Source organism: Delphinapterus leucas, chromosome X (assembly GCF_059928025.1).
Source record: "Delphinapterus leucas isolate spDelLeu-1000000601 "Yukka" chromosome X, BTC_Dleu_Yukka2, whole genome shotgun sequence".
Taxonomy (NCBI): Eukaryota; Metazoa; Chordata; class Mammalia; order Artiodactyla; family Monodontidae; genus Delphinapterus; species Delphinapterus leucas.
In genome coordinates, this window is record NC_143150.1 from 90,104,249 (window position 1) to 90,245,140 (window position 140,892).

General features: G+C 46.9%; 6 protein-coding genes and 1 non-coding gene across 20 annotated transcripts; all 7 read right to left on the reverse strand.

The window, feature by feature from the left end:
• Positions 1 to 5,925: 5,925 nt before the first annotated feature.
• LOC149744327 (U6 spliceosomal RNA) lies at positions 5,926 to 6,032 on the reverse strand. The gene has a single exon (XR_016391449.1). It is a non-coding gene; the product is annotated as a U6 spliceosomal RNA (small nuclear RNA).
• A 33,129-nt stretch (positions 6,033 to 39,161) lies between these two features.
• WDR13 (WD repeat domain 13) lies at positions 39,162 to 54,862 on the reverse strand. 3 transcript variants are annotated; one of them, XM_089904589.1, is made up of 10 exons: positions 52,952 to 54,862; positions 45,012 to 45,091; positions 44,099 to 44,305; positions 43,108 to 43,217; positions 42,865 to 42,995; positions 41,953 to 42,260; positions 41,049 to 41,229; positions 40,807 to 40,948; positions 39,849 to 39,967; positions 39,162 to 39,435 (listed from the first exon to the last, which is right to left on the reverse strand). In XM_089904589.1, the coding sequence occupies exons 1-10, from the start codon at positions 53,055 to 53,057 to the stop codon at positions 39,251 to 39,253; spliced, it is 1,569 nt and encodes a 522-aa protein (XP_089760715.1). In that variant the 5' UTR covers positions 53,058 to 54,862; the 3' UTR covers positions 39,162 to 39,250. The 3 variants fall into 3 exon arrangements, with proteins under 3 accessions (XP_089760715.1, XP_022419487.1, XP_022419485.1); XM_022563779.3 differs by lacking the exon at positions 52,952 to 54,862 and adding an exon at positions 45,431 to 45,548; XM_022563777.3 differs by lacking the exon at positions 52,952 to 54,862 and adding an exon at positions 45,431 to 45,526 and having other exon boundaries at positions 44,099 to 44,339.
• A 1,600-nt stretch (positions 54,863 to 56,462) lies between these two features.
• Positions 56,463 to 60,101, reverse strand: RBM3 (RNA binding motif protein 3). 4 transcript variants are annotated; one of them, XM_022563729.2, is made up of 7 exons: positions 59,981 to 60,101; positions 59,257 to 59,376; positions 58,917 to 59,023; positions 58,164 to 58,269; positions 57,971 to 58,064; positions 57,403 to 57,481; positions 56,463 to 57,060 (listed from the first exon to the last, which is right to left on the reverse strand). In XM_022563729.2, the coding sequence occupies exons 2-6, from the start codon at positions 59,357 to 59,359 to the stop codon at positions 57,424 to 57,426; spliced, it is 468 nt and encodes a 155-aa protein (XP_022419437.1). In that variant the 5' UTR covers positions 59,360 to 59,376; positions 59,981 to 60,101; the 3' UTR covers positions 56,463 to 57,060; positions 57,403 to 57,423. The 4 variants fall into 4 exon arrangements, with proteins under 4 accessions (XP_022419437.1, XP_022419435.1, XP_022419436.1 ...); XM_022563727.2 differs by having other exon boundaries at positions 57,403 to 57,484; XM_022563728.2 differs by having other exon boundaries at positions 57,399 to 57,481; positions 59,981 to 60,100.
• Positions 60,102 to 60,232: 131 nt separating this feature from the next.
• Positions 60,233 to 82,222, reverse strand: TBC1D25 (TBC1 domain family member 25). Of its 4 annotated transcripts, XM_022563725.2 has the most exons (7): positions 81,975 to 82,222; positions 80,268 to 80,377; positions 79,167 to 79,321; positions 70,421 to 70,548; positions 70,092 to 70,280; positions 68,792 to 69,844; positions 60,233 to 68,196 (listed from the first exon to the last, which is right to left on the reverse strand). In XM_022563725.2, the coding sequence occupies exons 1-7, from the start codon at positions 82,089 to 82,091 to the stop codon at positions 68,053 to 68,055; spliced, it is 1,896 nt and encodes a 631-aa protein (XP_022419433.1). In that variant the 5' UTR covers positions 82,092 to 82,222; the 3' UTR covers positions 60,233 to 68,052. The 4 variants fall into 4 exon arrangements, with proteins under 4 accessions (XP_022419433.1, XP_022419432.1, XP_089760712.1 ...); XM_022563724.2 differs by lacking the exon at positions 60,233 to 68,196 and having other exon boundaries at positions 68,248 to 69,844; XM_089904586.1 differs by lacking the exons at positions 60,233 to 68,196; positions 81,975 to 82,222 and adding an exon at positions 81,507 to 81,824 and having other exon boundaries at positions 68,248 to 69,844.
• Positions 82,223 to 84,811: 2,589 nt separating this feature from the next.
• EBP (EBP cholestenol delta-isomerase) lies at positions 84,812 to 88,922 on the reverse strand. Its single transcript, XM_022563768.2, has 5 exons — positions 88,834 to 88,922; positions 87,574 to 87,937; positions 86,170 to 86,206; positions 85,914 to 86,044; positions 84,812 to 85,289 (listed from the first exon to the last, which is right to left on the reverse strand). Exons 2-5 carry the CDS (start codon positions 87,872 to 87,874, stop codon positions 85,066 to 85,068), a joined length of 693 nt encoding a protein of 230 aa, XP_022419476.1. The 5' UTR covers positions 87,875 to 87,937; positions 88,834 to 88,922; the 3' UTR covers positions 84,812 to 85,065.
• Positions 87,974 to 100,564, reverse strand: PORCN (porcupine O-acyltransferase). Of its 3 annotated transcripts, none has more exons than XM_089904591.1 (15): positions 100,385 to 100,564; positions 99,544 to 99,716; positions 98,107 to 98,299; positions 97,739 to 97,782; positions 97,173 to 97,354; positions 96,961 to 97,091; positions 95,603 to 95,617; positions 95,380 to 95,505; positions 95,119 to 95,219; positions 93,987 to 94,063; positions 93,830 to 93,893; positions 93,624 to 93,709; positions 92,488 to 92,598; positions 88,834 to 90,355; positions 87,974 to 88,562 (listed from the first exon to the last, which is right to left on the reverse strand). In XM_089904591.1, the coding sequence occupies exons 2-14, from the start codon at positions 99,677 to 99,679 to the stop codon at positions 90,254 to 90,256; spliced, it is 1,368 nt and encodes a 455-aa protein (XP_089760717.1). In that variant the 5' UTR covers positions 99,680 to 99,716; positions 100,385 to 100,564; the 3' UTR covers positions 87,974 to 88,562; positions 88,834 to 90,253. The 3 variants fall into 3 exon arrangements, with proteins under 3 accessions (XP_089760717.1, XP_089760716.1, XP_089760718.1); XM_089904590.1 differs by lacking the exon at positions 95,603 to 95,617 and adding an exon at positions 96,829 to 96,846; XM_089904592.1 differs by lacking the exon at positions 95,603 to 95,617 and having other exon boundaries at positions 100,385 to 100,561.
• A 26,888-nt stretch (positions 100,565 to 127,452) lies between these two features.
• Positions 127,453 to 135,767, reverse strand: FTSJ1 (FtsJ RNA 2'-O-methyltransferase 1). Of its 4 annotated transcripts, none has more exons than XM_022563772.3 (14): positions 135,707 to 135,767; positions 135,485 to 135,625; positions 133,767 to 133,936; positions 133,422 to 133,491; positions 133,233 to 133,323; positions 132,816 to 132,894; positions 131,343 to 131,395; positions 131,204 to 131,257; positions 131,015 to 131,117; positions 130,829 to 130,912; positions 130,025 to 130,122; positions 129,738 to 129,935; positions 129,480 to 129,521; positions 127,453 to 128,020 (listed from the first exon to the last, which is right to left on the reverse strand). In XM_022563772.3, the coding sequence occupies exons 1-13, from the start codon at positions 135,721 to 135,723 to the stop codon at positions 129,489 to 129,491; spliced, it is 1,191 nt and encodes a 396-aa protein (XP_022419480.1). In that variant the 5' UTR covers positions 135,724 to 135,767; the 3' UTR covers positions 127,453 to 128,020; positions 129,480 to 129,488. The 4 variants fall into 4 exon arrangements, with proteins under 4 accessions (XP_022419480.1, XP_022419478.1, XP_022419481.1 ...); XM_022563770.3 differs by having other exon boundaries at positions 130,025 to 130,128; positions 135,707 to 135,766; XM_022563773.2 differs by lacking the exon at positions 135,707 to 135,767 and having other exon boundaries at positions 130,025 to 130,128; positions 133,767 to 133,925; positions 135,485 to 135,700.
• Between the last annotated feature and the right edge of the window lie 5,125 nt (positions 135,768 to 140,892).

Sequence of the window (140,892 nt, forward strand, 5' to 3'; positions counted from 1 at the left end):
TGGTCACGGTCATGCGTTGCCTTCCCTCTGGACTTCACCCAGTCCTTGCTCAGCCACGCCGGCTCTGCTGGTTCCATTTTGGGGCAGCACGGGCCTGGGCTGAGCTGTGCTCTGAGGCTGATGGCAGTCTGAGGACAAGAATAGTGCGTGCCTCATATTCCTGTGTTCCCTCCACAGTGCCTGGGTTAGAGCAGGCCGAAAGATAGAGAAAGGTACACTATATGTGTGTGATAGAGAATTTATTACTTCCTTAAAAATGTTTAGAGCAATCTGTCTATCAGACTGTGATTCAGAGTTTCCTGGTCTAATAGTTTGTGATTTCACTCCTGCAAGCATCAGAGGTTTGCCTCTGCTTGAAGCACACGCTAATTTCAGCCCAAAGCCAAATAGCTCTCCTCTCATCATTCACTGGCCAGCCTGAGGGCACCTGGATGAGCCGGAGGGAGTGGACTTTATTCTTTTTTTAAAAAATATTTATTTATTTGGCTGGGTCAGGTCTTAGTTGCAGTGCACGGGCTCAGTAGTTGCGGCATGGGCTTAGTTGCCCCTCGGCATGTGGGATCTTAGTTCCCCGACCAGGGATTGAGCCTGCACCCCCTGCATTGGAAGCGCGAAGTCTTAACTACTGGACCTCCAGGGAAGTCCCTGGAATTTATTCTGTATGTTCTTTTTGTCATCCTGAAAGGAAAAGGACTATCGCTTTTTTGTTTTACTTTTCCTTCTGTAATGTATCTTTTTTTTCTTTGCAGATAAGAATAGATAATATTGTGCCTTTAATTAAGGAAAATAAAAGCAATTTGAGCACATTGCTTCAACACTGCAACTCGAGCACCAAATTACAAGAGAAAGGGAGAAAATTCCCTTTTCATCTGTTGTTATAAAATTCTTAGGATTTATAGATATTATGTACCTACTGTCAATAGTTCTAAAATGCTCAGGTTAGTGTATATAGGCTGGTGACAATTATGGGCAAGGAATGTGAAAGGCATACATATTGAATGTAAAAAAATATAAATAATAAATGTAAGAAGGTGTTGTACAGCAGAAACTAACACAATATTGTAAGTTAACTATACTCCAATAAAAAATTTTTTTAATGTAAAAAGGGAATTCCCTGGCAGTCCAGTGGTTAGGACTCCATGCTTTCACTGCCAAGGGTCTGGGTTCAATCCCTGGTCAGGGAACTAAGATCCTGCAAGCCATGCGGCATGGCCAAAAAACAAATAACTAAATAAAATTAAATCAATTAACCTTAAAAATATATATAGTGCTTCAGGTTTCATGGGAGCCATTTTATTTGCAGAAGGTAAAAGTCTAGTAGGAACACAAGAGAGGATAGCTGAGAGAAAGATTGCTGAGGAGGTAGGAGGCAATGGGGGTCAGAGCCCAGGGAAAGGGTTGCCTAGAATAGGAGAAGCCATCTCTACCCCTCGGATCTGAGGCAAAGAGGTGACAGTGCAGCAGACAAAAAAAAAACATGATAATGTGGTAATCATTTCACAATATACACATATATCAAATCATTATGTTGCACACCTAAAACTAATACAGAGGTATATGTTAATTATATCTCAATTTAAAAATAATAAACAGTTTTTAAAAAAAGGAAACGAACAACCTGATCAAAAAATGGGCCAGGGACTCCCCTGGTGGCTCAGTGGCTAAGAATCCGCCTGCCAATGCAGGGGACATGGGTTCGATCCCTGGTCTGAGAAGATCCCAGATGCTGTGGAGCAACCAAGCCCGTGTGCCACAACTACTGAGCCTGCGCTCTAGAGCCCGCGAGCCACAACTACTGAAGCCTGAAAGCCTAGAGCCCATGCTCTGCAACAAACAAGAGAAGCCACCACAATGAAAAGCCCGCACACTGCAACGAAGAGTAGCCCCTGCTCGCTGCAACTAGGGAAAGCCTGCACACAGCAACGAAGACCCAAGGCAGCCAAAAATAAATAAATAAATTTATTTTTTAAAAAAATGGGCCAAAGACCTGAACAGACACCTCACCCAAGAAAATATACAGATGGCAAATAAGCATATGAAAAGATGCTCCACACCATATATCATCAGGGAAATGCAAATTAAAACGACAATAAGATACCACTACAGGCCTATTAGAATGGCCAAAATCCAGAACACTGACGACACCAAACGCTGGTGAGGATGTGGAGCAACAGGAACTCTCATTCATTGCTAGTGGAAATGCAAAATGGTACAGCCACTTTGAAAGACACTTGGGCAGTTTCTTAAAAAAGTAAACATACTTTTACCATACAGTCCAGCAATTGCGCTCCTTGGTATTTACCCAAAGGAGCTGAAAACTTATGTCCACACAAAAACCTGCACGTGGATGTTTACAGCAGCTTTATTCATAATTGCCAAAACTTGGAAGCAACCAAAATGTCCTTCAGTGGGTGAATAAGTAAACTGTGATACATCCAGACAATGGAACATTATTCAGTGGTCAAGGGAAAAGAGTTATCAAGCCATGAAAAGACACGGAGGAACCTTAAACACACATTACTAAGTGAAAGAATCCAATCTGAGAAGGCTCCATACTGTTTGATTCCAACTATATGACATTCTGGAAAAGGCAAACTATGGAGACAGTAAGGTCAGTGGTTGCCAGGGGTTAGGACAGAGGGAGGGATGAATAGGTAAGAACACAGAGGATTTTTAGGGCAGTGAAGATACTCTGTATGATACTGTATGGTGGATACAAGTCATTAAAAATTTGTCCAAACCCATAGAATGTGTAACACCAAGAATGAACCCTAATTAGGAGATTGGGATTACCAGATACACACTACTATATATAAAATAGATAGCTAATAAGGACCTACAGTATAGCTGAGGGAACTCTACTCAATATTCTGGAATAACCTATATGGGAAAAGAATGTAAAAAAGAGGGGGTATAGGTATATGTATAACTGATTCACTTTGCTGTACACCTGAAACTAATACAACACTGTAAATCAACTATACGCCAATAAATTTTTTTAAAAAAAAGAGTGAACCCGAATGTAAACTATGGACTTTGGGTGGTAACGGCATGTCAATGTAGCTTCATCAGTTGTAACAAACGCACCACTCTGGTGGGGGATGTTGATAGTTGGGGAGGCTGGGGGGGGCAGGAGGTACACGGGAACTTTCTGCTCAATTTTGCTGTGAACCTACAACTGCTCTAAGAAACAAAGTATGTATATTTTTTAAAAAGATTAATTCCTGGGGCTTCCCTGGTGGCACAGTGGTTAAGAATCCGCCTGCCAATGCAGGGGACATGGGTTCGAGCCCTGGTCCGGGAAGATCCCGCATACCGCAGAGCAACTAAGCCCGTGCACCACAAGTACTGAGCCTGCGCCTAGAGCCCGTGCTCCGCAACAAGAGAAGCTACCTCAATAAGAAGCCTGCGCACCGCAGCGAAGAGTAGCCCCCGCTCACCACAACTGGAGAGAGCCCGCGTGCAGCAACGAAGACCCAACGCAGCCAAAAATAAATAAATTTTAAAATGTTTTTAAAATAAAATAAAAGTTTAAAATAATTTATTTAAAAAATTTTAAAAAAGGAGAAAGGACATAATCTCAGAATATAGCCACATCATCCTCTGGGGCTCCAGAGACCCAGAGAAGGAAGCAAGAATGGGGGTTAAGATGGCAATGACTGAGCAGGAAGGAGAGAAGAAAGGTAAGGAGAATTCCGTTTTTCCAGATCATGTAGAATGGGACATCTGCTGGAAGAAAAAAGGAAATAAGCTTGGGGTTAGTGGTAAAACTTTGGAAGATCTTTTGAGGGAAATGGGAATTTCTTCCCAGAGGCAAACAAAAGGTCTGTTTGATGGTGTTAAGGCCCAATAGCACCTGTGATCCCTTCTTGGTTAAGAAATTGCTGCAGCTGCACCTCACTAGTTATTAGTATGATTTGGGGAGAAACAGGGAGATAGCACAGAAATTATGGTCTATTTGTGGAAGACTGGAAAAGTCTGATTGCAAGCCAAGAAAATGAAATCTTTTGTGGCAAAGAACGCTAGAAAAGCTTCTCACAATTCTAATAGCAGGTCCTTGAGGAAGTCAGTAGTCTTTGGTCAAGAGAACAGTGGTGGCAGCAGCATCTCCTTAGCCCTGGTTCCTCATCTGGCTCATCTTCCAGGCACACACTGTGGTTGGTTGTTGCTGTGACTGCTGGGGCAAGATAAAGCCTGTTCATCTCTCCTGAGTCTGGGCACATGTTTTATAGCTTCATCAGGGTATAATGTACATATCATAAAATTCACGCATTGTAAGTGTACAATTCAATGATTTTTTAAAAAAATTATTTTTGGCTGCATTGGGTCTTTGTTGCTGTGCACGGGCTTTCTCTAGTTGTGGTGAGTGGGGGCTACTCTTCCTTGCGGTGCGCAGGCTTCTCATTGTGGTGCCTTCTCTTGTTGCGGAGCACTGGCTCTAGGTGCGTGGGCTTCAGTAGTTGTGGCACGCAGGCTCAGTGGTTGTGGCTCACGGGCTTAGTTGCTCCGCGGCATGTGGGATCTTCCTGGACCAGGGATCGATCCTGTGTCCCCTGCGATGGCAGGAGGATTCTTAACCACTGTGTCACCAGGGAAGCCCAATTCAATGATTTTTAATAAATTGATAGAATCATACAACCAACATCACAATCCAGTTTCAGAATTTTTTCATCACTTCCAAAATTTCCCTCAAGCCCACTTTTAGTCACTCCCCACTCCCGACCTCCCCAGCCCCAGGCAACCACTGACCTTTCTGTCCCTGTGGATTTACCTTTTCTGGACTTTTCACATAAATGGAATCATACAACATGTAGGCCTTTCTATCTGGCTCCTTTCGCTCAGTGTAATGTTTTTGAGGTTCATCCATGTGGTAGAATGTATCAGTATTTTGTTCCTTTTTATTGCTGGTAGTAATTCATTGTTTGGATATACTACATTTTATTTATCCATTCACCAGTAATGGACATATGGATAGTTTCTAGATTTTGGTTATTATGAATAATGCTGCTATAAATATTCACATACAAGTCTTTGTGTGGACGTGCTTTTATTCTCTTGAGTAGATTCCTAGGAGCAAAATTGCTGGGTTGTATAGTTAGTTTATGAATAAATTTTCAAGAAACCTGTCAAACACCTTTCCAAATGACTGTACCATTTTAAATTCCCATCAACAATGCATGAGGGTTCTAGTTTCTCCACATCCTTGTCAACACTTGGTATTATTTTTCTTTTTGGCAATAGCCATTCTAAATGGTGTGTAGTGGCATCTTATTGTGTTTTTTTTTTTTTTTTTTTTTTTGCGGTACGCGGGCCTCTCACTGCTGTGGCCTCTCCCGTTGCGGAGCACAGGCTCCGGACGCGCAGGCTCAGCGGCCACGGCTCACGGGCCCAGCCGCTCCGCGGCATGTGGGATCTTCCCGGACCGGGGCACGAGCCCGTGTCCCCTGCATCGGCAGGCGGACTCCCAACCACTGCGTCACCAGGGAAGCCCTTATCGTGGTTTTAATTTGCATTTCCTTAAAGACTAATGAAACCGAGCATCTATTTCTCATGTGGTTATTAGCCATTCCTATATCTTCTTTGGTGAAATGTCTACTCAAATTTTTGCCAGTTTTTAAATTGGGTTGTTTGTCTTCTTACTGAGTTTGAAGAGTTCTTTGTATTTTCCAGATATAAGTCCTTTATCAGATATGTGACTTGAAAATATTTTCTTTCAGTCTATGGTTTGTCTTTTTTTTAGAGAAAAATACGATTTTATTTTACAATATTCATTGAAAAAAATACTGGAAGAATATATATAAAGCCTTCAACAGTGTTTATTCTGGGGTGATAGAAATTTTAGATAGTAAACTTTACTTTTCATGCTACATATTTCTGTAATTTAAAACATTTTTTCATTTTAATGGGTATTACTTTTTATGTTTTAAAAATATGGAATGCTTCATAAATTTGTGTGCCATCTTTGTGCAGGGGACATGCTAATCTTCTCTATATTGTTCCAATTTTAGTATATGGGCTGCTGAAGCAAACACTGTCTTTGCATTTTCTTAGGTATATCTTTTGAAGTGTAAACATTTTAAATTTTAATGATGTCTGGTTTACCAACTTTTTTCTTTTATGGGTTTTTTGGTGTCTTTTTGAAAAACTCTTTGCCTAATCTCAAAGTTGCAAAGATTTTCTCCTATGCTTTCTTCTAAACATTTTATAGTTTTACATATAGGTTTATGATCCATTTTGAATTAATTTTTATGTGTGGTGTGAGATAACAGTCTTTTCCCCATTGAATTATCTTAGTACCTTTGTCAAAATCAATTGACCATAAATTTAGGGGTTATTTCTAGACTTTCAATTCTATTACATTGATCTATATGCCTATCTTTATGCAAATACCACACTGTCTTGATTATTGTAGGTTTATAGTAAGTTTTGAAATTGAGTAGTAGAAGTCCTTCAGCTTTGCTCTTTTTCAAAATTGTTTTGGCTATTCCAGGTCCTTTGCACTTCCCTATAAATTTTAGGTTTAGCTTGTCAATTTCTACAACAAAGCCTCCTAGGATTTTCTTAGAGAGTTCATTGAATCTATAGATCAATTTTGGGAAAATTGCCACCTTAACAATATTGAGTGTTTCCCATGAACATGAATTGTTTCTCCATTTATTTAGACCTTCTTTAATTTCTCTCAGCAATGTTTTAAGTTTTCAGAGCACAAATCTTGAGTTTCTTTTGTTAAATTTATCCCTAAGTATTTTATTCTTTTGGATACAATTGTCAATGCAGTTGTCGTCTTCTTTTTTTTTTTTTTTTTTTTTTTTTTTTTGCGGTACGCGGGCCTCTCACTGCTGTGGCCTCTCCCGTTGCGGAGCACAGGCTCCGGACGCGCAGGCTCAGCGGCCATGGCTCACGGGCCCAGCCGCTCCGCGGCATGTGGGATCTTCCCGGACCAGGGCACGAACCCGCGTCCCCTGCATCGGCAGGCGGACTCTCAACCACTGCACCACCAGGGAAGTCCAGTTGTCTTCTTTTTTAAAAACATTCTTATAGAGGGACTTCCCTGGTGGTCCAGCGGTAAGACTCCGTGCTCCCAGTGCAGCGGCCCGGGTTCGATCTCTGGTCAGGGAACTGGATCCCACATGCTGCAACTAAAGAGCCCGCATGCCACAACTAAAAATCCCACATGCCACAATTAAGATGCTGCGTGCTGCAACTAAGACCCGACGCAGCCAAATAAATAAATAAATATTTTTAAAAATCTTATAGAAATACAGTTGATTTACAATGTTGTGTTAGTTTCAGGTGTACAGCAAAGTGATTCAGTTATATATATGTATATATTAATATACTCCTTTTTACATTCTCTTGCATTATAGGTTATTACAAGATATTGAGTATAGTTCCCTGTGCTATACAGTAGGTCCTTGTTGGTAATGCAGTCGTTTTAATTTTACTTTTGGATTGTTCATTGCTAGTATGTAAAACTGCAATTGATTTTGTATGTTGATCTTGTATCCTGAAACCTTGCTAAACTCATTTATTAGTTTTAGTAGTTATTTTTATTTTAAAAAATATTTATTTATTTATTTGGTTGTGCCAATTCTTAGTTGTGGCATGCGGGATCTTCGTTGTGGCATGTGGGATCTAGTTCCCTGACCAGGGATCGAACCTGGGCCCCTGCATTGGGAGCGCAGTGTCTTAGCCACTGGACCACCAGGAAAGTCCCTCTAGTAGTTATTTTTAAAAGGATTTCTTAGAATAGGATTTTCTACATATAGGATCATATCGTTTATGAATGAAGATAGTTTTACTTCTTCCTTTCCAATGTGCATGTCTTTATTTTCCCTTCCTTTTTTTTTTTTTTTTGTTGTTGTTTGTACTGGCTTGAATCTCCACTACAGTGTTAAATGGAAATGGCAAGAGCAGACATTTTCACCTTGCTCCTGACACTAATGAAACAAACATTTCCTTCATTTCAAATAAGGCGCTCTATGCAAAGATATTTTTGATGATGCTTGAACAATAACAAGGGCTTAGTTAAAAATATCTTTTTCCATCTTTATGTTGGTATTATATAAATCATTTTAAGAATTGAGTATTGGGACTTCCATGGTGGTGCAGTGGTTAAGAATCCGCCTGCTAATGCAGGGGACATGGGTTTGATCCCGGGTCCGGAAAGATCCCACATGCTGCAGAGCAACTAAGCTCGTGCACCACAACTACTGAGCCTGCATCCTAGAGCCCGCGAGCCACAACTACTGAGCCTGCACCCTAGAGCCCAAGCTCCACAACAAGAGAAGCCACCGCAAGTGAGAAGCCCACGCACCACAATGAAGAATAGCCCCCGCTCGCCACAACTGCCCGCGTGCAGCAACAAAGACCCAACACAGCCGAACTTAAATAAATATTTTTTTAAAAAAAGAATTGCGCATTAGTTGGCTTTTGCTGCATACGACACAGCCCCAAAACTTAGTGTCTTAAAACAATAAACATTAAATTACTTCTCATGATTCTGTGGGTCAGCTGGGTGACTCTTCCGGTGTAGGTAGGCCAGCTCAGTTGGTGCTGGAGGGTACAGGATGGCCTCGCTCACGTATCTGGCAGTTGGCAGGTTGGTAGGTATATGAGAGGCCTCTGCTGGCCTGGCTCACGTCCCTAACCCTAACCCTAACCCTAACCCCTAACCCTAACCTTAACCCTAACCCCTCACCCTAACCCCTCACCCTCACCCTAACCCTAACCCTAACCCCTAACCCTAACCCTAACCCTAACCCTAGGCTTAGGGTTCCCAAGAGCAGCATATGTAAGCATACCTCAAGCCTCTGCTTTCATCACATTTGCTACTGTCCTATGGGCCAGAGCAAGTCCTAAGGCAGCTTAGATTCGAGGGGTGAAGAAATAAACTCCACCTCTTGATGGGAGGAGCTGTGAAGTTACATTGCACAAGGACATGGAAACAGGGAAGAGTGGAGAATTAGGGCCATTTCCACAATCTACCACAAATAGGTTTGATTTCTACCTTTAAATACTTAGAGGCCTCTGGGTATCATTTACATTAATTATGAATTTTATGTTTGTCAACAAAGTGTGCAGAAATAAAGCCTATAATTTAACTAAATCACCCTTGATTATGCTTTGCACAAATTAATTTTTCTTCAAATTATCTGATCTTTTTTTTTTTTTTTTTTGCGTGCGAGATCTTAGTTCCCCGACCAGGGATTGAACTCACACCCCCTGCATTGGAAGCACGGATTCTTAACCATTGGACCGTCAGGGAAGTCCCTATCTGATCTTGAGTATGATGCTGAACTGGAGCATAAAGAAGAGACTGCTAGGTGCTCTCTCACTTCCTTCTAAGTTCTCATTCAGATCAGAGGAAACCATGGACCATTCAGGAACTTCTTGGGAAAACAAAGACCTTCATTTCAGAGGCAAACCATTAGGCTGACTGGAGCTTCCAGATGGGGCTGAAGCTTCCAGTAACTTCACACAAAGGCTCACATGGGTGGTGGCCTGGACTCTCATAGGACATTTGGCATTCAGTTCCACTGCTAACAGGAAATACTCCTACTTTGCAAGACCCGATGAAGTTAAAGAAATTACCCTTGTGGCACAACTTGGTATTATATAAATCATTTTAAGAATTGTGTATTGGGACTTCCCTGGTGGTCCAGTGGCTAAGACTCCATACTCCCAATGCAGGGGGCCCAGGTTCGATCCCTGGTCAGGGAACTAGATCCCACATGCTGCAACTAAGAGTTCACATGCTGCAACTGAGTCCGCATGCCACAACAACAGATCCTGCATGCTGCAACTAAAAAGATCCTATGTGCTGCAATGAAGATCTCGCACGTGGTAATGAAGATCCCGTGAGCTGCAACTAAGACCCAGTGCAGCCAAAAAAAAAAAAAAAAAAAAGAAGAAGAACATAAAGGACAAAGAAAACCACATGATCATCTCAATCGATGCAGAAAAGGCATTTGACAAAATCCAACACCCTTTCATGATAAAAAGTCAACAAACTAGGAATGGTAGTGAACTTCCTAAACCTGATAAGGGCATTCACAAAAAAAAGTCTACAACTAACATCATACTGGTGAAAGACTGATTGCTTTCACCCTAAGATTGGGAAGAAGGCATGGATGTTCGCTCTTACCACTTCTACTGGACATAGTACTGGCAGTCTTCACTAGTGCAATTAGGCAAGAAAAAGGGAAAAGGCATACAGATTGAAAAGGAAGAAATTAATCTGTCCTTATTCACAGACAACAAGATTTTCTATGCAGATATAGAGAACAAACTAGTGGTTACCAGTGAGGAGAGGGAATGGGGGAAGGGCAATAATGGGCTAGGGCATTAAGAGGTACAAATTATTATATATAAAATAAGCTACAAGGATTGTAGCTTATTTTTACAACACAGAGAATATAGCCAATATTTTATAATAACTATAATTGGAGTGTAACCTTTAAAAATTGTAATCACTATATTGTACACCTATAACTTGTAAAATATTGTACATCAACTATACTTCAATAAAATTTTTTTAAAAATTAAAAAAAAAGATTGCCTATGTAGAAAATCTCAAGGAATCTACAAAAGCAAAACAAAACAAAAAATGCCTGGAACTCATAATTAAGCAAAGCATGGTCAGAGTATACGAGGTCAACAAACAAAAATCAATCACGCTTCTATAAACTAGAAATGTACAATTGGAAACTCCCCCAAAATGTACAACAGTTCCAACAAAAATGAAATAGTTATAAACCTAACAAAACACATACAGGAACTGTATGCTGTAAACTACATGTTGATGAAAGAAATCAGCAAGAGCGCAATAAATGTGTTCAGTGACTGGAAGACTCAATGCAGGAAAGATGTCCATTCCCCCAAGCCGATCAAGGTATTTAATGCAATACCAATCAAAATCCCAGCAGGAGTTTCTGTAGATTTAGACAAAGTGATTCTAAAATTTATATGGAAGGACAAAGGAATTAGAGTAGTTAAAAGGATTTTGAAAAGGAAGAATAATGTTGGAGGAATCACCCTAACTCGTTTTTAAGAATTTCGGTAAAACTACAGTATTCAAGACAGTATGGTATTGGCAAAGGAATAGACACATAGATCAATGGAGCAAAAGTTCAGAAATAGACTCACGCAAATACTGACCTTTGATTTTTGATGAAGTTGCAAAAGAAATTCAATGGAAGCAGGATAGTCTTTTTAAAAAGTGGCACTGGAAAAATTAGTAATCCATGTGCAAAAAATGAATCTCAATGGAAACCTCAAACTTTAGACAAAAATTAACAAAAGCAGATCATAGAGCTATATGTCAAACATAAAACTATCAAATTTTAAAAGAAAACATTGGGGGACTTTCCTGGTGGTCCAGTGGTTAGGACTCTGTGCTTCCACTGCAGGGGGCGCAGGTTCTACCTATCCCTGCTTGGGGAACTAAGATCCTGCATGCCGCTCAGCCCAGCAAAAAAAAAAAAAGAAAAAACTTTTTAACCAGGAATTAGGGGAAGAGTTCTTAAACATGACATTAAACACACGATCCATAACAGAAAAATGATTAAATTCGACCTCACCAAAATTAAAAACTTTTGCTCTTTGAAAGACAGTGTTAAAAGAATGAAGCTACAGATTAGGAGAAAGTATTTGCACATCACATCAGACAAAGAACTTGTATCCAGAGTATGTAAAGGATTCTTGAAGCTCAACAATAAGAAAACAAGCCCATTTTTTTAAATGGGGAGAAGATCTGAATAGATATGTCATCAAAGAAGATATAAGGTGGAATATAAACACATGAAAAGATGTTCAACCTCATTACAATTAAGGAAATGCAGATACCCACCATGATGAGATACACACGTTCTAATGAATGACTAAAATAAATAATATTGACCACACCAAATGCTGGCAAGAATATGGAGAAACTGGATCACTCATGCATTGCTGGTGGGAAAGCAAAATGTCACAACCACTCTGGAAATTGATCGCAGTTTCACATAAAGTTAAATATACACTTACCTCGTGACCCAGCAATTTCACTTCTGAGTATAAACTAGTATACCCTTGTACATGAATGCTTATAGAAACTCTGAGCATAATTTCCCAAAGCTGGAAACAATCCAAATATCCATGAATATATAAATGGATAAACAAACTATGGTGCATCCATATAATAGAATATTACTGCAATGTTACTCATACACAGCACAACTTGAAGAAATCTCAACATCATTATGCTGAATGAAAGAAACCTGTCTGAAAAGATTACATACTTTATGATTACATTTATACGATATTCTTGAAAAATCAAAACTCTAGTGATGGGAAGAGATCAGTGGTTTACAGAGGGTTGGGGTGGGGTGGGGTGTATCTAGAAAGGGATAGTTGGGGTGATGGAAGTGTTTTGTATCCTGATTGCTGTGGTGCTCACGTGAATATGTGGTAAAATTCATAGAACTGTACAATAAAAGGATAAAAGTCCATTCTGTGTTATGATAAATAAAACAAAATAAAAGACACAACCCTTGTTCTGAAGAGTACGCAGATCAGTCAGAGAGCTGGAGGTTTAGACATATCCTACACTGTATAAGACATAGGTCACTGACAGCACTGTGAGAGCACAGAGCAAGGAAATTATCACTTGAGGGGGTGGGAATCAAAGACGGCATCACAGAGAAATAACACTTCTTTGATTATCAGGCAGCTGTTGAATATATTTTCATGTGTATTTTTTTTAATATGTGAATTTATTTATTTTTGGTTGCGTTGGGTCCTCATTGCTGCGCGCGGGCTTTCTCTAGTTGCGGCGGGCGGGGGCTACTCTTCGTTGTGGTGCACAGTCTTCTCATTGCCGTGGCTTCTCTTGTTGCAGAGCACGGGCTCTAGGCGCGCTGGCTTCAGCAGTTGTGGCGCACGGGCTCAGTAGTTGTGAATCACAGGCCCAGTTGCTCCGCGGCATGTGGGATCTTCCCGGACCAGGGCTCGAACCCGTGTCCCCTGCATTGGCAGGTGGATTCTTAACCACTGCGCCACCAGGGAAGCCCTTTCATGTGTATTCTGACCACTTGTGGTGTTTAAAAAAAAATAATTTGTCATCCTTTACCCATTTAAAAAATTTGAATTTTTTTTTTTTGGTTTGTAAGAATTCTTTATGTATTAAAGAGAACACTTTGGATTTTATTTCTGTATATTTTTCCATTTATTTTCCTTTTATTTGTGTGTTGTAAGTTTGTAATAAATACAATTTTATTTTTGAGCAAGAAGAAGAGTAGATGTTTTTGTTGATCTTGAACCCCTTATGGACCTTCATGTTGGACAACTTGAAGGATAGGTGGATCACCCCAGGCTGATCCCAAGGCCCTTCTTGTTCACCCCACTTCTTCCCCACCCCTTGCCCCATCCACCTCCTTCCCTGACTGGCTCCCACTGGCAATGGCTGACAGAGGAGAGTCCCCACCCATCTTTTCAGTGAAGCTGAGGCCCCCTCACCGCATTCCTTATCACTTTGGTAAATGAGTGAAACTTAAAAAATGTAAAGATCAAAAGAAAATCCTAAAAAGGTAAAATAAAAAAGGACAGATTAAATTTGTGAGAATAGGATCAAAGTGATATCTCATTTCTCATTCGATTGAACGGTGAAGATAAGAGCTGTTTGTTCATTGTTTTTCCTCTCATGTATGCAGTCTCTAGAACAGTACCTGACACCAAGTGGGCACTCAATAAATATTTGTTATATGACTGATTGGAGTAGTAGCTTGAAAACTAGCTTTAAACTTAGATCTATAACACTACTCAATTAACGAATAGGACAAAATACAGTTATGACTGGACAAATAAGGATGTGATGATCAATGCCCACAGACCTGAGGTGAAAAATGTACCAAAGAATGTACTCCAGCTAACAGGAATATAACACAACGAAGTAGTGGGATGCAAGGGTCAAAAGTGAGCAAAGAATTTGGTATAGAATGCTGGTATAGACAAACAAACATTGACTATCAAAAAAGATAACAGTAATTATATACGTTACACTTCTGATAAGTTTTGATAACAAGCTAGGCATTAAATTACCAAAAATACTAACAGGAGAGATGGGAGGAAGAAAAGTGTCCTGTGATGCTGATGAATCTGTTTTGGTTAAAGTGATTCCTCGGACTTTTAAAAAGCAGACAATAGAGATACTAATTAACTCTAGTCATTGGTAGGAATAGAAAATATAACTTGCAAGCCACTGAGGAAAATAAAAAGAATAAAAACTCCTAAATCAATCCAAGAAGTAAAACAAATGTACATATACATTGATATTTTGTTGTAAAAATATTTATAGCCATATACGGGTAGATTAAAATTAGAAGTTATGGGGCTTCCCTGGTGGCGCAGTGGTTGAGAGTCCGCCTGCCAATGCAGGGGACACGGGTTCGTGCCCCGGTCCGGGAGGATCCCACATGCCGCGGAGCAGCTGGGCCCGTGAGCCATGGCCGCTGAGCCTGCGCGTCCGGAGCCTGTGCTCTGCAACGGGAGAGGCCACAACAGTGAGAGGCCCGCGTACCGCAAAAATAAATAAATAAATAATAAATAAATAAAAATAAATAAAATTAGAAGTTATACTACTAATTAAATTAAATCGTACTGCTAATTAAATATAAAAGTAATTAGGTCTGAGGAATAGGATTAGCCTGTTTAGGCCTTTACTTTTTGGATAATTTTTGGAATACAAACTTGTGAGTAATGGTCATAATATGAGGAATAGAGAAATATTATATAAAACTGTAGAAATTCATTTCATTTTTACGTGAAATATAAATATTATTCATGCAGAAAATGAATGCACCTAGAACTTTTAAACATGTGATTTTATATGAGGGTTAAAAGTAAATGATTTTCTCATTTATAATTTCTAATTTTTCTAAACTTTGTAAATGAATGTGTTGACTTTCCAATTAGAATAAACACTAGGTATTTTTTTAAATCTATAAAAAAATAAAGAAATAGCAGGCACTTTGAGAATAACTATATGGGACATTTTTATAACATGAGGGTGAATGATGAATTGAGGGCATGAAACACTATATGTGATATGATCTTAATTGTATAAAAATGTGTAATGTGTTGTTTATAACTATGTTTACATATACAATTAGATGTATCTTACAAGATGAATATTATAAGGATTGGTCTGATGAACCCTGGGCATTTGTATTCATGCTCATATATATTAGATATAATTGAATGATTGTATACAAATAGATATAGTCTGAAATTATGCAAATCAAGCTGGGAATGTTGGATATATTTCTAGAAAGTTAGGTTGAGATTTGAAATATTTATTTTATGTTTCTATATTTTAAAATTTTCACTATAATCAAGTATTACATTTTAATTTTAAAATTGTAAAATACGCATTCAGAAGTTATCATTACTGGAAAACTGCATATTATATAACAATACATACAGAAGTGAAAAGGTATGATCCAAAATATAATAGTACGTACAAGCGAACCCAATTTTAGAAAAATATATTTATGTAAATAAAAACACGGAAATTTAGAAATATATAAACTTGTAAAGTACAGAAATGAGAAACTATTCCTAGGATGTTGGGTTTATGTTTGTAATTTATTTCTACTACAACGTCGTAGTTCCTTCTTTTCTGAAAAACTTGCAAGCAGCGTGGATGACCTTTCTAATGATAAAAGAAAACACCATTTCTGGAATGAAAGTAAAAGAAATAGGAAGCAACGGAAGGCTATTTAATGGGGTGGGAAAGGGCTCCCGTTCCAATATAAATGATAAAACCGCAAGACAAAACTGTATCCCTCCCCTAGAGCGCACGCGCGCGTCCTCTGTGTGAGCATTGTATGGTGCACACCGATCAATTGATGGGGACCCTCTGACCGGGCTTTTGAGGACTTGCCCCAAATAGTTATTTCCCACTTAGCACACCTGGCCTAGTGCACTGGTTCACAGAATCTACTGGAGGGCTTGTTAAAACCTAGGCTGCAGGGCCTCATCCCCAGTTTTCCCCTTCAGTGGGTCTGGGGTGGGGTCCGAGGATTTACATTTCTAACACGTCCGCAGTATGCGGCTGCATCCCCGCTTTGAGAACTACCGGCCTCCCGTCTGGGTCCACAAACAGAGGAGGACACCCAGAGCCTGGCGGGTGTGTGAGGCCTGGGACCTCAGGGCTTGGTGGCTAGGGACGCCCTCCTCCAGGCCTTTAGCCTACAGCATTTCTTGACAACTTGGGAAAATTGCGGGGATCAAATGTGGGGTTAACTAGTGCGGATTTACAAAGCCTAGATCGAGTAGAAACGGAACTCTAGAAGTGACGTCTGATGAGACTTTGCAGTTTAGACCTCAGATTTATTTCATATTCAAAGGAGAAAGGAAGGCAAGTTCTCCGGCAGTGAGCAGGTTTCCCGCAAACCCTGCAGCAAACAACTTCCTTTCCAGCAGCCATCTGGCTCGGAGGCGGTTTTTTTCAGACGCGAAAGGCGGGCGAAGAAACAGTGTAGATGCAGAAGAGGTGAGGGATTGAGGGCATCTTGGCATTTCTGGAGCAACATTGCCATCAAGAGGAAAATTTAACAAAACCTCAAGCCATGTGGGCAAACAAAATGAGGCTACAATACCAGAAAGGAAAGCTTTGTTGGAACAGAAAAACCAGAAGTCATGAGTGATTGATTCAGAAAACAAATTGAAGATGATCCCACTGATTTGTAGATGGGACGATTTGAGCGTCACCAAGGTTTTAATTGTAATGGATTGAAATACATGAAATGTAAACCTGTTTGTTTATTTTTTTTGGAGGGCGCACCTGGCGGCTGGCGGGATCTTAGTTCCCAGACCAGGATAGGACTAGGGATCTAACCGCTCCCCCTGCAGTGGGAGCCTGGAGTCTTAACCACTGAACCTCCAGAGAAGTCCCTAAACCTGTTTAAAATCCACAAATTCATGATGATACAAATAAAAATAGCTTATTGGTCACCTTGGGAAACAACTCTTTTTTATTTTATTTTATTGGCCACACCACTCACACATGCGGGGATGGATCAAACCCATACCCCTTGAAGTGGAAGGGCAGAGTCTCAACCACTGGACCGCCAGGAAAGTCCTGGGAAACAACTCTTTATATTGGAAACTGGTAAATACAGGGAAAGAATCAAGCATTTATCCTGGTTTTCTTTTTTTTTTTTTTTTGCAGTACGCGGCCCTCTCACTGTTGTGGCTTCTCCCGTTGCGGAGCCAGACTCCGGATGCGCAGGCCCAGCGGCCATGGCTCACGGGCCCAGCTGCTCCGCGGCATGTGGGATCTTCCCGGACCGGGGCACGAACCCGTGTCCCCTGCATTGGCAGGTGGACTCTCAACCACTGCGCCACCAGGGAAGCCCTATCCTGGTTTTCTTATACAAGGCAAAGAATTGGCAAGGGGAAGTTCCCTTTATAGATGTATTTGGGCTAATAAATGAAGAAGGAATGAGAGAATCAGAACATTCCATTTTGTCACCACCTTGTGAATAAATGGATCCAGGCATCGCCCATCAATGACTGATGACATCACAAAAAGAGACACAACCAACAGTATGTGCCTATCCATATGAAGTCATCCTGAATATATACAAAAAATCAGGGTAATATGAAGGCTGAATGGATATTTGACACTATTTAGGATTTTTAAATATTTTTAGATGAGGAAATGGTACTGAGGTTAGATTTTCTAAAGAGTCCTTATCTTTCAGACACACATACCGACATATTCTAGATAAAATAATATGATATCTGAGATTTGCTTCAAAATAATCTGAAGGGTACATAGTGCGTGGAATATAGATGAAATAAGGTTGGCCATAGTTTATAAAGGTTGCAGCTGGGTGATGGTACAGAATGCTCATTTTGATGTTCTCTAGACTTCTGTGTAAGTTTCTAATGTACCCTAATATAAAGTAAAAATAAAATTTGATTAGTGGAATTATGCCTTTTATAAGCACAGTGCCCTTAATTCAGAGCTAGCTTTGAATACACTCTTAGCATATATTCCATTTATATAACTTGTATACAAAAAGCTTGAGTGAAATGGGACTTAATAAAGTTTTACATGGCCTAGTTTCATACAGTCCTGAGTCATGTCAACACTTATGGGTCATTTCCCAAATCCATGACACCTACTTACTGTTAAGGAAGTAGCAGTTCAATCCATGTTCAGCTTTTCTTTTTCTAGTAAAGACTGACACAAATTTGTGTGGTGCTGCATTTTATATGTACATGGAATTATGTTTTACTCATAGGGGTCTAGTAAACACAGTCAGAGGTTCTCAACTTGCCCTGAACCATTTCATAGTTAATCGCACATGTAGGAAATTCATGTTTCAACTACTTGTGAGAAATGAAGCTTCTCTCAATCAGCAATGTTAGCTGTTGTGTTGCTTAAAACCCTTCAATGACTCCCGGCCAAATAAAAGACACACTCTGGGGACTTCCATGGTGGTGCAGTGGTTAAGAATCCGCCTGCCAATGCAGGGGACACAGGTTCGAGCCCTGGTCCAGGAAGATCCCACATGCTGTGGAGCAACTAAGCCTGTGCGCCACAACTACTGAAGCCCATGCACCTAGAGCCCATGCTCCGCAACAAGAGAAGCCATCGCAGTAAGAAGTCCGCGCATCACAACGAAGAGTAGCCCCTGCTCGCCGCAACTAGAGAAAGCCTGTGCACAGCAACGAAGACCCAACACAGCCAAAAATAAATAAAAAACTTTTTAAAATAGATAAGCAACAAGCATATCTATTTAAAAAAAAAAAAAGACACACTCTGTCCTTTAACCTGTAGGGATGCCTTCTGCTCACACTTCCACTTCTGGTTTTGTCAGCTGTGGCCAAGGTAGCAAGAAGGTTCTCAACACACAGGGAAGGGATCATTTTAACCTGGACCACAAGCACCAAATGGAGCCCCCTTCCTCCCAGGGAACAATGTGACTGTCAGCCATTTCAAGGCTTCTGGAATTGGGTTTGGAGCCTGTGCTGGAAAGAGTTAACACAGGAGGCCTGCTTGCAAAGTTGGCCCTTGGTTAGTGTAACAGACTTAATTGTGTCTCCACCCCAGATTCATATGTTGAAGCCCTACCCCCAAAGTGATCGTATTTGGAGATGGGGCCTTTAAGGAGGTAAACAAGGTTAAATGAGGTCATAAGTGCGGGGTCCTGATCCAGTAGGACTGGTGTATTTAGATGAAGAGGAAGAGACCCCAGAGATCTCGCTCTCTCGGTGCACACAGAGGAAAGGCCATGTGAGGACATAGCGAGAAGGCAGTTGTCTACAAGCCAGGAAGAGAGTCCTCACTAGAAACCAACCCTGGTGGCACCTTGATCTTGGACTTCTAGCCTCCAGAACTGTGAGAAAATAAATTTCTGCTGTTTAAGCCACCCAGTCTGCAGTAACTTGCATGGCAGCTGACTAATGCAGCTGACATCTGGGAACTCAGATGTGGGGAGAATTCCCAGCACTTTCTAAATGGCAAGTGGCTGACTGCCTAAATGGTTGTACAAACCCTGTGGTTTATGCTGAACACCTGCTTTCCTTCTGGGGGTCTGGCATTTTGGTACATGTTAACCAGAGGGTGCCTACGTGACTGGCCCCTGAGAAAAATCTTGGACTCTAACCCCGGGTGAGTTTCCCTGTAGACAGCATTTCAGATGCGTTGTCACTGTTCACTTCTGGAGGAATTAAGCGTATCCTGTGGGACTCCACCAGGACGGGAGTCTTAGAAGCTTGTTCCTGGTTCCCTCCCCACTTCACCCTGTGTGCCTTTTCCCTATGCTGACTGTGCTTTGTGTCCTTTCATTGTAATAAATCATAGCCGTGAATACGACTACACAGAGTCCTGTGAGGCTTCAGAGTAAATCATCAAGCTTAGGTACCCCCGACACAGAGCCTCTTGTCCATAGTAGCATGCCATCATTCTCAGAGCCCCTCCATTCATTGCTTTACTGCTTGTATTGCTGCCAGCCCCTCGGAGGCAGAGTCCTTACCTTAGTCATCACTGTATTCTCAGTGCCAGGAAAAGAGTAGGGTGCCTGTGTCTGCTGAGTCTTTTGGCGGGGGAAGCTTAAAACAACAGACATTTTGGGAATTCCCTGGCGTTCCAGTGGTTAGGACTCCGCGCCTTCACTGCCGGACGGTCCAGGTTCAATCCCTGGTCAGGGAACTAAGATCCCACAAATGGCGCTGTGCGGCATGGCAAAAAACAACAAAAAATAAACCCCAAATTTTTGATGGCTCTGCAAGTTACAAGTCTGAAATCAAGGTGCTGGTGGCAGGGCCATGTTCCCTCTGAAGGCTCCAGAGGAGGGTCCTTTCTTGCCTCTTCCAGCTTCTGGTGGGTTGCCAGCAATCCTTGGCCGTCTGTAGCTTGCAGACGCATCACTCTAATTCCTGCCTCCTTCGTCACACGGCATTCTCACTGTGTATGTATCTCTGTGCCTCTTCTCATCAGGAGCCAGTGATTGGAATCAGGATCTACCTTAATCTAGTATGACCTCATCTTAACTTACATCTTTTTTAAAAAATTTATTTATTTATTTTCAGCTGCGTTGGGTCTTCGTTGCTGTGCACGGGCTTTCTCTAGTTGGGGCGAGCGGGGGCTACTCGTCGTTGCGGTGCGCGGGCTTCTCATTGCGGTGGTTCCTCTTGTTGCGGAGCACGGGCTCTAGGCACGCAGGCCTCAGTAATTGTGGCTGGCAGGCGCAGGCTCAGTAGTTGCGGCACACAGGCAATATGTGGGATCTTCCCAGACCTGGGCTCTAACCCGTGTCCCCTGCATTGGCAGGCGGATTCTTAACCACTGCGCCACTGGGGAAGTCCCTTAACTTACATCTTAATTACACCTGCGAAGACCTAATTTCCAAATAAGGTCACATTCACAGGTACCAGGGGTTAAGACTTGAATATATTATTGGGGGCGGATACAATTCAACCCACAACACCTTGTTTTGGCTGTACCAAGATGCCTCATTGATCAATGCTAATGATTATTGACAATAATTTTTTTTTGCCACACTATGCAGCATGCAGGATCTTAGTTCCTTGACCAGGGATTGAACCCATGCCCCCTGCAGTGGAAGCATGGAGTCCTAACCACTTGACCGCCAGGGAATTCTGACAATAATTTCTAATCTTCCCTGAGCACTTGCCATAGTGCAGGCACTGGGCTAAGTACTTTATATGCATTATCTCATGTGATTCTCTCCCTCCACCATAGACACTATTATTATCCCCATTTAATTGATGAGGAAACTGAGGCCTAGTGAGGTGAAGCAACTTGCCCAGTGTCTTATTCAGTTAGTGGTAGATTATAATTTCCAAAAATGGTCACAGCAATATTTCTGGCCTCGTGTGCCTTTCTAGAACCTTGTTGCTACCCATCAAGAAGCAGAACCTTGGGGCTTCCCTGGTGGCGCAGTGGTTGAGAGTCCGCCTGCCGATGCAGGGGACACGGGTTCGAGCCCTGGTCTGGGAGGATCCCACATGCCGCGGAGCAACGAGGCCCGTGCGCCACAACTACTGAGCCTGCGCGTCTGGAGCCTGTGCTCCGCAACAAGAGAGGCCAAGATAGTGAGAGGCCCGCGCACCGCGTTGAAGAGTGGCCCCCCCTTGCCGCAACTAGAGAAAGCCCACGCACAGAAACGAAGACCCAACGCAGCCAAAATAAATACATACATAAATAAATAAGTAAATAAAAAAACTCCTACCCAACACCTAGGTATTGAAAGGTTGGTTTTAAAAAAAAAAAAAAAAAAAAAAGAAGCAGAACCTGTTTTCTTCTCCATCTGAACTTGGGCAGGACCTTGTGACTGCCTCAATGAATAGGAGATGGGGGAAGTAACACTATGTAACTTTCAAAACTGGTCATGAAAGGTGATACAACTTCCACCTGTCTCTCTCTCACAGGGCTTGGCCTTGGAAGCCAGCCACCATGCTGTGAGGAAGCCCAAACCAATCACATGGAGAGGCCCAGGCTGCAGCCAGCATCAACTACCATGCGTGTGAGTGAGGGAGCCTTCAGACGATCCAGCCCCTGGCCTTCAAGCCTCCCAGCTGAGGCCCCAGACAAGGAGGAGCAGAGATAAGCCATCATTGCTGATGTGCTCTGTCTGAATTCCTGACTCACAGCATACAACTGGGAGCTTCAGGTGTAGTTTGGACAAGGCTGGATCCAGGGGCTCAGATAATACCATCAAGACTCAGAATCCCTGCATTCCTCAACTTTGCCTTCTCCATGTTGTCTTCATTTTCCAGCTCCTCTTGGGGTCCCCTGGTAACCTCTGGTTCCCCATATCAAGTGATGTTTTTGAAGTTCATCCACGCTGTAGCAGGGATCAGTACTTCTTTCCTTTTCATGGTTAAATACTATTCCATCATAGGGATAGACCACATTTTGTTTATCCATTCATCAGTTGACATGTCCCCTTAAATTTTACACTCTAGGCACTTCGTTTGCCTCATCCTAGCCCTGGGAGGTGATTCCAGGAAGCAATAAAATCTAAAATGGGTATTTCTAATGGGCAGGTGGCTTCTCCTCCAATCACTGACTCAGAAACCCTGGTTCCTGACATCCCATGGCGCCACCATCTCTGTCACGCTGTGTAAGAGCTCTGCTGAGTCTTTAATTGTGTCAGTGGAAAGCAAACTCTGTACAAAAACATAAACAAACACTTATCCAGACTACCTGGAAGGAAAACAAGTATAAATTCTTTGCAAGTTTTAATTATAGTTTTAGAATGCAGTTTCATATTTTAAAATATATCCAGTAACTCAAGGTTAATAAGAATTATTCAGTAGCTCTTTTGGGGGCTTTTAAAATGACACACATCTGTAATTAGCACAACTTCTAATATACAAATGGTAGCTGCTGACAAACTTAAACATGAAGATCTTTCCATTTTGGAAAGCTAAGTATATCCCTTCTCGGTTTTCTCCACTTCACCCCACCCTTGAACTGAATTTATAAAGTTCTACTGAATAAATTTAACCAATAGTATTTGTACTAGCTACCTTTTGCTGTGTAACAAATTATCCCCAAAACTTAGTGGCTTAAAACCACAAACATTTATTATCTTGAACATTTTCAGAGGGACAGGAGTCCAGGAGTGCCTTAGCTGGATTGTTCTGGCCCCAGTTCTCTCACAAGTTTGCGGCCAGGATGGTAGTTGGGGCTGTGGTCTCATCTGACGTCTCATTTGGACAGAAGGGTCTGCTTCCAAGCTTACTTACAAGGCTGTTGGCAGGAAGCCTCAGTTCCTAATCACATGGACCCCTCCATATGGCCGCTTGATACAGCCTCACAACATGACATCTGGCTTCCCACAGACAGGTGATCCAAGAGAAAGAACAGGCAGGAAGCTGCAGTGCCTTTTATTAGCTAGTCTAGGAAATTAGATACTGTACATTTCACCAAATTCCGTCCATTAGAAGTGAGCATACTCACTATACTATACTTAGACTATACTAAGTTTAGCATACTCTCAAGGGGAGGGGAATTAAGTACCATCTCTGGAATGGAAGAGTGTCGAAGAATTCATGGACATATTCTAAACCCACCACATTAACATATTACAAGTTAACTTTCTTTAATAATTTTCTGATGAAAGATTATATGGAACCTAGTACATCTTGTACATAAGCCACAGGCAGTGCAAGTAGGATCCCTGCTCCAGGCCCTGAGATGCAGGGGCCCCCATGCTTTGGAGTGGCTTCCTCAAAGTGGCCTAAAACCCTGTCTGGTGGCTGGGACTGGCCGGGCCAGAAGTACCATTTGAGTGAGGTCCTGGTCTGGACCAGGACCCACATGAGCCCTGATCCCTATTTTTCCTTTTTGAAGGTGCTCTCTCTTACCCTTTACCCTATGTATAGGGTCAGACAGATGCCCTGATGAGCTCTGGTACTTACACCTATAGGACTGTCCCAGAGCTCTGTGGCCAGTTCTGGGCTGGGGCGTGGGGCTGGCAAGTAGATCACTCCTGATGGCTGGTGTGGCATTTCTTTCATAAGATCTTATGAGACTGGGGCATCAGAATGGTGGCGACAGCCTGATTTTGAGTGACTATCACTCATGTTGTTTATAGGCCAAGTTCAAGGCTCTAGGCCTGAACATTCAGTGCCAGTCCTTGGGCTTGAGTTGCACGTGTATCAGCTCTCACCGTGACTATTCCAACTGTGGGACTACCTCCAGTCTAGGGCACCTAAAGGTGCAGAGGTGGTGGCAGGTGCCTTTACCTTGTATGGCACCCAGGGCTGTCGTTCCCTCCACAAGCTCTGCACCAGGTGTCAAGCAGTACTCTGGGCCATGTCCACTTCCTGCAGAGACTTTCAAGACAACTGCTCCACAACTCCAATGGGGTCTCTTGGCTCATCAATGTGGTGACATCATGCTCCCCAGGTCAGTCTCAAGCCATGCCAGATGAAGAATGGACATTCTTTGTACAATTGGGGCTTCTGCCATGGGCACCTTTCTTTCCTCCCCCTTCGTGGTGGTGAGTGGAAGGCAGGGGTGCAGTCAAGCTTGCAATAGATCTCATTCTAGGATGCACTGATTATTGTTCAAAGAGTTCAGGAGAAGACGTGGTTAGAAGTTATCTTGTTCTACCTTTATGCTATAAAATTCCAAACAGAAAATTTAACATGACCAGAAAATGAAGTATTATTCACATTTCCCCACATCCTCTGTGTAAGGCTTGCTTTTGTGGTTCTTATCAACAAAACACAGTAACTTCTGTATGAGGAGTTACTGGAAGCCAGTATTTATGGGCAGGCCAATGGATGATGCAATGTCCCAAGTAAGATGTAACCAGCATTAAATAAATGGTATTAGGGAACTGTGGAGGCAAGAGATCTATATTTTTCCAGTACAAACAGGTTCTAAAGAGCCATGGCATTGTGAGTAATAATGGCGTTGCTACCTTCTTGTGGTGGAAGATGAAATTAGCCAGGAATGGCACTGTGAGATAATAGAAAATATATATTGTTTCTGCCCCGGTTTCTGACACAGAGCTCCTGAAACCCTTGTAAATTCCTACGTGATAAGAGCATTAGCAGCAACTTTATTTTACTGAGGCGACTCTGGGTGGGCTCCTGGATGGTCACCAGAAAGACCAAACCATGATTAGGAGCTTGGCATTCCTCCAGAGAGGGGAGAGGGCTGGAAATGGAGTTAATGATCAATCATGCCTACGTGAGGAAGCCTCCATAAAATCCCAATAGCATGGAGTTCCAGGAGCTTCCAGGTGGGTGAACACATCCACATACCAGGAGGGTGATGCACCCCAACTCCACAGGGACAGAAGCTCCTGCACTAGGGACCCTCCCAAACTTCACCCTATGTATCTCTTCATCTGGCTGTTCATCGGCATCCTTTATCGTGTCCTTTAATAAACTGGTAAATGTAAGTAAGTATTTCCTTGAGTTCTGTGAGTTGCTCTACCAAATTAATCCAACCTGAAGAGGAGGTCGTGGGAACCTCCAAGTTGCAACCAAATCAGACAGAATTTGTGGGTAACCTGGGGACCTACTACTTGCAAATGACATCTGAAGCGGGGTGGGGGCCAGTCTTGTGGGGCTGAGCCCTTAACCTGTGGGATCTCCAGGTAGACATTTTCAGAACTGAGTTCAATTGTAAGACACCCAGCTGATGTCACAGAGAATTGCTTGGTGTGGGGAAAAAAACCCACACATCTGGTGTCAGAGGTGTTGTGAGTGTTCTGTGTGAGTAGTAAAGGAGACACATTGGAAAGAGAAACACAGAAGGAGGTGGAAAACTTGTTTTTTCCCTACATGGGAGGTGAAAAATGGTTGTTTTTCCTTTTTAGGCATATTTGACAATAAAGAACATAAGGAGATGGTTCCTGGACCTAAGAGGAAGAGATGGAGCCTGGACACACAAGGATTATTCAGGTGTATTGATTGGACAATAAATGAATACATAAATACCTCTTCTCTATACTTTTTTCTAAATCTTCATCAATAAATCATAATATTTCATATGGACCCATGATTTTAGTACATTTTTATTCAAATTATTCATATAGACAGAGGCCTTGCAAAAAATATGTCTGTGGTCCCACATACCTTATTTTTTAAATTTATTTTATTTTTTAAATTTATATTTATTTATTTGTTTATTTATTTATTTATGGCTGTGTTGGGTCTTCATTGCTGTGCGCAGGCTTTCTCTAGTTTCGGCGAGCGGGGCTACTCTTCGTTGTGGTGCGCGGGCTTCTTACTGCGGTGGCTTCTCTTGTTGCAGAGCACGGGCTCTAGGCACGCGGGCTTCAGTAGTTGTGGCTCGAGTGCTCAGTAGCTGTGGCTCGAGGGCTCTAGAGCGCTGGCTCAGTAGTTGTGGCGCACGGGCTTAGTTGCCCCTCGGTAGGTGGGATCTTCCCGGATCAGGGATCAAACCCGTGTCCCCTGCACTGGCAGTCAGATTCCTAACCACTTCGCCACCAGGGAAGTCACACACACACCTTAGAGGCAACATCTAAGATGGTTCCCAATGACCCCCTCCTCCTGGTGCTCATGCCTTTGTGTCATCTCTTCCCCTTGAGTGTGGCCTGGATTTACAGAGTCACTTCTAACAAATAGAATAAGGCAGAAATGATGGAACATCATCTCAGGTTAGTTTATAAAAGGACTGCAGCTTCTGTCTTAGGTGCACTCTCTCTCACTTGCTGGTGCTCTCTCTCTCTCTCTCTTTTTCCCTCCCTCAACTGGAGCCCAGCCAATATATAAAGAGGTCCAAGCTATCCTGTGAAGGCCACATGGAGGAGAGAGGCCCTGGAGGGTCTAGCTGCAAAAGGTACAGCCTAACAAACCAGATACCCTGTGGTCAGATCATAAAGGCAAATCCCCAATCACTGCTGCCATCGATGGGCAATAACTTGGTTACAACAAGCCGAAAACATTTAACACACAGCTCGGCAGGCAGTGTGGCCTGGCCTCGGCTATCTATTTTTCTTTATTTGACCCCTGCAAGGAGCAGGGTGACACGAAGTAAAATTTTCTTCTTCCTGCACTTTTGTTATTGACTGCTGCTGGAATAGCCCTTCTAAAACTCACACTTATCTCTTTGCTCTCCTGCTCAAGAAGCCACAGTGGCTCCCTTCTTCCTGTTATCACATGGATCCCACTGATCATTTCCTCAGCTTCCGTGCCAGCCAGTCATCTGTCCTAATATGCATTGAGGCCACGGCACTCACTGTGTGTCACAATCATCAAAAGCAAGGCCAGAGGTGACCTCTGCTCTGAGGCTGCATCACTGGATGGATTTTAGGGGTCGCTGGGAATGCTGGTTTCCTGAGGGCAGAGGTTTTACCTGTTTTGTTCCCTGTTAAATCCTGGCACTGTGCCTGGCACACTGTAGAGGGGCAGGCAATATATGTCAGAAGAATGAATGAACTGACTCCCCAACTCTCAACTGGGTCTGGATAAAACTGAGGCACAGAGTGGAGTGGTGACTGGCTCAGGACCATGGATTAAAAAACTGGGTCCCCAGTTGCTCACCCAGTGGCCAGACGTTTCTTTCCCAGCCCCTCTCCTCAGGTCTCTCCTGGCAGTGGTAGATGCGGACGTGCACCACCCAGACCCCCTTTCAAGGAAGCACTGGCTGCAGCTGTCAGCTTGGCAGGGTGGGCCTCCGCTGCTGAGAGCCACCTCCCTGAGATCAAGCCCTGCTGGGGCCGGCCCACATCTGGTGACCCAGAGAGGCTGAGACGTGAAGCCCAGCATTTCCTCCCAACAAGGGGCGCTCTGACGAGCAGACCACTGCGCCACCAGGGAAGTCCCTGTTTTCTGTTCTTTGTTTTTATAACTTGAGGGTTTCTTGTGGTTCAGTAATAGAGCAGTGCATATCTTTTTTAGTCAGACGAGGCTGTGAGGTAGAATTTGACCATCAGTGACTTCTTCTTTTGAATAAGCACCTGAAAATGGACCTTGTGGGAGGTGGATGCTCATAGATGCAGAGAGCAGATTGGTGGTTGCCAGAGGTATGGTGGGGGGAGTGTGAAATGGGTGAAGGGAGTCAAAAGGTACAAACTTCCAGTTAAAATAAATAAGTCATGGGGATTTAATGTACAGTGTGGCAACTATAATAATACTGTAATATTATAGTAATACTGTTAATAATTCTGTATTGCATATTTGAAAGTAAATCTTTCTTTAAAAATATTTATTTATTTGGCTGTGCCAGGTCTTAGCTGCAGCATGTGGGATCTAGTTCCCTGACCAGGGATCGAACCCAGGCCCCCTGCATTGGGAGTGCGGAGTCTTAGCCACTGGACCACCAGGGAAGCCCCCTGAAAGTAAATCTTAAAAGTTCTCATCACAAGAAAAAAAACTGTAACTATATATGGTGATGAATGTTAACAAGACCTATTGTGGTGATCATTTCACAATTTATACAAATATCAAATCATTATATTTTATTATATTTACACCTGAAACTAATTTATAGTATGTCATGTATACCTCAATTTAAATTTTTAAAAAAATTTTTCGGCTGTGCTGCATGGCATGCGGGTTCTTAGTTCCCTGACCCGGGATGAACCCGTGCCCCCTGCAGTGGAAGCGCGGAGTCCTAACCACTGGACCGCCAGGGAATTCCCTAAAAATCAATTTTTAAAAAAAACACGGACCTAGCGTCATCAAGATCTAATAGGAACGTTAAACATTGTACCTGTGGCCACTCACATTCACTGCAAGAGAGAACACCCAAGGCCATGAGAGTATCCCTCTTTGATTCCGGGATAGGAAAACAAGTAGACCACTTCCTCTATTTTGCTGCATTTTCCACTAAACCTAATTTATAAGCCTATATCATATTTTTAATGTCTGGTGTGGAGACTGCTCAACTTGATCCAACAATATGGATAAGTTGGCAAGGATTCAATTGGCTGTCTTCTATTTCTTTAGCTAAAGGTCTGGTCTCTGTTATATGGACTATAGAAATTTATGACTGTTATATTTTCAATGTTGGTCATGCCCTGGATCAGTAAAAAGGGTCCTTTTTAACTGCTTAATGCTTTTTTCCTTAATTTTATCTTGAATTTATATTGCAACTACTGTTTTCTCTGTCTTTACTTTTCTCACACATTTTTACTCATTGTTTAAAACAATCTTTCTGAATCATGTTGATTTAGACATTATTTGGTTGATTTTTGAATTTTTACTCAATCTGCGTGCCCTTGTCACTTAATGTATGGACTTTAATCCATTAATGTTTATTGTCAGAAAGTGAAATTCTGTGTTGTTTTATGTTTTTGGTATTTTTTATGCCTTCTTGGTATTTCCTTAGTGGTCTACCTTTTGTTATGGAATCATTTCTCATTCTTTTTCAAGTGATTTGAAAGTCCTCTTTCCTGTCTTTAATTCAACTTGTGATTATCGTTGTTTTTTTTAAAAAAACTTAGTTGAATCTACATTTATCTAATTATCTGCAGCAGAAATGAAAGAACATCTATTCATTTCTTCTCTCCTTTGTTAATGGAGTGTGAACACTCCTATGGTCATAAGATAGGTGTCTGAACACTTAGGGTAACAGACCGGGATGTGGAGTCCCATGAGTCATGCGCAGAGCACTTTGGAAACAGGTCAAACAGACTGGGTACAGACACTCCTGGTGTAACACAGATTGTGGTATGAACATTTCTGGAGTCATACAGACTAGGGTGTCGACATGCCTCATGTCACAAAGACTAGAATGTGGACACTCTTGGGTACATATGTACTAGGGTAGGGACCTCCTGCAGTCACACAGATTGGGGTGTAGACACTTTGGGGGTCATACAGACTGGACTTTGGACATATGTGGTCATGCAGACTAGGTCGTGGAGACTCCTCGGCTCACACAGAGTCAGGTATGGATCATGGGAGTGTCTGTGTTCCAGTCTGTGACTCCACTAGAATCTACATTTATCACTGTGAACAGTTTGGTCCACATTGCAATCTCCCACCCTATTATATCTGACTGTAGTCTGTATTTCACCAGTAGTGACCACTTTGAAGTCCTTATAAGTTCAGTAGTTTTCATCCCCTATATTTGAATTCAGACAAGAAGGCCATTAATGCTGGAGTATTTTCCATAAGCCCAGGTTTGAAGTCTTAACCAAAGGGGCACAGATGGTGAAAGACTTAACAATGGTCCAGGTTCAAGGTCAGAAGGTAGGGCATGGATAATGGACTAGTTAACATGCTAGGGTCCGTGCTCTAAAAGAGTACTGACGGTGAAATTACTAACCTTGTTTAAGGTCAGGCCAGAGGGGCAATAACAGTGCTAGCCTTATCAGAGGCCCCAGTGGAAGGCAACACTGCCAGAAGGGAACTGACAGTGGAAGAATTAACACGGACTGTGGTTCAAAGTCAGAGAAGAGGAGCATTGATGGTAGAAGAGTTTACACACAGGGTTCAATAACAGACGAGAAAATCACTGATGGTGGAATAAAGAGACCCAGATTTGGGGTTATGTAAGAGAGGCTGGGATTTTTTTAATTAGTTAACAATAGTTCTGTTTGATTATCTAGACAGAGAGATGTTGATGTTAGAATAGTTAGCAAATGATTGAACTCAGACTAGAGGGGCATTAAGAGTTAACAGAGGCCCTGGTTTAGGGTCAGACCAAAGAAACAGAAATGGAGACAATTGAATAAATATCTGGGTTTGAGCTCAGTCAAGAGAGGAACAGATTCTAGAATAGTTAACAGAGTCCGGGGTTTGAGTTCAGATTCCAGGAGCACTGATGTTGGAAGAAATAACTGTACAAGTTCAATGACAGACTCACAGGCTACTGGTAACAGAACAGTTATCAGAGGATCAGGTTCGAGGTCAAATCACGGGGGAGTTAATGGTGCTATATTTAACAGAGGTTTGAGGATAGGCCTGGAGTGGAGGGATTTAAATGGCTGTGTTGGATAATTAGACAAGTAGATCATTGAATTTGGAAGAGTAAACATCAGACAGATGGCAGAGCAAGGATAGTGGAAGAGCTTTGATAAGGAAGCAGGATGACACTGAAGGTGAAATGACAATAAAAGAGACCCTGGTTTGAGAATAGACCAGCAGGACATTGATGTTGCAGCAGTTAATAGTGGAACAGGTCTGAGGTCAGACCAATGGAGCACTGTGGCTTAAGAGTTAAAATGGCCTGGGTTCAAAGTCAGATCAGAAAGGACTGAAGGTTGAATAGTTAAAAAGAAGCCCTGCACGTCTGGAACCTGTGCTCTGCAATGGGAGAGGCCGCAGCGGTGAGAGGCCCCTGTACCACAAAAAAAATTAAAAAAAAGAAGCCTAGGTACAACAGTGTCGGAGTCTTGGATGAAGAATTAATAAGAGGTCTGGGTTTGATTTGAGACCAGAGGGGCCTTTCAGTTAGAATATGAAATGAAGGCCTGGGTTCAAGGTCATGCCTAAGGAGCAGTGACGGGAGAATACTTAACAGAGACCTTGTTTTTTATGGCAGACCAGAAGGGCACTGATGGTGGAATTATTAATAGAGGAGGTCAAACCAGAGAGGCTGGCATCTTGGAATAGTTCAAAATCAGATCGGAGGCTCCCTGACTTCAGACTATACTACAAAGCTACAGTAATCAAGACACTATGGTACTAGCACAAAAACAGGAATACAGATCAATGGAACAGGATAGAAAGCCCAGAGATAAACCCACATACATATGGTCACCTTATCTTTGATAAAGGAGGCAAGAATATACAATGGAGAAAAGACAGCCTCTTCAATAACTGGTGCTGGGAAAACAGGACAGCTACATGTAAAAGAATGAAATTAGAACACTCCCTAATACCATACACAAAAATAAACTCAAAATGGATTAAAGACCTAAATGTAAGTCCAGACTCTATAAAACTCTTAGAGGAAAACATAGGCAGAACCCTCTATGACATAAATCACAACAAGATTCTTTTTGATCCACCTCCTAGAGAAATGGAAATAAAAACAAAAATAAACAAATGGGACCTAATGAAACTTAAAAGTTTTTGCACAGCAAAGGAAACATAAACAAGATGAAAAGACAACCCTCAGAATGGGAGAAAAGATTTGCAAGTGAAGCAACTGACAAAGAATTAATCTCCAAAATTTACAAGCAGCTCATGCAGCTCAATATCAAAAAAACAAACAACCCAATCCAAAAATGGGCAGAAGACCTAAATAGACATTTCTCCAAAGATACACAAATTGCCAACAAACACATGAAAGAATGCTCAACATCATTAATCATTAGAGAAATGCAAATCAAAACTACAATGAGGTATCACCTCACACCAGTCAGAATGGCCAGCATCAAAAAGTCTACAAACAACAAATGCTGGAGAGGGTATGGAGAAAAGGGAACCCTCTTGCACTGTTGGTGGGAATGTAAATTGATACAGCCACTATGCAGAACAGTATGGAGGTTCCTTAAAAAAGTAAAAATAGAACTACCATATGACCCAGCAATCCCACTACTGGGCAAATACCCTGAGAAAACCATAATTCAACAAGAGTCATGTACCAAAATGTTCATTGCAGCTCTATTTACAATAGCCAGGACATGGAAGCAACCTAAGTGTCCATTGACAGATGAATGGATAAAGATGTGGCACATATATACAATGCAATATTACTCAGCCATAAAAAGAAACAAAATTGAGTTATTTGCAGTGAGGTGGATGGACTTAGAGTCTGTCATACAGAGTGAAGTAAGTCAGAAAGAGAAAAACAAATACCGTATGCTAACACATATATATGGAATCTAAAAAAAAAAATGGTTCTGAAGAACCTAGGGGCAGGACAGGAATAAAGACGCAGACGTAGAGAATGGACTTGAGGACACAGGGAGGGGGAAGGGTAAGCTGGGACGAAGTGAGAGAGTAACATTGACATATATACACTACCAAATGTAAAACAGATAGCTAGTGGGAAGCAGCCGCATAGCACAGGGAGATCAGCTTGATGCTTTGTGACCACCTAGAGGTGTGGGATAGGGAGGGTGGGAGGGAGATGCAAGAGGGAGGAGATATGGGGATATATGTATATGTATAGCCGATTCACTTTGTTATAAAGCAGAAACTAACATACCATTGTAAAGCAATTATACTCCAATAAAGTTGTTTAAAAAAAAATCAGATCAGAGGACCTTGATGTTAGAATAGTTAACAGAAGTCTCCACTCCCAGTCAGACCAGAGGGCTGATGATGGTGGAACAGTTTATAGAGGTCAGGGCAGAAGGGCACCAGCAGTGGAATAACTGAAAAAGCTCTGGGCTTTGGTTGAATGAGAAGCCTATCATGTTGGATTAGTTAAGAGATACGCACGTGAAACTTCAGATCAAAGCGGGTCTTGAAGGAGTAAAGGCTAACAGAGCCCGAATTTGAGGTCAGACCAGAAATGCCTTGATGATTCTAGAGTTCAAAAAGGCCCAGTTGGGACTTCCCTGGTGGCACAGTGGTTAAGAATCCACCTGCCAATGCAGGGGACGTGGGTTCGAGCCCTGGTCTGGGAAGATCCCACATGCCATGGAGCAACTGAGCCCGTGTGCCACAACTACTGAGCCTGTGCTCTAGAGCCCACAAGCTACAATTACTGGAGCAGGCGTGCTTAGAGCCCGTGCTCTGCAACAAGAGTAGCCCCTGCTCACCGCAACTGGAGAGAGCCCGCATGCAGCAACGAAGACCCAACACAGCCCAAAATGAATAAAATAAAATAAATAAATTTTTTAAAAAGGCCCAGTCAGAGCAGAAAGCCAGTGATAGTGGGATATTAACTAGAGGCCTGCATTCAAGGTTGGACCAAAGAATAGTCAGCAGAATTTCAGTTCCAGATAAGACCAAAGGGGTATTGATGCTGGAGTGGTTAAGAGTTCCAGATCTGAGGGCTTCCCTGGTGGCGCAGTGGTTGAGAGTCCGCCTGCCGATGCAGGGGACGCGTGTTCGTGCCCCAGTCCAGGAAGATCCCACATGCTGCGGAGCGGCTGGGCCCGTAAGCCATGGCCGCTGAGCCTGTGCGTCCGGAGCCTGTGCTCTGCAGCGGGAGAGGCCACAACAGTGAGAGGCCCGTGTACCGCACAAAAAAAAAAAAAAAAAAAAAGGGTTTCAGATCTGATGTTAAATCAGAGGCACAGTGATGACGGACAAGTTAACAGAGGTCCAAGTCTGACCAGTAAGTTTTTTTTTTATTATTTGCTCTTTATTTATTTCCCCTTAGGTTGTAAGTCAAGAAAATCATGATGAAGAATTTAAAGCAGAAGGTCAACTCTGTTACCTCAAAATTTCGCAAGGAGGAAGTCCCCCAAATCATGTATAACAACATCTGTGATCAGCCATCTTGAATCCAGATGCAATGAAGACATGAAAAATGTGAAGAAAAGAAGAAAGTATTAGAGAAAAATGAGGCTCCCCGAAATGATTTTGTGATCTGCTAACCTTAGTGGAAACCAAGCGTCTTTTTGGTGCTCCATACTGTGCAGAAAAGAGTTAACAGCAGGCCTCAATTGCTGTCTTTGGAAAGGCCTGCTTTAAGGGGGGCCCTTGGCTGGCATCTGGAAATTTAGATTCCAGGAAGATTCCCACCACTCTCTAATTGATAAGAGTGACCCACTGTGCCTGAACTGTTCGTCCAAGCACCGTGGTTTATGCTAAACACCTGCTTTCCTTCAGGGTGTCAGGGAGTTGGGTATGTGCCAGGCAGAGGGTGCTTACATGACCAACCCCTAATAGAAACCATGGGCGGAGTCTCTAACAAGCTTCCGTGGTTCACAGTGTTTAACATGTGTTGTCACAACTGAGGGAATTAAGGGTGTCCTGTGAGGCTTCACTGGAAGATGACCCTTGGAGGCTTGTGCCTGTTTCCCCTGGACTTCACCCCATGCGCCATTTCCCTTTGCTGACTGTGCTCTGTATCTTTTTGCTGTAAAAATCACAGCCATGTATACAACCATATGAGGAGACTGAGAATCCTCCTAGCAAATCACTGAGTCTGTGAACAGTCCAGCTCTCTGGACTATCACCACATCTCATCACCATTTACCTTAAGGTCTGTCAGATGGAAGTACCAGATAGAAATGCTTCTGGCTACAAGTAATTGCACTGTCCAATAACAGTGGCTTGAATGAACAAGAGGTTATTTTCCTCCCTCAACAAGACTGCTGGTGTTAGTTCAGCAGCTCAACAATGTTGGGCCAGGTCGGGGTCTCTGTGACTCTGTGGACTGACCCTGAGGTCTCAAGACGGTAGCTATAATTCCCATTGATACATCTGGATGTGGCAGCCTATGGAGCTGGAGGGAAGGGAGCAGCTGGAGCAAGAGGCTCTTTGATACCCTGGAACTTTGACATTTCCTGGTGACTCAGGTCATTGACAAGGGATTTGGGTTATCAATCTCCCTGTCTACACCCCAAGCTTTCTGACCTCACTCAGGGCTCCTCTCAAATACTGAACATTACTCTGTGTTCTCTGAGCTGTTCCAGGCCTCGAATTTGAGCCCTGGGTGGGCATGGGAGGAGCTAGGGGTAGTCTGGAGTTTCTCTGGGGTGGAGAGAGATCCCCCATCCCTTTCCTCCCACAACAGGAGCCGCTACCTCGGCCTCAGGGTCCATAGTTGCTCTGCACCACCTTGGCGCTCTCAACACCTCTGCTCCCTGCTTGCGGAAAACAACCAATGCACTGACAGGTGTGGGGCCCAGGGTGCGGCTGGCCCAGGGGTGGGGGGAGCCTGGAAGCCTCAGCCTCCCTGAGGAGCCAGCGGAGTCCTGCAGACTTAACAGGATGAAACCCCTGTGGTAGAAGCCAACATTCCCTACCTCAGCCCCTCTGCTGCCACCACCTTGGTGCAAGTCCCCATCACTGCTCACCTCAACTACTGCAGGGTCTCCTGACTGATCCCCCTGCTCCCGCTCCCCCATTCCAGTCTGTTCTCTTCACAGTGCCCACAAGGATCCTCTTACAACCAAGTGAGATCATGTCCCTACTCCGCCCAAAATGTTCTGGTGACTCACGCCTCACTCAGCAAAAACGCTCAAGTCCTCACTGTGCCCCCAAAGCCCTCCAGGATTGGGCCTGTCCAACCTCATCTCTTAGCAAACCTTAATCTAGCCACGCTGGCCTCTACAATGGTCCTCCTGGCACACTCCAGCCTTGGTGCCTCTGAACTGCCTTTTCTCTACCTATGATATTCTTCTTCCTCACACACTATGGCTCTCTCACTTCATTCAGGTCTTTGTTTAAATTTCACACTGTCAGAGACCCCAAATAGCCAAAGCAATCTTGAGAAAGAAAAACAGAGCTGGAGGAATTAGGCTCCCTGACTTCAGTCTACACTACAAATCTACAGTAATCAGAACAGTATGGTACTGGCACAAAAACAGAAATACAGATCAATGGAACAAGACAGAAAGCCCAGAAATAAACCCACGCACCTATGATCAATTAATCTACAACAAAGGAGGCAAGAATATACAATGGAGAAAACAGAGTCTCTTCAATAAGTGGTGCTGGGAAAACTGGACAGCTACCTGTAAAAGAATGAAATTAGAACATTCTTTAACACCATACACAAAAATAAACTCAAAACAGATTAAGGACCTAAATGTGAGACCGGAAACTATAAAACTCTTAGAGGAAAACATATGCAGAACACTCTTTGACATAAATCGCAGCAATATCTTTCTGGTTTCACCTCCCAGAGTAATGAAAATAAAAACAAAAATAAACAAATGGGACCTAATTAAACTTAAAAGCTTTTGCACAGCAAAGGAAATGATAAACAAGACGAAAAGACAACCCTCAGAATGGGAGAAGAGATTTGCAACTGAATCAATGGACAAAGGATTAATCTCCAAAATATATAAACAGCTCATGCAGCTCAATATTAAAAAAAAATGAACAACCCAATCAAAAAATGGGCAGAAGACCTAAATAGGCATTTCTCCAAAGAAGACATACAGATGGCCAAGAAGCACATGAAAAGCTGCTCAACATCACTAATTTGGGTTATCTATCTCCCATCTTCTCTATTAGAGAAGTACAAATCAAAACTACAATAAGGTATCACCTCACACCAGTTAGAATGGGTATCATTAGAAAATCTACAAACAACAAACGCTGGAGAGCGTGTGGAGAAAAGGGAACCCTCTTGCACTGTTGGTGGGAATGTAAATTGATACAGCCACTATGGAGAATAGTATGGAGTTTCCTTAAAAAAGTAAAAATAGAACTACCACACGACCCACCAATCCCACTACTGGGCATATACCCAGAGAAAACCATAATTCAAAAAGAGTCATGTACCACAATGTTCATTGCAGCACTATTTACAATAACCAAGACGTGGAAGCAACCTAAGTGTCCATTGACAGATGAATGGATAAAGATGTGGCACATATATACAATGCAATATTATTCAGCCATAAAAAGAAATGAAATTGAATTATCTGTAGTGAGGTGGATGGACCTAGAGTCTGTCGTACAGAGTGAAGTAAGTCAGAAAAAGAAGAACAAATACCATATGCTAACACATATATATGGAATCTAAAAAAAAAGTTGTTCTGATGAACCTAGGGGTAGGACAGGAATAAAGACACAGACGTAGAGAATGGACTTGAGGACACGGGGAGGGGGAAGGGTAAGCTGGGACGAAGTGACAGAGTGGCACGGACATATATACACTACCAAATGTAAAATAGATAGCTACTGGGAAGCAGCCGCATAGCACAGGGAGGTCAGCTTGATGCTTTGTGATGACCTAGAGGGGTGGGATAGGGAGGGTGGGAGGGAGATGCAAGAGGGAGGAGATATGGGGATATATGTATATGTATAGCTGATTCACTTTGTTATAAATCAGAAACTAACACACCATTGTAAAGCAATTATACTCTGATGAAGATATTTAAAAAAACCCCAAAACCAAAAAAAAAAAAAAAAAAACCGTATGATCCAGCAATCCCATTCCTGGGCATAGATCCAGAGAAAAAACCATAATTTGAAAAGATACATGCACCCACAATGTTCACTGCAGCACTATTTACAATAGGCAAGACACGGAAGCAACCTAAATGTCCACTGACAGATGAATGGATAAAGAGGATGTGGTACATATATACAATGGAATATTACTCAGTCATAAAAAAAGGAATGAAATAGTGCCATTTGCAGCAACATGGATGGGCCTAGAGATTACCATACTAAGTGAAGTAAGTCAGACAGACAAATATCATATGGTATCACTTATATGAGGAATCTAAAACAATGATACAAATGAACTTATTTACAAAACAGAAACAGACTCACAGACTTAGAGAACAAGTGTATGGTTACCAAAGGGGAAAGGTGGGAGGGAGGGATAAATTAGGAGTTTGGGATTAACATATACACACTTCTATACATAAAATAATCAACTAGGACCTAGTGTAATACTCCAATATAAAATAAAAATTAAAGAAAAATAAATTTCACACTGTCAGGATCATCTTCCCTGATCAGGACACCAAAAAGAGCCGAACCCTCCCCTCACTCCTGCACTCTATCCCCTGCCCTTTTTCCTCACAACGCTCAGCTTTAGCTGACCTATTATATCTTTTTTTTTTTTTTTTTGCAGTACGTGGGCCTCTCACTATTGTGGCCTCTCCCGTTGCGGAGCACAGGCTCCAGACGCACAGGCTCAGCGGCCATGACTCACGGGCCCAGCCGCTCCGCGGCATGTGGGATCTTCCCAGACCGGGGCACGAACTCGTGTCCCCTGCATCAGCAGGCGGACTCTCAACCACCGTGCCACCAGGGAAGCCCCTAGCTGACCTATTATATATTTTTGTCTATTATCTACCTGCCTTCACTAGAATGTAAGCTCCACAAGGGCAGCCATTCCTGCCAGTTTAAGTCACAGCTTGTACCCTCAGTGCCTAGAACAGGTCCCAGCGCACAGAGGTGCTCCACAATGTCTGTCCAAAGCGTGACTGTGTAAAACACTTGAAGTGGTGCCTCTGGCATGGCAGACGTTCATAAACGGTTGCTGAATGAATCCATCAATGAATCAATGCATGAAGGCATGAATGAGGAGGTGAACCCCATCCCATCTTGGGTCCTAGAGCTGCCCTTTCCCCCATCCCAACCCCAGAAGACCTGGGAGCCAGTCATCGGCACAACCACAGGAACTTTATTTACAAACACAAGGCTGGGGCCGGAGGCAGGTGGGAAGGTGGACAGTGGCAAGGCTGGAAGTCTCCTACTTCTGCTCCCGCCTCCAGACGATGACCATGCCGTTAGCGTCGCTGGAAGCCAGCAGGCTCTCATCGCAGTTGAAGCTGACATCCAGCACGGGCGCGCTGTGGCCCTGCAGCTTGTTGACGGCGGCCTTGGCTGCCCGCTCCACGTCAAAGAAATGCACGCACATGTCCTCGCTGCCCGTCACTGCCCAGATGAGAGACCATCAGGAGGTGTTGCAGGAGGCAGCGGGGTGCCCTGCATGTGAAGTCTCTGAGGTGTTGAGGGATTTATGTCCAAGGTGTAAGGTCCCGGGGCTGGGGGCTCTGGGGTGGACCATCCCCAGATGCAAGGTCACCTAGCTGTTTTGGCTCTGCGTCCAGAGTGTGAGGTCTCTGAGCTCTTTGTTGGTGGCGGGGAGGGGTCTGTGTCTTAGGCTGTGAGGTTTCTGGGCTGTCTGGGGGGTCTGTGTTCAAAGTGTGAGGTTGCTGGGGCGTGAGAGTTCTTGAGGCCCAGGAAGTCAGGGCATTAGGATGTCGTGACAGCTGAGCCAGATCAGCACCAGCCCTGGTCCCTGCCCCTCCCTGGCCACCCAGACACCCCGACCCCATGGGACTCACCCACACAGGCCCCCTGGCGGAAGGACATGAGGGGGCAGAAAATGCTGCGTACGGGGTGCGAGCTCTGCTCAATGGGGAAGCTTCTCTTCAGCTGCAGGGTCCCCTCGTTGTCCACCACCCTGAGAGGAGGAAGAGAGTGGGTTAGGGGGCAGCCTCAGCCCCAGAGGGGGACGAATGGTGGGCCAGTTTGTGTCCCCACCCCTGCACCTGAGGTCTTTTCAAGGTTCATGAAATCCAGTTTTGAGACGACTGCATAAACCTATAAAGCACGGGATGGTGTGTGAGTTAGTGACAGTTTGGAAACTGTATCTGTTGATACAAATGGGGAGCCTCTGCTGTTTAATTTGCTAGTTTCTTTTCCTAAGGGTCCCTAAGAGATCCTGATTTTAGGACAGGCACAAAGAGAGGGAATGACTGACCAAACTACAGCACCCCTGCACCGTGGAATACCACATGGCTATTCAAAGGAATGAACCTGAGCTACTGCAGGGAGCAGCGTGCAGCCCAGGCTGAGAACTGCACTTAGATGACAGACATAAGTGAGTGGGGATAGTAAAACTCCCAGCTTCAAAAAAAAAAAATTAAAAAAAAATGAAGGAAGGGAAAGCAGGCCACCGCTCTAAGGGGACTCTAGTCTATTTTATGGCTCAGTTTGCTCATCTGTAAAATGGACATGATTACAGCACCCACCTCACAGGGTTGCTGTGAGGATTAAATGAGGGGATATGAACAGGGCCTGGCCCAGCAACTGCTACGCACATGATAGCTATTGCTATTACTATTACTGCTCCTATTGATGTCACCATTATCATATTATTACTATTATTAGGAGACCGAACCTCTCCCCTCAATGAAGTTAACCTCCATGGCTTAGTCTGCTGGGGAGACAGGGCTCTCGTCTCAGTCTGACAGAGGCGGCAGGCCCCCCACCTCCAGGCGGCCCAGAGAGGAGACCCACCTGTAGAGCAGCAGCTTGTTGAGGCAAGCATTTATGAGCAGCGAGGGGTCCCGGGCCTCGCGGCTGACCCAGGAGCGGGCGGAGATGCTGGTCACAGGGCTGCCCTCATGTACCACCAGACGCTTGGCTTTGGTCAGCTTCCCTGTGGCAGCAGAAGGAGGGGAGGCAACGGTGAGGGTTGGGACTGTGCACCAGAAGGGTGAGGGTGTGAGCAGCTGGATGCAGGCCTAGGGTCTGCCTACCTGTGGCCATGTCGAAAAGGAAGGAGAAAACACTGCCGCGGTCATCACCCGCCCAGAGCAGCCGGCCAGGGGCATCAAAGGACAGAGCGAGGACACGGCCTGTCAGCTTGCTGGAGCCACCCTTCACTTTCTTGCCCGTGGAGATGTTCATGACGTGCACGTTGTGCTTGGCATTCCCCACCTGTGTGTGAGACCCGCACACCATCACCCTGCTCCCAGCCACTCCCTCCTTGAGTCTGACCACAGCAGGGCTGCTGTTGATGGGACTGGCTGATCCCTACTGGACTCTCATCACAGTGAGGGTGGGCCGGTAGACTGGAAGGTGACTCAGGCCGGTCATCCTCCCCAGCCAGTCCCTCTTGCAATCTGACCAGAAGAGACAGCTTCTCCCAGAACTCAAGGGGCCTGACTGGTCCTTCCTGGAGCCTTGACTATACTAGGGCGGCGGCTGCTGCTACAGCTGAAAGGATCCCAGAGCACAGGCTCACTGGGCCAGCTCCCCCTACTCCCCACTCAGGACCAGGCCAGACTTTTCATTTCCTTCCCCTGTCCTCTGACTCTCTATCCGGGTCGGACCACCATGATGCTGCCACTGAGATGAAACAAGGTTTCCGACTAGTAATCCTGCTCCCCAACCAGCAGCCCCTGCAGTTGGAAAACGGTAGGACTACTGCTGCTGGGACCGTGACCCTACCCCCAGACCGCCCCCCACCCCCGGAGTCTACCACAGTGAGGCCATCCCAGACCAAGAACCACGTCCCCGGTTCTGCCCTGTTTCCCTCTGAGTCTGGCCAGAGGAGGACGGAGGCGATGGACTAGAGGGGACCCCCTTATCCCGACTCCCTGCGACAGCCCTCCTGGCCTGGCATCCCGCCCTCGGCAAGGGGGTGCTCTGGAGCCTGACCACAGTGAGGTTGTTGTTGACCGGCTGAAAGGTGCAGCAGAGCAGTTCGGCGCTGTCTGGGTCAGGGATCTCCCGGATGCAGCGGCCGTCCTCAGAGGCCCAGATGCGCATGGTGGCATCAAGCGAGGTGGACACAAGGATGTCGTTGGAGAGGGACCAGGCGAAGTCGGAGACCCCGCGGGTGTGGCCCCGCAGCACTCGGAGCACGGTGGGCGGGGCGGGCACCAGCTGGCACAGCGAAATGCTGCCATCGAGTGAGCAGCAGGCCAGGCGGTGCCGGTCGTCATTGGCGAAGCGCACCCTGGGGACTGCAAGGCCAAGGAGCCATTTGTGAGAGCTGCCACGCTCACCGGGTGCTTTCATTTACAGAAGGTTCTGACGTGTGAGCCAGGGGCCGGGACCGACTGCACCAGGCACAGTGGCCTCAGCAAAGGGTTTTCCTTGGCTGAGAAAGAGAGTTGGAACCCCAGAAGGCCCTCTACCCAAAGCTCCCTAAATCTTGGCAGGTACTTTATGGATTGCAAATGACTTCTGCAATGCAAAAAGCCTTCTACATCTCAGTAAGCACTTTACAGTTACCAGGGTCTTGGCAGTTTGCAAAACCCACTCTGCCCTTTGCAAGGAAATTTCTCTGCAGCAAAGGTTTTAAGCTTGTTCAAGTGACTCATGACCCCAGAAGCCTTCTGCAAAGTGCTCTTTTAAACTGCTGAGCCCCTTTATGGTAGACAAAGTAACCAAGACTTTGCAGATCACTTTGCAGAGGGCTTTTAGGTTTTGCGAAAGGTGTGATGAATAGCAATTCCTCCGAGGTGAGCCTGAGACTCTGCATTCCAGAAAAGGATGCACTGGGTGGTTGTCACCCAGTTGTTTGGGCAAATGCGTGGTGACGGGACCCACCATCCACGGGCTCACCTGCCTCATCCACGTGCTGGTCAAAAACATGGTACATGCCCGCAAAGGCGTAGTTCTCACTCAGCGATGTGTCCCCAGCCATGGCTCGACTTGCTTCTGCCGCTGACGTGGGAACCACGCTGCCGGGGGGCCTAGGCCCCAACAGGAGTGAGGGGTGAGAGGAGGGAGGTACTAGCGTTTGGCCTGCCATTGCCCTGTGGCTCCCCTCCTCCTCACAAACCTTCAGCTGCCCCTGGTGCATACCTGTCCTCATAGACGGCACGGTTCATCTGTGCCTGCAGCTGGTAGGAGCCTCGGCTGACAGAGCGGCGGTGCCCACGGGCCCCCAGGGCCCGAGGGTCATCCTCGAAGTCCTGCAAACAGAGGGTCAGGGTAGGTACACCTTGCAAACAGCCCTCAAGAACCTATGAGATCTAGAGTCTTCAAAATATACCCAGAACCATGGGACTTCCCTGGTGGTCCAGTGGTTAAGACTCTGTGTTTCCATTGCAGAGGGTCAGGGTAGGCACACCTTGCAAACAGCCCTCAAGAACCTATGAGATCTAGAGTCTTCAAAATATACCCAGAACCATGGGACTTCCCTGGTGGTCCAGTGGTTAAGACTCTGCGCTTCCACTGCAGAGGGCGCAGGTTCGATCCCTGGTCAGGCAACTGAGATACCGCATGCTGGAACCAGATCCCTTCTCACCCCTTCCACTGTTACCACCGTCACCTGGACTACTGTGGTGTCCTCTGCACTAGTTCCCCTACTCTCACCCTTGCCCCACTCAGCAAATACTTAACAAATGCTCTTTGAACAAAGAATGAACACTTTTCCCCCAGAAAACCACTCAGCTTTGTCTCTTGCCTCATTCAAGTCTCAGCTCAATTGTCACCTCCTCAGAGACGCCTTCCCTGAGCATCCGCATTAAAAATAGCTTCTCTCTCTTCCCAACACCTGTCCTGTTTCATTCCCCAAGTCAGCCTTATTTTTCCATGTTAGCACTCCTCACTACAAGCCATGGTAGTTATTCACTTGTTTACCTGGTTTGCTACGTTTATTGACCTATTTATCTTGTTTATTGCCTGCTTATCAACCTCTTTATCTTATTGTCTGTTGATTTATGACATACATTATCTCTTTTTGCCCTCTGCTCATCCTAAGAGCCAGGAACAGTGCCTGGAACATAGCAGGTGCTCGACAAGTCTGTTGAGTGAATATATATGGAGGCAGGTGGCGTGGGGAGGAGCTCACCTCCATGCGGTCAAGGGTAGTGCGGCTGCTGCGGACGATGCTGTTGCTATAGGCACGAGCACTGCCTGGCTCAGAGAGGGGCCCGTAGCGCTGGCCCAGCAGCTGCCCACGCAGCCTCAGGTACTGCCGACGCAATGCTGGAGGGTGCCCAGCCTTGGCATTCTCCCGCAGTAGCTGGCTGCGCCGTCGGATATATTGTGTCCGAAACTGTGGAAACGTTGGTGTGCGGTACGCATTGTACCTGCGATGGCAGGAGGCAAGGCGGGCAGCAGGCACAGGACAGAGGGAATCAATCAGCGCAGGGGATAGGGAAGGAGAATGAGGTGTGTGGCAGTGATAGGTCAGGATGGCAAGTGATCAGCAGTGGTGATGGGGGTCACTCTGGTGTTGTGATAAGGGTGTGTCCGCAGTAATAATGGGCATGGCAATGAGGGCAGTGTGGGCACAATGGAGGCAGTCTGCAGTTCTGCTGGAATTGGTATGGGGTGACTGAGTCAGTGTAGACAATAGGGGCCAATCTGACATGGTGACGGGGGTTAGCATGGGGCAATGGTGGGGGTCAGTATGGCGATTGGGTCAGACTGGGGAAGTGATGGTAAGAGACGTCTGGGGGCAAAAGTGGGGAACAGGATGTCACCAGCATGGGCTCTATCACCCCCCCACCGACAAAGGCTCCAATACCACAGACTCTGCGCATGCCCACATGTGACTGCATTAACCTAGCATGCTGTTTAACAACCCTCGCTTGCCAGTCATTCCCTGCGGGCAAGCCCCACACCCTGCTACTGCGCATGCTCACCTCCAGCAAGCCCACTCAGCCGCATAAGGCAAGTTCTCCGCCCAGCCTCACTTATCGCCATTGCGCATGCACCACGTAACTTCCGCTCCCGCGAGCTTCGACCCCACGCCTCACCTCGCGTCTACTGCTAAGACCTGCTGCCACACCGCAGCCATTCCCCGGCCTCCTCTTCCGGCGCGTCCGCCCGCGGGAGCCTGCGGGACAAGGGCCTGGAATGTCAGCGTCTCAAGTGAAGAGATCTAGATCCGCCCCTTCCGCCAGGCGATCGTTGCCATAGACACGGAGTCCCTCCAGTCCAGGATGTCACGATATCCCACCCGGCTCTTAGCATGGTCACCACCCCAGTCCTGCCCTTCCCAGGCAGCGCCCAGATGATTCACAGCAGACCTGGCCCCGCCCCTCCCGGTCACCATAGCAACGCCCCTCCTCCCGCCGCCTAGCAATCCTTGTTGGCATTCTCCACCCATCTTGCCCCCACCGCCCCCCGCCTTCCCTTCTCGGGTCCAAGAGCAGGACCCGGGATTAGGGACCACCTCCGGGGCTGCCTCCCGCTCTTGAGGCTCCCGGGGCGGCCCTGAAACCAGTGTCACCCTTCTCTCCTCTCTCAAGCTCCAGCAAGATGGCCGCCTGCTGCCAGGAAGAACTTCCGAGCACAGAACAGATCGATAGGAATCCTCCCCAGGGCGTGGGAGAACCACGCAAGCGCATTAAGGGACAGTAGCTTCTGACACAAGGATGGAGGCTCCGCCCTTTTAAGTTCTATCCAGCCTCAGTCCCTAATGGCATTTTTTTGTGTACACAAGAACAATGTCCAGGGACCACAGGGACAGGGGCTAGTATGCGAATCACTCACTGAAAATCAGAAATATGACTTTCAAAAAAAAAAAACGAAAGGACTTTTTTTGAAAGAGTGGTATAAGCTGCTTTTTAGCAGCACAATCTTGGCCAAGCAAGATTTGAAGTGCAGAATAAAAAATAATCACACATGCAGAGGCCCCCAGAAAATTCTCCAGTCCCTAGGTGACTGATGGGCCTTCAGGCACGCCCAGAGTAAGAAGAGTCCTTTCTGTGTGTCTGTGTTGGGGTGGGCGGCTTGGATACTCCCAGGGAGCTTGGTCTGGGTGTGAGTCTCTGAAGCCAGAAGATATAAATAGGTACAACAAGCTTTGGGGTTTGGATCCCAGGAGGCTATCTGAAATCATCCTTATTTCAACTCCAACAAGAAGCTGCATCTCTATTCATCTTAAGGTGACCAGGATATACAATGTACGAAGTTGGAACACAATGTTTAGTAGCTTCCTTTCGGATCTTGACTTTGACACAATTCTCATTATTGTTCAGATTATTGTATGTGTTATAAAAATAGTGTTATTTTCACACTATTTTTATTTATTTTTAAAATAAATTTATTTATTTTTTGGCTGCGTTGGGTCTTTGTTGCCGTGCATGGGCTTTTCTCTAGTTGCGGCGAGCGGGGCTACTCTTTGCTGCGGTGTGCGGGCTTCTCATTGCGGTGGCTTCTCTTTGTTGCAGAGCACAGGCTCTAGGCATGTGGGCTGCAGTAGCTGTGGCACGTGGGCTCAGTAGTTGTGGCTCGCGGGCTCTAGAGTGCAGGCTCAGTAGTTGTGGCACACGGGCTTTGTCGCTCCACGGCATGTGGTATCTTCCCGGACCAGGGCTCAAACCCGTGTCCCCTGCATTGGCAGGTGGATTCTTAACCAATGCACCACCAGGGAAGTCCCCACACTATTTTTATAATACAATAATCTGAACAGTATTTTTTAAAGCAACCTTAAATGAGACACGGCCAAAAACGTATTGCCCTTTGTATTCTAACAAAAATAGACCACACTGTACTGTACTAATGCAGCAACCTCCCTTGTCCATGTAACTAAGCTATGGGTGGTCTTTTCAGGATATTGAACACTCTTTTGTTTCACGATTGCTAAAGAATAAACTTTGCACAAACGTGTAACCACTAACATTTATTGGACAATGTGCTGGATACTGTTTAAGGTGATTTACATGTATTATCCACTTAATCCTAATAACTGAATGTTGTGGGTCCATTACTACCTCCATTTTACAGATAAGGAAACCTGAAGCCCAGGAAGTTCAAGGGTGACATTTTGTTGAACTGGACCCCTATCTGTGACCAGCATTGGGCTTACAGTTGGCCCTTGAACAACACAGGTTTGAACTCCATGGGTCCACTTACACACAGATTTTTTTCAATAAATATTACAGTATTACACCATCTGTGGTTGGTTGAATCCGCATATGCATAACCGTGGATACGGAGGACCAATTATGGGATTTGAGCATCTGTGGATTCTGGTATCCATGGCAGGTCCTAAAACCCATCGGCCACAGACACTGATGAACAACTGTATTTCTTTTTTTTTTTTTTGCCGTAAAGGATGATACAATCAATGCCTTTCCCATTCACCTTGACCCTCCCAGGACAGAACCCCACCCCTTCACCCCACCATTCAGCTTCCAAAGAAACGTGGTGAGGGGACTTTCCTGGTGGTCCAATGGTTAAGACTCCACGCTCCCAATGCAGAGGGCCCGGGTTCGATCCCTGGTCAGGGAACTAGATCCCGCATGCTGCAACTAAGAGCCCACATGCCACAACTAAAAGATCCCGCGTGCCACAACTAAGACCCGGTGCAGCCAAAAAACAAACAAAGAAACATGGTGGGAAGAAATCACAGGAGAGTCAGCAATACCAAGGAGATCTACTGTCTCACTGCCAGAATTGATTTTTTGTTCTTGTTTTTACAATATTCATGTTAAAATTTCAAAAATTATTTTAAAAACCTCATTCCTAGAAGGCTATATATAAGATACTATATATAAGATACTAATGACAGGGTTGTTATAAATATGAATTAGCTATTAATGCAGAGAAAGTGTTCAGAACGACACCTGTTGCGAGAACATTTGCTGTCATTCCAGGAAGTAGTACAGTACTTTTCAGAAGGCAGTATAACCTGGCCACTGCCACAGGCTCTGACAAATATGTGGTCTTGGGCAGGTCACTTAACCCCTTTGTGACTCAGCCTCCTCATCTGAAAAAAACTGCCTCATAGACTTAGTGTGAGGACTAAATGAGTTAATATTTTTAAAGTTTAGACAAGCATCTGGAACAGAGAAGATATCCACTAAATGCTGACTACTGTTAGTTGTTTTAATAACTTTTCCCGATAACAGATCCATCTGCCAGAGGTAAATCTGGTGCAGAATAATGTGAATGAGAATGACCACAGCCACCTCTTACATTTATGTGCTCTGCATTTTTTCAATTTTTGTTTTTAAACATTTACACACTCTTACTGGATTAAAAATGGGTTTTGAACAACAAGCTGATGACAGAAGGCACTTTGTTTGTTGGGAGCCTGGAGAGAAAGGGGCAGAATTTATGTACATGAATGGCAGGTCAGTGGGTGGGGAAAGAAGGGTCTCAGGCCTGGGGGTATCAAGTCACCAGAAGCAGCTCCTGGAGGTTGTGAGTGACCTTGGTTACAATCATGATATCTGAAAAAGCTCAAGTCCATGGGGGACCACAAGTCCCACCCACTCGAACAGAGTCTGGGGTTATTTTACTGTCAAGAGTGATGGTTGAGGGTCCTAGCTGAATGAACAAACAAAAACACATTTGGACAGAAAAGACAGGTAAGCCAGAGCGGTTTAAAGATAATGCCACATCACAATAGTAACTTAAGTGACGGCAGAAACAGGCAGGGGCCATGTCTTTTTTGGACTCCTTTCTTCATGTGCCTCCTGCCTATTTGGCCTCCAGAGTTTATAACCGCAAAGGCGAGCATTGGACCCCACTGGCTGTGTCTGCTTTTCATTACTGTCACAGGCTGAAATGAAGCCTGAAGTTGGGCCTCATCCTCAGGAACTAAAAGGAGCACCATTTGAGGGAAAGCTCAGGTGGCTTGGGGTGACAAGGGTGTGCTAAGAATCAAGGCCAGAGAGCAAAGTGGGAGGACACACGGAGCTGAGGTATAACTGGCGTGTAGACCCTGAGTCCTTATTCACTTATCTCATCCCTGAGGTTTCTTCCCAAACTGGAGAAGTGGGGGTTGGGACACAAGATCATAATTTAAATCTGACCATTTCCTGATAGGAAAATGTTTGCCTCTGAAGCCAAAGTTCTCACAATCCCCAAAGTCTTAATGGTGACAACTTTCCATGGTCTGAGTCAGAAACCAGATTCCTACACTTGGGAAAAGCCTCACAGACCATTTGAGCAGCCTCCAGCAAGCTGCAATAGCAAGCCAGCTTTCCGACAAATATTTATCAAGCCCCTATTAGGTGCCAGGCACTGGAAAAACAGCAGTAACTCAGACAAAAGGTCCCCACTCTCATGGAACTGCCATTTTAGCTAGAAAGATAATTGATAAATAAGATCACTTTTTTAAATTGGTGCTCACTATCATTAAAATAGTAGTTTGGTTAGCATTGCTGAGTGGTGGGCGAAGGGGGCAGGGATGAGAAATAAATTTAAGCTGGTCACAACACTGTAAATCAACTACACTTCAATAAAATAAAATTTTTTAAAATAAAACAATTTAAGCTGGAACCTGAATGAAAAGGAGCCAAATACGCAAAGCTCTGGACAGTGAATGTGTGGATAAGGCCAGTGAGGCCAGGAAGTGATTGATTCAGAAAAGAAATCACTTCACAGGGCTAGAACTGGAGTCACACTTCTCTTTTCCTTTTTTTTTTAAAATTTATTTATTTATGGCTGCATTGGGTCTTCGTTGCTGTGCGGTGCTTTCTCTAGTTGCAGGGAGCAGGGGCTACTTTTCGCTGCGGTGCGTGGACTTCTCATTGCAGTGGCTTCCCTTGTTGCGGAGCACAGGCTCTAGGTGCGTGGGCTTCAGTAGTTGTGGTACACAGGCTCAGCAGTTGTGGCTCGCGGGCTCTAGAGCACAGGCTCAGCAGTTGTGGCACACGAGCTTAGTTGCTCCGCGGCATGTGGGATCTTCCCGGACCAGGTCTTGAACCCGTGTCCCCTGCATTGGCAGGCGGATTCTTAACCACCGCACCACCAGGGAAGCCCCACTCTACTCTTAAGATCTCAATTGCATTTACCCAGTGAGTGATTCAGGGCCAAACTGAGGGCCTGAGCAAGACTGGACCCTGGGGCCTTCCCTGGTGGCGCAGTGGTTGAGAGTCCGCCTGCTGATGCAGGGGACGCGGGTTTGTGCCCCGGTCCGGGAGGATCCCACATGCCGTGGAGCGGCTGGGCCCGTGAGCCATGGCCGCTGAGCCTGCGAGTCCAGGGCCTGTGCTCCGCAACGGGAGAGGCCACAACAGTGAGAGGCCCGCGTATTGCAAAAACAAAAACAAAAACAAAAAAACTGGACCCTGGGTTCGGTACCTCAGTCTCAGGTGATATAGCTACATGGGCACAGCCCTTGATTCGTCTCATTTTTTTCTGTTAATACACTGACCTACATCTGGTTGCTTTTTTTTTTTTTTTTTTTTGCGGTACGCGGGCCTCTCACTGCTTTGGCCTCTCCCGCTGCGGAGCACAGGCCCCGGACGCGCAGGCCCAGCGGCCATGGCTCACGGGCCCAGCCACTCCGCGGCATGTGGGATCCTCCCGGACCGGGGCACGAACCCGCGTCCCCCGCATCGGCAGGCGGACTCTCAACCACCGCGCCACCAGGGAAGCCCTGGTTGCTTTTTAAATATTAAGCCATCCTTGCTTTCTTGGGGTACGTTTCACCTGGTTTTGGTGACCGCCTGCATTTACCAAGCTCTTACAATATCCATCTTATAGAACTGTCACAACAGCCCTAATGAGGTAGGTGCAACATTTAGCCCCACTTTGAAGATGAGGAAAGTGAACCCTGGAGGGGTTTACTGTCCATGGCCACAGACATAGAAAATATTAAAACTAGCATTTGGACCCAGGCAGGAAGTAGAACTGGACTGTTTCTTATCCTGGATACCAGAAACCACCACCCCCGGTAACTAGCCAGGAGTGTTGACAACAGTACCCTATCCCTCTCTCACCTCTCTGTATGTCCCCCCACCCACCCCCCAACCCCGCATCAAGTCCCAAATCAATTTCCACTCCTGTCTCTCTTCTGACCTTCTGCACTGGTAGATCGGCCCTGAAATCTACAACAGCTTCCAGTTGCTGTGAGAAGCCGACCTCTTTAGGCCTCCTCTCCAACTTCATCCCCTGTTGCTCTTACTCTATCCGGTTATGTTCCAGTTACACTGGCTTTCTTGCACATCCTTTTCAAACTGCACAAATTGTTCCTGAGATCTGGAACACTCTCTTCTGTGCCTGCAAACAAATACTTCTACTCATCCTACGCTAATATTACTGATAACAAAGCACTTTGTGCCAGACACTGTTCGAAATATTTTACATAGAAAACCTTCTTTAGTACTTACAACAATCCTATGAAGTTGGTACTATTATTATCCCATGTCACAAATCAGGAAATGAAGACAAAAAGATGAAGTAACCTGCCCAATGCTGCACAGCCAGTAAACAATGGAGTTGGATTTACACCCAGGCCACCTGGTTCCAGAATCCTTGCTCTTAACCACTACACTATTTAACACCAATTCCCAAGTTACTTTGTGTGAGGTTCTCCAGTGTGGATTCATAACAATTTCTCTCATCCCACCCCCTTTGCTTTTGATCTGTCAGCAAATCCTGTCGGTTCTACCTTCAGAACGTATCCAGAATCCAACCTCTCCTCTCCACATCCACTGCCGCCACCACCACTGCTGGCCTGGACTACTGTGGTGGCCTCCTCACTGCTTCCGCCCTTGCCCCCCTCCCCAAGTCTGTCCTCACAGTTGCCAGAGGGTCCTGTTACAACCCAAGTCAGCCCATGGCCCTCCTCTGCTCAGACCCCTGCTCCATCTCTCTCAGAGAAAAAGCCAAAGTCCTCCCCGTGGCCAGAGAGGCCCTACAGAACCAGGCCCCGTCACCTCTCCGACCTCACCTCCTGCCACTAGTCCCCTCACTCACTCTGCTCTGGCTGCACTGACCTTTTTGCTGTTCCTCACACACACCAAGCAAGCTCCCAACTCAGGGCCTTTGCACTTACTTGCTTTTTCTTCTGCCTCTAATTCTCCTCTTCCAGATGTCAAGGAAAGGAAAGGCAAGGCTGAGATATTTGGCTGGTAAAGAAACATACCCTGGTTCGATTCAGATGTTTGCTACTTACATAGACAGCAGAAACAAGAAGAGCCACAGATGCCAGCTCATGTCCCTCATGCAGGGTAACGCAGAAACAAAAAGGGGCCAGATGACTGCAGCACGGGTGGTAGGATACTGTGTTGCCAAGAAGCTAGTACATGCTAAGCAGTTCTATAACCTTAAATTGGGGGAGGGAAGGAACAGAAAGCCTCATACCTCACCAGAACCTCGGGAGATGAGAAACCGTCTCATGGCAGTCTCCTTGGTAGAGAGGGTGTTAATGAGAAATGGCCACGTAGCCTCTCGTGCTCTGTGTTCCGAGGATCACAGGGCGTTCTCCCAATACTTAGATCAGCTTGCCTACGTGGCCTATGAGGAGACATTCTAGGCAGCCAGAGCACCGTGGCGGACCCATTCCCCTACCATTCTCCCTCTAATTTCAAGTCTCTGTTGTAAGGTCACCTCCTCCGAGTCGCCTTCCCTAAACCATCTTGTGTAAGACCCCAACACTCTTCATTCCCTCTGCTTTATTCTCCTTAATGCTTGTCACTTTTTAACATTACATCACATACCAATTTATTACTTTATCATCCGTAGACCCCAATATGTGATTCCTAAGCAAAGAAATTTGTCATTATGTTGCTGTGTTCCTACTATTATCATCTGGCACACATAACAAATGCTTGGTAACATTTATTGACTACACGTAACTACCAGACACTGTTCTAGGTGTTTCCCATGTCTTGACTCATTCAATGGGTATGATCCCCATTTTACCCTTAAGGAGAAAGGTTTCTAAGAGGTCCTGGGTTTTGAAGGAAGGCAGGCAGGACCTCTGGTGCTGGGCAAAGAATGGTCCATCTGCCTGGAGAAGCCAGAGGGGTCCTGAGGGCTGTGATTGGGGGGGAGAGGCAGGAAGGGGTTCTAGGACCTGTATCTGGTTTTGTTTTTTTGGCCACGCAGCATGGCATACAGGATCTTAGTTCCCTGACCAGGGATCGAACCCGTGACCTCTGAAGTGGAAGTGCAGAGTCCCAACCACTGGACCACCAGGGAATTCCCTAGGACCAGCATCTGGAAAGTATTGTCAGATGTCAAGAAATACAAGCTAGCATTGCAGGGTTTCTTGAGGCCCTTGGAATAGAGATGCCTGTTAACAATGGAGAAGGCTTTGGGGAACAGGGGCAAGCCAGCCAAAAATAGCTGACAGCCATCCACTTCCCATGCCAACGCAAAGGTCTAACAAACCACACCCCTAACAGTTTTCTTTTGAACTTTTTATTATGGAAAGTCTCAAACTTACAAGAGTAGTGATTTAATATACTTCCATGTACCTATCACCCAGGTTCAACAATTATAAACACACTGCATTTTCTAAACTGCAGGCTCCATAAGCATTTCAGTGGTTTGGAGCCAACTGTTTTTGTTAACAAAAAGATAACTAGAAAACATCAGGGCATTTTGCACATTTAATTCATTAAACCTTTCTTCCACTTAAATAGACAAATGGGTAGATTGTATCCCAATTTAAAAAAATGTACTTCTTACTAAGGATTGCAGTCAAAGTTTAAAATGGAGACCGCAAGTACTGTGCTTGAATGACTATTAAGTAGACAGAGTAAAGAAAACTTTCTGAATTTTACTTGAAGGAAGCTTAAAACTGAATTTAGAACAGCATATTAGAAATGTTTACGCAGAACAATGCCACAGATTGTTTTCAACAATTTAGAAGCCTTAGGTTTCTTTGTGCCTTCACTGGTTATGTTAGAACCCATGTCCCACAGACTCCAGGGCAGTTCTCCATAACCTAACACTAATACTTCTGCAGTATATTGCATACATATTCACACTAAGTGGGAAAAATAAAGATTATGAAAAGCTTCAGGTCTTGTCACTGGAATTTGAAATAAAATGACTTTTAGTTTTGCAGATCTCTGTGCACTTCGAATTATAAGGGATCATGCTAGCCTGGAGAGGGGTGAGAGGTGGAAAAGGAATGCAGCTAGGCAGGAACTGTGGCATGCTTTGTCTCCAAAAGCAGGAGTGGAAGGAACACTGCCCACTGTTATCCGATATGCTTTCTTACATACCTAAGTATTTACAGCAACTTATTTTAAAAAGCTTTTTGAAAGTTTACATCCCCCAAACCAGAATGTAGGGCAAGGTTTGGGGGTAGCATCACAGACCTACCTTGTTCTAAACGTCACCTCCAGTACCGCTCTGTGAGGTGGCACTATTATTCCCATTTTGCACGTTGAACCTGAGGCAGATAAAAAAACTAAGCTAGGAAGCAGGGTCTGTGAGATGTTTGTATCAAGTTTGGTGGGGTGTAGGCAAGATCCAGGGAGTGAAAATACAAATACCTGTAGGCCAGGAGTCTGGTCTTCACAGGCTTTGGGACACAGGTTCTCAAAGCACCTTTGAATGTGCTTGTGGTCTCAGTGGGTTCTCGGGAAACATGCACACTAGTGAGATTCTGGTCAAAGTGAAGAGGACTAAGAAGCTTTTAATAAGGGTTTTCAATCTCAAGTCCAGAAATTGTATTGCTGAGTATGTGCCAAAGAAAACTGTGTCTTCTCGGCCCCTTCCTTAGAGCAAGTAAACAAGAGACTGGGCATCCGAAGGCTGGATTACTAAACAGCACCTTCTGAAAGGACGTTTATGGTTTTTGTTGATGTCACTTGGGGGGTCATTTTGTTGCAGGAACTTTGTGATTATGGGATCCTGTCTCAGGCCACATTGTGAGATGGACATTTTACTTCCCGAGAGGTAGGATGCAGAGGTGCCCCCCGCCCTAGACAGTAACAGTGGTCCTCCTGCCAGATCCCACAGCCTTAACTCCCTGGAGGCCCAGCACAGAATGCCTTAGACTGAGTACTCAACCAGTAAGGAGTAGCCACAAGGTCCCTTTACCTGGGCCTGGATCAGCAGTCCAGGCAGGTCTCTGAAGTTCCCAAGTCTCCATCCACCTGGCAAAACAAATTCATGACTGGATGGGAGGAATGGTCCTGGGGCCTGTCTCAACTAGCTGGGAGGCACAGGAGACAGCCCATCAATACTGGAACTCTCACAGTACAGGGACCCACGTAACCTGTCAGCTCTGGTTGCCATTTAACAGCACCATACACTGGGTGGTTTATAAACAGAAATTTCCCGTACTTCTCGAGGCTGGAGTCCTAGATCAGGGTGCCAGCATGTCCAAGCTCTCCTGGGGGAGAGCTTTCTAGATTGCAGACTGCCAACTTCTTGTTGCATCCTCACATGGCGGAGAGCAGATTGAAGCAAGCTTTCTTAGTGACTATTATAAGGGCACTAATCCCATCGTGACAGTGGAGCCTTCATGACCTCATCTAACCCTAATCACCCCCCACAAAGGCCTCATCTCCTAATACCATCACATTGGGGAGTACACTATCAGTCCATTAACACCTGCCCCATGAATGAGTGAATAAGGCAGTTTAAGATGTCCTGAAACTTACAATCTGGTGGTACTTGGCTCAGTATCTGCCAATTAGAAGCAATGGACATAACTGATCAGAAACTCTAAAGAGGGACAGAGCCCATGGGACTCCAATGCAGGCACCAGAACCATGACTAAAGGGAGTTAAAACTGAGGAACTACCACTTTACCACTGAAGACCCTCACACCACCATGGAAGACTGAACGCCTGTGGTTGATGCCTTTGCCAACTGTTTTTAACAGCTATAAACATGCTTATTAAATGCACTTGACCCCCCCCAACAGAAAATGTAAATTGTCCATGAGGCTGAAAGACATGTTAAATGACCCACTGAAGGTCAAATAAGTGGAAAGCAGCAGAGCCTGGATTTGAATCCTGGAATCAGAACCCAGAGGCGGTGCTCCTAGAACCCTGTTTTCAAACCAGGATTCTCCTGTGTCCCTTCCTGTGTCCCTCACACCAAGGTGAGTTTACTATACCTGCCCCCACCCCCAGTATTTCAGGAGGAGGAGCTGGCACCACTGTTTACAGCAGGATTTAGCCTACATTCTCAGAACAATCTTGTGAGAAGGGCACCTACCTGATGCTCAAAGACAGGGAGATTCAAACCCAAGCAGTCATTCCAAAGGTGACACCGAGATGATCACAACGGGACCAAGAGACCATCTCAGGAAACCCAATTCCAGCCATGAGGGGATTTCACCTGGACTCCCCACCCTTCCCACAAGCCTTATGTATACCAAAACCAATCCCAAACTCAACCAAACTTTGAACTCAAGGTCTCTACCCCTTCGGCAGTCCCTGCCCACCCCCTAACTAAATCCTTTTCTCAGTCTCCCTCTTGAACTTCTTCTATTTTTAATTTGTAATAAGCCTCTATACCTTAATTTGAGTAAGGAAAAAGCACTATCAATATCGATTTGTTTTCATCTTTTTAATCAACTCGTTGAAAGACATCCTAAACACTACATGAAACACAACAGAATATTTTTTTCTTCCAGTATTAAAAAAAAAAATGACACAAATATTTTTAAGAAACTTCTATATAATCAAGGCAGAGATCTGGAGTAAAAAACACCTCTAAGTAATCATGTTCTTCATTTCTTATAGTTACAGTCAGAGATTGCTTCCTAATCGTAATTAAACATTGTGTTCAAAATGTTCCTAAATGCACATTATTTAAAAAAAAAAATCAGTCTGGCCAAACATTTTTTGCCAGAACCAACATTCCTGAGAGCCTGAACTAAAAAACTGGTTAAAAAAAAAAAAAAAAGGAAAAAATATCCAGACTCCACAAATGTCTCAGAATTTGTCTTTAAATGGGAGAAAAATTTAACAAGAAAACACACGGAACTTTCTGAAAGGTCTTTAACAAGCTACCTTGGGAGCTCTACTCAAAAAAAGAAGTTGACGTAACTAAAACAGATGTTTCAGTGCAGCTCCAAAAATCTTTATAAATACAGCCATTTGGAGGGATGGTCCTGGATCAGAAGAAGTTTTATTCCTTGTGTATCTGAGAACAGTAAGAAGGGGGAGAATTGTGATGTTGGGAATAGGCCAACATGCTCACTTCCCAGGGCTGATGAGGATGCTGAAAGGCTAGACAACAGGGACACCCCTCCACCTCTTCCATGCTCAATAGGAGTAGATGATTATAGACAAGACAGGTTTGACACCCCAACCCCCCCAACCCCCCGCCAAAGCAGACTAGCCTTTAACAGGCACCTGAGAGCAAGGGAGGCCTAGGAATGGTGTCAGGTGGGCTTGTTGAGGTATGCATAGGCAGGAGAAAAGTGAGAGGGACAGGACTGGTACATAGAAGTCTGCTCGGTGGCAACACAGAAGCCTCACCTACATTAGGTGTGCATGCCTCGTCTCAGTTGTCATAATTATCCCTGTAATTTCCTCCTGAGTAGCGGTCATAACCACCCTGGCTTCTGGGAAAAAACACATAGTATCACAGGAACATCATATATATACACCTTCTGATAATACTAAAAACCATGTTTACTTACAAATCCTGTCACATTTTTATGTACTATAATATAAACTTTAACGTGTAAAATGAGATGTTAAACATGAACACTAAGTAAACATCAAATAATCACATTATGTATAACTTACGTACAGCATTTTAAACCATATTAAACGTTAATAGAATACACACAATTAACCAAGACAGTACAATAAACGTGTATGTGTCACTATCTACTGCACACTGCAATTATATGACCTAATATCTTATTGTTATATTTAACCCAAATTATTGTTTCACACTTATTTTGTAGTTTCATTATAATGTGTAAAAACAAACAATAGTATAGCGCCACAGTAAGAAATGTATAAATACTCAGGCAGCCGAGCTGAGATCTTGGGGAGAGGGAAGAGCACCACCAGAGTACCCCAACCCCTTGGCTACCCACCTGCCGCCATAGTCTCTGGACCTTCCATATCCATATCCATATCCTCCAGGTCGGCTATCATACCTGCCACTTCCATAGCCCTGGTCCCCACCACCTACAGCAGATAAAAAATATTCAAATGGTAATTGTCCAGACACAGGCTAACAGGCAACTCTCCTCCATATCCCATTATCAAACTTACCACTGCACTTACCTCTAGAGTAGCTGCGACCACGCCCATAGGCCCCGAAGGCACCCCCTCTTGTTCCCCGGGCCGACTTGCCCGCGTGGTCCACACGGATCTGACGACCGTCCAGAGACTAGGTGTGGGGAGACACAAGGAGGATGGATGGGTTGGTGGTCAAACAGAGCAGGGATGAGGTAAGAGCGGGCTGGGCAGGTGGGCAAAAGAGCCCAGAAATTCCTGCTGGGCACCAGGTTCTGGGTACCACATTCCAGAACAAGCTCCTTTGACCAGAATGGCTTTATCAGGAGCTACAGAATCCCACAAAATGACCTGAATCCACCGTGTTCCCCCTGCTACTACTTACATCTTGACTGAACTCAGGTTGAGTTCTCCTCCCCACTCCTCTAAGCTGCCCGACTATTAGGGCTAGATAGACACCTCTCTTGGTTTGAGGCTTCAGAGTCCATCCCAGAAGACTCACGAGGTCCTCTCCGGGCCAGGCCCGCAGGTCTGCAGACTCTACTACCTAAGCCCAGAGCAGGTCAACCATCCACAGGTGGCTTCTCGGCCTCATGCAGGACCAGTCGTCGCCTCCCAGGCAGCCCGGCTCTGTCTGCCGCTGCCCTCCACCCCCTAGAACAGAAGGCAGTCACGCTCCTGTGAGTGGGCACTGCGGAGCTTGGTGGCCGCGCTGCCCCTAGCAGACACAGAGGGAAAAACAGAAAGAATGGTCGAAGTGACAGATAGGAGCAGGGCCCCTATGCAGGTAGGCGGCCTCACCTCTCCATTCATGGCTCTCATGGCATCTGAGGCATGCTCTGGATTGGTGAAGGTGATGAAGCCAAAACCCCGGGATCGCTGAGTGTCCCGGTCCTTGACAACAACCACTGGAAAAGGGAGAGGGGAGAGAGGTAAGAGGACAAGTGGCAAAGGGTGTTGGACCCTCCTCCCACCAATCCTCAATGGAAAGTTATCGAGTTCTGTCTTAGACCTAGGAACAAAAGCAGGAGAGGAGTAATGTAAAGGCCTGGGGTCCTGACCCTTTTCTCCTGTTTCCTGAAATGCATGGGCCCCAAACTTCCTTCCACACCCCCCATCACGTGTCTGGCCCATGTCTCACCCTCAGAAATAGGTCCGAAGCTGCTGAAGTGGTCTTCCAGAGCCTGCTCATCAGTGTTGAAGTTGAGCCCTCCCACGAAGAGCTTCCCTTCTTCAGAGGACATGGCGGTAAATTCAAGTCCTGTGGCGAGAATATGGAAAAGAATAGAAAAAGCAGTGTAGTTGGGAGAAAGAGATTGGAGAAATGAGAAAAGATAAAGAGAAGAGAGCAGAGAACACAGAAGAGACAAAAGGAACAAAATAAGGGGTAACTATGGAGAAACACAGAAAGGCCAAACCGGCGGGAATCTACGGGGCGAACTCAGCGAGGCAGCCATTTGGGGGCCGCCTTCGCGCATGCCCACAACATCCCCCGCCACCGCGCCCGTCATTTTGTGCGGCCGCGCATGCCCAGAACACCCTTGCGCTCCCTCCGCACCCGCAAAACAAGATGGCGGCGGTAACGTAAGAAAACCCCCCCACCCCCACCCAGGCCTCCGCTGTCGCGCGGTCACTGCCACCAGCCACGCCGCCAGCCCTCCCGGCATTCCTCGCAATTAAATATAGCGCGCCAACCTCGCACCAAACAAACTGTCACCTCCGAGCACGGGACCCACTCGCCCCGGAGAAGCCCAAGCCTACGTGTCAAAAACCGGTACTCTCCCCACTCGCGCACCTCGCTCTTGCCCGGCGTGGCACACGTCAGTGGGGCGAGAAGCGGTCGCTCCGCAAAACATGCTGCTTACCTGGAAATTAAGTAAAAGGCCGACGAGACAGCTACCGCCAAGAAGCCGAGAGACTGGGAAGGGCGCCGCGCGGGAAGACTCCTGATAAAGCGTACGTAGCGGTACGTCACGGGTCTTCCGTCACGCGTGCCGGCGTGCGCGCTCATTGGCTGACGCCAGTGAGGGGGCGGGGTGGGAGGAAGGGACGGCAATGCAAAGGGATCGATGCGCTCAGTACGCTTCCGGAAATGGAGGCGAGGCTCGTGTAGTTGGTTCCGCCTGGCATCAGCATCTCTCCACTGGCCCCAGCCGTCTTCATCCCTTACACGCACGAGCCTTTTTCCTGTCACACCCATTTCCGTCCCGGACATCACCCTCACCATCTTTGACGTCGTCTCCCCCATTGGTTTTGACGTCTTCCTCTAGGTTCCTGAGGACATAATTACCGTCCTCTGATAACTTCTTTCACCTTCTAGTCCTCTAACCTCATACCTCTCGAGGCCTCGATGTTTTATCTCCCCACCGTCCCTGACGTCATCGCCCTTCACAGTCCTTAACATCAGACCCTTTGTTTCTTAGTCCCTGACCCTGACCCCTACGTTTCCTTCTCTGTGCCCAACATCTAGCCACTTGTTATGGGACCCTTTTCCCTGGCATCGTTCCTTCTCATTTATAGCTTCAGCCCTCATCCTTATCTGACAGCCTCCTGAAGCCAGTTTCTCGAATTCCCTACCATTGGACCACCTGAGGTGCCTTCTACAGAAGAGGATGCTTCAATCTTCAGAAGGAGTAAATCCCAATCCAACAGAACGATTATTTGCTGTCACTCAGAGTTGCTGAACCCTTGATCCACAGAAAGGACTTTCACAAAACATAATGGACTTATCCAAAGCAAAGAGTGTCTGAGCCCACTCCCCACAGTTTGTTCTTGTTCAGCCTTCTGAGTGTCTGAGCTACTTTTACAATGAATGGATTTGACAGACTTTTCGTTTCTGAACTCCCCATCAAGGAAGAATGGGTTAGTTTTCCCTCAGAGACTCTAAATATGTCATCCATAGAATGGACTTGTCCAGCCTGCTAAGGGTGAGCACCCCAAACACAGACTAGATTTAACTTTTGGAGTACGGTATGGTATGCATCCACAAAATGGACTTGTCTGGCTTTTGCCATATCCAGACTGCTATGCCCAGGATGGACGTGAAGAGATTTCACATTGTCCACACATGTGCTAGTCTTAGCCCTCTGATAATCTGAGCCCCCATGCAAAAATTAGAGGTACTTATTTACCTCTCAAAGTGTCTGAGCTCTGATCATATTTCACAGTTCGTGACACATCGTCATGGTTGTTCTATGCAAAGCCTCTCATTTTATTTATTCTTTTATTCCTGCACCCAACTATCATTCTCTTCCTCCCACCGTTAACTATTTTATTGGGTTTAATGTTATCTCTTGGTGTGATTTCATATAAAATGTGCATTTTTGTGTATGCTTTTTTAAAAATGTATTTATTTAGGCTGCGCTGGGTCTTAGTTGTGGCATACAGGATCTTAGTTGCAGCATGCAGACTTCTTGGTTGGGGCATGCGAACTCTTTAGTTGCAGCATGCATGCAGGATCTAGTTCCCTGACCAGGGATCGAACCCAGGCCCCCTGCATTGGGAGCACAGAGTCTTACCCATTGGACCACCACGGAAGTCCCTTGGTATGCTTTTAATTTAAATGGTAGTGTCGTTTGTTTTTGGTTTTTTTTACTCTTTTTTTCAACCAGCACTATATTTTTATTCCATCTGTGGGAATTCCCTGGTGGTCCAGTGGTTAATACTCTGTGCTTTCATTCCTGGGGCCCAGGTTCGATCCCTGGTCGGGGAACTAAGATCCCACAAGCTGTGCAGTGTGGCCAAAACAAAAAACAAACAAAAGAACAAACAAAAAAAAACATTAATGGGAGTTTTGTTGGGATTGCATTGAATTAATAGATTTGGGGCAAAATAATATCTTAATAATATTACCTGTGGAGGTTTTAAAATATGTTCACAAACTCTTTGATAATGCCCCCTTCAAGAGTTGGAGCCTAGTTCCCTTTCCCTTGAGGGTAGGCTGGACTTTTGACTCACTTGTAATGCACAGAATGAGCACATCACTTCCAAAACTAGGTCATAAAAGGCACTTCGGGGCTTCCCTGGTGGCGCAGTGGTTGAGAGTCCGCCTGCCAATGCAGGGGACACGGGTTCGTGCCCCAGTCCAGGAGGATCCCACATGCCCGGAGTGGCTGGGCCTGTGAGCCATGGCCGCTGAGCCTGCGCATCCGGAGCCTGTGCTCCACAATGGGAGAGGCTGCAATAGTGAGAGGCCTGCGTACCGTAAAAAAAAAAAGAAAAGGCACTTCAGTTTCCTGCTTTCACACAGACTGCTTTCTCTATGGGACGGTACCTGGTACTTCATGCAGCAGCCCTAGGGAGGAACTGAAGCCTCCTGCTAACAGCTATGTGAGTGGGCCTTCTTGGAAGTGGAGTCAAGCCTTCAGATGACTGCAGCCCCCTTCCGCATCCTGACTGCAACCTCATGAGAGACTCAGGTTCAGAACCACCCAGCTAAGCCACTCCCAGAATTCTGACCCTCTGAAACTGAGATAATGATTATTGTTTTAAGTCTGGGAGTAATTTGTTGCCAATACATAGCTAATACATCACGAAATCTTCCCAGCAAAGAGCATGAGATGTCTCTCCTTTTATTCAGATCACCTACAGTATTTGTTATTAGAGTTAAAAAAAATTTTTTAATAGATTTTATTTTTTGGCTGCGTTGGGTCTTCGTTGCTGCGTGCGGGCTTTCTCTAGTTGCGGCGAGTGGGGGCTACTCTTCGTTGCGGTGCGAGGGCTTCTCACAGCGGTGGCTTCTCTTGTTGCGGAGCACAGGCCCTAGGCGCGCAGGCTTCCGTAGTTGTGGCACGCGGGCTTCAGTAGTTGTGGCTCACGGGCTCTAGAGCGCAGGCTCAGTAGTTGTGGTGCACGGGCTTAGTTGCTCCGCGGCCTGTGGGATCTTCCCGGAGCAGGGCTCGAACCTGTGTCCCGTGTTGGCAGGTGGATTCTTAACCACTGCGCCACCAGGGAAGCCCCCAATTTTTTTCTTATAGAAGTCTTTTGTATTGGTTAAATTCTTTCCTAGATACTTTATTTTCTTATTGTAGAGAAATGGTTTTTATACGTTGATCTGGAAACCTTGCTGAACTGTCTTATTGGTCCTAACAGTTTTTCTGGTCATTGTTAGTTCCTTAAGGTAGTCAGTCATATCATTTACAAATGGGTTTTATCAATTCCTTCCAAAACTTACATCTCATTTCTTTTTCTTTCCTTACAGCACTGGCCAGCTGTATGTTAAGTAGCAATATTGAGAGGGAACATCCTTGCCTTATTCCTGATCTTAGAGGGAGAATGTGTTTAAATTTTCTCTGTTAGGCATTTTGTTTGTTGTTTTCTTTCTTTTAAAAAAGTTTGTTTTTGTTTTTTACTATTGGGCATTTTTGCTCTTTTTGCCACATAACCTTTATCAAGTCAAAGATGTTCTCTTCTACTCTTATTTTGTTTGCTCAGTTATTTTTTTAATATCATAAACAAGTGCTGAATTTTATCAAATTTTTTTTCTGCTTTGTGACTATCATATGACTTCTCCTCCTTATTAATGTGGTAGTTCACTCATTAATTTTCTAATTTGGATTATGTTTGAATTCCTGGGATAAGCCCTACTTATGATTTTTTTTAAACTAACACTGTTGAACTCGGGTAGCTAATATTTTATTAGAATTTTTGCATCTATATTCATAAGTGAAATGGCTCTATAACTTTATTGTCTTGTATGTTCCTTATCTGGTTTTAGAATCAAGACTATACTAGCCTCAAAAAATGAGTTGGGCAGCTTTTGCTTTTTTCCTAGTTTCTGGAACGATTTGTGTATTTGGAAATTAACAGTTCCTTGGAAGTTTGATGAACTACATCTGCAAAACCATCTGGGTCTGGGCCTGAAGCTTTTTGTTACAATGAGATGGAGTGTCTTTTTTTTTTTTTTTTTTTAGCGGTACACGGGCCTCTCACTGTTGTGGAGCACAGGCTCCGGATGCGCAGGCCCAGCGGCCGTGGCTCACGGGCCCAGCCGCTCCACGGCATGTGGCATCTTCCCGGACTGGGGCACGAACCCGTGTCCCCTGCATCGGCAGGCGGACTCTCAACCACTGCGCCACCAGGGAAGCCCGAGATGGAGTGTCTTTAACTATCATTTCAAATTTTCTTAAAACTTGTTATATTTCTCAATTTCTTTTTGCATCAGTCTGAGCACATTTTAATTTTTCCAGAAACTTAAGCCTTTCATCAAGGTTTTCGAATGTATTAGCTTCCAATATTGAGCCTTTTTGTGTCTATAATTTCCCTTTTTCTGTGTTGTATTTTGCATTCTTTTAAAGCAGTCTTGGCAGAGGCCTATCATTAATATTTTAAAAGAACCAGCTTTTCATTTTGCTATTCTTTATCATTACTTTAAAAATTCTCTTTGGCACTTATTTCCTTCCTTAACGATATTTCCTTCATGACTCATGGAGTCATGGGTTTGTTCCTCTGCTGTTTTCCCAACTTCTTGATTTGAATGCTTAGGTCATTTATTTTTCAACCTTTCTTCTCTCCTGATAAATATACTTAAAGCTATGTATTTTCTTTTAAGAACTGATTTTTCTGTGTCCTAGAAATTTTGCATGTAGTGTTTTTACTGTTTAGTTCTAAGTATTTCTAAAGTTCCTTTATTTCTTCCTTTACCCAGGGGTTATTTAGTAATGCTAGTTTCCAAAACTGGGGACCTTTTTTTTTTTTTTTGGCCATGCTGTGTGGGATATCAGTTCCCCAACCAAGGATTGATCCCAGACCATGGTAGTGAAAGCCCAGAATCCTAACTAATAGGCCACCAGGGAACTCCTAGGCCCTTTTTTTTAATTGCTTTTCATTATTGCTAATTTTATTGCATTGTGGCCAGAGAACATGGTTGATATTGATACTTTTGAATTCACTGAGGCTTTCTTTGTGCCCTAACAGGGTCTGTTTTTTGTAATTAAGTGTAAGCATAAAAGGAGTCTTCTCCATTTGTTAAGTGGAGAGTTATATAGGAACGTGTGTCATGAAATTATATATCAAGCTTAAAAATGTATTGTTCAGGTCTCCTTAGGAGTGTATGTGTTTATGGTAGGCATATATTCTTTGTTAATGAGTATATGTCCTTCTTTGTTTTTCGCGACCTGAAATTTCATTTTGTTAGTTATTAGGATGTCTCTCCCAGCTTTCTTTGGGCTTTTATTAGTCTGCTATATATTTTCTTCATCCTTTCATTTTCAACATCCCTGTGTGTGTGTGTGTGTGTGTGTGTGTGTGTACAGTTGGACCTTTTTTTAAAAAAACAAAATCCATTGAGGGTGGTGTTCTAAATGTTTTTTGTACTTACTATTATATTAAAACTTGACATCTCATTTCATCTTCTCCATTTACAGTATCTTTGTTTCTTTTTTTTCTACCATCATACTCATACCTTATTTTGTTTTGAGTCCTTTTTCTATTTCTTGTTCCTGTTTTATATTTTCTCCCTTATTGTACTTATTTAAAAGTCTTCATCTGTATGTCCCAGTATTTCTGCTTCAGATATTGTATGTCACCCAGTGTGGTAGCCAGTCTGATATAGCCCCCAATGAGCCCTGCCTCCTGATGTTCACATCCTGCGTGGTTCCCCTCCATGTTTTACTAGGGCCTAGTAAAACACATAGGCCTATGTGACCAAGAAAATACAACAAAAGTGACGGTATGCCATTTCTGAGGTTAAGTTATAATAGACATTGCAGTTCTGTCTTGGTTATGATCTCTTGCCTGCCTGCTGGGACCACGTGTTGTTTGGAGCCCCATGGAGAGGCTCACGTGGTGAAAAACTGAAGCCTCCTACCAACAGCTCTGTGAGTGGGCCACGTTAGTGTTGGGTCGTTCAGCCAAGTCATGCCTTCAGTTGACTGCAGTCCTGGCTGACAACTTGACTGAAACCTCAGAAGAGACCCTGAGCCAAAACCTCATGGCTAAGCTGCTCCCAGACTCCTGACCCTCAGAAACTGAGAAAATAAATATTTGTTGTTTTAAGCTAAGTTTGGGGGTGATTTGTTATACAGCAATAGATAACTAATACATCCAGTTTATTTTTCACTGGAGGTCATTATACTGCCCGGGTGTCTTGTTCTTTTGACAGTGAGCTCATATTCCCCTGATGTGAGCAGCTGTTCTGGCTGGTAACTGTACTGAGGGAAGGCTGAAGGCCAGACTTGACTCTGGTTAATCACCTGGAGTCCAAGGGGTAAAGGGGTGTGAGGGGAGATGAGCCAAAGGGTGGAGAGTCCCAGGCACCACACAAGTAGAGCTCTCACTCCCATCTACGATCACACCACCCAACAATTCTGCTGGTAGGTTTCATCCTTAAACCCTAAGAGGGGGGGTCATCTCCCAGGTGTTACCACTAGCCCTGGTGTCTGGAGGGGGACAGTGGGGGAGTAATCACTCCTCTGGCTGCTCATTTCCTCCCCTCAGCAGGCTTCTTGATACCCTGATAGTAGCCCCCCCACCAGACACCTGTACCAGTGGTTTGGATGATTTCTGCAATGAGGGGGCAGGCAAGGCAACATGGGGGAGAGGCACCAGCCAGAACTTAAATCTCTAACCTGTCCTGTATTTGTTGCCTCCAGCCATCTACCACTCAAAACACAGGTCAGTTAAAGATAACCTTCCATCTCCTCATAGGTCTTCATAGCTGTGCTAGTTTCTGGAACTCATGTTTCCCTCTGTAGTTTCTCCAGAGTAGTTTTTGGGCAAGGGAATCAGTGGCTTGTGCTGTCTGCCATCTTAGCGGGAACCAGAAGTCCCAAGTAACTTCGGAAACTAATAGAGATTTCTGTCCTTCAGGTTATCTGAGCCTCCTGTTCACAGAAAGGACTCCTCTGGCCTTCAGAGGTCCCAAGCTGCCATACACAGAATTGAGTTGTCTGACTTCTCAAATATCTAAGCTCATAAATCACAGAATACACCCAGAGGGTGTCAGCTGGTTACTGACAAAGGGGACATTTCAAGTCCTCAGAGGGCCAGATTCTCCCATATCTTGGATGGCCCCTGGGGCCAGCGTGCCTGAGCCCCTTATCCGCACTTGTTAGACCCACAGTCTTGGAGACCCTAGGCACAGAATGGTCTTGTCCTGCCTCCGGTGACTGAGCCCTCATCTGAGGAGTGGTCAGCCTCCTGTCCAATACTGGGGGGTGATGGGAGCCTTTTAAGAGTTAACTCCAGCTTTATATGACATTGTTTTGGGAGAGACAGATGAGAGGATAGCTGCCCTCATGCCCCTCACCTGTCAGTATTGCCTAGAGCAGCAACTTCTGGCCAGAACCTGGCACAGTGAGGCCACGACCTGAAGGACCCCAAGTTACTTCATCCATCATCTGCCACGTCTTCTGTGGAGGGACAACTCGGCCTGTGAGAGAATCTGCCTTCTGAGAAGGTAAGTGGCGAAAATGAACTTCTTTTGGATCATTATCCTCCACACAGGCAGGTGACTCCTTTTAGGGCCTGAGCTTTATCAGTGCTTGATTTGTTTGTCCACAGTAGTGGGATGGAGAAGGCAAATAAATGGTTTCTATTGTTGAAATGGTTAAGACAGGTATCCATGAGCTGGAAACCCAGTTTAGTGCTGACAGCCTGAGGCATGGCAAGGCCATAGTCCCTTAAGCTGTCCCCAGAGCAAGTGACGAGAATAGGAACCTTAGACCCCTGTCCAGGACCACTAGCATTAGTGCATAAGACTCACAGAGAAGGGGCTGGATCCTAGAAATGGTGACGTGTGGAATGCTAGAGGTAGCTGGCCCAATGTTTCTAAGTAGCCCATACTTCCCAGTCTTTGTAATGAATCTTGCCCTTTCTGAATCAGGAACTCTCTCTCCCATCCCTCATTCAAAGGGCCTGTCCTAAAAACATACATTCACAGACATCATCCAGACCCTTACAGGCAGACAGATGTACGACAAAACAGCCTCAGGCCTCCTCAAGCAGTCCTCGACCTGGGCTCACCTTCTAGAACTGATTTCTCAGCATCCATTCTCCTGCCACTGGGGAAGCAGGAGCCGCCCTTCACCTGAAATGGGAAGTATTTCAGCTCCAGCAGGTAAAGAGGTCCTGGGGACTCCATCTACAACAAAAACCAGGGAGAAGGCAGAGAAATACACAGACCACAGTGACCTTCATGTGTGCAAAGTACAATTGTTAAAAACAAAACAACAAAAACAGAAAAAAGAGGCCGTGGTTGCCATGGGGCAGTACTGAAGCAGAGCCCCATACTCTCAGACCTGGGGAGAGAGGGCACTATGCTCCCACATGTCTAGGGCTGGCAGGCAGGGAGGTGGGGTCTCATGTGTAGGCCCTCTTGGCAAAAACGGATATCTGGTGGGGCTGATAGTGGGCTGGAGGGAGTCTGATCAAGATGGGGCTGTGGCCTCGGCCCCCTCCTCTGAGTCCCACACCTCTGACTGCAGGTAATCAGCAAAGAGAGCCTTGGCCCGGCGTAGGACGCGCCCCAGGTGGTGTTTTCGCACGAGGCGGTCAAAGTGCATGGCCAGCTCGTTGTAATCCAGCCCGTTGCGCATGATATGGTCGCGGTGCTCCAGCAGGATGGCGAGGCACAGGAAAAGCATGAATGGGTTCCCTCGGCCAAACTCCTGGGGCGGGGGCAGGCCCAGTGGGGGTGGGGGTGGCAGGGACTTCCCAGGGTCTTGTGGGGAGCCCACCTCTGGCATCAAGGGGGATCCTGCAGCCATGTCACCAGTGGGAGAGGCGTCCTGGGTGGATGGCGGCGATGAAGACGATGGGGAATCAGGGTGGGAAGAGGAGGAAAGCAGTGGGTCTGAGGAGTTCAGCAAGGGCTCAGAGAGAGACTTGGAGCTGATGAGGGCAGCTGGGTGGGGCAGCTGGACCAGAAGGTCCCTCCTGGGGCCTGTGTTATCCCTGAGTTGCTGGAGGTCATCCAGACTGGCCTGTCTCAGGAGACGCCCTCCACCACCAGGCCCCTGGCTGGTGGTGGCCAAGTGGTCAACAGCATCTTCAAAAGCACCATCTCCTCCACCGGCGGGCCTCAGCATGTGCCTCTGCCGCACGGGCCGTCCCCTGTGGCCCCCAAAGCCAGTGTCTGCCACCAGGCTGGGGGGGCCCACGAGCTCTACCTCATGCTCGGGAGGGTCGGGGGGCAGCGAGCTCCAGGTGACCTCCAGCATGCGGAGAGCGTCATCAAAGGCGAACTCGCGCTTGAGCTCGAGCAGCAGCCAGCGGTAACAGAAGAAGAGGTCGTCAGCACCGGCTTCCTGCAAGTACTGGTAGAAGTCAGGGTCGGCGTGTCGCAGCAGCAGCTTGAGGTGAGCGAACTTGGTGGCCATGGCGCGGCCATCAGGGTGGAAGTTCGCAGCCAGGCGCTTCATGATGCCACAAAAGCAGACAAAGGCATGGCCCTCGTGGTCCATGACGGCAAGGATGGGCGAGGCCAGGTCGCTCATGCCCTGGCAGTAGGACACCTGTGGGTGGGTAACGGCGTAAGTGGTGAGCAGGTCGTGCAGAGCCCGCAGGTGTGGGCCGTCCTCGGGCCCTGCGAAGTAGGGGTGGGCCCGGTCGGTACGCAGCACGTCCTTGAGGACCGTGCTGCGGATGAACTCCAGGTCCTCAGGGCTCGCTCGCTGGGCCCACTCGCTCTTGAGCTGCTCATACTCGCGGCTCTTGCGTTTCATGTAGTCCATCCGCTCACGGCCTGTCAGCCCGTCTGGGTACACGTTCAGAAGGTACCTCCACACCACCTGGCCAGGGATGAAAGGGATGAGGCTGAGGGTCTACAGATGAGCTGCCACACCCTCGTGTGGATCCATCACCACCCAGCCACCCTGGGCCTCTGCCCTCCTTTGGAAAAGCCTGCCCCTCCTGAAGGTAAGCCTGCTGTGCTGGAATACTTCCATGCCATCCGCCGAGAGTGTGGCCCACCGCATGTGTCTCTTGAGCTATTCATGACTGCTGTGATGGATCCAATGAGTGACCAAGAAGGCTCACCTTTCGCAGGGAGGGCTCAACACCACCATGGTAGATCCGCAGGCGCAACTCCTCGGGGCGTGAGAGCTGGCCCTCGTGGTTCAGGTATGTGTGAAACTCTGCATCGCTTAGGGGAGGCTTGAAGGGCTTGACGTCTTCCCCATATGACCAGCTCAGCACCTGCTGGACCTTGGACAAGGTGCGGCCCACCTGTGAAGGAAGGAGGGAGGGAGGCCACCACTCAGCTGGGCAGGCCAGGGGCAGGTACCAACCGGCATGCTCGGAATCGGGGGTGCCAGGGATGCCCTGCCCTCCAATCACAGCTGGGCCCCGCGGCTCCCTGAAAGCACCTGAGAGAGGATGGACTGTGTGAAGGGAAGGGCAGCTGTCGTCAGCGATGACCGCTTCTCAGCCAGCAGCATGTCGGAGCCAATGACATCCTTGGGGCTGATTATGTCCCAGTCTTCCAGCAGTGGGCCTGGGCACACAGAATGACGCCGTATGAGAATGCGGATGAGAACCCCAGACCTCAGGGCCGGGTTCCTCTCCCTCCAAAGCCAGGCCACCCACAGGGCAATGAGCCACTCCACTCTCCCTTCCCATGTCATCCCAATCACGTAAAAAATAAAACCATGAATAATCCTCTTGTGGAAACTGTCTCACAGAATGGCTGAGCAGACTCTAATAGTAGTATTTTAATGATATAAGGTAATATTTATCAAGCACTTACTATGTGCCAGGCACTGTGACAGGGCTTAACGTCAATATAAACAATAAGAACAGTAGACAACACTTCCATACGGCTAAGTGCCAGGAAGCGTTCTGAGCCCTTTGCAAATATTAACTCATTTAATATTCACAACCATCCTCTAAGTTAGGCACTATTATTATCGCCACTCTATGTGGAAACATGCATAGTCAGGACTAGAAGTTGCCCAAGGCCCCACAGCAAGTGGGTGAAAGAACCGAAATTTGAAGGCCAGGCCCAAAGCTCAAGAGCCCAAACTCTTTTAATCTTATATTCCTGCTAGTTTTCCTCTCACAATTGGTATAGACTACATTATCATTCTTATTTTGCAGACCATGACAAACAGCCTGGAACAGTTAGTAAGTGGCCAAGGAAATGGTAGGGCTGGGATGTGAATCTCATTTACCTTACTCCAGGGCCCAGATAAAGTTTAGCAAAAGTATTTGTAGAACAGGTATGCCATGCATGTTAGAAGAAACAATGCTATGCTTGATATTACCCAATTCTGGCCCTTGGAACATCAGCAGAAGTCTGTCCCTTCTCTCTCTTCTTTACTCCCCCTTGCATCCTTTCTGCCCACCTCAAATGTCATGTGGCTGAACCAGCAGTGGCCACCTGAATAAGTTCGAGAGACTTAAGAGATGTCGGCCCTGGCGCCACAGAGCTGCTAAGCTGACAACAGCAAAGACCAGTAGCTTTCAAACTCTATTATACAAAACAAATCAACTGGGATTTGTTCAAGCCATTGTCATTTGCAGGCAAATGCCATCACTAAGCAACATTTCCATGAAGTCCACTGTACTTTCTCCCACAGAGCTGAGGGGGAAGCAAACCCTGGGCCACAAGTGGATGTCACTGCCTCTCCTTAGGTGTCCCATGGGGCACTGTAAACCTAAGGGGTCCAAAAGGGGAGCCCAAGATCCACTCTAGACATAACCTCCTCCTCTGCTCCTCATGTGAGTGAACAGTGTCTCTACCTGTTCAGTTGCTTAAGTCCCACACCTCACAGATGTCCTTGCCGCCTCCCACTCTCTCAATTCCCAGGGCCAAACCATCGCCAAGCTCCATAGCTTCTGCATGCAGAACACACTTCAATTCCACCTCTTCTCTCAGCTCACACCACGCCTCTCACCTGAAACTGCCTCCCAACCAGTCCCTGCCTCCCCTTTGCCCCTCTGCACCCTCTCCCAACAGCTGCCAGAGTGGGCTTTCTAAAACATGAAAACACATAAAATAAAGAAGGTTGCACTACTCAACAGGTAAAATAAAGAAGGTCACACCAATGGTCTGAAATACCAAAGAGAGGAGCCCCTGTCAAGGCACAGAGCTAAAGCTTGATGATTTGAGAGGAAAGCAGAGAGACCTGGAGGACAAGTCCAGGAGACCTGACAATGCAAACCCTAAGAAATGCAGGAGGAGCAAAGGGGTCAGGTGGAGACAGAATTACCCAGATATGAAGGAAACTGTCCCTGAGATGAAGAAGTGGCTCGGCAGGTCTCAGGTAGGATGAATCAACGAACAGCACAGACCACGGGCTCCCCCAACTCTATTCGCCTGCTGGCGAAGTGCCCACATTCTAAGAATGAAGACAAACTCTTGCCAGCTTCCAAAGATGAAGAACAGGCTGCTTACAACTGAAAGAAGGTCCGATTGCCGATGGGCTTCTGTTCCACAACTCTGGAAGCAAGACAGTGGCTTGCAGCACCCACGGAGTACTGACAAGAGAGGCCTGAGATCCAAGGGTCCCACATCCAGCCAACCCAGTACGTATCCACCACGACTGAAGTTTCTGATCATTAGCATACATCTAACGCATGCACCTTACTGGAGGAGAACAAAGAAGTTCTCTAAGAAATGACTACTGAATGGCTACAAGGGCTCAAGGTGGGTGGGGGAAGGCAAAAGGGAGGGTAAATGGGGACAGGCCACAAGTTTTTAATATATACAGTTAAACATAAAATGACAAAGAGACTGTGACTGGGAGTTTGTAACATTGTTACGTTAGGATTCCTGAAACGTAAGCGAGTGACTCTAAAGAAAAGATAATGATAGACTGGAATTCAAAAAGAGAAAAAATTACTGTTGGAGCAAAGCCCAGAAGTTAAGGGTTAGGGAGCAGGAGAAGGACGAGAATGAGAAGTGTTCCAAAGCTTCCATTTCACGGGCTACGGAGGGTGGGGGAGACTGGAGGGGAAAAGTGCTCAAAAGATTTCACTGTCAATTGTGTAAAAAAGCATAAATCCAGCTACGGAGATTTTGTGAGAGACATACTAAAACTAGGTAACAAAGAAAGGTTAAAAATTGAAGAAACATGAAGGTATGCCTGGCAAACACAAGCAGAAAGCAAGAGCAGCCATGTGAATATCAGAAAAAGCACCGCTCAACACCAAAAACATGGGACTTCCCTGGTGGCGCAGGGGCTAAGACTCGGCGCTCCCAATGCAGGGGGCCCCAGTTTGATCCCTGGTCAGGGAACTAGATCCCACATGCAGGCCACAACTAAGAGTTCACATGCTGCAACTGAGGAGCCTGTGAGCCGCAACTAAGACTCGGTGCAACCAAATTAAAAAATAAATAAAGTGTATAATTCAGTGAGTTTAAAAAAAATAAAAGACAAAACACATGACAGGAAAATAGAGATATTCTATATTGACTTTTAAAAGAAAGAAAGAACCTGTTAATAAAATGGACAAAGGATTTCTACAAGCCCAAACTCATCTAGTGGCAAAACCGGATCTGAACTGACGTGTGACTATATGTAGTCTTTTTTTTTAATAAATTACTTTATTTATTTATTTTTGGCTGCGTTGGGTGTTCGTTGCTGTGCGTGGGCTATCTCTAGCTGTGGTGAGCACTCTTTGGTGCGGTGCGTGGGCTTCTCACTGCAGTGGCTTCTCTTGTTGCAGAGCACGGGCTCTAGGTGCGTGGGCTTCAGCAGTTGTGGTGCACGGGCTCAGTAGTTGTGGCATGTGGGCTTCAGTAGTTGTGGCTCATGGGCTTTAGGGTGCAGGCTCAGTAGTTGTGGTGCAAGGGCTTAGTTGCTCCGCGGCATGTGGGATCTTCCCAGACCAGGGCTCAAACCCGTGTCCCCTGCATTGGCAGGCAGATTCTTAACCACTGCGCCATCAGGGAAACCCTATGTCTAGTCTTTATGTAACTCACTAAGTGTGAATATGCACACACTTCTCTGAAGAAACATGCACGTTTCATTATGGTGTGCTGCCCCAGGCCCTTCTTGCAGTATTACACAATATGTACTATACATACTGCACCTCCTTACCATAAAATTGTCAAACCTCCCAAATCCTAAATTATATATGTTGTGCAATGCCAATCAGTGATGTAGTGGGTTTTTTCCTGGAACTGGATAAAATTATTTTAAGGTTCATATGAAAGAATTCACATTTAAGAATAGTTAAGAAAAAGGAGAGCCAAAAAAAAAGAATAGTGGGAGGAAGGCAATGCTTGCCTTATTAAAATGTATCAGAAAACCACTGTGATAAAAATATGGTGTTAGCATAGCATGAGACAAACAGAGCCAACTGGTGGAATTCAATATAGAAAGCCCAGAAATAAATCCAAGGGCATATGGGAACTCAGTACATGACAAAAGTGGCATTTCAAATCAGTGTAGAAAAAGTGGTTATTTAATAAATGATGCTGACATACCTTTTTGTCTGGAATTTTTTTTTTAAAGCTAGGTCTACTAATCACAATGCTGACAGAGATTTATATGTAGAAAAGAAAATAATAAGCATATTAGAAGAAAATGTAAGAGAATATTTGTATAAGCTTGTGGATGGGGAGGATGTTCCAAAGTAAGGAGAAATTCAGAAATCATAAAGAAAAAGACAGATATATGTATAAGACTGCATACATATTTTAGTTTTTGATAGGATCAGAAAAGCACCATAAACAAAGCCATAAAACAAAAAGATAAGCTTGGAAAAAAATATCTGCAATACATATGACAGAAAGAGGATTCATATCACAAATGCACAGATTGGTTGATGGTCTAGGCTTGGTAATCTTCCAACTGTAGAGGTGACAGAAACTGACTTCTTCCCTGAAAGAGGGACTGGGCCATCTAAGTGGTCACAACATGCCTGTTGCTTTCACAGTCATGAACACGATCCCAAGAATTCCATTAATAATATTTGTAACAGCTCCATCGATTGGCACTTACTTACCTTTTTTCTTTTTTTTTTTTTTTGCAGTTCGCGGGCCTCTCACTGTTGTGGCCTCTCCCGTTGTGGAGCACAGGCTCCAGACGCGCAGGCTCAGCAGCCATGGCTCACGGGCCCAGCCGCTCCGCGGCATGTGGGATCTTCCCAGACCGGGGCATGAACCCGTGTCCCCTGCATCGGCAGGCGGACTCTCAACCACTGCGCCACCAGGGAAGCCCTTACTTACCTATTAATGTATAGCATGATACCATTAATGTTAAACACATACCGTCTGTGTATATATACAAATATGAATATACTTACGTATCTCTATATGTAGATTAATTTGTCTGTGTGTATGTGTGTGTGAATAAATAAAGGACCTGTAAGGTTATACATCAAACTGATCAAAGTAGCTCCTGCAGGGCAAAAGGGTAGGCGAACAAGATTAGGCACAGTGGGGGCTTCCCTGGTGGTGCAGTGGTTAAGAATCCGCCTGACAATGCAGGAGACACAGGTTTGAGCCCTGGTCCGGGAAGATCCCACATGCCGCGGAGCAACTAAGCCCATGAACCACAACTACTGAGTCTGCACTCTAGAGCTTGCGAGCCACAACTACTGAGCCCGTGTGCCACAACTACTGAAGCCCGTGAGCCCAGAGCCCGTGCTCCCAACAAGAGAAGCCACCACAATGAGAAGCCCGTGCACTGCAACAAAGAGTAGCCCCTGCTCGCAGCAACCATAGAAAAGCCTGCGTGCAGCAACGAAGACCCGATGCAGCCAAAAATAAAATAAATAAAATAAATAAATTAAAAAAAAAAGATTAGGCACACTGGTTCCAGGAGACTTCAGCGTTATTTATAATAAGGAGAATATATTTACTGGATAATTAAAGATTAGTTTCATTAGGGAATTCCCTGGCGGTCCGGTGGTTAGGACTCTGTGCTTTCACTGTGGAGGGCCTGGGTTCAGTCCCTGGTCGGGGAACTAAGATACCACAAGCCACATGGTGCGGCTAAAAAAAAAAAAAAAGTTTCATTAAAAAATGCAACTCCATGGAATTCTCTGGCGGTCCACTGGTTAGGACTTGGCACTTTCACTGCCGTGGGCCCAGGTTCACTGGGTTCCATTCCTGGTCAGGGAACTAAGTAAGATCCTGCAAGCTGTGTGGCACAGCCCCCCCAAAAAAAGCAGCTCCAATCAAATTCCCATCAGGATTTTAATGAAATGATAAGCTAATTCTATTAAATGAAAAGAACAGTGGGACTTCCCTGGTGGTGCAGTGGTTAAGAATCCACCTGCCAGTGCAGGGGACATGGGTTCAAGCCCTGGTCTGGGAAGATTCCACATGCCACGGAGCAACTAAGCCTGTGCGCTACAACTACTGAGCCTGCGTGCCACAACTACTGAAGCTCACGCACCCTAGAGCCCATGCTCTGCAACAAGAGAAGCCACCACAATGAGAAGCCCATGCACCACAATGAAGAGTAGCCCCCACTTGCCACAACTAGAGAAAGCCCGTGCGTAGCAACCAAGACCCAACGCATACAAAAAAAAAATAAATAATTTTTTAAAAAAAGAACAGTAAGTGCGTGAGAATATTCAAGAAAAAATTTTAAAAGGAGAACATTAAAACATATCATAAAGCTACATGATTAAAACAACATAGAATTGGCTTAGGGTTGAACAAAGAGATCAGTGTAAGGGGATCAGGAATTCAGAAACAAACTCGTGTATTTGCAGGAGTTTGGGAAACAAGACAACGGTAGGAACAGAACTAACTCATCAGTAACTGGAAAGTTGATTCTCTTTAAAAAGATAACTTTTAAATGTCCTTTTGCCAAACTGATGGGTGTGTGTCTCTCTGTGTAATTTGCATTCCTCTCAGTTCTTGTGCAGTTGGGGTTTTCTTCACATGTTTATTCGTGGGGCAGATTTTATTTCTTTACTGAAATAGTGCTATTGTGTCTATTTTATAGGTGAGGAAATGGAGGCTTGGGGACTCAGCTAAGTGACTGACACATAGTAGCACAGAGGGCTGCTCAGTGCAGAGGTTCCTGTGTTTCTGGCTACCTGTCTTTTCCCATTTGTCTCTCTGCCTGTCTCTGTCACTATCTTTCCCTCTGACTCTTGTTTCTCTCTCTCTCCCTCTGCCTATCTTTTTCTCTAGTTTCTTTTTCTTAACAAGCCCCACATTTTGTAGAGTTAAATGGTTAAAAGCAAGGACTCTGAAGACAGTTCAGCCACCACCTGGGTTCAAATCCTGCTCCTCCACTTACTGTCTGTGTCACATGGACAAGTCCTGTCCCCTCTATGAGCCTCAGTTTCCCCATTTATAACATGGGGATAACGATTGTCCCTACCCTGTAGAATTGTTTTGACAATCCAATGAATAAACATTATGTGTGCAGAATGGCCCCAAGTGTTTGACACATGTTAGCTATTTATATGTTATTATGACATCAATAAAATGCCTCAGGACTTCCCTGGTGGCTCGGTAGTTAAGACTCTGTGCCCCCAATGCAGGGGACCCGGGTTCAATTCCTGGTCAGGGAACTAGATCCCACATGCATGCCGCAACTAAGGAGCTGGCAAGCCGCAACTAAGGAGCCCGCGAGCCGCAACTAAGACCTGGCACAACCAAATAAATAAATAAATATTAAAAATAAATAAATAAAGTAAAATAAAATGCCTCAGTCACCCCAAATAGGCACTATGAATTCCCCGAGGCTGGGAACCGTGTCTTCCACTCCACAACTTTTTATTTTAAAAAAATTTCAAATCTATGACAAAGTTAAAAGATGAATACATTGACCATCCATATGTCCTTCATCTAGCTCCCCCAACTGTTCACATTTTGCCACATTTGCTTCATCTTGCTCTCTCCATATATATATACATTTAAAAATTTTTTTTATTTTTTTAACATCTTTATTGGAGTATAATTGCTTTACAATGGTGTGTTAGTTTCTGCTTTATAACAAAGTGAATCAGTTATACATATACATATGTTCCTGTATCTTTCCCCTCTTGCGTCTCCCTCCCTCCCACCCTCCCTATCCCACCCCTCTAGGTGGTCACAAAGCACCGAGCTGATCTCCCTGTGCCACGTGGCTGCTTCCCACTAGCTATCTATTTTACGTTTGGTAGTGTATATATGTCCATGCCACTCTCTCACTTTGTCACAGCTTATCCTTCCCCCTCCCCATATCCTCAAGTCCATGCTCTAGTAGGTCTGTGTCTTTATTCCCGTCTTACCCCTAGGTTCTTCATGACCTTTTTTTTCCCCCTTAGATTCCATATATATGTGTTAGCATACGGTATTTGTTTTTCTCTTTCTGACTTACTTCACTCTGTATGACAGACTCTAGGTCCATCCACCTCACTACAAATAACTCAATTTCATTTCTTTTTATGGCTGAGTAATATTCCATTGTATATTTTTTTGCTGAATTATTTGCAGATATCATGATGCTTTACCCCTTAATACTTAACTGTGTTTTTCCCGAGAACAAGGATATTTTCCTTCTATAACCATGATACCGTTACCATACCCAGGAACTTTAACACTGACACACTATTATTTTCTAATGTATGCTCCATAATCAAATTTTGGGGACTGTGTCTTAATTTATCTGTGGGCTCTCAGGGACCAGTACAGGTAAGACTAGGGGAACAAATATGAGAAGACTGGAAGTGGCTGAGAGATAAAAGGAACAAACAAATGAATATGAGTGCAGGGTGAGTGAATGAATAAATACAATTACCATGACTATAATCAGCATTGTTATATTTACAATATTATTATAACTGAAACATATAATACTGTAGCTCTATTATTATATTGCATTATACAGTTATATATTACTACATTATATGCTATAATAAATGTGATCATTATTGTTATTAGAGATAATACTTTTTGAGCATTCACTATGCAGCCATGCACCTTTCCAGGTTTTTTACATGAATTTCCCTGTTTAATCATCATGATGGCCCTAAGATACCATTATCTCTACTTTACAGATAAAGAAATTGAGGGCCAGTGGCCAAGCCAGGATTTGGACCCAGGATTCCTTGCTCCCTAGCCCACTGTGAGGGAGTGCATTGTGAGGAGTGGAGTCATCCCACGGGGAAAGGGGGGCATCCCAGAGCAGTGCCCGCGAGGCACCAGGTACTCACTATCCTCAGTGGGCCGAATATCTACACGCAACTGCAGGTAAGGTTTGGAGGCGGTGGCGAAGGCCGTGCTGAGGTCCCAGTCAGACAGGAGTGAGAGATAAGCTTCCTGCCCCAGCCGATCCCGGCCCAGGTAGCTGATACCAAAATTCTTCTTCCTGGACAGAGGAGACATGGCATCTTTCAGTGCCCCAGTGCCCTGGAGGCCTCAGGGACAGTTTCCAAAAGAAGCCGAGGAGGACAGATGGTTTTGAAAACAACTTCCTACTGTGTGCTGGGCACTGTGCCAAGGATTTCAGGCAGCCTGAGGTCAGATCGTTTTTTTCTATTTTGTTTCACAAACAGAAGCAGATACACACCTGCTTGTATCTGGAGAGCACATTGGGAACTGGTAACGTGGTCCCCTCTAGGGAGGGTAACAGAGTAGCTGAGGGACAGAAGTGGGAAGAAAGGAGCCTCGTGCATAAAAAAAGAAGCAATCTGTATGTTTGTTATATTTCACAACAAAAAATGTTTATGCACAAAAAGTCAAATAACAACTAAGAATTTGTTCTTCAGATACACCTGTGCAACTATGCAAAGAAGTATGTTGTGTGATAACTATTGTAACCATGGAAACATCCTAAATACCCATCACTTTTGTATTATTTGAGTTTGTTACCATGTGCATTCGTCCAAAATAACAACGACAACAAAATAACCATCACACCTGCCTCATCTATCAGGTTGGCAAATTTTCCAATGTTTTCTAGTAGCCAGTGTTTGTGAGGGTGTGAGGGAAACAGGAATTTTATGGGCTGCTGGTGAGACTGTAAATTGGTAATACCTACCTGGAGAACATTTTGGAAACATCTGTTGAAGTTTTAAAAAAGCATACACCGTTTAACTCAGCAATATTACTCCTATGACTAGATTTCCCCAAATATTCCAAGATATGTATGTGGCTGTTTGTTCACTGTGGGATTATTTCAATAATAATAATAATAGTAATAATAACAAGAAAACAACCTCCCTCTTTACCAAACAACAACAATAAAAATGCCAAACAACCGCTGCTGTCGAGGTGGGTGGCCCACTGGCTTTCCCCAGCATCCCGTTACTCACCCGTTCAAGTCAAAGGCTCGGATGAGGATGTGCTGTAACACATCGAGTGAGGTGATCTGGGGGTCCACAGCAAAAGAGCGAAACTCAGGTGGCAAGAAGCTCTCACATTTCTGGGGAGAGAAGACAGGGGTAGGCCATCAGGGGTCACATCAACATGCTCACATGGAGTGAGTAGCAGGGACCACATCAAGGCGGGAGTTCTGAGCCATGGGGAGAACTGTTGTTTTTGCTCTGAATGGAGGGTGGGGGAGGCTTGGGAGGGTTCTGAGCAGAGGAGGGATGTGGTCTGACTCAGGATTTAACAGGATCCTTCTGGCTGCTCTATGAACAGTCTGTGGGGGACAAAGGAGAAAGGAGTGTTCCAGTGAGGGGGCTACTGCAATAGTCTAGGCACCCAATCCTTCTTCTACATCCCCTCAATGATGGTTGCCTGGATCACCATGTCCAGTCTGGCCCTCACTAAACCAGTCCTCCGTGCTGCAACCAATCTAGCACATCTATCTACAACACTCCCCTGCTTAAATCTCTTCAAAGGGAACCCCAGGATCCCCAACAGGTGGGCCTATAGGACCCCAGCCAGCCTCTCTCCAGTCAGCTTTTTTGAACTTTACACTCTGGTACTACCAAACTCCTGGAAGTTATACTCTGAATACATTCTGGCTCCAGGCCTTTGCTTATGCAGATCCCCCAGTCTGGTACGTCCTTCCCACTTTCTTCAGCTGGCTCACTCACAGCTCAGGCATCTTCTCTTTTCTGAACTCCCAAACCTCTACCTTTGAGCTTCCTCTATTACACTGAAGTGATCTGTTTACTTCTCACCAGAATCTACCCTCTTCTCATCACCACCAGTGCCACCACCCTAGTCTGAGCCACCATCACTGACTGCCTGCTGGAACTACTGCAACAGCTTTCTTACTCAAGAGTACATGCCAAAGGCCCTTCACAATCTGCCCCTCTCTTACCTCTCCGATTCACCTCCTACCACTCTTCCCCTCACTCTCTGGGCTCCAGCAACATGGGAACCTAAGGGAACATGCCAAGCTCATCCCCACCTCCCAGCCTTTGCCCTTGCTGTTCCCTCTATCTAGAACTCTCTTCCCCCCTGATATGCACATGCCTGACTCCTTTTTATTTGCGTCTCTGCTCCTTCAGTACCTCTCTGGGGATTTCCCTGTACGACCTTGGCTAAAGTAACTCCCCAGTTCCGAACCTTTTTCGTTATTTCCCCATGACATCTACCAGTGTCTGAAGCATCTCATTTACTGAGCTGTTTGTCTCCCCGACGAGTATGTCCGCTCATCCAGGGTGGGGACTTGCACAAAAGTGCACTCTCAACACATACGTTGACTGATGTCAGAGGTTCCTTTTCAGACAGCAACACCCTCCCTCATTTCTCAAGGCCCCACTCAACTATTAAGGCCCCTCCTCCAGCCCTATAGCCCCTCCTCTCTACCCACAATCTCCACCCATCCATTCCAGAGGCCTCTACCTTTTCATTTGCAGTCCTCACGCCCCATGCCCTGCCCTCGCATTCCCAGGTCCAGCCTCTCCCCCACCCTCCACTCACGCCACCATCACTCTGCCCTCAAGCCTCGCCCCTCACGTAACACCCCAATTCTCAGGTCCCGCCCTCCAGCCTAGGACAGCCACCGCCTTCCCTTCCCCCGGGAGCTCGGGGCGGGCTGGACGACGGGCCGCCAGCCTCACCTTGACTCGGACCCGCACCACCTCTCGCTCTTCCTCCTCAGCTGCCGCTTGGGCTCCCCCACCAGGCGGGGGCGCTCCGGAGCCGGCCAAGTCCGAGGATCCAGAGGCCGTCGCCATCCCTCCACCACCCGCCTCCGGGTGACAGCTGACCGTTGCCCCCTACCCTTGCGCACACCCCAGAATGCGGGCGCCTGCGGCCCCACCTTGCGCCCGGGCGCAGGCGCAGAGGGCGCCACGGGACCCTACCCCCCCCACCACCCGGCACAGGGTGGAGGTCGCCTCTGCGCACGCGCACAGTGTGCTGTTGCCAGGAGCCCCGCCCCCCAAAGCCGGGCATTTTGCCTCACTTTAGCCAGTGTGCAGGCGCCTATTGAGGGCCCGCCCCGCCCTTGTCCTTGGTTTGGTTGTTTGGGCAGTTTGCTTCCGGGTTCACCTAGGTGCGTGTTAAAGTGACGACCTATTCAGGCGAGAAAAGTGGGCGGGGAAAGGAAGCTGCTGCGCGACGACGTCAAGCCTCCACATCCCGCCCCAAGTCGCCTCGCGTCTCTGCTTAGAGATGATGTCATCTATTTCAAACGCCTGTGATCCTCACTTCAAATGAATCCGCTGAACGGAAGAATAATCCTTTTTCCAGAATCTTTTAAAAAATGGTTTACACGTTGTGAAAATTTATGGAGCTGTACATTTATGATTTTTGCAGTTTCTGTCCGCATGTTATACTTCAATAAGTAATTTACCCAAAAAAGCCATTTGTATGCTCTCTGGAGGTCCTAGCTTTTTAAAGTTTGCCTTTGTTTTTATTGAATCCTTACAACACGTTGAGATCGGTCCTGTTATTAAATGGTGTGTGTCCACCAAATATCAGCTGAATACTGGACATAGCTTAGACTCCTTTGAGAAACTTTATGTACCACAAAATGCAAAAAGGCATTCTCCCCACTTTACTGTATAACATCTATATGGTTTGGACAAAATACAGGCTGCCCTTACAAATGTAATTTCTCACAAAGGAGTCCTGTAAGTTACCTGGACTCCAGCTGTTGCTGCAGTATTGTATGGATGCTACCCTTAACGTTACCTTTTTAGAGAAGTCTGCAATTCTAAAACACTTCTGTGGCACTGCTGGATTTTCTGATGGAAACAGGGAGTTTGAAAATCTGTTTCTCATTAAAATTACCATAGGGTGGAATGAACAAAACATTAGCCTAGAGCTTGGAGTTTTATCCTGCAGGCCCTGGAGCACAGGTTTTAGATGGGGGTGATCAGATGTCCCTGTCTTGGTTGTGGAGAGAGCCCTGGAAGGAAAGATACTGGAAGCAAGGAATTCAAAAAGGAGGTCCTTGCCATAGTGCTGGGGAGAACTTTCTCTTTCATTTGTTCATTGTTCCATTCAACAAAGTGTATGCCAGATAGTCTAAATATATTAATTCCTTTAATCTGCATAAAAACCCTATGAGATAGGTACTATTATTATAAGCATTTTACAGATGAAAGCACTGAATGAAAGGGGAAAACATGCTCTAGACCAAAGCGATAGTAAATGGCACAGAGAGCAGACAGTGCAATGGACCGAAGGTGGGCCTGTGCCTGGTGTGTCTGAGGAAGAGCACAGAGGCCAGCATGCCTTAAGTAAACCATGAGGTAAGTGATGGATCTGAGGTGAGAAAGTGAAGCACGGCCTTAACAGTGAGGCATTTGTCAAAAGCTACACTGTAGGCTTGAGCGGAACCAGGATTTAAAATGAAGTCCTGCTCTGCACAGGTTACCTGGAGCCAGTCTCCAGGTATCTGCAGTTTTATTATTCATTCTTTGTCATCTCCTCAAAATTCCTCAAGTACCCATTTGTTTTATGACTGAAGGTCTATGAGGTTAATGACAGAGAGTGCAGGATGAGTGATGGGGGTCTGTAGGGTGAAGAGTATCTGTGGGTACATGATAGGTGGTCTGTGGGGTTGAGTGATAGGATATGGGGTAAGTGATGGAAGATCTGTGGGGTAATTGGGGATCTATAGGGTGAGTGATGGGGTATGTAAGGTAAGTGATGGATTCTGCAGGGTGAGTTATGGGGAGTTTATAGGGTGGTGATAGGGGATCTGTATGGTGAGTGATAAGAGGCCTATGGGGTAAATGATAGGGGGTTTGTGGGGAGAGTGAGAGGGTTTGTGTGACACATGATAGGGAGTCTATGAGGTGAGTCTTGGAGTTGTACGTGATGGGAGGTCTGTTGGGGCGAGTGATGGGGTCTGTGGTGTGAGTGACAGAGGTCTGTGAGGTGAATGATGGTCTGTCTATGGAGCAAATGAAAGGCTGTGGGGAGAGTGATGGGTATCTTAGTTGTTAATGATGGAGTATGTGGTGTGAGTGATGGGAGGGTGGTGGAGTGAGTTTTGTGGGGTCTCTGGTGTGAGTGATGGGATGGTTAGGGTAGTGATGGGGGTCTTTGGAGTAATGAGGGGTCTGTGGAGTTAGTGATGGGGTAGTTGTGGGGTACCTGATCAGGAGACAAGAGGTTGAGTAAACTGAAGAACTTGGATTTGGAAAATTCTCAGCCTGTCCATATTGCAAAGAGAGAGGTGTGTTCTGGAGAGAACGCCAAGGGCGTGGGTGGATGATCACGCCTTAAAAGAGCTGACAGGTGTGATTCATGGATCTAATCAGCCATCAGAGGAACTGTGGGGTCAGTGATGGGGATTTGTGAGGTCATAGATTCGAGGTCTACATGATGATGATGGCAGTCTATGGCTGAGAGAATGGTGGTCTGTGGAATGAGTGCTGGAGGGGTCTATGGGGTCAGTCATGGGGCATCTCTGGGGTTAGTCATTAAAGATCTCTCAGCATAGGGTCAAGATCTTTATTTCCTGATTTAAAAAAACTGTCCCCATCACAGACTTCCAAGGTTCTCTTGTACCTTTGTCCCAACAGCTCCTGACAGTAGCTCCACACAGCTCCTTTCTTCCCCCTGTTCACCCATCAGCCTGAGTTTGACAGATCAATTTGATTTGTCCTTCCAACCTGTGAGAGCAAGGATTGGAATCTTCTGGCAGGTGGAGAGTTCCTCAATAGCCAGTGTTCAAGCCCAGTTCATCACTCATTAGTTCTGCTTGCTCTTGGCTTTTGTGGCTTTGGTGTCCAGCATGCTCTGGGCACGAGCAAGTTGCTTTATAGAATCAAGCACGAGGATTCCGGGCAGCACCAGCCACAGGGCGTTCAAGAAGACAAAGTAAAACCAGAAGTAGAGAGGGTGGCCCAGCTCCCCATGCTGGAATCCCTCACGGTGCTCTGTCAGGAAATATAGCACATCCCCGTATATCTGACCTGTGAGAGATAGAAGGGGAAGAAGGAAAGCCTGTAAGGAGGGGGAACAATTCCAAGCCATTTTCCAAGTCATCAGAGCTCAGGATTCCCAAATTCAGAGACCTAAGTGTTCTGCAATCATATGGCTGAGGATTTCAGAAAACAGAAGTGAGATTTCCAGAAATCAGAAGCTAAGACTTTCTGAACTCAGGAGAGTTCATATCTCTAGAGTTTAAGGAAGCTCAAAATCCTTTCATTCAAGACATCTCAGGATTCCAGGACTAGAGAGAACTCACATTTCCAGAAAGTTAACAAAGTAAGAACATAAGAGGACTGAATCTCAGATGAAGGAAACTCAGAATCTTGCTCCTGGAGGATCCGGGGGCCTCCCACCATCATGGGTCACCTCATGTAACCGTAACCTTCATGGGAGACTTTGTGATGGAGTGGGAGGAGAAATGAACCCTCCTCGCTTGAGAATGCAGGCCAAGAGGGGCATGGCTGTTCCAGAACCTCAGGGACTTTGTCATTCAGTCTGACTCAGCCCTGGATGGGCACATTGAGAGGTCCCACCTGCAGGGATGCCCCCATGTCTGTGGATCCCCCATCAAGCCCTCAAGCACCCAGTGTGGGCCCTCTCCTCACCCACAGAGACCACAAGCTGTAGGACAAAGCGGAGGGGCTGCTGGCGGAGAAAGGCGATCACCACCCATAGGCTGAGTGGTCCCCACAAGCAAGCTGTGATGGTCTCCATGCATATCATGAAGCTGTCATTCCTGCAAGAGAAAGGATTGGGGGGCACTGGCATCACTGTGCTCTCCCCACAAGGCACCCCATTAGTGGTCCCTGACTTACCACCCCTCCAAAACACAGGTCTCCCTTGACAGAGGCAAACACTTACAGGATGTATCGGCTGTCTCCCTTGGCATACTCTTTCCCTGAAGAAGACGAGAGACATACATGAAGAATATCATCAGGAAAAGGAACTCAGACTAACTTCCCCATGCCTCAGTTTCCTCATCTGTGAAATGGGGTAGTTGTTTGGACTCTAGGGTTAATATATGTATACAAGATAATGTGTGCAAACCTGGCACAGAACAATAAGTGTTGCTGTGATTGTCTGGTATTCAATAAATGTTTGTGGAGTAAAATGAGGCAAGTGTAAATGATGGAGTGAGGGACGTAGCCAATGAGTGAGTGTGGAGTTAGCGAGCGAGTGAGTGTGGAGACAGCGAGCGAGCGAGCGAGCGAGAGAGAGAGAGAGAGAGAGAGAGAGAGAGAAGGTGAACAGATGAGTAAATGAAAGAGTGAGCAGAGAATCAAGAAAAAGACAGATCACCCAATGTAAAAATAGGAGACTGGAATAGGCTTTTCACAAAAGAGGATTTCCAAATGGTCAGTAAACACATGAAAGCTACTCAAACTTTTGTTAGTCATTAAGGGAAAGCAAATTAAAACCATAATGAGATATCACTCACATCCACTGGAAGGACTAAAATTTAAGAAACACCTGACCATACCAAGTGTCAGTGAGGATGTGGGAAACTAGAACTCTCATATACTGCCGGTGGGAATATAAAATGGCGCAGCCATTTTAAAATTTTTTGGTGCAGCCATTCTTGAAAAGTTTGGCAGTTTTTCATAAAGGTAAACACACATCTACCATGTGACCCAGCCATTCCACTCCTCCATATTTACCCTAGAGAAATGAAAGCAGATCTCCAAACGGAGATCTTGCAGAAGAATGTTCTACCAGATTTATTCTTGAGGCCAAAAAGGAGTATTGTTTGTAACAGCAAAATATTGGTGGAAAATGCTATCAATACTGGAAAAGTCAAATAGTTCTGTAAGCGTCCTCATTTAAAAAAAGCAAAGTTCAGAAGTGTATATAGCATGTTACCATTTACACAAAAGAAAAAATAAAAATGATGATAAGTAATATGGCATCTACTATCTGCCAAACACTGTTCTAAGTGTCTTACATATATTTGGATATGACTTATTATCCCTCTTTTATAATTGAGCAAACTGAGGCTTATGTGTGTTAATTTATGTGTAAAACCCTGAAAAGAAACATATGCAATTATTTGGGGAAACTTGGTGGATAGAACGCAGATTTTCACTGCATACCTCTTTAAATTGTTTAGTTTTGGATCCATGTGAATATATATGCAACAAAAAGTTAAATAAATTTAAAAATTTTATTTAAAATGAATGGAAAAGAGTTGGTGGGTGGGTAAACATCTAAGCCAATCCCTGCCCAGGAAATTCCCTTCCACAGCACACTGAAGAATTCAGGACTCACAGAGTTGAGACAAGATGGCTTGGTCTCCGAGAAGGTCCTCGTGGTAGAGGCTGAACCAGCCCTCGATCACCAAGTGAATGAACCCACACACTGCAAACCAGCACAGGGACAGTCTCCGCCAAGTCCCCAGTGGGATGACCGCAGCATGACCTGACAACAGCCATGTGGTCACAACTAAGACCCCAGAGATGGAGAAGAGGCCAGCCAGGAGATGCCAGGTGGGGCAGTCATTAGGCACAAAGTTGTCCAGCCTCAGGTGCCGAGGCCAGTATGGGTGCACGGGGCTGGCATTGGTGGTCATGTCTTTGTAGGCTGATGGAGGTGTGTGGATATGTAGAAAGGAGAATAAAAGGAAAGGAAAAACCTGAACAAATAGAGAGCACAGAATGAGATCATAAAATCAAATCCAAATAGTTTATTATGACAAGAAATGTAAATGGACTCAATTAACCAATCAATACAGACATGATTAAAATAATCTAATTATTTACTGTTTTAAAAAACATGACTATAAGGCCACAGAAATACTGAAAGCTTGTTCCAGCCCTCCGGGAGCCATAGGATGCGGTAGACACAGGAACTAGAACAGGTCCCAGCCCTCATTGGTCAGTTTGCTGGGGAAGATAGGAACCAGGCCCAGTCTCTGCCCTCATTGGTCACAGTCTGGTGGGCAGACACAAGAATCATACTAGGTCCCAGCCCTCATTGGTCACGCTTTGGTGGGGGAGCCACCTGATCCCCGCCCTCAGGGGTCACAGTCGGCTGGGGGAGACACAACGACCAGGTAAGGTCCCATTTGCAGGGGTCACTGTCTTGCATCATGCAACGGAAAGCTATTACCCTCCCCGTAGTCCTGGAAACTGCAGGACAGAAGAGAGAAGACTAATTAGAACGACGACCCTCAGGTTCAGGTGTGGGATCGCCCGACTCCTCCCGAAATTGCGCAGCCTGTGGCTAACCTGCAACAAAGAGGAGCCTTGCGCGGGGCTCTAAAGAGAAAAAGGAGGGTCAAATACAGAGACCACCAATCAGAACTAGAACCCGCTAGTTCAGCTGCCCAATGAGAAGGCGGATCTTCTGTCGTCCGGACGACCGCGCGGTAGTCGGGGGTCCTGCGCAGGCGCGTGGGGGTGGCGGGGGGGGGTGGGACGGCGCGGGGTGGGGGGGAAGGGTAGGGTCTCGCGCAGGCGCGCCGAGGGCTGGCCGTTTTGCAATTGAGAACTAAGGGATGGAGTGGCAGGCCAGGCGGAGGGAACTCACCCAGCAGCGCGGCTGCAGCGGCCTCTCCCACCGGCTCCGGGGTCTCTCTAGGATCGCTCGCTGGCTCCGAAATATCCCTAGTTCAAACCCAACCCCTCACAGGTTCCGCCTTACGGAACTGGCCAATGGAGGGGCTGGGAAGGAGGCCAGTGCCGCTCCCAACCAATAGTAATTCTCTGTGCCGCCGACCCCGCCCTCACGCGTTGGTACCATTTTCGCTGTTGGTTGAGACCCAGTCAGGCGTGGAAGAGGCTGGGAGGGCCGAGGTTGGTGGGCGTTTTCGGCGGAAGCCAACCTGCAGCGAGTCGCGGCTTCAGTTTCCTATCCCCTTATAAATCACATCGGAAATCGGGTGTTTCTGTGCTGTTGCATCAGCATTGCATTGTGTCTTCTCACCTTTGCCCTCATTTGCAAAGGCAGAGCAACGAAATCTTTTCCCAGACCAACCTTCAATCCTAATCCCCGAATGGGCAAGGAAACTGTTAATACAACAGGCAGATCAATCCTACACGCTGCCTCTGCCTCCCCCTCAGGCCATCTTCACCTCTCCTGACTTCAAGTCAGAAGAACCAATCAAAACCCAGGCCCTTCAGCCTTGTTGGCCAATTGGCATGGAGACCCTCAATCTCCCCCTGCCAACTCTAAAGAACAAATCAGGACTCCATAACTCTAACCCAGTGGGCACCCAGACTAAGTCAGTATCCAGATCCAACCCAGGCCTCCTATCCAATTAGAACCCACAGCCCTCAGTCCTAAGGACCAATAAGCATCAGCTCTTCATCAGTCTTTCCCTCCTCTGTCCCAGTCAGGGCAACCAAACCGAATGGGGATCCCTCAGTTTTTCTAGCCAATTAGTATCAGGCCTCCCCTACATCCAAGTATCCAATCTGTCCTGGCCCCACTCAAATCAAGCAGTGCTATCCTCAGGCTCATCATCCAATCATGAATGATAATAAACCATGAACCAATCACAACCTCCCTCTTCACGGTTTCTAGCTTCCAAACCTTTATCCATGCTGTGCCCCCTTCCTCACTCACTTCTATTCCCCACTGAGCAGTGAAGAGCGAGCCTTTTGTATACTTCCTACTTTTATTTGATAATAACAAACTGTATATAAAAAGGGTCAAGGAAGGCGGGGAGGCCCTGTATCTCCCCCTCTCTGCTTCCCCAAGTATCCCCCGCCCCTAGGCCCCAGCAGGGACCACTCCCTTCCCGCCTTGTGGTGGGGTGGGGATTGACAGGCATGGAAATGGGGTGTGTGTGTGTGTGTGTGTGTGTGTGTGTGTGTGTATGGGTGTTGGGGGGGTAAAGGATGGAGAGAGGGTCAAGAATTAGAGAGAGGGCCTTCCCTCATCCCCCATCAGAGCTGGCACCCTGAGGAGGGGTCTTGAGAGAGTTGTGAGGGTCCACAGATGTGCCTCAGCCTATGAGACGGTAGAAGATCCAGCATCCAAAAGTGACCCAGTGACTGGCCCAGCTGAGCTCTGACCATTTGTGGACAGTGTATGCCATGCCGTAGCCCTGTGGGAGAGAAAGCGGTGATGGTCGGTCCCACTCAGCAAGAACAAAGAAGGTCTCAGGAAAACCTATCCTTTGCTCAAGGACGTTTCTGTGACTCCACTGCAACCCTGAGTGAGGCCCCAGAGAAGAGATTGGGTACATATGAAAGGTAGGCATATTTAGTTTTCTTCTTTTGTATTTTCTTCTCTTTCAAAAATTTAAAAAAACAAGACAAGGCAATCCCATTCTCTGACCTGTACTCTCCCGTATATATAAAGAGCTCCTAGAAATTGATTTTTTAAAAAGACAAAAATTAGCAAAGGAGGTGAGTAGGCCATTTTCAGTAAAGGGAAAAAAAAACCCAAATGGCTCTTAAATATACGACAAAATACTCAGCCTCACTCATCATCTTCCTCCACTCAAACTGGCAAACATATCCACGAGGTCTGAGAGGCACCCTGTTGTCGGGGCGTCAAGCACGATCACATACTGCTGGTGGGAGGGCAAAAAGGTAACTTCTCCATTGCTGTCAAGACTAGATCCTACAGCTCTGTCTGCACCTATGTGAATCCACGTGGATGTGAGGGTATTACTTGCTGCAGCACCACTTACCATAGGAAAAGAGTGGGAATCACCTGGGTGTCCACCAATAAGGGACAAACTACATTGTGTCACAATGGAAAAAATGAACGAGGACACTCTATGTCTTCATGTGGAAGGTTTTCAGGAATTATGTGAAAAAAGCAACATGCAGCACAGTGTCATTCATGTGTTACCTTTAGGGTAAAAAGCAGGGGGGAGGGAATTAAAATATATTTTTATATCTGCTTATTATGATTCAATTTTAGAAGGATAGTTTAATAAAATGAATAAAAGTGGTTACCTGTAAGAGGGTGGGGGTAAGACGGCAGGAATAAGACTCTCCCCTGAATATCTTGAATACTGTTTGGTTTTTCAACCACGTGATATGCATTAACTTTTTTTTTTTTTTTTTTTGGTCATGCCGCGTGGCTTGAGGGATCTTAGTTCCCCGACTAGGGATTGAACCCTGGCCCCCGCAGTGAAAGCGCCGAGTCCTAACCACTGGACAGCCAGGGAATTTCCTTAAATTTTTAATTGAAAATAAAACTTTATATTATTTTATATTTTGTCATTAAAAACAATTTTTAATTTTTTATTCAGGTTGAATGTGCAAAATCTGGGTTTTGCTTCTTCTTAAATAAAATTTTTGTTTTATTTTTATTAAAACTTTAAAAATAGTTAATGCAGGGTATTCCCTGGCCGTCCAGTGGTTAGGACTCGGCGCTTTCACTGTGGGGGCCAGGGTTCAATCCCTGGTCGGGGAACTAAGATCCCGAAAGCCGCCTGGAATGGCCAAAAAAAAGAAAAAGAAAAAAAATGAACTGAAAGAGAAGCTAAACCGGGATCCGCTAGTGCCATATGAATAAACATTATTTTGAAATTGTTCTTCATTTAAAAAGGAGTAAAACCTGGAACGTGCACACTCCACCTGCATAAAACTAGTATATACATTTTAACATACACTTTTTTTTTTTGCAATACGCGGGCCTGTCACTGTTGTGGCCTCTCCTATTGCGGAGCACAGGCTCCGGACGCGCAGGCTCAGCAGCCATGGCTCATGGGCCCAGCCGCTCCGCGGCATGTGGGATCTTCCCGGACCGGGGCACGAACCCGTGTCCCCTGCATCGGCAGGCGGACTCTCAATCACTGCACCACCAGGGAAGCCCAACATACACTTTTTAAGTAGAATCCAGGATTTGCACAATCAATGTAAGTAAAACTATTTTTTTAACAAATTAAATAAAGAAATCTTGTGAATTCTACCTAAATAAAAATATGATGAAATAATTAACTTTTAAAAAAGTAAAACCTGGATTTTGCACTCCATCTCTAGAAAATAAATTTTATAAGTAAAATAAATGTATTTTGCACACTTCACCCAAGTAAAAGACCCAACAGTATGAATCAACCAGAGGGACAAGGGGACAGAAGGACGGTAGAGCAGTGGCTACACAAGCTGGAGACAGATGACACAAGGTTCCCATGCCTTGGCCTCCCCACCTTTGTCCTCATGGTTCCCATGAATAGGTAGCATATCCCTGGGTAACCCTGAGCCCAGGGCCCCACCTCACCTGCTCCTCTGTGGTGTCGTCCACATCAACATCGAACAGGGAGCCCAGGTAGGCCAGGTGGAAGATGGCCAGGGCCCCAAAGAACAGGTTTAGGGCTCGCACCCCCAGGCCCTGTGGGGGACAGATGGATATGCTTGGCAGCTGGACCTAATCACCACCCCCCAGCCCCACTTGGGCAGGGGCACACAGGGAAATGCACAAGGCACAGGAATAAGGATGTCCAGGGCACCCACCCCCAGGGTAGGAAAGAGATGGTTCTGATCCTCCTATGGGAGCTCAAGGGGTATCCAAGGATGAGGGTACTGTTAGCATGAGAGCGTCCAGGTTGGGGGAGATGTGAGTATTCAGGCAGAGGAGGAAAAATGGTGGGTAGGGCTTTGAGTTGGGGGTTTATGGTAATAAACATTGGTTGTCGGGTGGGAGGAAAATCTGAAATTCTCCATACTTCTTGTTGCAAAAAGAATGAGAAAAAAAAAAAGACTCAAACGAAAGCAAATCCCCACTGTGACCTACAGGGCCCACCTCTCCCTGTCTCACTCACTCTGCTCAAGCCATACCGGCCTCCTCGCTGTTCCTCAAATATTCCAGGCCCTCTCCCATCTCAGGGCCTTTACACTGGTTGTTGCCTTTGCCTGGAATGCTTCCCTCCCTCACCTCCTTCAGTTAAAGAACTCAAAAGTCACCTCTCCATTTAAACTTGAAACCACTCAGCCCCTGATACTTCCCTTTCTCTTTCTCTTATGTATTTTCTCCTTGGCACTAATCACAGTCTAACAAACTATTATACTTTACTTATTTTTTATTTACTGTCTTCCCTGTTAAAATGTTTGTCCCAGAGGGCTGGGACTTTGGTCTGTTTTGTTCACCACTGTGTCTCCAGCACCTTGAACAATGCCTGATACCAGCAGGTGCTCAACAGATGTTCACTGGGGAAAATAAACGCTAGGTGGGTATATAGCGGTTGCTTGATAAATGTTCGTTAGATAAATGGATGCCAGTGAATAGAGATGAGGTTATGGGGGTGGATCGGGCACTGGAAGAGGAAGCTGGGCACCCTGAGACAGATATAAGATGGAGACAGAAGTAATTTTTGAGGGAGAGAGTTGGACAAAAGGCTGCCTAGGCTGAACCCTCACCAAGCGATGCTGGTGTGAACAGTCTGCTGGGCACCGTTTCGACAAGATGCAGGCACTGAGGATCCGAGCCAGGCGCTTTCGGAGGACTAGGGCAGATGCGGGGTTGGGGGGGCAGAGGTAAGGGCGTCAGGTTAGCCTCAGGGGACGGTGGTTCCAGCCCGCCACCAACCTTCCATCCCATCTACTGGGCTGGGTTCCGCCCTCACCGTGCTCCACATAAGTGATAAACGCCAGGGACAGCAGCACCGCAGCCAGGTGGAAGCTGAAGCCCTGGGGTGGGGGTGGGGGGCAATGAGGTGAGTGAGGAGGAGGCCCTACCACCCCCATCCAGCTACCACCCTGGTCCCGCTCTGCCCTGCTCACGTGCAGGAGGGCGCTGGCTGCATAGGTGACCAGCACAGCTGAGAAGGTCCCCAGGCGGAGAGCATTCTTGAAAACATCTGCAGGGGGGAGATGTGGGGCAAGTGTCTCCTGAGATTCCCCCCTGCCCTTCCTGGAGGGCCATAGGGCAGGGTGAGGATACCCACAACCTCTTGGGGCCCCCAGGATGAAGCCTCTTTATAATGGCCTCCAACTTCACATTGTCTAAAAGTTAGCTCCTGATCTTCCCTCCCAACCTGCTCCTCCTATATAGTCTTTCCCAAGTGCAGCCAGTGTCAACTACACCCTTCCAGTTCCTCAGGACAAAAGCCTCACTATCACCCTTGATCTGCCCCCCACCCCCAACGCCCATAACCAAACTCAGCAAATCCTGTCAGTTCTATCTTCAGAGTTTATCCAGAATCTGACCTCTCCTCCCCATTTCCACTCTGCCCTCCCCGACTCCCTGTCTGTCCTCACAGTAGCCAGAGGGTCCTGGTACAACCTAAGTCAGCCCATGGCCCTCCTCTGCTCAGAACCCTGCTCTGAGATCTCTCTCAGAGAAAAAGCCAAAGTCCTCCCCGTGGCCAGAGAGGCCCTACAGAACCAGGCCCTGTCACCTCTCCGAACTCACCTCCTGCCACTGGTCCCCTCGCTCACTCTGATCCCACCACACTGGTCTCCTCACTGTTTTTCAAATGTGCCAGGTATGCTCCTGCCTCAGGGCCTTTGCACTTGCTGTTCCTTCCATGTGTTAAATTCCTCCCCTACATGTTTGCATTGATTGCTCTCTCACCTTCTTCAGGTCTTTGCTCAAACGTTAGCTCTTCAGTGAGACTTGCTCTGGATGATGTATTTAAAATTGCATCCACCCCTACTCACACACTCCTAACACTCCCAGGTCATCTTTACCTGCTTTATTTATTTATTTTTTACCATAGCACTTATCACTACCTGAACTATTGTGTATTTTCTTTTTATTATACTGCTACCCCCACAAAAATGTCAACTCCACAAGGGCAGGAATTTGGGAGATTTTTTGGTCCCTACTATCTTCAGCTTGTTGTATGAATGTGTGAAAGGGGTGTGGGTTGAGGACTGCCAACTCTCTTGGAGTGGTGACTTGGTGACTCACAGTTATTTAGCCAATAAGACATGGGCAGGTTCCAGCTTGTGACAACTTCCACCATGGACCGGGGCAGCTCCACGTTCAGTGGCTTAGAGACCGTCAGGTCCCTATGGGCAAAAGAGACACGCAAACTCATTTGGGATTTCAACCCACCTGATGGCCACACTTTTGTTCTTGGCTGTTCCCTCCCCCAGGAACACCCCCCTCCTCCCTGCAGCTCCTCTAGGCAGCACCCTGTGGGAGATGGGGCTCCCCAGCCCTCCCCACCATTCCAGGTGATCCTTCTCCTCGGTGAAGCCAGCCCCTGCCAACGTGGCCGTGGCCTCGGACAGAAAGCCCACAAAATAGTTGCTGAAGTGGAAGGAGACAGCGCTCTCATAGGCTCGCAGCCACCTGCGGGAAAGGAGCCAGGGAGAGAGAGGCATCACGCCCAGGCCCCAGCATGACACCCCACCATGTGCCAGCATCCCTGGCCCCTCTGTAGACTCACCTTACCATGGTGCCCCTAGGGGTCAGGAAGGCAGCAGAGAAGAAAGGAAAGAGAGTCAGAGAGGCCCTGGAGGCTGGCCTGAGTTGTTCATCAACAAGACAGACAAATATGGTGGCAAAAGAGGTGCGCTGTGATAGTCCCACACATCTATCCATCCGTACACCATCAGTTAGTTTCAGGTAGCTCAAATGGATGTGTGAGCTGCCCTATAATATGACACGGTCCCGCAGCTTCACGTGGCCAGACATCCAGACCCAGGGACTGTTAGAGGCTGACCTCACAGCCACATGGCCAGACACACATACTATCAGACTCCAAGCTCTCTGACCTGATTCGGTGACCATAAGATACCCGGAAGTCCTTTAGTTAGGCACAGAGACCATCAAGCACCCTGTTATTCATGCACACACAATTCTGCACTCAGATAGCCATCCTGTCAGTTGTACAGTCAGACACGGTCAAAGACAGGCAGCGTCTTACACTGGAAAAAGCATAGGATTCAGGCCTGGGATTAGTGCCTGGCTGCTTAGTTGGGTGACACTGGGCAAGTCATTCCACCCTTCAGAGCCTCATTCAGCATCAGACACAATCAGTGGCCAATGAGTAGGGGAGAAGGTCATACAGTCAAATAGCTGGATGAAATCCTAGTCACACCCGGGGTGGATGGTCGGTTCTGCCCCTCAGCTAGACAATACCAAGGAGCCAGAGAAGGCAGACCCACAGGCAGAATCCATCACAGATATGCGCACAACACGCGACAGTCAGACCCATTCCCAGCCAGGGTTACAGACAAGCCAGATTTATCCTATCCAGTGACAGCCACAAACTCCCATCATGGACAACCGCCCAGCCAGACAGCCAGAACTCCAGTCCCACACAGGAGTCCCTGGCTGATAGGTAAACAACCTATACAAACCCCTAGCTAGAGTCACAGACAGGTCAGTGTCACCAACCAACACATACTTGTGGCACTGCAGTCACATAACTTGCTTCTGATGGTGAAATAGCAGAACAGACGGACAGCCAGGCACAGTATGTGACGGAGTATCCATTGTACACGGAGTCATAGGGCCAATCTTGGTCAGACCACAGCCACAGACACTCAGTCTCTGTCTAGTCACTGGGTGGATGGTCAGACAGTCTCAGACTCACAGAACCAATCAGTCACAGACTGTGCACCCACCCCCATTCAGCCCCACTCGCCCTCAGCACCTGCCCTCATTTACCTGGCTTTGCGTTTCTTGCTGTAGTAACAGAAGACAGACAGAAGCATTAAGAGACAACTCAGAGCTGGGGAGACCCCAGGTCCCTCCCCAACCCCCTCACTGCTGGGCAGAGGCCTCGAAGGCTGTGCTCACTTGCGAAGGAGGCGGTCACCATCAAGGGGGATGAAGTACGGGAAGAGGTAGGGGCCCACACAGGTGGACAGCACAAGGCACAGCAGGGCCAGCGCCAGACTCCGGGCCACCTTCTGCAGCCATCGGCGGCTCTGTGGGGATCAAGGCTCCATGAACATTGCCCCATGGTGGCTTCCCATGGTCCCTGCCCACCTGTCCACCCAGGACCTCACCAGCGGGCGGCCTTGGACGGCCTGTAGGTAGCTGTGGAAGGATATCCAGGGCCCAAAGACGATGGTGCCCACGAAGTAGAGGTAGCCCATGAACTCCACGGGCGAGGGCACTGCACCCACCTCACCCCGGTCCAGGTCGAAGCCCAGAGACACCGCCTTCATGGCCACAATCATCTGGGCCCCTAGGTGTGGTGCCCATGGTCAAGTGGATGAGCAGAGAGCAGGTCATCATGGGGTATGGGGAACACCAGGTGAGAGGTGGTAAGAAAGAAGAGCAAGTGTGGAGAGGTGGGCATGGGGCCAGACAGGCAGCTGAGCAGGTAGGCCCAGGACTGGCAGATGTCTTGACTCAAGAGAGTCAGGCATGGACATGAGATGGGACAGACAGATGGGGAAGAGACATGGTAGAGAGAAACACAGATGTAAGGGGAATCTAAGGGCTGCGTGTCCAGTGGGCTAGGCAGATGAGGGAGAAAAGCGGGGAAGGAAAGACAGGGTGGGGGGAGTTAGGAGATGTGGAGTGGGGCTGGAGGGCTGGGGCAGGGGAGAGGGCCAGGGCTGCCTACCTCTCATCTTGTGCCATGTCACGGTGTCCACCATGTGCATCTCACTGAGGAAAAAGGTGGTGGTCTTGGCCCTATGACTCCTCTGGCCTCAGATACCACAAAGGGGGGAAACCAAGGTGCAGAGAGGGTATACCCTTCCCTGCCCTGCACAACCTCATGGAGGAATAGTTCTCCAGGGCTCCCTCCTCCAGGGGGAGCTCAAGTCCAGCCTGTTCTGTGTAGCCTTCGGAAAGAACAAGTCTCCCAGATTTCCATCCCCTCCAGAAACACCCCACGTCCTCCCTGTCCTGGACAGCCTCAGGAGGGGCGGCCTGGGGATCCCCCCGCCCTTCTGCTGACAGCGTGGGGATGAGGACATACACCCATACCCCATGAGTAGGTAGATGAGGATGGTGACGGAGAGGAAGACGCCGCGATGGGAGGAATGTCGGCAGAGGAACAGCACGAGGTAGCACAGGAGGCTGAGCAGTACGACCCAAACCATGTGCAGCTGGAAGAAGTGGTAGAGGCTGAAGAACCCGCCTGCCACGGTGCTTGCATGCTTCAGGTAGGATGGCAACCCTTTGGGTGAGAGAAAGAGAGAACAAGAAAGGGAATTAGAGCAGGGCTGGTAGAAGGGCAGCCTGGGCAGAGGACGTAGCTCAGGCAAAGGCTTAGAGGTTGGAACGTGGTGGGATTGCAGGGGGCCCAAAGCAGGTGTTGGGGAGCTGGGGAGGTGGCAGGGCTTGGGTTTAAAGAAAAGAGACATCTATAAAGGTCACTTTGGGAACCCTGGAGGAAATTTGAATAACTTATATTGAATAATATTATGGCATCAAGATTAAATTTCCTGAGGGGTGATGGTCAAGGCTATGGCTGTGGGGGGAAGATGTCTTTGTTCTTGGGGGACACACACAAGAGGATTTGGGATGAAGTGTCAGCAGGTTATTCAAGTGATTCAGGAAGATGATAGATAGATAGATAGATAGATAGATAGGCAGATGGACGGATGGATAGGTAGGTAGATAGATAGGTAGAGAGAGCAAGCTAATGTGGCAAGATGTTGACAGTTGGAGAATCGGGTGATGCATATATGGGTGTTCATGGTACTATTCTTTCAACTTAGCTTTTCAGTAACTTTGAAACTTTTCAAAATGATAAACCCGGGGAAAAAATAAAACATCCATTTAAAATAAAAGAACAAGAAAAAAGAAAGTGTAGAACTTCTGAATCTCAGATTTCCAAAATTCTCAGCATCCCATGGGGATCTCGGGTACTTGGGATCTTGTTGTTTGGATATAGGCTTGCCACGATTTGTGGAAACATTCCAGAATCCTAGAATCCAGAGATTTTATCATGCCGTGATTCCAGAAATCCAGAATGCCAGCATTTTGGAAGCCTGGAATGTGAGAATTTCAACTTGTCAGAATCCCCAAACCCCATAACACGGCACTTTGGGATACATGGTACTTTCCATAACCCTGTGACATCAGCATTTCAGAATCTTATAACCTTGGGATGTAGGCATTTCAGGATCCCAAGATTCAAGAACCTCAGCTTTCAACAGTCCCAGAACCCAGGGATACGGAAAGGTATGGCTTGGCATGGCAGGATGTGGCTTGGTGTGGTGTAGCATGGGGTGGCTGGGTTAGTGGGACGTGGTGTGGTAGAATGGCGCTTAGCCTGGTGGGCTGTGGTAGGCTGGACGTGTACGAGCCTGGCTTGGCTTGGCAAGATGTGGCAGGATAAAGTGGGGCTTGGTACGGATGAACGTGGCAGGTGTGATTTGGCCTGGCGTGGTGGCCCATGGTGTGGCAGGCACTTACCAAGCCTCCACAGGAGGCGGCAGGCGAGGCAGATGGCAAGGAGCAGCCAGATCTGGTCAAGGCCCTGCTGGGCAGTAGGCAGGAGACAGCCCTGCAGCAGCTGCTGGAAAAATTCCTGGCGGCTGAAGGTGGCCATTGTGGACCCCCACGGATGGATGGACTGATGGATAGACCTGCCAAAGGGGGGACATAGAAGGAGCTTAGTTGGGATGTCCACGGGGCAGACGATGCTCAAGAGATGGACTTGAGCGCTCAGATTTCAGTCTGGGGCTGTCCAACCCTTGTAGAGACAGGGTACTGGGGGGCTGAGGGAGGGTGTGAGTGTCAGGTACATCAGATTGAGCTGCCAGCTGTGTGTGTGGGGGGGTGTTCTGGGTGCACACACACAGCCCATGACCTGTGGTGAATGAAGGACCTGTGTTTCTTGTATGCTGGGAAGAGTCCGGGTCCGATAGTGATTGAATGGTGTACTTTGTAGGCCTGTATATCAAATTGGGGGGCTCCCTTGTTTCCGAGGTAGAGTCACTCAGTGTGGACGGCAGAGAGGGAGACCCTGTGACACTTGGGGGCCGCGTGCATCTCTCCTTGAACGGATGTGGGGGGTGTCCTGTATCCCCCGCGCGCCCCATCCCACCCCCACCCGGCCTCTCCCGGCCGCCAACAAAGCCCTGCCCAGGCCCGGGGGCTGCAGGGAGGTGGAGGTGGTGGAAAGGGACACAGCAGAAGGGAGAGTTGGAAAGGTGATGGAGAGGGGGCCCTAGCACACGCGCTGCAGACCCGCAAGGGGAGGCCGGCTCAGGATGCGAGCGGGAGAGCCGCACGTGCACTACCGGCGACCTACCTGGCAGTAAGAAAGCTGCGGTCCAGGGGGCCGGGGACGTACAGCCGCCGCCACCGTCGCCGCCTCCTCCGGGCAGCCTCCCCCGCAGGCCGCAAGGCCGGGACCAGCTGCGGCTCCCAGGGCGGCGCGGAGAGCGGGCCCTTTAAATCCCGGGGAGGCCCGGCCGGCCCGCTCGGCCAATAAGAGGACAGGAGCGGGGCGGGGACGGAGGAGGAGGGGAGCGGGAGGATTGAGGGAAGGAGGAGCGGGAGGTTGAGAGGAGCCGGGCGCGGGAGGACGTCGGCTTGTGGAACGTTGGATCCCGCACCTTTCCGACCTCTTGGTGTGCCAGTCCCTGAAGGGTCGCGTCGGGAGGTCTTCTGGCCGTCCAAGAACAAACTGTCCAAACGCCAAATTCCTAATCCTTGGAAGCCGAGATGGGAAAGATGGGGGAGGGAGGAGAGAAAGTCCGTTTCACCAGCCATCAGCCTCGCCCCCGAAACTGCCCACCCGCGCACGTCTTCGTGTCACTGTTGTGTCCCCTTTTCACAGATGGGAAAATAAACCGAGGTCTCTCCTTTCCCATCCTTTGAAGGAGCTATGGGAATTTCCAACCCTCTCCAGCACCAGGGACGGGCCAGAAACACCAGTACTGTCACCTAGGAGCAAGAATTAGGCGCCTGTGCTTTCCCCTAGGGACTCCTTCCGGAGGCTAGTACGGAGCACCGACTGGGAGCATTTATAAAGCACTTACTGCGTCCCCAACAATGGTTTGTATTGGGCCCTACCTGCACCAACTCTGAGGATTTATGCAGCACTTGCTGTCTGCCTACCCTACCCTGCAGTGTCTGGACACTCCGCTCTGTCCCTAGGCTGATGAAGGGCCTTTTTCCAAAGGAGCATTTATTGGGCATGGACTGCATACTTACTTAGCTATCAGGTGGAAGGGAGAAGGAAGCCAAGGTCAAGCTGGACCCCACCCTGACCTGAGGAGCTAAGGAAAACAGGTTCTAATCAGATTAATGCCTGCCTGTATGGAGCCGGGCAAGCCATGCCCACTCCCTGGGCTTCAGTGTCCCCTTCTGTTAAACAAAAGAGTGGGATTAGCAGTTCTTTGCTTGGAAATACCAATGGCAATTGAAGAGAAATGCATGTCTCCTCTCTTTAAAAAAATGTTAACATGAAGTTAAATGGAGTTTTACCTCATAAATGAATATGCATATATTACAAATGAAAAATATTTAACAGTTGACCCTTGAGCAACGCAGGTTTGAACTGCACAATCCACTGATAGGTGGATATTTTTCAATAGTAAATACTACGGTACTACACAGTCCTTGTTTGGTTGATTCCCGGGATGCAGAGGAACTGTGGGTATGGAGGGCCGGCTATGAATTATACACGGATTGAGACCCTCCCCAGTTGTTCAGTGGTCAACTGTAATGGATAATTACATAGGCCAGATGCACAAATATTAATTCCTTTCCTTAACAGCAGAATACAGGCCATACATTTTATGACTTAGACTTCATTCTAATTTTTTCCTCAGTTTTCAAACATACTCAAATCGAGTCAACAATGACCCACAGCACAAGCAAGAAATATTTCCTTTGGTTGCAAGACCTGGCATTTAAAACTGGAAGATCCTCACTATGTGTACCCTGAGCTTCACAGACTTGATTGTTTCCATCTAGTCTTTTGATGTGTGTGACAAAGAACTAGTCTCTAGATTCTAGGACATATAAAGGGCATCTACAAATCAATAAGAAAAGGACAAACAATACACTAGAAAATGGACAGTAGACATGAATAGGTAATCCACGGCAGAAGTCACCTGAAATGGCCAATACGTATAATATATGAAAAGATAACTCAATCTCTTTATCAGGGAAATGCAAAATTAAAACAACAGATATGATTTCATATCTACTAGGTGTGATGTTTCATATTTTTACCGCTGGAGCTTAGTAGAGAGTGGGCACTCAATAAATATCTGTCAGACTTTATAGCCTTTGTAGTCATTCTGGGTTATAGATTCTAGGACATTTTAAATGGTCTCCCTATAATTAAATATGAAAATTAAGACAAAGAGATCCCATTCTTTGCTTATTAGATTGACAAAAAAAATTGCCAAGCCTCAGAATAATGTTTTCTCTCTCTCATTTTGTCTCTCTTTTTCTCTCAGTATATCTCTATCTATCTATAATTTTTTCTAAAGTATTTGATCGTAGTTGCAGGTGTGATGCCCTTTCAACGAAATACTTCAGTATAAAATTTCTAAGAACAAGGATATTTTCTTACGTTCCTGCCAGCAGAGTATGAGGGTTCCAATTTCTCCACATCTTCACAAACACTTTGTTATCTGATTCTAGCCATCCTAGTGGGTGTGCCAATACTGTCCTTTTATAGGAAAAGGAAGTCCTAGGTCACGAGCTGCATTCCTTTATCAGGTCTTTTTGGTCTCTTTCAATCTGGAACAATGTCTCCATCTTCCATTAACTTTCGCGATCTTGATGTTTTCGAAGAGCACAGGTCAGTGCTTTGGAAGAATGTCCTTAAATTTGGGTTTATCTGATGTTTCCTCAAGATTAGATTTGGATTATGCATTTCGGGCAGGAATTCCACAGAAGTGACGCTGTGTTCTCCTCAGTGTATCCGGAAGCACAAAGCATTGGTTAATTCCAAATTGTTGGTATTAGCTTTGATCATTCGATTAAGGTGGTGTTTTCCAGGTTTCTCCACCGAAATGTACTCTTTCCCCTTTGTAATTCGTAAGTATCTTGTAGGGACATACTTTGAGATTATGTATCTTTCCTATTTTTCGTCAAACTTCCACTCACCAGTTTAGCATCCATTGGTGATTCTTGCCTGAAGCAATTACTACTATGATGGTGGCCATATGATGATTTTCTTTTACATGGATAGCTGGGATTCTACTGTGAGAAAGAGCTTTCTCTTCTTCCCCATGTATTTATTTATTCATTTGTTTATTTGTGTCAGTGTGGGACTCATAATTTACAGGTTAAAATCAGTTACTATCATTTTAAAATTAATTTATTAATTAATTTATTTTTGGCTGCGTTGGGTCTTCGTTGCTGCACGTGGGCTTTCTCTAGTTGCGGCGAGCGGGGGCTAGTCTTCATTGTGTGGCTTCTCTTGTTGTGGAGCACGGGCTCTAGGTGCGGGGGCTTCAGTAGTTGTGGCGTGCGGGCTTAGTTGCTCCACGGCATGGGGGATCTTCCTGGACCAGGGCTCGAACCCATGTCCCCTGTATTGGCAGGTGGATTCTTAACCACTGCGCCACCAGGGAAGTCCCAGTTACTATCTTTATGTAGTTATAAAAGTAGCTTAATTGAGATATAATTTACATACCATAAAATTCACCCAAGTTAGTTGTACAAGGCAATGGTAGTTAGTGTATTTATAGGCTTGTGCAAAAATCACCACAATCTAATTTTAGGATATTTCAATCACCCCAAAAAGAAACCCTGTGACTGTTAGCATTCACTCCCTATCTGTCTCTGGCAGCCCTAGGCAACCACTAATCTCATTCTGGATTTGCTTATTCTGGACATTTCATATAAATGAAATCATACAATCACAAATCTTTTGTGTCTTGTTTCTTTCACTGAACATAATTTTTAAAACTGTGATAAAATACACATAACATAAAGTTTAACATCTTAACCATTTAAAAAATAATACATTTATTTATTTATTTTTGGCTGCATTGGGTCTTCGATGCTGCGCGCGGGCTTTCTCTAGTTGTGGCGAGCAGGGGCTACTGTTTGTTACGGTGCACGGGCTTCTCATTGCGGTGGCTTCTCTTGTTGTGGAGCATGGGCTCTAGGCGCACAGGCTTCAGTAGTTGTGGCATGTGGGCTCAGTAGTTGTGGCTCGTGGGCTCTAGAGCACAGGCTCAGCAGTTGTGGCGCACGGGCTTAGTTGCTCTTCAGCATGTGGAATCTTCCCGGACCAGGGCTCGAACCCATGTCCCCTGCGTTGACAGGCAGATTCTTAACCACTGCACCACCAGGGAAGTCCATCTTAACCATTTTTAAGTGTACAGTTCAGTGGCATTAAATACATTCACATTGTTGTGCAATCAACACCACCATCCATCTCCAGAACTTTTTTCATCTTTCCAAACTTAAACTCCATACCTGTTAAACATCAAATCCCCTCACCTCGTCCCCCAACCCCTGGCAACCACCATTTTACTTTCTGTTTCTATGAATTTGGCTACTCTAAGTACCTCATGTAAATGGAAGCATACAGTATTCGCCCTTTTGTGACTGGCTTATTTCACTTAGCATAATGTCCTCAAGATTCATCCATATTGTAGCATGTGTCAGAATCTCCTTCTTTTTAAAGACTGGATAGTGTTCCATTATATGTATATGCCACATTTTGTTTATCCATTCATCCATTGGTGAACACTTGGGTTGCTTCCACCTTTTGGCTATTATGAATAATGCTACTATGAACACAGGTGTACAGATGCCTCTCTGAGAGCCTGCTTTCAATTCTTTTGGTTATATGTCCAGAAATGGAATTGCTGTATCATATGGTAATTCTATTCTTAGTTTTCTGAGGAACCACCATATTGTTTTCCGCAGTGACTGCAGCATTTTACATTCCAACCAACAGTGCACAAGAGTTCCAACAAGGTTATCCTAACCAGCCCTTGTTATTTTTTATTTTATTTATTTATTTATTTTTATAGTAGTCACCCTAATGGGTATGAGGTGTATCTCACTGTGTGTGTTTTTTTTAAAAATAAATTTATTTGTTTATTAGTTTTGGCTGCATTGGGTCTTTGCTGCACACAGGCTTTCTTTAATTGCGGCGAGCGTGGGCTACTCTTTGTTGCAGTGCATGGGCTTCTCGTTGCGGTGGCTTCTCTTGTTGCAGAGCACCGGCTCTAGGTGCAAGGGCTTCAGTAGTTGTGGCACGCGGGCTCAGTAGCTGTGGCTCACGGGCTTAGTTGCTCCGCGGCATGTGGGATCTTCCCGAACCAGGGCTCGAACCCGTGTCCCCTGCGTTGGCAGGCGGATTCTTAACCACTGCGCCACCGGGGAAGCCCCTCACTGTGGTTTTGACTTGTATTCCCCTAATGATTAGTGATGTTTATAATCTTTTCATGTGGTTATTGGCCTCATTTGTATATATTCTTTGGAGAAATGTCTATTCAAGTCCTTTGCTCATTTGAAAATGGTGGTTGTTGTCGAGTTGTAGGGGTTCTTTGTATGTTCTGGATATTAGCCCCTTATCAGATATATGATTTGTAAATATTCTTTCCCATTCCATGGATTGCCTTTTCACTCTGTTGATTGTGTCCTTTGATGCACAGAAGTTCTTAATTTTGACATAGCCGACTTACCTATTTTTTTCTTTTGTTGCCTATGCTTTTGGTGTCATATCCAAGAAATCATTACCAAATCCAATGTCATGAAGCTTTCCCTCTGTTTTCTTCCAAGAGTTTTATAGTTTTAGTTCTAACATTTATATGTTTGATCCATTGTGAGTTAATTTTTGTATATGATATGACCCAACTTCATTCTTTTGCATGTGGATATACGGTTTTCCCAACACCATTTGTTTAAAAGAACTGTGATTATTTATTTTAATGCTCAAATTGTTCTAGTTTTGGCCAGTGGGAGTCTCTTCGAGCTGGCTCCTGTGTCCTTTTGACATGTCTCCATCATTATTTTAAGCACATCTTTCCTTTAGATCACATCAAGATGTTTCAGGCTCATCTTGTACTTTCCCAGTCCTGGCCCTGGACTCAGACATTTCTCCAGAGAAGCTTCGTTTTCTTTGAGTGGATAATGGCACTTAGGACACCAAGATCTGGGAACTAGAAGTGCTCATTGCTTCTGTAGTGTTGCTGATTCTAGGCCCTCTCCGTGGACAGAGTTAGGATATAATATGGATGCGTATATGTTGTGAATCCATATACACATATGTATGTAAATCCATGCACACATCTATCTTTCTACTTATACATTAAAATCCATGAGTTCCTACTGACATCTATTGTACAATACCAATCCAACACCAGAGTGTTCATCCGAGCCTTTCTCTGTTTCCCTTTCTGTTTGTAACTCCCTTCTCCAACAGTGAGAAACCTGATTCTCATTAGCCACAAGAATTTTACTTATTTGCTCAGTCCTAAAGTACACATTCAGTAGTTTCAGATTCACTAACCTGATTCACTGTGGAAGAGAAGTCCACCAACTAGAGGTCAGTATTTGTTACAGTCCATTTTGTCTGTAGCCTGATGGATACCTTGTTCAAAAGTTACTTCAGTTTGGGAATTCCCTGGAGGTCCAGTGGTTAGGACTCTGTGCTTCCACTGCAGGGGGCATGGGTTCAATCCCTGGTAGGATTTTTTTCCCACAGCTTTTAGAAAGTTTTTTATTGGTTGCAATGATATAAAATGCATCATTTGAATTCCCCCTGTCATTAAGTGCTTGCTAGCAACAGCATAAGAAAACTTTCTGTACATCTGACAAGCCCAAATGATTTATTTCATGCTGGAAGGGGAAAAATAGCAAACACCACTCTTAACTTGTCTGTCTATAATTAACCTCTCTCTCTCTCAAGGCTACTTTGGTTAAAATCAACGGACAACCCCTTTTGTATGTCAATTTGTTTTCATCAGAATAGTCTTTTATATCACTCTCCAACAAGAAACAATAAAATTACTAACAGCAAACTTCAATACAAGAACACTCTCCAGATTAACAACTCAAACAAAATGCAAAATGTAAATCACGTATAACACAATTGAAGCATCCAAAACAATTTAAATAATTTTAAATATTTTATTTTTAAACTGCTACAAACGCTTTATACAATATTTCAACATAAAGTCCCCATAACAGAAATGTAACAAAATGGGAATGATAGTGAAAGGGTTAAAGTGGCACAAATTCACCAAACAAGTATTAAACTACAAATTTTAAGAGGTAGATTACTTTTAAAGTTGAGAACAACAACAACAACAAAAAAACACGAATAAAACAGCCATTTTCCACCAACTCAGTCATTAATTAGAGGGAAGGCATATAATAATGCACGGAGAAATGACACTTGTATACTCAGATATAGGCCAATTCGTTGGGTTTTTTTAATCTCTATTAGAGACTGATGTGTAAAACCTGATAAGTAAATTCATTTACCCTTAGGTGTAGGCATACATCTATACAGGCCTGTGATGTATCCCGGGCACTGATATACTGCTACCGTCTCCGATAATATAACAGTTATAAGTTAGTGCCAGATAATAATCTGAGAGGATAATGTCCATTTGGATATATAAACATGACACTGGAAGAGGCATAAAAAAGAGTCCATATCCAATCTGGTTTCCTCTCCATTATGCTGGCAATCGGCTTGTGGTAAAAAACAACAAACAAACAAACAAACAACAAAAAAAACAGGCTAAGAAAGAAGCTAAATCCCTCTGTCTACAATTCATTTAAAGGAAAGGCATCAAGGGCTGGTGGGACCAAAACATTATAAAACGAGTGCATCAGAATCCGTCATCCCTGAAATCGACAACAAACTATTGATAAAACAGCGAACTTGCTTTGCAAGATTAGGTTCAACTCATTCCTTTCTCTGCTCTGTGCCAAAAGGCAGGGCCACGCTCAGGTCTGAGTTACCAGTCCCGTGAAGAGGAGCCAGGTCAGCTAGCCCATCCTATAGCGCCCTCCTCTGTGCATCTCAATCCCCTGCGAGCCCAGCACGTGTGTTGGGCGCCAGCGAAGAAGCGGATGCCTGACTCTAACCAGGGCAACAAGAAGCCCGCTGGCAATCGGCTGTGTGTTAGGGTTTCTGAGTCAGCTTCAACTGGTCTTGCAAGCTTGGTAGATTTCGTATGCTTTGCCTTAGTGCTTATCCTAAGTTGAGCATGCATTATCTTTATTTAGTCAATTAAGGTTTGTTTTGTTTGGGGGGCTTTTCTACAGGAAGTTCCTAGAAAGTAAGAAAACTGAAGATAAATGACAACATAACACAACCTTATATGAACTGACCATGTTAAAGGAAAGGTGGGAAGACCATGGGACAAATGTTAAGACAGCAACAGGATGACTCGGAAGGTGTGTGGGAACATGGGTGTCCCACGCAAAAGAGACATGCTGGGAGGGACACAGACAGTCTCCTTGGAGTGATGTGGCAGAGATGGTATGTGAGAAATCAGCACCATTTTGTTTTTTTAACCAATTTCATGGTAACTGGAAAAGCTTGGTCTGGAATTTCGTTTTGCTTCTCCATCACTTATTTACATGTCCTTAACTGGCTGCAGTGGGAATATAGTATTAAACAACAACAACAACGAAAGCGGCTCTAAAAGCAGCATTGAAGAATGTAAAAATGCCTTGGGATTTACAAAGATCAAAGATAGGTAAGAAGGGAGTAGAAAATGTACCTCTTTCCTTATCTTTCTGTCTTACAGTCCATGGAAATGAGCCCTCAGCAACAGCTCTAAATGCAGTCCCACCGACAAGCCACAGGTGGGCTCCAACCCGACCCGTGGAAGGTGAGCCCGACACAGCATTCGCTGGGTTAAGAGCTGTAACAGGAGAATCTAGTTGGTGGTATGCCTCTGCGGCTTTGTCCTAAGAAAAGGATTTGGAGCACATGCCTTTTTCACACCCAGATTGGCACAATGGCTTGTGCTACAGGAAATGACCAAATGGCAAATTCTGCTGAGCTCTCAGTGTAGAATGGAAAACTGACGTCGTTCTCACGGCTGACTGCAAGTGTATACTTGAAAATGTGGAATCCTAAACTGGCATTTGAATGTAAAACGTCTGAGTGCTGAGGACTAGCCCTTAATCACAGTTATGATGAAACACACAGGAAAAGGGTGTGCTGCCAGTTCGGGGATAAGTCCTGGAACATGCAATGGGGCAAGGACAGCGAAATCACTGAAAACCAGAGTGAAAATGGATATTTCCAAACCTGTGCTATGAAATCACCCCTGAATAAAATTTACAAATAGAAATATACTGAAAAGGGAAGAAGACTAGTTAAAACAACTCCTTGGGCTTCCCTGGTGGTGCAGTGGTTGAGAATCTGCCTGCCGATGCAGGGGACACGGGTTCGAGCCCTGGTCTGGGAAGATCCCACATGCCGTGGAGCAACTAGGCCCGTGAGCCACAACTACTGAGCCTGCGCGCCTGGAGCCTGTGCTCCGCAACAAGAGAGGCCAAGATAGTGAGAGGCCCGCGCACCGCGATGAAGAGTGGCCCCCGCTTGCCGCAACTGGAGAAAGCCCTCGCACAAAAACGAAGACCCAACACAGCCAAAAATAAATAAATAAACAAACCAATGAACCGACATTAAAAAACAAAACAAAACAAAAACAACTCCTTGCCAGTGTAATACAACAAACATGGAAAATGACGAAGCCTCCACTAAGAGCCCTGGGCTGACACCGATGGACCATCACATCCCCAGGCCTGCGCCTAGGATCCCGGCTTTATACCAAATTCACTACAAGGTACTAAGACGACCACAACTCTCTGAAGAAACTCCCACTCTTCTGCCCAGATGATCAAAATATGATGTCCCACTGAACGCTCATTTTGTAATTTCCAAAAATACTTCCCAAGTTTATGGTCATGGAAGCCTGCTGCTACCATCTACAGTCAGAATAATACCCGTGTCTTCTTAACTGATTCTTCCTTGTTTCCTTTTAAGCCAAATTTCATTCCAGCAATGTTAACTTTCAAACAAAGCAAAATAATTAAAACTAACTGGAGCAAAGAATAGAGACACAATTTTGTTAGGCACTTCAGTCCTTTGCAGTCTTTAGGGTTCTTCAAAAGCACTGGATGAACTTCACCCAGAGAGTTTTCCTTTATAATAAGTTAATTTTTTTTTTTTTTTTTTTTTTGCGGGACGCGGGCCTCTCACTGTTGTGGCCTCTCCCGCTGCGGAGCACAGGCTCCAGATGCGCAGGCTCAGCGGCCATGGCTCACGGGCCCAGCTGCTCCGCGGCGTGTGGGGTCCTCCCGGACTGGGGCACGAACCCGTGTCCCCTGCATCGGCAGGCAGACTCTCAACCACTGCGCCACCAGGGAAGCCCCAGTAAGTTAATTTTTTCATATCAACTTTACCCTTGAACTGTATAAATGGGATCCAGTACAAAATAAGTGATTCTTTCAGATACTATCAGAAACAAAGGAGAATACACATATACATTCTGAAGCATCAACCACCTGGGAAATGTTTTTTAGTACAGTCCATGAAAACGATGGCATGTTCTAGGTTCTTTAACCTTGAAAAGGAGAGTTCGAGATATTAAAAAAAAAAGTTACTTGAGCTAGTTCTTCCTGGTCGCCTTCAGTGAAGCTGTGTTTGAAATATGATTAAGGTTCATTTGTTTCTGTCTATATTCCATTTTAGGATTTTACCCCATCCTTGTTAACTTCATTTATTTTTTTAAGTATGTGAAGCATTAACATGGTTTCAAAAGTCAGAACTTTATCAACAAGTATGTTGTTGTGACAACAAGCAGTGTCACTTCTCTGTCCCATTTCTTCTAGCTGGCCCTCACCCAGCCCTCTAGGCAACCAATCTCAATTATGTGCTGGTTTAGCCTTTGTATGTTTCTTTTTTGTAAAGGTAAGCAAATACACACATGTTTTCTTATATCATCTTGTTTATTACACGAAGCGTTGCATACCCTTTTATGCACTTGGCTTTTTTCCATTTAACAGTATGTCCTGGAAATCACTCCTCATCCATCCACAGCTTTCCTCCTCGATCTTTTTACAGCTGCATAGGACTCCCTTGTGTGACTGTACCACCGTTTTATTCGACCACTGTCTATGTATAGGAACTGACATTGTTGCCAATATTTTGCAATTATCAATCATGCTGCAGTGAATACCTTGTGCATATGTATTTTCACATTGTTGGAGGTGTATCTTCAGGGCCAATTGCTGGAAGTGGGATTGCTGGGGCAAATGAGAAACACATATGCATTTTTGTTAGATGTCATATTCCCCGGCATTGGAATTGTAAAAAGGACATTTTTAAAAGCACGAAGGAGAAAAGCTGCTATTCACAAGAGAAACCAAACAGTCTTTCTTACTGCCATTCAATGGTCCATGTTGGTTTTAAGATTGAGGGATTTAATTTCACAGAGACTGGTTTTAAGAGAGTGATTTAATTTCACCAACATTGTCGGAGCCTCTGCGGGTGGCTGCACCCTCCCCCACACAACCTGATGCTGCTATAAGAGCCGCTCATTTCCCAGAGGCAGCAACTGAGGTCACATATGATAAGCCACATGAGGGGCCATCTTGGACAGGCGATTCAGAGCCTGTCTGGGCTCTAAGCGATTTTAGAATTTACGCGTTTGTTTCTTTGTGAGATCCCAGATCTCCCAGAAAATCTGATTAAAGCCCTCTCCTTAGGAGCACACTGAGAAAGAGAAAAGCAGGCCCCATATCCAAGAGCTGGCATCCAACTCACAAACAGAACTTGGTGTGTCCCCCCACCCCCCACCCCCGCCCCCCACGTTGAATGTGAACAGTTTTGTAGCACATCAGCCTCAGGCAAGGCCACTCTGCAGCTGCCATAGATCAAGACAAAAACAAGACCACTCCATAACTACGTTTGAACACAGACGGAGCGTGAGGATTGTCCGAGCCACAAAAATGACCAAGTGGTCCCCTAACGTGGCTAGTATGCTGCTTCTTTACCAATTACAACTTTAGCCTCACTTTAATCTTCCCTCTTTCTAGATAAGATTTACTGATACGCAATCACAGAATCACTCCACTTCCAATCCAGAGCAAAGCCCTGCTTCCTTAAGCCTTCCCCCAATCACCTAACACCAGCCCAAATCCTAGAAGAAATCCTCTCTAGCACCCTCTTACTAAGACACCCCACGGTTCCCCACAGTGTGAGCTGTCTCTTGTTGCAATGAGCAGCCAACCCAACTTGTTCAAGCACCGGCGTATTCCTGGGGGTCTTTGGCTGGAGGGCTTTGACAGCACTTACAGAGTTCGCTGAAAATTCAAGGGCTCCTTGAAACCTCTGGTCCACAGGCTCTTAATTAAATGGCCTTGTGCCTAGAGCATCAGTAATGTCATTAAATAGATGGAAAAAGTGAGGTCTAGACAGATTAAGTGACTTCCTCAAAGTCCCACCCCCAGAGCTGGTAGCTGGGTGGGAACTGGAAACCATGGTGGCTAACCCAAAGTGTTTCATCTTCCCTGGTCCAGCTGCTCTGGGTCGCAGAGCCTGGTCCCTCACAGACCCTGTCACCAGGAGTATGCCTTACTCCCATCTCTCTGCTTCCCTTCTCATACCTCCCCGCCTTTGCCCATGCCATGCCCTCTGCCTGGAATGCCCTTCCTCTGCTTCTCATCCTTGAGCTCTCCTGATTTCCCTTCAAGATCCAGCTTGGTATCACCTGCGAGGTGGGGGAAACCTTTCCCGCCTCCTGTCTCTGGCACTCCCACACCCTGGGCCGACCCTCCCTTCATAGGCCTTGTCACACAGAAGCTCCTGTCTCCTCACTAGGCAGGGCCTGCACATCTGTTCTGTCTGGGGCCCCGAGTGCCTGTGCTGGGCTGCGCTGGGCTGCGCTGGGCTGGGCTTCCAGGGGATGTCCAGGGAGGGCTGACTACAGGACTCCATCAAGCAGTTGACTAGTGTGGGTGAAGGAGGGGAGGTGCTGCTGGCCTCTGCCTGCCTGGAGCATGCTTGGAATGGGGCTGCCAAGAAGACTCTCTGGATCTGGGGGGGCACTGATGCTCACCCTGCAGTCAGTCATATTGCCCTCAGCTTCCTGCCCCACCACACCTGCAGGCTGCTGCTCCTGTTCCTTCCAGGACCCGCCTGGGCCTCTCCATAGCTCCTGGCTCCCCAGGGCCCCCTGGTACACTGTCCCTTACCCTGGGTCCCTCTGGTGCCCCAAGGTCTGACTGCACTGACCTCATGTCGAGCTATTAAAGCTGTGGGCTTATCCTAACTGGGCCTGAAAGGCTGGAAGGCTGCAGCACGGGGGTTTGTTCAGCCACCGAGCCCCATCCCCTGCCAGGGATGTCATCCCTATGGCACATCCTCGACTGTCCTCCTGGCACTTGGTAACTGTGAAAGACAACGCCATCCCACAGAGCCAACATGAGCCCAACGCTCCTGACAAGGGGCCTCGGATGGTTTCTTAGATAAAAATTCAGCTACACTCAGGAGGTTTCAGAAGCTGCTTCCGTCGAGGAAATTCTTAGAGCCCCAGCTAGGAGTGGCCTCCACTTCCTGGTTAGAGATGCTCACCAGCACAGCTGCCCAGCGCTCCCCTCCCTCCTCTTCCCTTGGCGATGCAGCCGTGCATCCTGCAAGGCCCCCAGCTCTGCAGAGCCGGGTACGTTGGGATGCACATGCCTAATGCCCCCAACCATGCTGGGTCCCTCACACGCGTCCCCAGAGCACGTGGCATGAACCAGAGTTCACGATTGCATCTGCACACCAACCAGTCGTCTATGCATCCATCTGTCGTCCGTCTTTCCGTCCATCTCAGAGACAGTTGCCACAAAGGCATCCTTTCTGAGAATTTGGAGTCTTTTTGTTTCTTTGAATTGCAGGCTGGATTTGACACACATGGCTCCTTGGGGCTTGGAGCAAGAGTGGGCTGGCCACCCAAAGGTCTCTGGCTACACTCTCTGGGTGCCAGCTTTTTTGCTCAAATGTCACCCCTGGCTTCCCAGGGTCAGGGATGAAAGGTCCCTCCCCCTCTTTCCAGTGTCAACTTCTGCCTCGGCCCTTCATTCACCTGATTCTTCAACCACACTCATCTCTCTTACACCTCCCCAAATTTATCCATGCTGTGCCCACTTCCAGGAATGCCCTTCCTTCTCCTCTCTCTTGGGGTTTCCACAGAATTGATCACAGAATCATGCAGTGAGGTATGCCCATGGATGTCTCTCCAGCTAGACTGGGGGCTGCATAAAAGCAGGGGGTGGACATGATTCATCTCTGTGCTCCCGATGCATGGTATGGGCTGGATCCATAAGAGTCTCCAGTTATGTGGGTGGGGGGGTGGATGGTTGGGTAGGTGTGTGAGTGGACGGATGGGTGGATGGATGAGTGGATGAATGAATAGGTGGGTAGGTGGGTCACTGATGGGTGGATGAATGGGTGCAAGGCTAGGTGGGTGGTTGGGTGATGGGTGAGTGGGTGGGTGGATGGATGGAAGAGCGGGTGATGACTGTTCTAATGTTTTGACCTGCCCTATCTGCTTCCTGGAGCCTCCTGTCTGACCCTCCCACACAGAACTTATCTGTAATCATCCAGAAGAACAGACCTCCCTCTTTAGGAAGCTCCTTCCTCAGTGTTAGAAATTGATGCTTGATGAATACACATCTACTCAACAGCTTTGGAGCAGAACTCAAGTGACAGGTTGACAGCTGGACAGACAGAGCCCTCAGAGGAAGGGAAAAGAACTGCCTGGGAGGGCCATCTGCCTTGCATGGAGACCTAAGATAGGAAAGAGATTTCTCTTTCCTCCTGGGCTGCCTTGGGGCCTCTAGATCCACTGTGTACTTGGAAGTCTCCCCAGAGACCTCTCCTTCCTATTGCCACACTGCCCTAAATTCCACCGTTAGATTAAATCGTTTCCAGTGAGGCTTTGCCTTCTTCAGATAGCCTCTGCCACAAACACGTTCACAGCTTCTGGAAGACATTGACATTTTAGTATAAAATACGTGTCACGAGAGGCAGAATTTCTGGTGGCTGAGAGACATGAGGTTTACTGAGTCCATCCCTCAGCCCCTACAAGTTCCCCAAGCAGGCCTCAGGTGTGACCTAAGGACCAAAATCTCCTCTACATTAGCCTTGCGCACCCAGGCACTTGGGCTCTTGGCCGACTCTGCCTCTCAGCCTTTTGAGCAGCTTCCTTATTGTGGAGGGGTGTGCCTTTCCCCTTCTGGTCTGCAGTGCTTTATCTCTGAAAGCAGGGCCTGGGTAGGGGGGAGCTTCAGTTTTCAGCTGTTATGCTCTTGGAGACCATCTGTTCCTCCCTAAAAGGTGGCTGCAAAGGTCCTCAGCAGCCAATTCCCAACTCCAACGTGTCCATTGTGCAGATGGAGAAACCAAGGCCCCAAGAGGTGACTTCCCCCAGGGAGCCCCACAGTCACCTGATGGGAATTCATCTTTCCTTGTGCTCCTTCCCGCTTCGTCCTCTGGGCCCCAGGATCCCCTGGGTGGCAGCCACAGGGGTTCCAGAGAGAGTGAGCCAGACACATCCTCGCTGGCCAGGGATCTGACTCACTGATCCATCACCCAGGGAGCACTTCCTAGGTGTCTTAGCCCAGGATGGAGAAGCTGGGCCCTGCTAGGCCAGCGTCTGGAAGGGGTCCCAAGCATCCTTTCTAAGATGTCTGCCATTGGAAGTTCTGCAAACAGACCTAATGACTGGCAGCTGACATTTATTTAGTCGTTGCTCTGTGCTGGACTATTTAAAGAGCTTCTCATCCATTATCTCGGTTAATCTGCTCCGCAGGAACCATAATTACCTTCATTTCATCGATAAGGCAGCTGAGACTCAGCTGTTGAAACAACCTGCCTGAGAATAAAGCCCTTCCCACTGGTGTCACCAGCCCAGCAGCCCAGGATGGCAATGGGGCATTTCAGCACCTGTGTGTCCTGAATAAGCCCAACACAACTGGCACTGTCCAGGACGGGGATGGGGAGCTGGCTGTGCCTTAGATCTGAATCAGGGCACAGCACTGACGGTGGGAACAAACAGGGGGGCCCTCACCCCAGAGGGTCATTCCACATCTTCAGGGTTGGGGGGTGTCACAGCCCCCCTTTTCCACACCCTGTGCAAAGCACAGCCCTTCCCTCCAGGAGCAGGGCAGAGCCCAGGATGGCCTGGATTCAGCTGTCTCCCCACCCCAGCCCCTGGGGATCCCTTCACGCAAGACCCTTCCCCTCCCACCTCTGTACCTTATCTGTACTATGACCTGGCAGATGTGGTTAAAGAAAAAGTTCCAAAACGGTAAGGTCACGACTCATACACATATAAAGTGAACACACGTCAAAGATTTTACTTAGGGCTTTTAGTAATGAGAACTGCTAAGACGTTACAATCAGCTCAAAGGAGAATCTGCAGAATAGATATATATAGATGAATTTGCCAATTGATGCCCTAGGATATTTGAAGTCATCCTTTCTACAGGGTAGAAAGCACTTGTATCTCGACAGGACAAAATTCACTTGCATGTTTAATAACGGGACTCCTCAGTTCTGCGCATGTTAACTCCTGTCTCTATAGAGTTTCAAAATGGCCCAGCCACAGACAAGGGTGCTGCCCCTATGGATCAGATAAGCCATAAATGTCCCCTAGACACACGAGTGTTCCATTGAAACGACACCTGGGAATAGTTCTGCCCATTGAAAAGCCTCCCACAGTTTTTCCTGACAATGTATAGCACTGAACTAGACATTGGCTGAGACTTTTTGCAGCTCAGAGGCCTTCCTGAGTTAAGGCATGCCCAGCCCCTGTGGTTATATCCGCTTTCTGACTCATCTATCTCCTCACTTCTTTGCTTTTGAGACCTGGACGCTGAGGGGCGCCACTAGCTCACCTAGGACGTTTGCGAACTTCAGGAAAGGACGCCCCTTCCCCCTGACGGACATGGCCCCATACCAAGACCCAGGGACGCAAGAGGAGCCCAGGCCACATCTCCGTCCCCACCTGCCTCCTTGGCCGGGTGTCCCTGGTCAGGGCACAGCCTGCCCAGCTGCGCACGGTGGCCTGCTGTCCCAATATTATACAGTCAGTAGTGGTGACCCCCTTACTAAAAGGATCTAGAAGAAAGCGATCAGCTTGGGGTTGAGGTGGGGGCCCTGACACTACACCTGAGGGGCTTTCTTGGGGTGAAGGGCTAGGGTGCTGAGACTAGAAGGGAGACCTCTCTGCTCTCTGCAAACCTGCTGTACATCTGGGCCAGTCTTGGAATTCAGGAGCAGCAGTCCCCCTGTCCAGCCAGAGCCAGGAGGAGGGTTGGGGGTCCCTGTGCCTCGCCCCGCCCCGTCTGGGCAAGTTGGTGGGGGGCTGGGGCTGGCAGTGGAGCTGCCCCCTCCTAGCCCAGGGTGGCTGGTCCGCCAGGCCTGGCCCCCTCACTGCCGACAGACCAGCGGGCATGGCTCCCTCAGCCCATTTCCGAACCTTGCCCCAGGAGAAAGGGTGTGAAGACTCAAAGGTAGCAGAGGAGCAGGACAGTGGCCTAACGCTGGGGAGCCGCTCTTCTGCCCGCTCACTGTCTGTGGGCTACTCTTTCAGGCTAAATGCTTCCCTGGGCCTGGGCTGCAAGCAGGCAAGCCATTTGACAGCAAAGAATACTGAGGCCCGGGAAGGGTGGTGGCTTACCTGGGCCCCAGTGGCCCTGGGAACCCTAAACAGCTTCCTAAGTGTAAGCTGCCCATTCCAGGGACAGATCAACGACTCCCCCACCTACCAACCCTAATCCATCTCTAGGCTCCTCCTAGGCCTGGCCTCTGGGTCTCCTACAAGCGATGAGAGAGCCAGATGCGGCTTCCTGACCGAGTGAACACTGCCTTCCTACTCCTAGGCCTTGGCCTTCTGAGTCGAGGCCTTTGCCTTGACTTCTGTCTCCCTTTTCCTGTCCCTGCACATCCAGGCCCTCCCTTGCCCTGGGCCCTCTTCCCTGCACCTTCCTACCCCACCCTCTAGGAAACCTTACCTGAGTCTCTGCTCCCTGATCTGAGCAGCTTGCTGGCACTTCTGCTTTGTATCATGGAGGCTTATAAGCATTGCTCATCTTTCCTGGAGTCTGGAGTTTGGTCACATCATCTCCAGGGTTCCAGAGCCCACCACTGTGCTCAACTCGGCTGAATGAAGGAAGGGGCGGTTTCCCAGCTCTAGCTTTGTCCCAAGTAACAAGGTTGGAGAAAAGCAAAACGGTCCTGAATTCCACTCCCCGGCCTCTGCCAAAACCTGGATTCCTAGAGAAAGCACACTTCTTGGTTTCTCTTACAATCCCCAGCCAGGTGTAGGTGGAAGGGGAGCAGCACGCCCATCCCCCACACAGATGCCATAAGTGTGTCCCCAAGGAGACATGTGCACAGACACCAAGATCCAAGCTCATGGGCACATCTGAACACCTGGGCACATGCCATGCATGGGCCCCTAGGGATACACGTATACACATGCCCTTACCCAGGCCCATGTCCACACATGAAACCATGCACACACATGTGCATGGGCCCCCAGAGTTGTACATGCACAGGTAGTGAGGCCCAGGACTGTGGGCACACCTGCACCCACCCACCCACACACACATGCACATTTATACAGGGCCCATGGACCAATATGCACCTGTGTACACACACATTTATGGGTGCCTAGGGGTACGCGTGCACAGACATCACAGCCCAGGCTCCTGGGCGCTAGTGAGTCCATACAAACACAGATGTGCTTTCATGAACCCCCTAGGGGACATGAGCGCAGACAGCCAGGCCCAGGCCGATGGAGATAACTCCAGCCATGCCTACACACACGCCCAGGCCCAGGCTCTCAGGGGTACGTGCTTACTGACACCCAGGCCCAGCCCCATGTGTGCACCTGCTCATTCACACTGGCAAATGCACCGGCACCCGGGATATACAAGCACAGACACTACACGCACAAGCCTGGGCCAATGGGCTCCTCTGTACCTGTGCACTTACACACAGCCACGCATGTGCACCCTAGGGTACAGCCATACACACACAGACACGAACACTCAGGCTTGCGCCCATGGTGATAGGGCTTTGAACACGAAATCTCCTGCATAAGCACATCCCAGTGTGTGTACACTATTGCTATTCACAAACACCCTGATCAGGGTACAGGCCTCCGTGTCCCTGCTGGGCTCATCTGCACCCTAGCATCTCCACAGGTGCACACTTGTACTTGTGTAATGCACACACACACCTGCACCCAAACCAGCAAAGCCTGAATGCACATGCGTGTACCACATATGCGTGCACATGTGAACACTGTAAATGTGCACACACAGACATAAGCACACCAGGCACGCATGCAAATAATTTCACACATGCTGGAATGCACACTGTGCACACACACGTCCATGCGGGCGTGCACACCCAATAACCCTTAGAAGCTTTCAATCACCAACTCTGCCTGGCTGGTAATTGCTTTCAGCTCCTGCGTCTGGCAGAACTTTCTTGTGAGATGCAGTCTGTGATCTATGATCCACCCCAGCTTTCCCCAGCCCCTGCCACCTAGAGAGATTCAGACATTTGTCCCTAACCTTGGGCTGCCACCAAGCCTGAGACTACACCATTACAGCTACTCTCCCAAACCACGGCACCAGTGGCTCTAAACTGCATACGTGTTATGTGGGAGAACAGCCTGGCGTGAACCAGGTTTGGGTGGGGTTTTAGAAGGAGGCTTAGGGCGGTTCTGAAAACTCCCCAAACAATTCTTTTCTAAAAAAAATTTTATTACCCCCAACAATTCTTACTCATCTTGCAGTGTGGCTGAGGATGTCCTGTGGATACAGCCCCCAGAATCCGATCTGTGGGAGTGCTGTGGATTTCACCCTGCGTTTCTCTGGCTACACATCCCCTCTCTGAGCTTCAGAGCCCCGTTCAGCTAGACAGGGAGACTGTGCTGAATTTTCCTTCTTTCACTTGAATGCCTGCTGTCCTCAGACATGGCCAAAATGAGTCTCCTGGAGTCAGATCTGAAACTGAGAGGCGAAGTATTAGTTTGCTCAATGTATTAGGGCTGCCATAACAAAATACCACTGACTGGGTGGCTTAAACAACAGACACATTTCCTCAAAGTTCTGGAGGCTGAAAGTCCAAGATCAAGGTGCCACTCGAGTTGGTTTCTGGTGAGGCATCTCTTCCTGGCTTGCAGATGGCCACCTTCTCACTGTGTCCTCACATGGCCTTTCCTCTGTGCGCGTATGCATGGAAAGAGCTCGCTGGTGTCTCTTCCTCTTCTTATAAGACTCCCCCCAGTCCTATTGGATTAGGACCAACTCCTATGACCTCATTCCTCATTTAATTATGATCTCCTTAAAGCCCCCATCTTCAAAAACAGTCACATTGAGGGCTAGGGCTTCAACACATGAATTTGTAGGGGGACACAATTCAGGTCCTAACAGTCAACAAACAAAGCGCTACCTTGAGCTGTGGCAGGATGGCTACAGCTCCTCCTTTCCCTCAGATGCGTTCCTGAGACGTGTCTGTGCAGAAACTAGATGGAGAGGAGGAGTAACAACAGGCACGATCACAGCCCATCTTGTAGGCATAGAATTCCTTACTGCTTGCAAAGTACTGCACTTAAAAAAAAGTCATATTTACTGAGGTATATTTTACATACAGTAAAATGTCTCCTTTGTAGCATACAGTTCTCCGAGGCTTGACAAACAAAACTAGTTGGTTAACTGCCACTAGTAGGAGAGAAGTTCTCTCACTTCAAAATAGTTCTTTGTGTGGCCACGCTGAAGTCAGCCCCTCTCTCCACCCCTAACCCCTCCCTGGCAACCACTGATCTGTGGGCTATCCCCACAGTTTTGCTTTTTTCCAGAATGCCATATAGGTGGAATCGGACAGTATGTAGCCTTGTTATTCAGGCTCCTTTCACTTAGCCTAGTGCATTTGAGGGTCATCTATGTTGGATGCATCAGTAGTTTGCTTTTCATTGCTGAGTAGTAAGTGAGGATGTATCAGTTTCTTCATTTATTTGCCAGCAGTTGAAAGACATGTGGGTTGTTTCCAGGTTGGGGTGATTGCAAACAAAGCTGTTATGGATATTTGCATACAGGTTTTTGTATAAACACAAGTTTTCATTTTTCTTGGATAAATACCTATGAGTAGGATTGCTGGGTTGTGTGGTAGGTGTATGCTTCACTTCATAAGAAACTGCCTAACTGTTTTCCAGAGTGACTTAACCATTTAACACCCCTACCAGCACCATAGGAGAGTTTCAGCCTGGCCAACGCTTAGTATGGTCAGTCTTTTTAAATTTCACCATTCGAATGAGTGTATAATGATATCTCGTTGTGGTTTTAACTTGCATTTCTCGAATGATTAATGATGTTGAGCGTCTTTTCACATGTTTATTTGCCATCTGTATTTCCTCTTTGGTGCAGTATCTGTTCAAATCTCTTGCCCAGTTTTTAATTGGGTTGTTGGTTTTCTTATTATTGAATTGTGGGAATTCTTTATATATTCTGGATACTGGTCCTTTGTCAGATAATGTATTTTGAAAATATTTTCTCCCAGTCTGTGGCTCATCCTTTCACTTTTGCATTATACATTTATATCTGTTATTTTGTTTCATTTATACTTTCAACAAGTATTTATTAAGTGTGCCATGCACTGCTCTAGGTACTAAAAACACAGAAGAGAACACAACAGGCGCAAACACCTGTCTTCAGGGACCTCCCATGCTCAGTATTATTCAATAGGCAATGGAAAACACTAAATTAACATGTTAGATATTCTACTTGTCCCCTCACCCCCGGCAATCCATTCTCCCTCCTTCCCTGTCCTGCCCTGTGTCCCTGTGTGGACTTCATCAGCCACGCTCCGCCCCACCTGGCTTCCAGCGGGGTTGGCCAATGAGAGGCCCCGGTAGGTGACTGGACAACACAAGGACAGAGAAAGCCAGGTGTTCACTGGCTGGGGCTGGGTTCCAGCTTCTCCTGGGTTTCGGGAACACCGTTCCCGTTCCTGCCCCTTCAGGCCTAGGAATGGTGGCAGCACCCCTCTGATGCCAGTCCCTGGGTAGCTCAGCAACCTTACTGGTTTACTGAACTCTCTGCACCTCTGTAATTGTCCCTTCATTCAGGTCTCTTTGAAATTCCACCTGTGTGTGCTTTGTGTCCCTCCACCCCGAATGCAGTGCCCTGGCTGACTCAACAAGTAGATATATAATATACTATTAGGATGTACTAAGTGCTATGAAGAAAAACAAAGCAGGATGCAGGGATACAGAGGTCCTATTTTGGATAGTCAGGGAAGGCTTCCTAAGGAGATGATCTTTAAGCAGAGAAAAGAAAATGAAGGGGGAAGCCATGTAACTGTGAACGATGTACATATCTTGGGACAAGTGTTCAAGCACAGGGGAAACAGCAGGCGCACAGGCCCTGAAGTGGGAATAATGCTTTGGTGTGTTTGAGGAACATCAAGGAGGCTAGTGTGGTTGGAGAGAATAGGTGAGTAGAGATGCTGGAGAGATTGGCAGGGCAAGAATTATTATACTCATCTGCCAAAGGTGGAAACCCAGGGCCCAGGGAAAGGCAAGGCTGGCCTGAGGTCCCACAGTGAGGTCATTTTCATTCAATCCCCATGACTTCTCCCCAGTATATCCTGTGTTTCTGGGCAACAGGAGGAGGGCTACCATATGCCCCAGTGAGAATGTACAGCCCCCTGGGGAGGCCTATCAAGTGGTTATGGCCCTGGCTCCTGGGGCCCCTGCCCTCCATGGCTCAGCCTGATCTCTGATCTGACTTAAGGACTCCAGTCTGTCCTCACAGCAGCCAGAGGGCCCTGTTACAATCCAAGTAGCCCACGGCCCTCCTCTGCTCAGACCCCTGCTCTGAGATCTCTCTCAGAAAAAAAGACAAAGTCCTCCCCGTGGCCAGAGAGGCCCTACAGAACCAGGCCCTGTAACCTCTCCGGCCTCACCTCCTGCCACTCGCGCCTCGCTCACTCTGCTCCCACTCTACCTCAAGTGTGCCAGGTATGCTCCTGCCTCAGGGCCTTTGCACAGGCTTTCCCCCTTTGTCTGGATTACTCTTTCTCTAGATGTAGCCCCTCCTGGGGTCACACTGACTGGTGTATGGATCCTCCCAGGGTCACATAGCCTGGGGTGTGGCCACTCCTGGGATCAAACAGATGACAGTGTAGACATTCATGAGGTCACTAGATTTGGGTGTAAGCAATCCTGGGGTCACACTGATTGGAATGTGGACCTCCTGGGGTCACACACTCGGGTGTGGAGGCTCTAGGGCGTCACACAGCCTGGTGTGTGGTCATGCAGGATGGGGCGTGGCCACTCCTGAAGTCTCATGGGCTGGGATGTGTTCTCCTAGATTCCTACAGATTGGTGGGTGGACACTCCTGGAGTCACATGGACTATGATCTGGTACCTTCTCACACAGGTTCAACTTTGGACACCATCAGAGTCACAAACTTTGGGGTCTGGACCACAGACTGGGACAATGACATGACTGAGGACACATACACTGGGGAGCCACTGTAGTCCAAGGACTGTGGCGTGGACACTGCTAGAGTATCATAGGCAGGAGTGTCCACGCCCCAGTGTATGTAACACCAGGAGGACCCACAGTCAGCCTGTGTTTATCCAGAAGGAGACCTCTGTAGTCATGCTGCTTGCAGTGTGCCCTCTGCTGGGATCACACCAACCGCAGCAGAGATGCCTCTCAGGACAGGCAGATGGGGGTGGACAGTGGTGTGATCACACCGAATTTGGTGTGGGCATTCCTCTAGTCACACTGAATGGGTGACCAACGCCCCTGTGATCACAGACACTGGAGCATGGAGACTCCTTTGGTCACACAGATGGGGGGTATCCTCCCCTGGGTCACCCAGACTGGAGTGTAGACCCACCAGCAGTCACAGGCATGGGACTTTCATACTCCTGTGGTCACCCTCATGGAAGCACACCCTCCTGAGGCCACAGGCACTGGGTATAGACACGCTGTGCCAGCAACTGTGGGGTTTGGACAATACTGGGTCACATACACTCGAGATTGGACATTGCTTCTGTCACAGAAATTCAGGTGTGGACATTCCTGGGCCACGGAGACCGGAGTGTGGACACCTCTGTGATCACACAGTTTGAGATAATCACACTCACGGTGCCACTCAGACTGTGCTGTGGAACCTCCCAAAGTCACACAGACTAAGCCGTTGCCACTTCTGGACTCTGACTGTGGGGTGGACACTCCTGGGGGGTCACAAAGGATGGGCTGTGGACGTTTCTGTAGTCGAACATTGGGATGTGGATACAGCCAGGGTAAAACCCACCGGACCCATCTGGGGTCACAAAGACAAGGGGAGGACATGTTTATGGTCACACGCACTCAAGTGTAGACACCCCTCTGCTCACCTTGTTTGGGATGTGGACGCTTGTGGCATCATGCAGACTGGAGTTCAGCTACTCCTAGGGTGACAGGGATGACGTAGTAAATGAGCCTGTGGGGCCACAGAGACTGAGGTGGGGACACTCCTCGCTCCCACACTGAGTAGAAAGCTCTGGAGTTGCAGGCTGGGGAGTGACACCCTGGTGGCCACAGATCCCAGAGCATAGAGACTTCATTGATCACACAGTCAAGGGTGTACCATCCTAGGGACACATGGACTGGGTGGTGGCCACTCCTGTGGTCACACAGAAAGTTGATCATCCTGGGGTCATGCAGACTATTGTGTAGACCCTTCTGGAGAAACACAGGCTGACTGTGGGTCCTCCTGGGGTTACATACACTGGGGTGTGGACACTCTTGGTGTTTCAAGCGCTGAGGAATGATCACTCCTAGGGGACACTGACTGGCAGGTGGAAAGCCAACAGTGACAGACTGGGGTGTAAACAAACAATGCTTTCGTAACACAGACTAGGGGTGTGCTTCCCTCAGGACACACATTGGCATCTGGAGACTCCTGGGATCAGACAGAGGGGGTGGACATTTCTATGGTGACAGAACCTGACATATGCCACTGGTGAAGTCACCCAGACTGGGACGTGGGCACTGCCGCTGACTGACATACTTTGCAGTGGGCACCTCTGTGGTCAAACAGACTGGAGTTTTTACAACGCTGCGGTCAGAAGCTTTGGGATATGCACACTTCTGGGGTCACAGACTATATTTTGAATACTCCAGATGTCACACAGACTGGAGTGTACACCCTCCTGTGGTGACACAGACTACACTGTAGACACCCTTGGGGGGTGACAATGACTGAGGTGTGGTAACCCTGGGGGTTACGGCGACAGGGGAATGGACACCCATTGTTGTTACACAGTCTAAGCAATTGACAAACCTGCAGTCATCTGACCAGGACGTGTACACTTTTGGGGTAACACAGGCTGTGGTGCGGAAAGCCTGGGGTCACAAAGACTGGAGAATAAACAATCCTGTCATCACAGACTGGGGTGGAAACACTCCAGGAGTCACTCAGACTAAAGTAAGTACCCCACTGGGGACACACGGGCTGGGACGGATGTACCTCTGGGGACAAACTGACTTTGGCGTGGAAAATTCTGGGGTCACACTGAGGGGCGTGGACACTCCTGGAGTCACAAGACTAGGGCCACGCAGGTGGAGAGTGGGCACTCCTGAGCTCAGAGAGCAGGCCTAGGCTGGGTGGGCCTCTCCTCGGCCACACACTTGGGGGTGTGGACTCCACTGGCTTGCACAGACTGGGAATTAGACACTGCTCCCGTCAGAGAGACTTTCGGTGTATACTTCTGACGTTACACAGATGGGGGTGGACACCAGGGACACTCAGCCCGAGGTGAGTATGCCCACAGGGTCCCAAAGGCTGGTGTGTTTACGCTCCTGGGAATTGAGATGTGGATACTCCTGGGATTATACAAACTGGGCTGTCCACACTCCTGGGACGTCACTGACTCTAGTGTGGACACTGCTGAATTTACATGGTGATGGGTGTGGACACACCACCTTTTGTGTGGATACTTCTGTTTTACATTCCTGGAGTCACACAGACTGGGGTGTGGACATTCCTGTGGTCATACTGATGTGGGTGATAAGACTCCTGGGTTAACAAGCTGTGGTGTGGGCCCCCTGGGGTTAGACTCAGTATGGACACTCCCAGGGTCACAAAGTCAGGTATAGAAACACCTGGGATCACAGACTGGGACGTTGGTAGTCCTGAGGTCAATGGCTGGTGTGTGGACAAAGAACAGTGATTTTCTAAAGATAAGCGGGTAAGCTGCGGAAGCCGGGTCTGCCCATGTAGCTCGTGTTTGTCAGCTCCTGTTTGCTAAAATATAGAAATTCAGGGCAGCAGTCATGGCAGACTTTCTGATATTCCTTTAAGAGAGGGGTTCTTAATGTAAAAAATTTGCTCTGGGGAGTTCCCTGGTGGCCTAGTGGTTAGGATTCTGGGCTTTCACTGCCGTGGTGTGGGTTCAATCCCTGATCAGGGAACTGAGATCCTACAAGCTATGCAGCATAGCTAAAAAAAAAAAAAATTGTTCTGGGGAACCCTTTGGCATCTGATCTCATCAAGTCTGTGGACCCCTTCATAGAATATTTTTGAAAGCATGCGTGTGCGTGTGCATACACACACACACACTCAAATACACAGGGTTATGGAAACTAAATAAACAGCATGGAGGTTCCTCAAAATATTAAATAGAACTACCATATGATCCAGCATTCCCCGTATCCCAAATATATACTTCTGAGTATATATACAAAGGAGATGGAATCACTGCCTCTAAGAGCTATCTGGCTATCTGTACCCCAATGTTCACTGCAGTATTATCTACAATAGCCAAGATATGCAAACAACCTAGGGGTCTGTCGACAGATGAATGAATAAAGAAAATGCGGTATATGCATATGATAGAATATTATTCAGCCATAAAAAAAGGAAACCCGCCATTTGTGACTACGTGGACAGACCCTGAGGTAAGTATTATGCTGAATGAAATTAGTCAGAGAAACACAAATACTGTGTGATCTCACTTATATGTGGAATCTAAAAATGGGTGAAGGTGGTCAAAAGGTACAACACTTCTAGTTATAAATAAGTTCTGGGGATGTAATATACAGCATAGTGACTATACTTACCAATACTATATTGTATATTTGAAAGTAGCTAAGAGAGCAAATCTTAAAACTTCCCATCACAAGAAAAAAAACTGTAACTATGTGAGGTGATAGATGTTAATTAAACCCGCAGTAGTCATCTTGCAATATACACATGTATCAAATCATTATGTTGTACACTTTCAACTTACACATTATATTTCAATAAAACTAGAAAAATAGTTACCATGTTAAAATGAAACAACATTGGGATGCTATATGAACTTTTTTTTATTAATACATCAAATTTTAAGATCTTATTCAAAGTAGCGACCAATGTGAACAATATTTTAAGATGCCTGCAACGACTGTAACATAACATAAAAAAGTAACTGTGATCTGTATTGGTGGAAGCTGCAGGCACTGCTTTTACTATTGTGATTTGACGCCAGCATTCATATCCGGGAGTATAGCTAAAATTTCAGTTATATTAGTGAAAATAAAGATGTAATATTTCCCTCCATCAAATCCACACATAACCCTGACTTCTACCAAGGTTAAGAACCCCCGCTCTCAGGGTAAATTCTGGACATAATCAGGACACGGCTGGAAAGATTCAGAGAAGAGGCAAGACCCCACTCAAGAATCCCCTCTGCAGTGCAGACGGACATTCCGTGATGTTTCTTTCCTTGCTGTGTTCCTGGTGGTTGCTGCAGGTTCCCACTCGGAGCTTGTATGTTCAGGACCGGTTGATGAGATATTTGAAAACAAGTTCATCAACTCAAGTTCTGGTTTTCCTGACAGCAAACAGCTTCCGAGTCCTTATCAGATTGCCAGCTAACTAAAGGTCAAAGTAAAAGGAAGTTTTAAACCAAAATATGTTTCCCCACTGTCTTCTACTATAACCATTGTTTGCTCAGCTACTAACATTTTTTTGAAGTTTTTTCCTTTACTTTCATTGTGAACCATAACACACAGAAAAATGCATAAAACATATAATGTTCATTCTTTGATGTGTAGTTCTCCACTGCGAATAAACCAGGATTTAACGATCCATACTACAGCTATTGGATATTTGGGCTGTATCTAGTCTGGGGGTACTACAAATAGTGCTGGCTAGGAACATTCTAGTACTCATTTCTTAGGAGTGGAACTGGCACACATGCAGCTTTAGCAGATAATGCCTAACAATTTTCCAGTGGCTACACCATTATATGCTGCCATGGGCGTATTCAAGAGTTCCAACTGCTGCGCATCCTTCCAGACGCTTAGTATTGTCAATCTTTTTAGTTCTAGCCTGCATTTCCCTGATGAGCAGCTTTTCATGTGCTTACTGGCCATTCTCATATTTTCTTTTCCTTACTGATTTATAGCAGTTTTTTAAATATCAAGGATACTATATATAGAGATTATAAATATCTCTTCCCATTGTGATTTGCCATTTCATTTTTTTAAAGATGTCTTTTTTACTTCTTATTTTAATGGAAGACTTGGTCTGAATAACCTGCAAAGCCATTGCCAGACAGGGATGTCCTCTAATGTGGTATCCTGAGTGTGCGAAGCCCTCCAGCACTGATAGGTTTAGCCCAGACTGTTCCAGGCAAACTGGCTCCTCACTGCTCCCTCACATACCAGGCAGGGTTCCACCTCAGGGCCTTTGTATTTGCTATTTCCTCTCCCTGGAATGCTCTTCCCCTAGATAAACACACGATTCCCTCCTTCATCTTCTTCAGGTCTCTGCTCAAACATTACCTCAGTGAGACCTTCCATGATAACCTTTTTAAAAACTGCAAACTGCCACCCCCTAGAATTCTTGACCTCTTTACCCTGCTTTAAAAATTTCTTCATATCCGATATTACTTTTACATTTTATATATGTGTGTGTGTGTGTGTGTGTGTGTGTGTGTGTGTGTGTGTACGTACATATATAGAGAGGTCAAGATAAATAGTTTGTGTATATGTGGGTGGAAACTCCTGCATTTAGACTGTGTTATTGCTTATCACCTCTTTCCCAAACTAGAAGCTCTGACGGCCAGGATATTTGGCTGTGTTATTCCCTGCTCTATCTTCAAACCTAGAACAATGCCCAGCACACAGCATGTGCTCAATAAATGTTTACTGAGTACCTCAATATGTAAAATCCTTAAAGCAGTTCCTGGCACATAAGATCAGGTGTTTTAGTAAAGGTCTGCTGACTGAAATCTTACCAGTTGATGTAAAAATTTCAAAGGTGAAATTTTACTCAGTTTTTTCTTAAAGGTGCCATTTACTCAAATTCTTAGACAAAAAGGCAAATTTACCTTAACATCTTAAGGCGAACAGTTCATTTCACTGTCTTCCACCTACTCAAGAAAAAAAGAAGGGACTCAGATACTTGGCTAAGCTTTTCCGTTCACTGTACTTGGTTTTACCCATTGACTTTTATAGCTATTGGGAGGCAGGGAAGAGAAGTTTGTCCCAGAAACCATGTGATTTGGGGCAGAAGGAGGCACACGAGGAGGGGGTCACTGTGGGCACAGAGAAAGGGCATTAAGGGCTCTGGGCCCGTGTTTCCAGACCTCAGAGGCCAGCAGGGTGTGGCGCTGTGGGGCGGCCAGGGACTGGGGCAACGTGTCCACTGTGCTGATGGGGCAGTCCTGGGGGCGCATCTCCTTGGCCAGCCGCCCCTTCTTCTTCAAGGTGCAGGCCTCCTGGTATGGTGGTGAGATGGGGGGCTGCGTGGGCGGAGTATACTTGTATTCTGAGCCGTCCTCTAGCTGCAGGGACACATATCGGCAGGGGGTGGTGAGGACCTGGGAACCTAGGACAGCACCCCCCATCCACCCACTGTTGGCTGGGCGCTTACATCCAGTGGGTAACTGCGGTCCGAATCATACGCACTCAGGTCCCCACAGGTCACAAATGGTACAATGATGCGGGTGGGACCATCTAATTGGTTGAAATCTGGATCTGACAAGCAGGGAGAGATGAGGCAGGACAGGGCTGGGGTGTCTGGGAACAGTCGTGACTCAGGCTGCACCCAGGATGGGTACCAAGGCCTCCCCAACGTATCCACCAGCTACTCTTACCCTCCTTTACCAGAAATCCTTCATTTGGTTCAGATCACTTCCTCAGGGAAGCCCTCCATGATCACCTGTTCTAAAACACACACCCCCCCAACCCACTTTTCTCCGACTGCACTTATGTCCACCTGCCATATACTGTCTGGACTTTGTCTCACTCAAGTGTGCCTGCCACAAGAGCCGCTCTGTGCTTTTTCCCTCTAGGGGCCAGTCTGAAGGCCCTCACAGGATGACATTCCCAAACAGGGGTGGGGTTTCCACCTGGGGCGTGACTGAGTCTTCTTAGTCTAGAATCTCCGCAGACAAGTGGAGTCTCCCTTGGGGTAGGACTCAGGATCCTCCTGTGACAGACTTTTCACCAGGTCCAAGAGTTACCACTAGGCCACTGGGTTAAAGATCCTTCTGGGACAAAATATCCATACGGGGGTGGAATTTCCAGAGGATGGGGCTGAGGATCCTTTTGGGACAGAATTCCCCTAAGGTGCAGAGTTTCCACCAGGGGGTGGGGCTGAGGGCCCTCCTGGGACATAAATTCCATTGGTGGACAGACTCTCCCCAGGGATGGGGCCCAGGGCTCTGGCTCTCACCGTAAGAGTGGTCCAGCAGGGGTTTGGTCAGGTCCGGCAGGAAGCCCTCAGGGGGGTCATAACCCTTACAGACAGCAAAGGCCTCTGTGGGGATAAGGTGGAGTGAGGGGCGACTGCCACCACCACCCCGTGCGGATGGGTCCCTGAGATGCACACCCCCCAGCCTGGCCCCTCCACCCCACTGACCAATGCTGGAGTTCCGGCTGCTCTTGGGCTTGGCACAGAGCACGGTGGAGAAGAAGACACGCAGCTGACTGTAGATCAGTGTCACATCCCGGCCTCGGAAGATCTGCAGGGTGGGGAGGCAGAGATGAAGGCATGAGGATGACCTTTGGAGACCCCTCTCTACCCCCTACCAGGTTCCCTGAGCCTTACCTTGGCCACAAAGCAGCCCCCTGGCTTCAAGACATGTGTAGCAATATTCAGAGCCTGTGGGCAGGACAGATGGCTAAGGCTGAGGTGGAGACAGCCAGGAGGGGGCCAAACTGAGGCAGGGGCAGCCAGGGTTACTCACGGCTAGGAGGAGCTGGGCCTGCATATACTCATCAACATCATGGAGGCCGGTTACTGCATCAAGAGAACAGCATTAGGGGGCCTTCCAGTCTAGCTATGCTCCTGTTCTAACCTCCCAGAGAGGTTAGAGAGCTAAAAACATTTCCTAGGCTCTCTTACTGCTAAGGTTCTGCATGCAAATACTATCTGCCAACTAGATGCGTACTCTGAGCTCCTAACCCTTAGGCACTCATTTTTAGTCTCAAAACCACCTCAGGCGCGAATATTGTTATCATCATTTCTACCTCCAGTCCAGACTGTTCCTCTTGACTCCAGACTCAGATCAGAACGAACATCTCAGACTCAATACATCCAAAAACAAACTCCCGATCTTCCTGTCCAAACCTGCTCCTCCCATCATCTTTCCCATCTCATCTGATCCTTCCAGTTGTTCAAGCCAAAAATCTTCGAGTTACCTTTGACACACACCCACCCACCACTCTCTCCTCACACCCACATTTAAGCCATTAGCAAATCTTCTCAACTCCACCTGGACGACTGCAGCAGCCTCCCCTCCCCAGGTCTCACCCCTCACACTGCTCACAGCAGCCAGAGGGATCCTGTCACAACCCAAGTCAGGCACGGCCCTCCTCTGCTCACAGCCCTCTCATGGTTTTCCCCACGCTCTCATCTCAGTGAAGAAGCCAAAGTCACCACTGTGGCCCAGAAAGATCCACACAAGGATCTGTTCTCACCTCCTACAACTCTCCTGCTCACTCACTCCGATCCAGCCACGCTGATCTCGCTATACCTCACACATGCCAAGCACCCTCCTACCTCAGGGCCTTTGCATAGGCCAATTCCTTTACCTGGATTGTTCTTCCTCCAGACGTGCCCCTGGCCCATTCCCTTGACTCCTTTAGGTTTTTGTGCTGAAGCCAATGAGGCCTTCCCAACTTTATTTAAAATTCCTACAGGTACTCCCCTCTTCCCTCTCCTTTTCATTGACATCCCCATGGTACCTATCACCTTTTGACAGGCTACATAGCTCAATCACTTGTTTCCCTTCTGTCTGCTCCCACTAGAACACCAGCTCTATAAGGTCAGAGATTAGTAGAATTTTATTCACAAATATTTTCCCAACATGTACAACAGTGCCCGACACACAACAGGTGCTCAGTAAATGCGCTGAATGGATGGATGGCTAACTAACTGAAAATAAAAAAAGAAAAAGAGTTAACACTAAGATGGAATTGGACAGTTGCAGAGAGATGAGCAATAAGAAGGTGAAAGGGTGGACAAAACCCAAATGGTAGGGTACGGGGAGGGAGAAGACAGAGGCAGAGAATAGGAAACAGACGTAGGGAGAAGTTGCTAGATATAGGAACAGCTGACAGTGGAGAGGAGAGGCAGTAAAAGAAGCCAACAGAGGCGGGACATACAGAGAAGGACACACATAGGGCCCCCGCCTGGCCTCCCAATCCCTGCTGTTTACCATCAGGAGCCCCGTCGCACACCACTAGGTCCGCGGGGCAGCCCTCAAAGTGCTGGATGATCTCCTTGGCAGTGGACAGCTATGGAAAAGAGGGAGGATGAGTGGCCCCAAAGCACCCCCTCCACAGCCCTCTAACCCCACCTGCCCTTGGCCCTGGCCCGCAGCCCCTGGGTCAGCCAAATTCTCAGGCTTTGCCTAAGACCAGGCTCCATCTCTGGGATCATTTTTTGCTGTCTCTCTGTGATGATGACAGGCTGGCTCTGTTTCTCTGCTGTTACACTCTCTTGGGTTCTCTCAGTTACTCCATCTCTGTCTTTTTCAGTCTGTCTTTCTCTTTCTCTCTTCCACTTGCCGTAGCCCCCAGGTTGGGGGGCCTTTGCCCAGGATACACCCCAACACCCCAAGCCATGCTCTCACCTGGGTGATATCCCCCTGGATCTGTAACACACCTGGTAGTGGAGCCATTGCCTGAAGGTCCACGGCCACCACGTGGCCGGACCCCTGGCCCCTGTGGACAACATGGTCCATGTCAGCCCAGTTATCACTCCTGGTCCACCCTCCATCTAACCTGCCCTCCCACTCTCCCATCTGGGACTCCACACTCACCCAATCTTCTGGCTCAGCACCTGGCTCCAGCTGCCCGGGGCCGCGCACAGGTCAACTGCCCGCGTCACACCTGAGCACACACAGGAAGGTGTAGTGGTCAGCTGCACCCACCTCTCCAACCTGGGACCCTACAAAGTTCACCCCTTTCCCCTGGGGAGCACCCATATCTATCTGCTGCCTAGATGCCCAGCTCCTTTCGCATACCTGCCCATCTTCCTGCCTGGCCCCTGCCCCATAGACCCTCCAAGTCAGCCCACCTACCACAGGGAGCTCTGTAGACCTAGCCCACTTGTCTATTCCCTTCGCCCACCCCATCCCCCCATGACTCGCCCACCAAGTGGGGACCTTGGAAGAGTTGGAATTCCTCGTCAAGTTGTAGCAGCTTGAAGGCACTGCGGGCACGCCAGCCATTCTCCTTGGCTAGGCGGTAGTAGACATCCCGCTTATCCTTTGATGTCCGTCCCATCTCACGCACTGTTTGCCCAGGGACCTGCCAACAGTAAGCTGACGCCGCCCTATATCAGTAAGTGGGCCATCACCTACCTCTGCAGGGCAGCGAGAACCACAAAAACTAAACCGGGCTCATCTGACCCATGTGACAGCTCACTCAACAGGTGGGAAGGCTGGAGCCCAGTCACTAACCCCAATGACCTCACTGAGCCTGAAGGACCCCACCACTGAGCTCTCAGGCTCCATCACTAACCCCACAGATCCCCCCCAAAGATCCCACAAATCCAACCCTTATCTCATAGATGACCCATTACTGACCCTGTCCACCTCCCACTGCTGTCACTCACACACCACATATTAAACCCCACTATCAACCCTTCTCTGCCCACCTTACCCCCAATAACATCTTACTGTCTTCCCAGCTCTCCTCATTGCCCCTAGAGTCATATAGCCCTACTAGCCCCCCATTAATCCCTTGCTTTCACCCCATTATCCTCATACTACCTCACTGCACTCCCCACCTCCTTAATCTCTCTCCCCTGAAGTGATTAGGCCCCCAATAATCCCCTTATTACTACATCTTTATCACCGCCCCCCCATTAATGCCTGGAGAATCATGGTCTATTAGTCCCCCATCGAGCTCTCAATTACTATGATTTATCAGTCCCCATTAACCTGGCCCTCCAACTGATCCTTCATAGATCACACCACTAGCCCCTTGTAACCCTTCACTACCACACATTCATGTTAATCCCTGATAATCATACATCAGTTCCACATTCTCCCCTCACTGCCCACCTTTATCCCCACCCAACAATCACTTGATGATCACACCCAACAGCTTACTATCACCCCCTCTTTGCTCACTCTGCTCCTATTAATTCTTCAATGATCATACCATCATCACCCACTAAAATCTTTTGATTACAACACCCCTTCAGCCTCTCATTCTCTTCTTTGATCACTACTCCCATTAGTTCCTTGATCATGACTTTTACCGGCCTCTATTATTCCCTCCACAGCCGCACCATTATCCTTTCAATCACTATGCCCCACCACTCTTTAACCCGTTGAATATCATACCTCCATCAGTCCCTCAAGGATCACACTCCAACCTACCTCCCATTATCTTCTAGTTGCCCACTCTACCATCCCCTCATTAATTAACGAACACATCCCATTGGCCCCCTTGAACACATCGACTAAAACACGCCTTTTAGCCCTCACCGATTCCCCAATAACACTCCCACCAGACCTCTATTACACCCACGCAGCCCACCAAACCTCCACACCCACCCATTAACAGCTCTCTGGCTACACCGCCGGTCCCTCCTCATCATTACCTGAAAGCCCAAGTCCCCACTGGGACCACAAGACCGGCTCCGCCGGTATCTGGACCTCTGCGCCCCCCCGCCTACCCCCAGACCATCCCGCATGAGTGGTCCCCTTCTCCAGACAAACCTTGGGTCTGGAGCCTACCTGGTGCCAGCTGCCCGGACTACGCAGCTGCAGCGCCGAGGGCGAACTTGCCTCCTTCCCTCACCGGCGGGACAGCGCAGGCATGCCTCAACCGTCTTGGCCGGGACCCAAGTCCTCCGCGCCCCAGGGCCTACCTTAAACTTTCGGAGTGGGGAGAAGCGGAACGAAGGAGGCCGGTCCGCAAGCAGCCGGAGCCTCGGCGAGAGCGCAAACCGGTGAGAAGTCGTAGGGCTTCAGTTTGTATTCTAGTTGATCCGAATGTCTGTCGCGCATGCCTAAGGGCAACCAGAGCGTGGAAAGCCTGTCATCGTGGAAGGCGGTAGCTCGCGCCAAGCGGGGACCAGACCTGAACGTACCACGTGAGTTCCGCCATCTCGCGCCGACGTAGCCGTTCGGGCGAACTGCCGTTCCCAGCATGCAACGGGCGCGAGTAAAGCGCCAAAGTCGCGCACGGCATGGCTGAAACGTCGCGAGGCACGAGAACTGACTTTGTTCTTTTGTTACAGGGCGAAAATCGACGTACTCTCCGCCCCCCCTTCTTGTACAATAGTATTCCTTGAACCTGTGGACTACATTTCCCAAGATACAACGCGCGCGGCGGCACCTATTTATTTTTCGCACGCCGCGAAGTGCAATCACCTCTGGGGTAGCGAATTTGAGAGGAAGGAGAGTGCGTTAATTAAGTGCGCGAGCGCGCAGAAGCTGCTCGGCTGCAATTTCAAATCCCACTTCCGCTAACTGATAGCGCCTTCTGACTGTTACCGTCTCAGAACTGCGGTTTCTTCTTCTGTAAAATGGGGATAACAAGTAGTTCAGACTCCACAGAGAGTCATTGGCAGGATTAAATAGGTGTAGTTCCGCACACTGTAATTCTGTGTTCTTCAAACACTTTTAACTCGGACCTAGAAAAAAAGACTGCATCTCGACCCAGTGCACAAGCAAATATAGTAATGGAAACATTTGTTACAGCGTTTACCATGTGCCAGGCACTCTTCTGAGTGCTCTCAGTGGTGTGCTGGTAAATGGTTAACAATCAGCTCTTTAGGTGGAGAGAGAGAGGAAGCCCTGATTTCTAACATTTGCCAGTTTCCATGGTTTACATACTATCATCTTGTCAAATTTCAGCTTACCAAGGTGTAGTCACGGAACACAGAGTCTTGGAAGAGATGCACTAGTGCACCATTGTGTATTATTTCTACAGTACAATTAAAATAGGGATAAATGATCTCAGGAGCATAGAAATAATGAAATGTAGTAAAATAATAATTAAGAAGTGATGAGTTTTGAGTATCACCTTTTAAAATCTAATTTATTTAATTATAAGTACATAATTTCATTTTTAATAATAGCTGTGTTTTCCCCAGTTTACAGATGAGGAAAAGGAGACAAAGGAGAATATATATATATATATATATTCTATGTGTAAACATATGCCATTTACTGCGTATGTGATGATACAGAAATATATAGTGATGTCTAATATTTACTAGTATATAAATTATATATTAGCAAATAAATATAAATATGTCATGTGGAAATATATCTATGCTTTTTTGTATAGTTTATGTATAAAATATACATATCTTATATAAATGTATATGCTGATATATGTATATATAAATCTGCTAGTATCTATACATATCTACTTACTAAAGTAACTACTAAATGAAATATACTATTAAGTATATAAATATGTCAGGTGGTGATAAAAGCTATGAAGGATAATAAAGGAGGGTGAAAAGATTGGAGAGTAACAGGGATTGAATTGCTATTTTAGACAGTGTGTTCAGGGAAGGCTTTCTGACGAGGTGACATTTGAGCTGAGACCTGAAGGGGAGCACACCCTAGGAATATTTGGAGGAAGAGCATTCCAGGCAGAGGGAACACCAAGTGCAAAGACCCTGAAGTGGGAATGAGCTTGGCGAGTATTCAAACAACTGAACGATAGATTCATCATTCCTGAGAAATGTTGAGCTTCGCTAGGCAGGGGTTTCTGTTGTTTTGTTCACTGCTGCCTCCCTGGCGCCTAGAATAGGGCCCGGCACACAGGTGGTGTTCAATAGATGTTTGCTGAATTCACCCTTTTGTTGCTTTGTTCCTTCACTCTTTCCGTAGTGGTGAGCTCTGCATTTATGTGGGGCCCTGGGAGGAGGTGTAGACAGCCGCGCAGAGACCCTGGAGAGCCAGGGAGGAAGCCAGAGCTTCTCAGCGGAGTTCAAGGGCATTGTGGGGGGCGGTGGGAACATGGCTCCCCTGCAGAGGTGAGCAAGTGTGAGAAAGCAAGGGTTCAAGCCACCAGGCGCTGCTCCACAGAGAGGAGGGGGTGCCAGGCATTGGGGGCCCATGTTCACCCTGTGGGATGCTTCCTGTTTTCTTGCCTCTCACAAAGAGGATGTTTAATTTTTTGCAAAGAAACTTGCTTCCGCCAGCAGGGCTGGGGGGATTGGGGGACAGGAGCCAGGCTCTGAACTCCCCAGGCTCTTCCCGAAGTGGGGTGTCCGCCTGCAGCTCCCACCCAGCACCCCACTGAGTGTAAAGGTGTCCTCCCCTCAGCCTCCTGAAAAGGTCAAGTAGAGGGGAGCTGCCAGGCCGGCCCTGTGCTGGAGGGCATCTTACCACGTGAGGGAAAGACGGGGGTGGTCCAGGTGCAGGGGACCAGACACTGACTCAAAAAGCCTTGCCGTCTACGGGCTGCTTTGAGGGACGGAAGAGTTATCCGTGGGGAGCCTGCATGAAAGGAGAGATTAGAATCCAAACCCAGCTCAGTGGGGGGATGCCTTCACTGGCAGAGAAGAGTTCATTAATTCCTTTCACAAAGATGTTATTGAGCGATTACTGTATGTCAAGCATTGTTCTTAGCGTTTCACCTGTATTAATTCATTCAACCTTCCCCATGGCCCTGAGTTAGGCAGTAGTAAGCCCTGTGGGAAGCTGAAACAGTGAGGTTTCGAAACTTGCTCCTGGCCGCACAGCTCCTAAGTGGCAGAGCTGGGAAAGCTTGCGTTGTTAACTGCTTTGCTCCGTGTCTCCCTCCCCTGAAGACCGCTGAGTAGTGTTTTAATGAAAAGCAGGGGTCTGCTTAGAAGAACCGACAAGATCCTAAACTGACTTTTAATAGATTCGATAGGAATCCCAAGCGTCCCACGAGGGTCTGCTTTAATGAACCAACAAAAGCCTTAAATGACCCTGAGAAAGGGCCCTACTTTGATGAACGAACAAAGCGTTCTTATCCCTGGCACGGCCTCAAGGCCTCGGTCAAGCTTAAAGACATCTGTTCCTTCTAAAGCAGGCTGCCTCTGCAGCCAGATTTCACTTTCCCTTTGTTTTTCCTCCTACCAGCATATGTGGAACACCTGCTATTTGCAATGCCCTGAAACTTAGCTATGGGGTGCAGAGCTGGATGAAGGTTTGCCCCTCCCCTAGAAGAGTTCACTTGGCAGAAATAAAAATAATGATGATAATATGACACTTGATAAGTAGCATTCATTGACCTCCAGCTGTGTGCCCAGGTGGCCTTGTGCTGGGCAATGTTGGAGGCCAGGGCTGGCCCTTGGAGGGGAGGACAATGATCAGAGGAGGAAGCTGCTGCTGGGAGGTGGTGGGTGAGGGCATCTGTTTTTTGTTGAAGTTTCACTAGTTCTTTGGATGGGACACTTCAAACTTTTCTTGGAATCTAGACACCTGCCTAGCCAGTCCCCGTCCCCCCGCCCCTTAGTCATTTGGGCCAAGGCCTCTGCTGACAGGTGTCTCTTTCCCTGGCTGGCCTGAAGCACAGATGTTTAATGGCTCTCAGGGGGGAAGAGGAGAGAGACGAGAGACACGGAGTAGGCCGGGATAGACGGTGGAGTGGTGTGTGTGTGTGCACCCGCTGGCTTGTGCCCGCGCGCCTGTGTATGAATACCCTGAGGGTATCTCAGCTACCTGTACGTGTTCCCAGCAACAAACACATGTATGTGAGTTCCACGTGTGTCTTACTATGTTACTTTCCTGGTTGTGTCTTGTGTCTATCGCTGCCTATCCAACTCGTGTGTTTCCTTTTTGACAACTGTGTGTTGGTCCCATCTGCTTGCGCAATTCATCTATATGGGGCTGTGTGTGTGTGTGTTCCCTGGGTGCTTATGTGTCTCCTTTGTAATGCTCGTGGGTGAGAAGTGTGTTTATCTGTCTCTCCTCTGTGTGTGTGTCTCCGATGTCTGTGTGTCTTTCTTCTCTGGCACCATGTTTGCATCTCTCCTCGGTGAGTGGCTATAGGTGTGTGCTCCCTAAGGGCATTTCTTCTGGTGCCAGTGTATGTTCCCTTGTTTCCTCTTCATGCAGCTTTAGGTGTATTTTCTGCATTTCCTCTTTGTAATGATAGTAAGTGTACTCTCTGCATCCCTGTTTTTCCAGTTTGTGCGCCTACATATGCATTCCCTGTGCATGTCTTCCCCGACTTGATTTGTGTGAATAGCTGTGTATACACGGCTGTGTGCACCTATCTGCTTGAATGCAGTTGTGCATGTGTCTGTAGCTGCGGCTTCTCTGTCTGTACAATCGTGTCTGCCTGTGGGTGCCTCTCTCTCTGTGACCAGAGCTGTATGTGGTCGCAAGTTCATACACAAATTCACATGCACAGAGGTATCATGATAGAGGCTGAACCTGGATGTTGGCCTCCAGGGTCATCTGAACCTGGAATCACGTGTGTTGGAGATGCTGGGCCTGTGTATGATGTTGTCGGCTCTGTGGAATCATATTTGTCTGTGTGCTCTGGCTCCGTGTGTGGCTGTGAGTCTGTGTGTGATTTGCCTGTTGGTTCTCTTTGGTGTGGCTGTGAGTCCATGGGTGATGATGTCTGTGAGTCTGTAGTGGCTGTAAAGCAGTGTGAGCCTATCACTGCATCCGTCTGTGATCTCTGTGTGCGGCTTAGTGGGTGATGATACTTATCAGACTAAGTCACTCTGTGTGGCTATATGTGGCTGTCCCATGGCCTGGGCTCTCCATGTGCCATCTGCGCGTGTTCGTATTGGTCAGCCTATATTCTCTGTGTGTGGCTGGGAGTCTGCATGCGAGTTTGTACCTCTGTGGGTGATGGCGAGCCTGCCTCCATCTCTAAGCCCCTGGATGGGGCTGTGATCCCTGAGTGTGCAGGAGTCTCTCTCCTGCTGTGGGGAAGTGAACGCCCCATCCCTCACCCTCCTCCCACTGCGAGTGGGGTGGGAGCCTCCAGGCTAGCTTTGAAGCCCCAGCCAGCCCCTGGCCTTTCCGGGAATTCTGTGCTCCCTGTGGGGGGCGGGCAGGTGGGTGGAGGGGCCGGGACAGAGGCCTCTTGTCCACCTGGGCCACAAACAGCCCAGTCGAGTCGGGCCTGGACCCCATGTCCACCCCGCCTGACTTCCTGCGGGAGACACATGCTTTGCCTGGGACAGACATGCCTGTCACATGCCCGAATGGAGTCAACTGACAGACCCCTATTTAAGAGAGACAGGCAGACAGACAGTGGGGCTCCTCCGTTAGGGTGTGGACAGGCTCCACCCAATGCCTAGGCTGGGGTCCAGGACTTCAG

Bases quoted from the DNA above. Each gene is read 5' to 3' on its own strand.
- WDR13 (XM_089904589.1), bottom strand. From the start codon at position 53,057: ATGCCATGCTGCGTGGCCAAAAAAACAAAACCAGATACAGGTCCTAGA. The intron at 45,092-52,951 runs GCAGATGGACCA...CTTGTCCCGCAG, and splicing joins GACCCCTCTGGCTTCTCCAG to GCTCCCGCGGGCGGACGCGC. The intron at 41,230-41,952 runs GTCAGGCTCCAG...TCTCACACACAG, and splicing joins TCAACAACAACCTCACTGTG to GTGGGGAATGCCAAGCACAA.
- PORCN (XM_089904590.1), bottom strand. From the start codon at position 99,679: ATGGCCACCTTCAGCCGCCAGGAATTTTTCCAGCAGCTGCTGCAGGGC. The intron at 98,300-99,543 runs GTAAGTGCCTGC...TCTCACCCAAAG, and splicing joins CCGCCTCCTGTGGAGGCTTG to GGTTGCCATCCTACCTGAAG. The intron at 94,064-95,118 runs GTGAGTCACCAA...TCCCCCCTGCAG, and splicing joins GTCTTATTGGCTAAATAACT to ATGTTTTCAAGAATGCTCTC.
- RBM3 (XM_022563727.2), bottom strand. From the start codon at position 59,359: ATGTCCTCTGAAGAAGGGAAGCTCTTCGTGGGAGGGCTCAACTTCAAC. The intron at 59,024-59,256 runs GTGAGACATGGG...TCCCTTTTCCAG, and splicing joins CTTCGGACCTATTTCTGAGG to TGGTTGTTGTCAAGGACCGG. The intron at 58,065-58,163 runs GTAAGTGCAGTG...TATCTGCTGTAG, and splicing joins TGGTCGCAGCTACTCTAGAG to GTGGTGGGGACCAGGGCTAT.
- TBC1D25 (XM_022563724.2), bottom strand. From the start codon at position 82,091: ATGGCGACGGCCTCTGGATCCTCGGACTTGGCCGGCTCCGGAGCGCCC. The intron at 79,322-80,267 runs GTGAGTAACGGG...TCCTCTGTCCAG, and splicing joins CGAGCCTTTGACTTGAACGG to GAAGAAGAATTTTGGTATCA. The intron at 70,549-79,166 runs GTGAGTACCTGG...CTGTGTGCCCAG, and splicing joins TATTCGGCCCACTGAGGATA to GCCCACTGCTGGAAGACTGG.
- EBP (XM_022563768.2), bottom strand. From the start codon at position 87,874: ATGACCACCAATGCCAGCCCCGTGCACCCATACTGGCCTCGGCACCTG. The intron at 86,207-87,573 runs GTGAGTCCTGAA...CGTCTTCTTCAG, and splicing joins AGCCATCTTGTCTCAACTCT to GGAAAGAGTATGCCAAGGGA. The intron at 86,045-86,169 runs GTAAGTGTTTGC...TTTCTCTTGCAG, and splicing joins GGAGACAGCCGATACATCCT to GAATGACAGCTTCATGATAT.
- FTSJ1 (XM_022563770.3), bottom strand. The intron at 133,492-133,766 runs GTCCCCACTTGG...GTGTGTGCTCAG, and splicing joins GGAATTCCAACTCTTCCAAG to GTGTGACGCGGGCAGTTGAC. The intron at 131,118-131,203 runs GTAAGGCTCAGG...CCCACCCTGCAG, and splicing joins GGGGCTGCTTTGTGGCCAAG to ATCTTCCGAGGCCGGGATGT.